Here is a 144,179-nt window from a genome sequence, read left to right on the forward strand (position 1 = left end):
AAACAAACCCTCTTCACTCAACAATGAATATGAAGTCGATTGGTTTATTAAATATATTTGTGAAAACTCAAACATTTGGCAGTCAAAATGAAATGTAACGAACAGTAATTACAAAAGAGAGTACACGTGAATGATGAAACAATCGCTTGTTTCATTCCACAGTGGAGAAGGAAATAGATCACGTGTCCAAACCAGAATATGCAGCAGAACCTCCACTCATCAAACGAACAGATCTTAACATCAAAAGCATCGCCATGAGCAATGTGTCCAAAATGGCATGTGCTGAACAAGTCAAACAACACCATCCCGCACCAAACCATCAGAAATACTCTCTTCACTCACCGCACCTTCACACCACACAGGCAGACCCTCCTCCCTCACTTACCACACCCTTAGCACACCCTATCACTCTCGGCACTGTCAATCTCCTGTGCAGTTTCTCTCCACAAACTTAATCCACTGTTATCTACAAATTCAAATCAAGTCAGTCTTTTGGGACTGCTGCAGGTAACATGTAACTCAGTGCTACCTGCCGCATGGTCAGGTTGTCGGCGACGAAACCGACACCCCTCACTGGCTTTGTTGGTGGGGAGGGTAACTGTGACACCCTGCCAGGACCAAAAACAACACCTGACAAAGGGTGGATGAGCACTTTTTGGGAGCCAACGGCCATCCAGTAAGGTGATGGTGTATCCTAAAAAACACCCATCCGGTTTGGACCAGTTCGAGTCAAACCAAAGTTTGTGTGTCTGTTTGTCCAGATATCTGTCCTCCTTCAGAAGGTTAGGTTTTAAAGGCCAATCTTTTAACACGAATGTGTGTTCACTGGTGTTGGCTGAGCGGTTACGGTGCAGGCTTGGGATCCTCGGATCCTGAGTTTGAATCCTGGTTGATCGCTGAATTAACGCCAGGGGGGTTGACTCAGCCTGTCATCCTTCCGAGGTCGGCAAATTGAGTGCCAGCTTGCTGGGATGAATGATCCCGGTGTGCACCCCAATTTCGAATAGGTACACCGTATCCCTTTGCATTGTAAGAGGCGATGTCTGGGTAAGATCGTATATGTCTCCAAACGAGGGGTGGAGCTATGCTAATTAGGTAGGGCTTAAGAATAATCCCCAGTGTCTAATTGTCCCTGTGATTTTTCCCTTTGTTCTTATAAAATTCACTCGGCCAGCCATGCATTCGGCACATTGCCACAGCCACAACGACAAGCCCGACAGAAACCCAGCACATTGGCCGATCAGCCAGGGTGTGCCGCCCCCCAAACATTCTCGATGGGCAGTCAAGAATGGCCATGAGGTCAGGTCCCAAATGAGGCTTGGTTGAGGAACGATGGGGTGATTGAATTGTGCTTGGTGATTGGAGTGAGCGTGACGTCAGAAGGAACGATGGAGAAAGGAGGAAGAAAAGTGAAGGGATCCGGTTCTCTCTCTGCCATTGTTCGCCATTGTTCCATTGTTCTCTCTCTCTTGTCTGGAGTTTTGTGGTGGGTGGATGCTGCTGTCTCTGGCTCTCGGGGCTGGCTCGTGTGCGCTTTTTGTGAAAAGAACATTTTCAGAGCTTTGGGGAGCCTTTGCCACATCAGAGGAGGGGAGGTTGTTCGACTTGGTGCTCTTCGGGGGAGCTGGGGACAATTGTGGAAGTGTAACTCAGTGTAACTTATTGATTGGGAATGGTAACTCATTGAATTAGGACTGGTAACGAAGCAGATAGACGATTTCGTAAATGAATGCCAAGAATGTGCATGAACATGGTAATCTCTTGTCCACCTGGTCACAGCCCCAGGCTGGAGCACCCCCCTATTGTTTGGTAAATGGAACTCGCAGCAGGAGGGGAGCGAGCTGGTGCCAGTGGGGCGAGCATGCATGACCTCGGGGCATTTGCGGAGAAGGGATTAGCGCGACAAGGCCCATATAAACCAGAGCAAACTATGAGTCAGGAGCACTTGCCACGATAACCCCTGCCCGACGGAACGAACGAGCACTCATCATCAGAACCTCTGCCTGACGGGAATGGCGGAGGAACATCGGCCGAACGAGAAGGACCATGCGAATAGAGTTAACCTGGTCCATTGAGTTAAACGGTATTATTTGGTAATGGAATGAAGTGAATAACCAGTTAATAAAGTTGTGACCTTTTGTAAAACCTGTTTCCGAACATTGGCGTCTTGAGTCTCACCCACCACTTCCCCGACAATATGGAGGCACCGCTGGGATCAATTGGACACATACAAGACCTTTAAAGGTGAGTGTGTCTTGTTTTTGTCCAGTATGATTTACGAACTTGGGAATAGTTATGTTGTATATACATGGAGGATTTGGTGTGTGGGCTTCTCCACGCACAATTGGTGCAGGAGAGCCCTCAGAAGGAAGATATAGATGAGACCTTTTGGCTCCAGTGATGTGCTCGCGACACAGAGATCCATTTGAGTTGGTCTAGGGTGCTGGGTAGTGGATCACAAAGAACCATTGCTGAGCTGGTACTCCCGGGTGCTGTGGCTACTACCCAAAGAACCATTTTTTGTATGATTAAGATGTAACGATTTTAACGATCGTCCGAGGTAACATCCTACAAAATGTCTGCTCGTTCTTTTTCCTTTGAGTCGTAATCCTGTTGAAATCTCATTTACAAAAGCGGTAGTTAGTACGCCGGGGAATGATCAAGGTCCTTGATGGCAAATCAGGAATAGTGAATAAGCGGACAAAGTCACGGATGGAACGTTTTAAACGATTGTAGCTATTATTCGTGTTTTTCTAAATGATTTCTGTAAATACTTATTTTTGCGCTGTCTAAATAAAATGCGCCAGGTCGACGCTGGTCATTAAGGGCCTTACTGTGACCTGGGAGCAAACGGGGCATGAGTGCACCATGCGACCATTTGCTCCCAAGTCTTGTAAGGCCGGTACATTTGTTTAGCACTTGAAAACGTACCCCTGAGCTGTCCGCTCAAGGTGTGCGATTAAGACGAGAGGTCCACAGAATGTTTTTTAGATAAATTAAACGAAATTGTGTAGGACCAAAGCCGTGGGTACAAGGTTTCCCGCCATTTTCTAAAACACCTAAAACTCGTTCGATCAACAAATAAATTCATGACAGACAACCCCATCTCATACCGGTCCAGAATTATTATGAAAGATGGCGATTGGATGAAAATTGCATCAAATTTTGTCCAGGTCCATCACTAAGCCTTTGAGACATGCTTCACGGTTGAATGAAAGACAATAATTAAGTGCTTTTGTGGAAAAGCAATGGCAAACCACCCAATGTCACCACTTTCATGAGCTCAGAGAAATAATAATTCCAAATTCCACTCTGATGGCTCAATGGAAATCGGCAGCAGAATGAAAATCAACAGACAATGGAACAGCTAGCGACGAGTGTTTGTGAGTAACAACCACCCTCTGGTCGAGGCTCATAGGAAAAGTGATACTTATTGATTCGGCACGCTTACAATAGATATTAATGGCGAAGGTTGTGGTTGGTTCGATTTTGCGAAATGAACGTTCTTTGAACAAGTTAAATGGAAAAATAATGAAAAAGTATATAATTGTTTACTCTCTGAAACTGGGTATTGTATAGAACTCTGGGTATAGTTCTCAAATCACTCTGGGTTGTGCCTTGAAGAATGAATTGGAGTTGTGACAAGGTATAGACAGATGGGAGGTTGCGATGCTGGTACTGTGGATTCTATGAGACAAAGTACAGACAAATTTTGTTTCACTTCTAAAAAGATTTGTGGACAAAAGTGGGTGTAAGGATGTAAGGATGTAAGGATGTAACGATGTGAGGTAATATTGAGTTATGGAATTAATTGCTTTCAACAATGCAAAGGGTGACAAGATATGGGATTTTAATGGGATTTTAATGGGATAAATATAGAAGATGTTTGTTTTTGTCAAGAGAAAGTGACAATTGGCTGAGAAGTCACAGAGGCCGGGTTTTGGGCCTTTGACAGCAGAGAAATTGTGTTTTGACAGCAAAAGACTTCCAAATAATGTTGTTGTAAGACGTTTCCACAACGTCGCTACAACGTTTCACTTTCGTTGTTGCAACGTTTTGCTCCAACGTTTTGGGAACATTCAAATGTTGTGGTTTGCTGACGTTTCCACAACGTCGCTACAACGTTTCACTTTCGTTGTTGCAACGTTTTGCTCCAACGTTTTGGGAACATTCAAATGTTGTGGTTTGCTGACGTTTCCACAACGTCGCTACAACGTTTCACTTTCGTTGTTGCAACGTTTTGCTCCAACGTTTTGGGAACATTCAAATGTTGTGGTTTGCTGACGTTTCCACAACGTCGCTACAACGTTTCACTTTCATTGTTGCAACGTTTTGCTCCAACGTTTTGGGAACATTCAAATGTTGTGGTTTGCTGACGTTTCCACAACGTCGCTACAACGTTTCACTTTCGTTGTTGCAACGTTTTGCTCCAACGTTTTGGGAACATTCAAATGTTGTGGTTTGCTGACGTTTCCACAACGTCGCTACAACGTTTCACTTTCGTTGTTGCAACGTTTTGCTCCAACGTTTTGGGAACATTCAAATGTTGTGGTTTGCTGACGTTTCCACAACGTCGCTACAACGTTTCACTTTCGTTGTTGCAACGTTTTGCTCCAACGTTTTGGGAACATTCAAATGTTGTGGTTTGCTGACGTTTCCACAACGTCGCTACAACGTTTCACTTTCGTTGTTGCAACGTTTTGCTCCAACGTTTTGGGAACATTCAAATGTTGTGGTTTGCTGACGTTTCCACAACGTCGCTACAACGTTTCACTTTCGTTGTTGCAACGTTTTGCTCCAACGTTTTGGGAACATTCAAATGTTGTGGTTTGCTGACGTTTCCACAACGTCGCTACAACGTTTCACTTTCGTTGTTGCAACGTTTTGCTCCAACGTTTTGGGAACATTCAAATGTTGTGTTTTGCTGACGTTTCCACAACGTCGCTACAACGTTTCACTTTCGTTGTTGCAACGTTTTGCTCCAACGTTTTGGGGACACTCAAATGTTAAGTAAATCGGATAAGAATTCACGAGTTATTTAATTATTAGCGATTAATGAAGTACTTATTTAATTAATTACATTTCTTATTAAATTACAGTAATTACATTACAGTAATTACCTGAGGTAATTACAGTAATTACAGTTCCGGTAATTACAGTAATTACAGTAATCATTACAGTAATTGCAGTAATCTTATTACAGTAATTACATTACATTAACTCAGGCACCTTTTGAGTAAGGAAGCTGATATTTGGACATGACACTGACCAAGTGATGTGGCTGTCAAGGAAAATTTTGATTTATTGATTAATCATTTAATAAATTAACTCGTTGATTTATAAATGACTTATTTAATTAAAAGTCCTCAGAGATACATCTTCGGATGAAATACTTGCAGATTGGTTATGCTATGAGCCAATTGATTAAGGAAAATATTTTGTGATGGCCATATTGGCAATTTCGTGGCCATATTCGTGGCAACTCAGTTAGTGCCACTGCACCTTTAAAATGCATCCCTGCGTTCATTTTTCGATCGATTGAGTTGAAATTTCGAACAATCGGATCTGGACTGTCGTTATTAACGACTCTAGCACGCACCCGTCCAATCAGGATGGAGCGGTATGGTCCCCGGATGATCACTGCCCGCAGTTTTAATTAGTTTTACTTTTTCTCTTGGTCATATAATTTTGAAGACATGCATGTCATGATATAGGAAATGTTTGTTCTGTTGAACGGAATAAATGTTGTTTATTTTTGTGGGTGTGTATTTTTGTGTATTTTGGATATATTTTCACGACTAATTCCAGTTAACATCCTGCAAAATTTGCTCGTTTGCTGGCCGAGTCGAAATTGCGTTGAGTTCCCATGGCATGCGCCATTAAAAGCGCGGTGTAATGGTTGAGCTCCCTTTATTTCGTTTTGGTCATGCGGATGAGCAGACAAAGTGACGAATGCTGCGGCTGGAGCAGTAGAAGCGATGTTTTTAATTGAAACGATGTAATGAGTAATTAAAAGTGGGAGGGGGCAACACCACGCATACCTCTTTTAAGGTGTGTATAAACCCTGGAATATTTCAGCAATCAATACAATGCTGAAACTATGTAAGTTAAGATAATGAGTAATTTAATGAGTAATTTAATAAGTAATTTAATGAGTAATTTAATGATTAATTTAATGAGTAATTTAATGAGTAATTTAATGAGTAATCTAATGAGGAATTTAATGAGGAATAAACGTGGGAGGGGGCAACACCACGCATACCTCTTTTAAGGTGTGTATAAACCCTGGAATATTTCAGCAATCAATACAATGCTGAAACTATGTAAGTTAAGATAATGAGTAATTTAATGAGTAATTTAATGAGTAATTTAATGAGTAATTTAATGAGTAATTTAATAAGTAATTTAATGAGTAATTTAATAAGTAATTTAATGAGTAATTTAATGAGTAATTTAATGAGTAATTTAATGAGTAATTTAATGAGTAATTTAATGAGTAATTTAATGAGTAATCTAATGAGGAATTTAATGAGGAATTAAAAGTGGGAGGGGGCAACACCACGCATACCTCTTTTAAGGTGTGTATAAACCCTGGAATAAACGTGGGAGGGGGCAACACCACGCATACCTCTTTTAAGGTGTGTATAAACCCTGGAATATTTCAGCAATCGATACGATGCTGAAATGATGTAATTTACTGTGTAAGATGGTCGACCTTGGGTTTGTTTGGGTTTTGTTGTTTATTTTTGTGGGTGTGTATTTTTGTATATTTTGGATATATTTTCACGACTAATTCCAGTTAACATCCTGCAAAATTTGCTCGTTTTCTGGCCGAGTCGAAATTGCGTTGAGTTCCTATGGCATGCGCCATTAAAAGCGCTGTGTAATGGTTGAGCTCCCTTTATTTCGTTTTGGTCACGCGGATGAGCAGACAAAATGACGAATGCTGCGGCTGGAGCAGTGGAAGTGATTTTTTAATTGTTCAATGATTATTCGATATTGTTATGACTTATTGTCAATAGGTATACTAAGTGGCCATGAGGTAGCCTGTTGCTATGTACAGTTTTATTCTATTGTTGATTATACCACATAGCTGTGGTGATAAAGGAAATGTTCGTTTTAAATAGATGATTATGATAGGACCATGACTATAAAATCATGATGATTATTATGAATGATATCATAGGGTTCAAATGCAGAATGATTGCATGAACTTGGGAAAGAACTTTCAAGCCCTATGGGATAAATTGGGTGTTACAAGCGATGGAGTTTCAAAATTTAGCATGATTGAAGGAATTTTACAGTCTTATTTCAGGAGTTTTACGAAATTTATATTGCCAAGAGATTTGGGTACTATTAAAAGAAAAATGATGAGATATTTTTCCCAAAGAACTTTAATATCTGCCATCCATTTTGGCGGTCTCACGAATGAAGGATGAGTTGCCTTTAGTGGTTGCAAAGAAAATTTGTGGAGACCAGGCAAAATGGGGAAATATGTCAGATATGACCCTAGGACAGGACGGTGATTCATCAATTGACATGAGGTATGAACCAGAGGTGACGACCGATGAGATTCGATCTCAGTCAATGGATGGACCTGTCCTGACATCATTGGGGAAAGGGCTTATGCAAGGAGTCATCCAAAATGATTAATTTGATTTATTGATGAATATTGATGAATTAATTGAAATTGAATAATTGATTGAATTGTTGATTGATTGAATCTAATTGATTGAATTTAATTGAATAAATTTAACTGGATAAATTGAATTGAATAAATTAAATTGAATATATTGATCGTTTGATTGATGAAAATGCGGTCTCAAGAAAGAAGCTTTAATATCTTTGTGAGATATTATCAATGTGAAGACAACCTTGGAAAATTGAGCAAGGTGGTGAGTTTATATATAGATATATATGTGCGGTTACCATTGTATGATTTCCCCTTCAACAGAGCGGACACCTGAGGATTCACCCATTTCATACTGACCCTCTGGCTCATCTGCAAATACTGATCTGTGAGATTGGATTGTGCAAAAGCCACAGGTGAGAGAGATTATCTGGAAATCACCGTTTGAACAGGTGGAGAGATCCTTCCTGGAGGTACGAGAGAAGCTTTAGAGGAACAAACTACAACACATCTAACGCTACTTTGATAAAAGGCAAAATGGGAAATGGAGCCTGCAAGAATACACAAGGACAACCAGAGATTCCACAAAAAGGTACTTGTACACATCATATGTACGACCGTTATGGTGCCGAAGCTATAAGGCAGGTCGAGAATTGGTATTTGTGGACAAAGGGACATGATGAGGAGTTTCCAAGAGAGGGTACATTTGAGCGAAGTCGATTGGAAAGATTGGAACAAAGATTGAAAGCCAGGAAGAGACAGAATCTAACGGTAGACTGGCTTGCATTCCATCTTTGGGATGGTGAATCCAGACAACGGGAACAGCAAGAACGGATAACGGATCTAGAACTTAAAATAAAAAGGATACAGGATACAGTGGAAGAGACAAATGCACAACTGCCCTCGAAATTAGGAATGAAAGGGACAGTTGTCCCATCTGATTTCCAGTTGTCTCCCCAAAAAGGACGGTACAGAGAATTTTTTCGTGTTTCGGGAGATAACGAGAGATTGCAGTGGCAACTCAGGGATGTAGAGATGCAGCCCAGCAATACAAGTGCACAGGTGCACAGACCAGGCAACGGCAGAAACCGGTGTTTCAAGTGTGGACGGATGGGACATTGGAAAAGAGGATGGCCGTATACCAAAAGGAAGACAAGTTCATAGGGTAAACTAAGATCAAGGGTACCAGTGCTGACCGATACCTCAGACAATGATTAGGCCTTCATTGCGGCAAATCCCAAATGACGATTGGCCTCAACAGATTAGATTACTGGATAAACATGAATAACTGTCGATGATTCTTGTGTCTGAAAAGGTTTTCGGAGCAAGAATTATTCATTTTTTCTTTTGCTTGTAAGCAAATTAGTAATTAATTGATCAAATGCCGAAATTGGATCTTTTATGTTGGGCACAAAATTTTAAATTTACAAAGTTGGAACAATTGCTTTGCAAATTTTTGAAACCAAGTGACAAGAGTCACATGATGATCAGGTGGGAATTTCGGACTAGTGTTCCGCATGATTGATAGGTCAGTGGTCGACTGACATGCAAATGGGTGTGTAGTCAAATTTGGATAAATTATGTTGGGAACTGAAAGGGTAATTTCAATGTGACATCATAGGGGTTTTCTAAAAATAAACTTTTTGGTCCATTTGCGTATTAGCATTTATAAAATTGAAGGACAAATTTTATGAAAATGAAATAAAACTGACATCCATCCTGATCTGTAAATAATGGTTCCAACGCAAACAAATATGCAGAATGCATGCGTGTGTGTGTGTTTTGTGTATCAATGTTTGTGTTTGTTGTTTTTGTTTTTGTGTATCAATCTTACAAGATTGTTGACACCGACAGTGTGCCTTGTCTGAAAAATAGATAGTTCCATGGGGATGGGATCGCATATCGAGAGAATTCATAAAATAAAAAATAAAATAAAAATAGAAATATAATTTGATTATGAAAATTATCACTTTTGTCAAGGGAGATGGAGAATAAAGATTTGATTTGCTGAGTTATGAGCAGCTATTCATTAATAGTAAAAAAAATTGGAAGTAATCTTGGGATTCCATTGTGATCGAATTTATATGAGAATCAAAGCTATTTATGGATATGAGCTTCATAAAAATGTGGGAGTACAAAATTAGCCAAATTTTGGAGAGGTCTTACACTGACTTCCCAGAGTACTCTGCTCATGGATTTTTATATATATAAACTTGAATTTTATCAGCATATAAATTGTGCTGTATGTATGGATGTGGTTTAGGCATAGATGATATGGGAAAATAGTAAAGAAAATTTTGCTGGTTTGAACTATTGTGGGTTTTCAGTTCTGGAGTTCAAACAAAGTCACTGGTTAACAGATGAGAAAGGATAGTAAATAAATTATTCGATGCTGGGCAAATTAAGTACGATATTACTAAGACTTATGAGAGCTATTGTTCTTCCTTACAGCAGTGGAAAATTATTGGAAAAAATTAGATCCAACATAATGAATCTATAAAAGAATGTGATCGGGATAATATCCTCAATTTGTACTAATTATTTGATTGTGGGTAAAGGAATTAATTTATCGTAGTGGATTGTTAACAGCAGCCTGAAAATGTCCTGAGAGTGTGCATCCATGTAATCAGAAATCCCAGATTTGTTTTTACAAACAACATTTTGGTAGAGGTCTTGTGTGGACGAGCACTTCCTTGGTAGATAAAGAACGGTACTGCATGCTGGCAGCCACTTTTGCGGCCAGCTAGGCCAAACAAATTGAGAGGAAATTGTAGTTAAATACGTAAGTTACACATGGCTATTTGTAAAAAGGAAATTTGTTGAGATGGGAAACATTTTTCGAAGGTTTATTAAAGTGTTATAATATGACATGTGGCAAGGCAAACTATTGGATGGGAAAATTAGATCTGGCTATAGAATAAATTTATTGACCCATTGAAGTTAATTCTTCGAATCATTGTTTCACTGGCATTTTTTGTTCAAATTGGAAATAGTTTGGTAGAGCTTTGGTTAAAACCTTTGGTTGCGGTATCTTGGAACGAAATGATAAACCATAGGAGATTGATAAGAATAGAAACAAATATGGACCCAAAATAGAAAGTTGGATTCATGCCTCTCATTGCAAGCAAGCACATGGGGCTAAGGTGGACGATCCCACAGAAAATGAGGCTGCACCTAGCAGCCCAGCAGAACATTCAGTGGCAGATAAATGATAGTCGTGATTTACAGTCATTTGAATTACATTTTAACACCCCTTGCATTGATAAACATTACATTTTCAACATGTGATATTCCTACTTGGGATAGTGACATTTAGTTGCCTACATGACATACAATTACCTGCTGATATTAATACAACATGAGTGAAAAATGTATCACAACTACACTCATGATCAGGGGATTGAGTTCAACCCCGGGAGATAGGGGGATCAGGGTAAGACAAATAATCTGATTTATGTTACATATTAAGGGATTTTCTTTATTTACCTTTTAGGAAGCTTGTTAGTTTGGTATATAATGTTGAATGTCATCGACATATAATTATGTCATAGGTATGAATATATACAAGGAGTAGCAGACTTGTTTGTTGGTTTAGTAGTTATATTGGCAATTGTTTTAGTGGTGGCTTGCTTGAAAGCCTTAGTGACGGTGTGTTTGAATAAGGTAACCAACAACACGATGATAACGCATGAAGTGACAAATGAGGAAAGAAATGTGGAACCAGAAAAGGAAGACTTTTATGGCGACATAAATACTGAGATTAAAAGATTAAATCAAGTGATGTTGCAAATTAATACAGTCGAATTAAGATAATGGCATAACGACAATGTTATGAGTTGTGTCAATTACAATATCAGTGAACTCATATCACCACGAGTGACACACTGTTAAAAAAAAAAAAAAAAAAAAAAAAGGGGGAAAAGAAAAAGTGGAGAGGAATTATGGTAATAATACATTATGCTTAATTTGTTGGTTTGGGAAATTTTTTGTTGGGAATTAGATATTCCTGTTTGTGATTGTAATCATATACAATTTATTTTCTTAGAGTAGTGCTAAAATACCTGCACAAGTTAATTTTTGAACTATATTAACCTGAAAGCAATTGTGGATGCTATTCTTAGTTTAGTAGCAAAATACATACCTGATTGAATATTATTTGTGTGACGCATATAAATGAATATAACTTTTTGAATGTTGTAAGGGAAAACAACAAATTGTTGAATGTGAAACTGTCGGAAGATATACATGATTATGCTGATTTCATGGTAAGATGTACCCTATCTGATTCAGTGTGTGTGGAAAGCAGATTCAGATGTGACTGAGCATAAGGATAAGACGAGATCACATTTTGAAGGGAGTGCTAACGGAATTGGGAAGAAGTTCCAGAAAGAAAATTTGTGGCTAAAAAATGAAGTTAATCGTGGCATACACCCTCTTCCTCAAAGAATGATGAAGACATTCTCCCGTGTAACTTGGAGATGAATGCTTACCTTCACCAAGGAAATTTATGTGACCATTTGCCTGGATCACACTGCAACATATGAAAGAAAGGCGATCACTTACTCTTGTTCGAAGGCTTCGAACATTCATCACATCAGAAGTTGCAGGACAACGACATTTTACCTGCAACCTCTGTGAAATGCGGGGACATATGTTATTACTTCACCAACTTCCGGGGAGCCAGCATGGAGCTGCAAACCAATGGCTGTGCCTTTTCACAACAGCTGTGCACGATTCTGCGGGCCACTCCTGGTATGGACCATGGATGACCTGAACACCATGGTCCCAACATCATTGTGGATGCATCCGGCATCCCTGTTCCACATCTTGCTGGCCAATCAACGTCACACCAATACTTGCTGCCCACTCATAATGAGGGAGGAGGCAAGTCGACTACAACTGGGCGAAGGCCTTGTCCAAGGAATCATTATGGTTCACAGCAAGAGTGGCAAGAATGCTACAAGGAGAGCAGGGTCAGTCTATGACTCCGCAATGTTACCACAACAGCGAAATCCTACACGAAGTAGTGCAGGTGCTATGAAGACATTAGGAGAAAATGTTTCATACCTGGATTCAAACACAAGTGATCAGCCCTTCCTTTCAAACAAAGTCAACATTTGTGTGGAGGCAAACGTTTTTGCCAGATGGTGCAGATGCTTTACAAAACTTGAAAATGAAGTGAAATTGTTGTATCTTGGTGATGGTGAAGTGTTGTTTTGAAAAGATATTTGTGATGCAAATGCAATAGATTGAACAATATGGAAGGAGTCAATGACCAACGAAATGTTTTGTGATTCTTGCAGGATGACGGTGTATGCCTAAGGGAATTTGATTACCAAAGTTATGATTATTTACTTATACTTGTATTGATGTTTACTTGTAGTGATTGATTGTTTACTTATATTCATGTTTAGATTAATGGTTAATATAAACAAAAACAAAAAGATGAGGGAATTGTGGAAGTGTAACTCAGTGTAACTTATTGATTGGGACTGGTAACTCATTGAATTAGGACTGGTAACGAAGCAGATAGACGATTTCGTAAATGAATGCCAAGAATGTGCACAAACATGGTAATCTCTTGTCCACCTGGTCACAGCCCCAGGCTGGAGCACCCCCCTATTGTTTGGTAAATGGAACTCGCAGCAGGAGGGGAGCGAGCAGGTGCCAGTGGGGCGAGCATGCATGACCTCGGGGCATTTGCGGAGAAGGGATTAGCGCGACAAGGCCCATATAAACCAGAGCAAACTATGAGTCAGGAGCACTTGCCACGATAACCCCTGCCCGACGGAACGAACGAGCACTCATCATCAGAACCTCTGCCCGACGGGAATGGCGGAGGAACATCGGCCGAACGAGAAGGACCATGCGAATAGAGTTAACCTGGTCCATTGAGTTAAACGGTATTATTTGGTAATGGAATGAAGTGAATAACCAGTTAATAAATTTGTGACCTTTTGTAAAACCTGTTTCCGACCATTGGCGTCTTGAGTCTCACCCACCCCTTCCCCGACACCATGTTGTGCTGGCTGGCCCAGGATTGAGCGATGAGACGTTTGGCTGCCTGCTGCACAGCTCAGTGTGCTCACGTGATTGACCAGCGCCATTGTTCGAGCGCTTCGACGCGCGGTCCACTCGTCGACTGACCCCACCAAAGTGCTCGTCGAGACCAGAGCTGAGTGTCAGTCAAAAGGGGGCATTTTATTTTATTTTATTTAATCATTCCCCTGTCTGTTTTCGTGTCTGAGTGGAGAAGTCTCACATAAGGAAATATTCAATTTACCTCACTGTTCATTTCTATTATTTGCTTTATTTCATTAAATTCATCTGTGTTGCATTTTCAATTGTTTGTCGTGTTCTGTGTTTATGGTTTTGGATAAACCCCTGTCACATCCGTCCATTCAGGTAGGGACCTCGTTATCTTTCTCCCCCCACGTGCCGAAGAGATAGCACCGCCATATTTTTGTGTTTACGGCTCGGAGTTAAGGCTCGTTTGGTCATCCGTCGTCTTGAGGTCTTCACTACAGGCTCGACACTACAATATTCACATTCTGTTACCTCCTGCCAAGTTATTTCAAGCTATCCACAGCACTTCCTCCATTCTTTCAACCGATAAGTTCCCCAACACTTTCAACAACAAAAAATGTTTTCAAAACAGCAATTAGAGCAGTTATGTTCAAAAGGCAACTTTGCATGTTATAATGATGGTCACATGTCGATGTGATAATGATCTTCACACGATTATGAACAATACTCACTTGAAAAAGATCACGTCCATCAAATTGGCATCCCACAAATAATTGTGTGGACAGAATGCCGAGTGCCCACACGTCGGCTGGGGGACCTTCATAGTTCTCCCTTTTGAGGATCTCTGGTGCCAAATAAGCACGTGTGCCACAGTCGGGATTGAGTTTTTCACGTGGCGTGCAAATTTTAGCCAAACCAAAGTCGATGACCTTCACGAACCAATGATGATCACAAAGCACGTTGTCAAGCTGGAGAAGAAACAGAATTCAATATATATTTTAAAAAGGTGAAACCTTTGATGATAAAACATGTTAAAATAAAAATTCAAAGTTTAATGAGAAGGGCATGCAGGAAAATAAAATTCCAGGAAGAGAGAGAAAAACATCCTCCATAAATATCAGGAAGGGCAATTTTGAGAGTGCAGGGAGAGAGGTGCAATAGATGAACAGGAGGGCAATCATTATCAGAGAAATGGGCAATCTTCATGGAGAAAATGTGCAATAACATCTTCACAATGTTGCCATGAATCGAGATGTAAAGATGAAATACACACTCCGACAGTGGGTGGTTCAGTGTGCACACACCTTCACAGAAAGGTCTAATGAATTGTGCAATGAGCAGAAATGGGTGGACATGTGCCCCCCCCCCCACCCCTTGTTGGTAATTATACAAAGATATACATTTTGTTATTTCCTCCCTTCTCCCCTTCCCACTCCATTCCTTCCTTGCTGTGCTGCCCAAAGAAAATATATATATTTCATCGCAGTGTTACACAGCACATGTCACAGTCTATGGTGGTGCCGTTGGTTACCTTTATATCCCGGTGCACAATGTTCTTCTTGTGCAAGTACTCAAACGCAGAAGCCATCTGGAAGGTGGAGGTAGAATATTAAAACATGGAGACAGGTTTTACAATTTCGAGTTCAATGTTTTCTGTCATATTTCAAAACACATCAACATCACAATGAGGCTGAAAGATGTGTCAGCTCACCTGCTTCATGACACACCACGCTTTAGGTGAAGAGAACGTCTTCTGTGAATTAAGTTGTCGAGAGAGCGAACCTGCACGCATCGAACACAAACATACAAGGGCAATGAGATCATTGATGGACATAAGAAGGAGTGAATGAAGAGGGAGAGGAGTGAGGGAGAACAAGACAGGAAGAGGAAGGGGAGGGACTGGAAGTGAGTGGAGTGAAAAGAGGGTTCATGGAGATAGGAAAAGGAAAGGTGGAGGATGACTCGAGATGGAGGTGCATCCCTGCTTGAGGTGTTGGAGGGTAGAATGTGTTTGAAGCGTTTTCCGGAAACACAACTCCATAAAGATTGTAAAATCGCTACTTGTTATACATTTGGTGGCCATCTTGGAAATGGTGGCCAATTTGATGCGGTTCTCATTGGTTGCTCTCCTGGGTACCAGTCATTTGTAGTTCTGCATAGAATAAAGAACATTTCCACCAAATTTCATGTTTCTATCATGATTTTACCAATTAAGGTGAATTTGGCCAGGTAACCACTGTACGACCATGGCTGATGGTGAGGCCTATAAAGTCAACAGACGAAACCACTTCTCATGTGGTTTCCCAAACCAAACTTCTCCAAGCCACTTCCCAAACCACTTCTCCAAACCACTTCTCCAAACCACTTCCCAAACCACTTCCAAAACCAATTCTCCAAACCACTTCTCCAAACCACTTCTCCAAACCACTTCTCCAAACCACTTCTCCAAACCACTTCTCCAAACCACTTCCCAAACCACTTCCCAAACCAATTCTCCAAACCACTTCTCCAAACCACTTCTCCAAACCACTTCTCCAAACCACTTCTCCAAACCACTTCTCCAAACCACTTCTCCAAACCACATCTCCAAACCACTTCCCAAACCACTTCTTCAAACTACTTCTTCAAACCACTTCTCCAAACCACTTCTCAAAACCACTTCTCCAAACCACTTCCCAAACCACTTCTACAAACCACATCTCCAAACCACTTCCCAAACCACTTCTCCAAACCACTTCCCAAACCACTTCTCCAAACCACATCTCCAAACCACTTCCCAAACCACTTCTCTAAACCACTTCCCAAACCACTTCCCAAACCACTTCTGCAAACCACTTCCCAAACCACTTCTCCAAACCACATCTCCAAACCACTTCTCCAAACCACTTCTCCAAATCACTTCCCAAACCACTTACCAAACCACTTCTCCAAACCACTTCTCCAAACCACTTCTCCAAACCACTTCTCCAAACCACTTCTCCAAACCACTTCTCCAAACCACTTCCCAAACCACTTCTCCAAACCACTTCTCCAAACCACTTCTCCAAACCACTTCCCAAACCACTTCCCGAACCACTTCTCTAAACCACTTCTTCAAACTACTTCTCCAAACCACTTCCCAAACCACTTCCCAAACCAAACTTGTCCAAACCACTACCAAAACGACCCCCTTCCTGCCACGGCTGCCCTCCCTCTGCTCATGAACTGATCTGCTCGCTGCCGTGCCCAACATCGCGCACCTTCCTGCGCCCCTCCGCCCGCTGCTTGGTCTGCACGTGCACCTTGGTGTTTGTTCTCTGCTCAATGTTCACGCGACTTCTCTGTATTTTTCTGCACAAACGCCATGGATATTCTCTTGGGATTTGTAAGAACTGAAAGAAGTGCCAGATATCAGAGTAACAGACCTCAACTTCAAATGCAATTTATTTACTTTCCTCCTCCGATCAACACTCATGGTTGAGCTCAATACACCTGCTTATCGGGACATCAGATTGAGAACACGAGAAGGTGAAACAAAACATGTTCTCATGATCTTTTCTGCTCTTTTTGTTCCCATAACAAATATTCATGGGCGAGCATGAACCGAAAAAGTCCCAACAATCAAGACATTACAATTCAAGTTTGCCAATTACCAAGTTATTTGTCTGCTCAAGTAAAAGTGATGGACACAAACAGCGGAGTTTCAGCAAAACGACTTTAGCAACCTCACCTGCAGCGACATAATCCATCGCGATGACCACTTCCTTTGAGATCTGATCTTGATGTACGCCAATCAGCTTCACTGTCAGGAAACAACATGGCGGAGCACAAGTTAAGATGGCATAAAGAAACTCGTCCAAAGTTAAACACCTTTAAACATTCATGATGAACACATGAATTTAGTGTGACCCTTCCGATGACAACTGATCAACAGTGTGACAAGTTCGTGTTTCACAGGTGATTCTGTGTGCTGTCCCTCGGATGGACGTCAAACCGGCATCCCATCTGCGGACACGAGTTCGTGTGCGTTGAGGATCCCACGGTGTCCTTCATGAAGAGGAGGCGAGTGATCACTGGCACTGGTGTTAGCCTCATGGTTCGGGCGGCGGCCTTGGGATCCTGAGGTCTATTTTTGATTGTTTTTAGTGAAGATCCGGATCCAGATATGAGAATTTTTTTATTTCTAAAGCGATTCTTCATCATCGATAGAAAGGGCCAAAAACGATGTACCGGATATTGCTGTGGATTTGGAAAATGTATCAATGAGGGAGCGCATCCATGTGCACCATAGGAATCCCAGGATAGTGATTTCTTAGTCCAGGTAAAGGTGCACCTTTGCCCATTGTCTAAGGGGTTCAGGTTATGGGAACATGCGTTGAAGTTAGTTTGTCGATGTATTCCCAGTGTGGTGTCTCCCCTATTCAAACTATCTGTTTCTTTCAATTCCCATTCGGTTCGTTCCAACAATTCCCACTCCGTCCGTTCCAGCAATCTTTATTCAATCCACATTTGGTCCATGCTTCAATCCACGGACAGATTTCCACGGACAGATTTGGACAAAACTTGACGGATGAGTTGGATTGGTGACAAGAACAAGCTCATTCGATTTTGTAGGTCTGGATCCGGATCGGGCCTATCAATGGAATAGAAAATGTAAAAGGTTTAACCTGGCGGAGGTATGCACTCAATCGAGTGACGTCATAGTGCATATTGCAATAAGTTTGAGTGAAATCCAAACTTACCAATGTGTGGATGGTCAAGTCGCCGCAACATCTCAGCTTCTTCCAAGAGCTACAAAAGAAGAAAAGAAAACCTGTATAAAAGGTAAACTTACCCCACAGCTGCACCCACAAAGTTGTAACTCACACAGGGGGACTCACATCATCATGGGCCAATCGACAAGGATCCAGCACAGACAAAAGTTATATCAAGACAGTTCCGAGGTATAGTGAACTATTGGTTCAGCAGTTAAAACACAGTTATCTCCACATTCACACAAACTTACGTCGTCGTTCACCTTCACATATCTTGCTTTCTTCAAAGCAACCTGAAAGAGAAAACAAAAGGTCCACATGATAACACCTTCGACCTCCAGTCACGTGAAAAAGTAAGGACACCCCATGTAAAGTTTTGACTTTTTCAACATATTTCAACAAACAGCCATTTGATCTTCATTTCAACAATATTGATAGATAAAGGTGATATAATACAACAAATATCATGAAACATTTACATTTTGTAGTCCATTGTATAATTTAAATAAACATAAATGCAAATTTCGCATGTGGAAAAGTAAGTACACCCTTGGCTCTAATACGTGGTATTGCCCCCTTTGGCAGAAAGAACCTCAAGTAGGCGTTTCTTATAACTGTCTACCAGTCTCTGACATCGACTGGGAGAAATTTTTGCCCACTCCTCCATGCAGAATTCTTTCAGCTGTGCGACGTTTGAGCGGTTTCTTGCATGCACAGCTCGTTTCAAATCCCCCCACAACATCTCGATGGGATTTAGATCCGCGCTTTGACTTGGCCATTCCAGAACCGTCCATTTCTTTTTTTTCACCCATTCCTTGGTGGATTTACTGGTATGTTTAGGGTCATTGTCATGTTGCAAGGTCCACCTTCGGTTGAGCTTCAACTTTCCGGCAGATGGCCTCACATTATCCTCAAGCACCCTCTGGTGCAATGAAGAATTCATCGTGGATTCTATGATGGTGAGCTGCCCAGGCCCTGATGCAGCAAAGCTGCCCCAAACCATAATATTTCCACCACCATGCTTTACAGTTGGTATCAGGTTCTTGTGGTCAAATGCTGTCTTTGGTTTTCGCCAAACATGTCTTCTGGTACTGTGGCCAAATAGCTCTACCTTTGACTCATCTGTGCAGAGCACATTGTTCCAGAAGTGCTGGTCTATGCCTCGGTGTTCATTGGCAAACTCTAGTCTTGCCCTGATGTTCTTTCTGGACAGCAAAGGTTTCCTCCTGGCACACCTCCCATGTAGATCAAATTTGTGCAGCCTCTTTCTAATGGTAGACTCGTGCACTTTGAGCTACCTGTAGGTCCCGTGATGACATTCTGGGGTTCTTAGAGACTTCTTTCAGCATCTTGTGGTCTGCTATCGGGCTGAACTTGCTGGGGCGGCCTGACGTGAGCAAGTTGGCAGTTGTTTGGAATCTTCTCCACTAGTACATGATGTTCCGGACAGTCGAATGATTGATTTCAAATTGTTTGGAGATCTTTTTAAATCCATTCCCAGACTCGTTGGCATCTATAACGTTCTTTCTGAAGGCCTCAGAGAGCTCTTTTGATCGAGGCATGGTGACGCCGCACACTTCAACAAGAGCAAACCAAACGAAATGTCTGAGGTTTAAATAAGACAGGTTCCTCCAAGATCCTCTCAAACGATGTTCTAATCATTTGCACCTGAGCTGGTGCACCTGATTGAAATTTTAGGTATTTGAAATAGTGATAAATGTAGGGGTGTACTCGACTTTTTCCACACGTATTTTCTATCTAGCTCTCCCACGAGCTGTTCCAGCTCCCAGAAAGTAAAAGAAAGACAGAAAGTATACCACAAGTTTGTACCTCTACTCCAGACTTGATGTCCCTTGCTTTATAGACAGTTCCAAGACCGCCTTGTCCAATTTTGGAGATGACCTTCCAGTCCCCAATCTGATGAAGGCACAAACAAAACTTCACAACAATGCTTCTATTATAATAATAATAAAAGGCAGCGTGTGTGTGTGTATGTGTGTGTGTGTGTGTGTATGTGTATGTGTGCACGTGCGTGTGTGTGTGTGTGTCTTTGTGTGTGTGTGTGTGTGTGTGTGTGTACATGTGTGTGTGTATGTGTGCACGTGCGTGTGTGTGTGCACGTGTGTATGTCCTTGATAACTCCAAAACCATGAAACCTAGCGGCCCCAAACTTTTATGCATACATCTCGACCTCCAACAGAGTGCAGCGGAAGGGAAGGGAAGGGAGAGAGGGGAGGGAGGAAGGGGAGGATGGGTGGAGTGTAAGAGAGTCAATCCCACCACAAAGAAAATGGTTACTCCCGCCGTTTACCCGCCCTTCTGTTAATTTCTCCACTAGCCCGAAGTATGATACCTCAAGGATTTAACATGGGAAATGATGATGATCATTGTCCTTTTTCCTTCAATGCTTTGAACGGCCTCACGGGTTTTTTTAAAATTTGATTTGATTTATGTTTTCGTTTTCGGTGGTCGCGGGAGCGGTTGCATACTCAACAACAACAAATTTGATGAAAATCTGATGAAATTTGACAAACATACAACCTTTAATGACTTAACGTAAGACATTCAGAAGCCGCATTATTCTCTCTTTTTATTATTGTGATCGTGATGGCTCCAAATGTTCTTCAGGACCTCACAGACTCATTTTAACTCCGATTTGATTTCTGTTTTCATCGTCGCTGAGGTCGATAAAGACCCCGGTAAAGCGAATTTGGTGAGAATTGGTTCAGTTTTGATTACAGTATCGTCACATCTTCGCTCTCCCCTCCTCCTTTCTCCCTCCCCTCTCTCTCCCCCACCCCCTCCCTCTCTCTCTCTCCTCCTACACCTTCCTCTCTCTCCCCCACCTCTCCCCACCCTCCCCCCTCCTTCTCTCCTACAAATGTTGGAACCACGAATGTGGGGGCATTGTTTCAATGGGAGAAGGGGGAATAGGTTCCCGGCAGTTCCTGGTTCGTGGAAAATCCACGAATGTCTCGGAAAATCCCACAGATGTCGAGGAAAATCCCACGAACGTCGAGGAAATTCCGTAAATGTCAAGGAAAATCCAGTGAATGTCGAGGAAAATCCCGTGACTGTCAAGGAAAATCTGCGCTTGTCTGGTAAATGTTTCAATGGAGAAAATGGGGACAGCTAATTGCACTAATACATGTGGTGGAATGTTTTAATTCTGTACAGTAACTCGTGGGGGATTACGTGTTAAGCAGCTGGTGGGATATTCCCATGAAGCAATGTTTACAGTGTGAATGGTCGAACATCCTGCAACGGCTATGTTTACAGTGTGAATGATGGGATATCCCGCAAAGCTTGCTTCTAAGTACTGTAATGAAGTACTCTAAGTATTCTAAAAAAAAAGTACTCCAATGAAAAAAACGTTTCCTCAAAACCTCAACATTTATTTAAATTTTTGTCTCATCAAAAAATCCAATTGAATGAATAGCAGACGTTGCAATATGAATGAATGAATGAATGAATATGTATGAATAGCAGACACTGCATGCAATTAAACAAGTTACATAATGATCAAAACAAATCAATGTCTGACATATTGAACATGATTTGACATGGTGGAAGTGACCTTCAATCAGAATTATGGTTTTGCGGTTACATGTTGAACTGTTACAATGTTGAAGGTATTAAACACATATGTTGAACGCTATGGTCAACATCAGCTGTGGTTTGAGGAATACCGGGTGATCCCACCTCAACACATGTGAAAAAAAATGATCGCTTTTTATTGGAGGTGAGGTATTTGTGGGGGGAGGCGCCCAGGTGTGCCCCACCCAACTGGATTCGCCCCTGCATATCTTATGTAATATGACAAATTAGTGTTTGCATTTGTGATTGGAGAATGTTTGGCATCCATTTAAGTGGACTCATGCTTTTGCACAACACTGCAGGAGATCCAATATCTTGCTTACCAGGTCAAGATCCTGATCTTCCTCAGGCTTTGTTTTCCGCTTGGAGGAATCACCCAAATCACCTTCAAAAATGAAGCAAAAGTCAACACAATACTGATATTGTGACGGAACATCAATGGAGAGAATATCAACATGTTCAGATATGTGCGTGTGCGTGTGTGTGTGTGTGTGTGTGTGTGTGTGTGTATGTGTGTGTATGTGTGTGTGTGTGTATGTGTGTGTGTATGTGTGTGTGTGTGTGTGCGCTTGTGTGTGCGCGTGTGTGTGTGTATGTGTGTGTGTGTGTGTGTGTGTGTGTGTGTGTGTGTGTGTGTATTGTGGAAATTAGACGTCATTTTTATTATTTAATCATCTTCTTCTTCTTCTTTGCCAGCCAGTTGTTCATGTACAATGTCCCTGAGTAAGAGGTCTAGTGCTCAGCACATGCAATAGTGGCTCGAATCTTTCAGGAACCAGTTGGCTAGGCCTGACATGATTGAAGTTGGCAAAGACAGGAATTTGTAATTTGTTTCGGGTGTCGGTGATAATTTGCCAACTCTTCATGAAAGACACCGAGGGATGTCTAATGTCTCCAAAATAATGCCATCAGACGGGAAATCCAGCAAAAGGTTCATTTTAAGGACTGCACACCTGTAACCAAAAGCCCTACCTGCGAAGCACCAATTTGATTTTATCAAACATGGATGGAACATGGATTCTTCATGCAACCATCAAACATCTGGACTGGTCTCCCATCTCTACTGTCTCTGACATCAACTCATTCTGGGAATTCTTCCAAAGAAATTTGCTCTCTCTCATGCACAGATTCATCCCGTCTCGTCTTCAGTTGTCGCCCCCTTCCTCCCGTCCATGGTACACTGAAACTTGTGGTGAGCCAGTTGCCCAGAAACAACTTGCCTTCTCCTCATGGAGGGCAAATCCAATGGAAGGCAATCTCTGTTCCTTCAACAAAGCTCAGACAAAGTGTGTGTCTCCCCTCAGGAGAGCCAGGAAACAATATCTCTCTACTCTCAAGACTGAACTCTCAAACCTGTCTCCCTCCTCCAAATCCTGGTGGTGTCTGGTCAAACCCATCGCTCTCTGTATCCATTTACCCAGTCCAAACCAGCTGCTCCTGGACTCTGTGTCCTTCTCTCCTGACAAGGTGAAGAAGTTTCTGTCAAACCTCGACTCTGGTTCTGCAACTGGACCAGGCGGCATCAGCCCACGGGACCTCAAATCCTGCTCTGCTTTCTCTATATAGAGCTCTGGAAGCTTTGTCTCACCCTGTCTCTGTTCTCTTCACCTTCTCTTTTGATCAAGGACTTCTGCCAAAACCACATCTGCCAAAACCACATCTGCCAAAACCACAGTTTCACGCTGTTGAAACCAAAGCTTTCAGCATCATTGGAATCTCCCATGATGAAGCTGATTCTGAGGGCCTTTCTCTGTCTCACCGCAGGCAGGTTGGTGGTCTTTCTGTCTTCTCCCGACTCCATCTACCTTCGGTAGCGGAGGTAACAGCAACCATTTCCATGTCTCTCCTCCTAAAGGTGCTTAAACATCCAAATGCACGCAAAATACTTGCAACCGAGATAACTAATTTATTAGAAGGAAATATTTATTTTCAACACTCACCAGATCGCTGCTGTTTCTCAACCGGTTGTATTGACATTTCAGACACATCATTCCTGTAAAAATGAGAAAGATTTTGTGAAGCTGAAGTTAAAAAATGTCACAAAAAGAAACAATGTAAGAATAAAAATGCAGTGGGTTGTACTGCATCAGTTTTTTATTTATTTTCTGCATTGAGAGAGCAAACAAGACTGGACTGCTCCCTTCTAAGTACCTTCACACACAGTTGGCAATGAAGACAAGAAATGTGACGTGGTGAAGAGGGTTTGAAGTTCACAAAAACCACAATTTTGTTTCCCCTTGGTTTCCCAATCTTCCACACTCGCCTCCCATCAGTCTTGCCAGGGTTTGAATCCCGACCCAGCTATAAATTGTCATCCTGGTGTTTCACAGGTAGGGCACTTCATCAATGTGTGTGCTCTCCTTCAGGTGGCAGTTTGCTCCTTTGAGAAAAGTAGGTGAGCTATCACAGACTCCCTGAACAAATTCCTACCCCGACCAGCAGAGGACATTGCACCAGCGGCACATCCACGCTTCCAGCAATGATGCAAATCAGCAGCTCCCATGAAATGATGATGGCTGAGACTCAAGAGGAAAAGCGGTAAAATAGGGAGTGGAAACAGCCGAACATGTCATCAAAATGGAAAATTCAAATCCTCACTTTCAGGAATCCGCCACGTCTGTGTACACTGAGTTTGAAAGTTAAAGAATGCGTGGATGAGGGAAGCGCAGTGGAAGTTGTGCATCCAAACTTTCAGAAGCCGAAGAACTAACCGGATGTGTGATCGAAACCAGCACCACAAGGTGGTATCCGGTATTGGAAATCATCGTTTTCTTATTAAAAAAAGTTTTAACAATTTCTGGGTTCGAGTAAATCTGAGGAAGAAAATGTTTAAGTTCATTTATTTTAAGCAGAGGTTCATCCCAAAGCACCAAACACAGCTTTGCAGGGAAGGAAAAGAGATTTTTGAAAGCTCCAAATATAAGCAGCAAGATTGTCTGACAAAGGTGATGGAAGCTGACTTTGAAGAAGATGGAAGATGACATAAGATATGACAAGATCAGCTTCCATTCCCTTTGAGGAATGCCATTTGTATCGTTACCACAAATCTTGTCATGACATCCTGAAAAGGGATTCTTCTTTTACTTACATATGGGGAAGGTCGCCACACGTAAACATGTAACGTCGCTTCTTCTTCTTCACAGTTCCACCGAACATGCGCCTAAGTTGAAAAAGATTGAAAACTCAATTTATTGTACATTGCCTGAGGTAGATATATCCAAAATCAAGTTTTCAAAAGTGCAGATGGGGGTGAATGAAATTATTTACTTCACACGCTTCCATGGCGTGGTTTTCTTCTTCCTCTGTGGGGAATCGTGTGGTGGACCCTCCATGAAACCCGCGTCTTCATAACTTCGTCCACGTGACGGGTTCCCGCACATGCCTTGAGAACCAGGAGACTTGTTCTTGTTTGTTTTCCTGGTAAAATAACATCCACAAGTTGGTGCAAGTGTGTTATACCAAATAACATAAATACATTCTCAATTTCAACAAATCTTTTCTTTTCACAACTGACGCTGCAATGTCCCCGACACAACACGCCACAGAATATAAAACATGATCAGGAAAAGGTGTAAAATGTACAAAAGTAATTTGGTCGAGACGAGTGGATGAGTGAATGCGCTTTCGATGTCGGGGATGTACCTGTACCTCCTCCTCCTTCATGGCCACAACTCAGTCCTCCCCTCCTCACGCTCATAAAAGCAAAAGGGCATTCCACACTTCGATTATAACACATTTCTTCATAACCTCCTCGAAACAGCAGAATATTTAACGCTTTTCCCTTCCTCTATCATGCTGTCATGGATTTCACATAAATCATGTTCAAAAAACAGCTCTTACATGGCATGGGCCACCACAGTCACCTGTCCAACTGATAATCCCGCGAGATACTCGGAAACCCCGTGGAGTTGGGTTTTATGGTCCTTGTTCGAGTTTTTTAAGACAAAATAGTCGGAAATAATAGCATTGACCCACATAAGGTCCACGGTAAAATCCCTGCTTGAGGGAATGCCAGTTATTTGGGCGGTGTATAGAGGACAGAGCCCTGCCTGGTTCGCTGAGGCTGATACGGACTATGATCTTCATATGGCTTGGGATACATATCAGCCCCAATCTTTGGATATTTGATGATCCTTTTAATGGTCACTTTGCTCATTTTGCACAAAAGGAAAAACTTACAGAGAGCATGGCGATTGTGAATATGACACCTCTGAAGATGCCTTTCACTTAGCATAGCACAAACATGGTGGCCATGTGATATTTTTCAGGTTGACATTGTGGGCGGAGTCAGGCTAGCCATTAATTATGATTAAAAATGTAATTAACAAGCAATGGGTGTAACACAATGTTACACACGGACGGACGGACAAGCAAGTGTATTATTAGCTCACCTGGAATTTAGTCTGGTCCGCAGGTAAGTCGGCTAGTCAGTGAGTGAGTGAATGAGTCCGTAAACACTTCAGTGATTATCACTTGAAACAAACACACGATTTCGATGGAACTTGGTCATGAGATTCATATCTGATGCCCAACGAAGGTGTATGACCACATCAAAATCTGCGCTCATGAAGGGAGTCTTAAGGGGGGGGGGGGGGGAGGGGTGTTTTGACCTACCTCCCCCCCCCCCCCCAAATAGATATTTGTCCCTTCTGCAAAACTACACACACAATGTGAATGAAACCTGGCCACAAGATTCATATCTGATACCTAACGAAGGTGAATTGACTACATCAAAATCTGCACTCATTGTGGGGTCCACGGGGGATTTTTGACCCACCCAAATCGGTATTTGCTCTTTTCTCTGAAACGACACACACGATTTCAATGAAACTTGATCACAACCTTCAACGATGTACGAAAGTTTGTTCACAACATTAAAAACATCATTGTCTGAGAGGGTCTGTGGGGGGTTTGAGTGATTGTAGCTCGTGATCCAGGTGAGCTTCAGGACCCACGGTCCTACTTTTATGATTATTATACAAGCTGGGACAGGTAGAAAAGATATGTAACAATAAATGACCAAAGAACAATTATCTTCTTCCTGATGTATTCCTGATGTATATATATATTATACATATGATAAACTCGCTCTTCATACAAAACACCCGCATGACCATTTATATCTGGATCAAGATTCTCACCCCAGGTAAACAACTCGATGGAGGCACGTCATAGAAATCCCACAGCCGTGAAACCTCCAATCGATAATATAGAAAATAATTATGGATCAAAATGTGATCGAAACACGACAAGATTCACATTAGTTTCCTCAAAGAAATACCATTTCTATTGCGAGCACAATGAATGTCATGACGTCCTGAAAGGTGATTCTCTTACTCACATGGAATGTGAAACGTCTGCACAACGCTCCTTGTTGTTGTCTCTTCCGAACATGTGTCTAAGTTGAAAAAGATTGAAAAGTCAATTTATTGTACATTCCCTGAGGTAGATATATCCAAAATCAAGTTTTCAAAAGTGCAGATGGGGGTGAATGAAATTATTTACTTCACACGCTTCCACAGGGTGTTTTTCTCCTTCTTTGGTGAATCGTGTGGAGGTGAGGAGTTCAGATCAACGTCTTTGATAAATGATGATGGAAGCATCTTTGATTCCCTGAAAAAGAACAGTTTTCTTTCAGCCACAGCTTTATACAGGTGTGCTAAACCGGAAAACATGAACACATTCTCCATTTCAATAAATCTTTTCTTTCCTTCAGACACCACAATGACACATAAAACCAGGTAAAATAAAACTAGAGCGGCACTCGGTAGAGCGCATACCTCCACAGGTGAACAGTTTATGGTTTCTATCCACTGATTGGTCGGATCTGGATTCGGACCTGAACCAAAATATAATCAATTCGTCCTTCACAGCACCAACCTGTCCACCATGTTTCGTCTGACTTGTTCTAACTCCCTCACTCTCTTCAATCCCACTCCTCCCTCCAGGTCTTTAAAACACCTGTTCACCCCCATCTCTTATCTTCCCCCATCCAAAACCGTGATCTTTTCTACCCCCGTTAATTCACCCCAGATCCACTTTTTTGAAATACCGACTTCTTTCCTGGAAGTTCTGGCAGTGTCCATGTGTTTTACACCTCTCCCACCTGAGTTATGGTTAAACTCGACATTAAAAGATTAAATTCACTTGATGTTGAGAAACAAAACCGTGTAAGGCACGTTACCTTCGTTGCATTCTCTTTCGTAATCGAAAAATAACAGGTGCTTCAGGAAAACCGTCCGATACCTGCGAAAGTTCAAAGAACTAATAACGTAACCAGCTGTTTGTTGCATTAAAGCCGATTATTGTGACGTCACACATCACGTGGGATTATTGCTAGGTTACCAGATTTTTGTTGAACCAAACCTGATTATTGTGACGTCACATCTCCGTTGTTACCACGTGGTGCATTGTCGTCAAGCAAGCCTCTATCGTACAGTACATCAACAATAACGTTGTTAAAGTAAAAACCACAACATAATTTACTGTATTCGCAACATAATTGTCTCTTCCCTTTCACATCATAATTCTATAAAAAGGGGCGCACCTGTGCTGAAAACTTCCTGTCAATCAGACCAACGGTTGCAGAGAAAAGCAAGGCACTCGGTGGAGGGCATACCTCCACCAGGTGAACAGTTTACGTTTTGTATCCACTGATGAGCCGGATCTGGATTCGGACATGAACCAAAATCGATTGTTCTTGTCACCGAATCAACAGGTCCACCAAGTTTATTCATAACTCGTCCATAACTTCTTTTGACATCATGTTATACAAGAGAAATACCTGTGCTACGCACAGGTGGGAGGCCAGAAGCAAACAGGCGATGCAGATACGGTGAATGCGAAAGCATGAAATCAATAAATTCCACATTCCTGTCGCACCTTCAGTCGCACGTCAGACATGGACAGCAAGTTCGTGAAGGACTTCCATGAAAAACGTTCCTGTTCGCAAACAAACGGGTTCGTTCACGTAGAGAAACATCGATCGTGGGTCCGTGGCGAATCTGGATATGGCGATGGGAAAATATCAGAAATTGAAGGCTTTTTTATTTTAAACGATTCATATAAACATTCGTTGAATCAAATCACATGCGAATCATCAAAATCTGAACAGTATCTTGAGAATTTCAATACAAGCCACATCACTGTTCATATCGGTAAATATTATTCCATCGTGTTTCAAATAGTAATCGATACACGATGATCGTGATGATCGTGATCGTGAATCATGATCGATAATAGTGTTCACATTCGCTATGTCGTATGTACTCCCGATACGTGTACCAGATTCCCGATACGTGTAACTGTACCAAATGAACAGTGAAAAGGATTTTGAGCCGAAAGGTGTTACGGCCTTGGCAAGATCGATGGAGAAAGCGATCTGTTAGATCTGATCCTCCTTCATGCCGAAGTGCAGATCCTCCTTCACGCCACATCCGATCGATGCAGCCGTGCAGCGATCGGTGCAGTCGTTTGTGCGGCACATGGTGCAGCGATCGGTGCAGTCGTTTGTGCGGCACACGGTGCAGCGATCGGTGCAATCGTTTGTGCAGCACATGGTGCAGCGATCGGTGCAGTCGTTTGTGCGGCACACGGAGCAGCAATCGGTGCAGTCGTTTGTGCGGCACACGGTGCAGCGATCGGTGCAGTCGTTTGTGTGGCACACGGTGCAGCGATCGGTGCAGTCGTTTGTGCGGCACACTGTGCAGCGATCGGTGCAGTCGTTTGAGTGGCACATGGTGCAGCGATCGGTGCAGTCGTTTGTGTGGCACACGGTGCAGCGATCGGTGCAGCCGTTGTGCGGCACACGGTGCAGCGATCGGTGCAAACGTGGACTCCCACACTGCCACATCCTGCTGATCCTTGCTCCCGCGTGACGTTTCCGCATGGCGAATGTTCATAAAAATCATTAAAAAAAAAAAGACTTCAATTCCGATATTTAGCCTTTTCATTTGGGCCTCCCAATTGAAGCCCCGCCCATAGGGCGGGTACCGTTGCTCGACGTCAGAAGACGTCGCAATGAACGTCATGCAAACGTCAATGTTATGCGGGAGCCCAAACCTGAGAATGCTGGAGACTAAAGCTCAAATTGGGAAAACTAAATAGCCTATTTTACTCCTGTGGATCCCAGGACTACACACCCAAAACATCTTTGCGATCGCTTCAGCAGTTTTTACGGTACCCTCGAACGGACAGACAGACAGACAGACATTTGGTGAATTATAGTAAGATATCTGTTTTCACCCGATCTCTCAATGGTGAAGAATCCACGTTCGGTGTCGGAAGTAAACAAACAAACAGACCGACAAATGAAAAATCACTCAAAGAGCGACACTTGGTAAAAGAGAATAAAGTAGAATCGAGCTCGGAAAAGCATCCTTTTGCATTCACAAATAGTTAGTGGTTGAATTATGTGATCTGATATGCAAATCTTCTTCAAATTAAGTTAATCGGTTGAAAATTGACTGAAATTGCTGAAATTGGGAAAACTAAATAGCCTATTTTACTCCTGGAGATTCCAGCATCATCCACCCAAAATATCGTTGCGATCGGTTCAGCAGTTTTTACGGTACCTTCGAACGGACCGACAGACGACGGACGGACATTTAGACAGACGACAGACAGACGTGGACCTGTCACACAGACGGACGGACATTTGGTGAATTACAGTAAGAATTTACCTTTTCATTTGGGCCTCACATTTGAAGCCCCCACCCATAGGGTGGGTACCGTTGCTAGTTTTACAAATTTGACCGATGTTGACATTTTGGCGGATGTTGACATTTTGGTCGATGTTAACTTTTTGGCCTATGTTGATCAAAAAAATAGTTGGTGGTTGGTTTCAGTTGGCGGATATGAAAATCCTATTCAGATGTCAAGTCAATCAGATGAAAATTGAGGATTTTAGAGATTTGAAAAAAGTTGTTGACCTTTGGCCTGTGTTGACAGTTTGACCTATGTTGATCAAAAAATAGTTGGTGGTTGAATTCCGTTTGCTGATATGTAAATCCCATTCAATTTTCAAGTCAATCGGATGAAAATTGAGGATTTTAGAAATTTGAAAAAGGTTTTTTTTTTTTTTGATGTACTGAATCGAGGCTCATGAAAGAGCTAACATTTATTTCACAAACAAATCAACCAGACAAACAAAATATATAAAAAGAGGGAGTGGAAGACAAGATGGGGAGAGAAGGGGAAGCACACAAACATAACATTTGAGAGCAGGGAGATGTGTGGGAGGGAGAGGGCTTGGGGGGAGGAGGCATGGGAAGGGGGGGGGGGGGGGGAGAAGTATAAAACACAAGGACACCAAGGACTTCCAGGACAGAAGTTGGTATTTCAAGAAAGTGGATTTGGGGTGAAATTAGCGGGGGTAGAAAAGATCAAGATTTTGGATGGGGGACCAACCACCAACATAAGAGATGGTGGTGAACAGCTGTTTTAAAGACCTGGAGGGTGGAGTGGGATTGAAGAGAGTGAGGCAGTTTGTTCCAGAGATGGGAGAAAAGAGGAATGAAGGAGTGAAAGTGAGCAGAGAGTCTTGATTTTGGCAGTTTAACCATAAGAGGGTTGCAGGCAGATCTTGTGCGACCTGTAGGAATATTTGGGGGACAGAGCCCAGAGAGAGCTGGGGGGGAAAGGCCAGAGAGGAGTCGGTAGAAGACGGAAAGACCACCCACCTGCCTGCGGTGAGTGAGTGAAAGGCCCTTGGAGTTAGCTTCATCGCGGGAGATTCCAATGATTCTGAACCCTTTTGTTTCAACAGCGTGAAGACGAGCTAGGTGTGAGGCAGGAGCACCAGCCCAGAGGGGAGAGCAGTATTCCATTGAGCTGCGGATGAAAGCCTTGTATGTGGTGAGGAGCTCAGGTGTGCCAAGGAAGGACTTCGCCCGACGGTGGATGCCCCGTCGGCGACTGGCTTTGGAGGCCAGATTTGAAATGTAGTTTTCCCAGGAAAGATCATGGCAGATCGTGAGACCCAAAAGCTTGAGTGACAGAACTTCTTGGAGAGGATTATTCAGAAAGTGGATGGGAGGGTTGTCCAGTCGGTCTTTTCGGCGAGACATAGTAAGAGTGTGAGATTTGTCAGGATTGAAAGACATGTTCCACCTGTTTGACCAGTCTGTGATTTTGTCCAAGTCTTCAGAGAGTGAGGAGGTTGCAGACTGCCGATCTGAGGGAAGAGGAATGGAGCGGCAGAGAGTGGCGTCATCAGCAAAGAGATAGAGAGGATTTTCCAGAGAGTCGGAGAGATCATTGATAAAGACCAGAAAAAGCACAGGGCCCAGAACACTGCCTTGGGGAACTCCAGCCTGAACAGGAAGGGGGAGATGAGAGAAATCCATTCAGGGCCACACGTTGACTACGACCAGAGAGGAAGTCCGCAAGCCATGCATGGAGATTTCCATGGATACCATAGGAGGAGAGTTTGGTGAGCAGAGCTGGGTGCCAGACCGTATCGAAGGCACGTGATATGTCAAGGGAGACAGCTCTGATTTCCTGTTTGACATTGAGGACCTCCATCCATTGTTAAGACAGCAGAAGCAGCATGTCCAGAGTAGAGTGACCTGGTCTGAAACCAAATTGATGATCAGAGACCAAGCCATTGGAGAAGAGGAAAGATTTTATATCCGAGGCAATGATGGATTCCATGACTTTGCTGATAATTGGGAGCAGGCTGATTGGTCTGTAGTTGCAAGGATCTGTTTTTGCACCTTTTTGTGTAAAGCGGTAATGTTTGCTGATTTCCAGGATGCTGGCAGATGACCTTGAGCAAAAGAGAGGGTGAAAAGAACAGAGAGAGGGTGAGATAGAGCGGCAGAGCAGGATTTTAGGGCCCCTTGGGCTGATGCCGTCTGGTCCAGTTGCAGAATCAGAGTCGAGGTTCGACAAAAACTCCTCCACCTTGTCAGGAGAGATGGACACAGAGTCCAGGAGCAGTTGGGTTCGACTGGGAAAGGTGGGAACAGAGAGAGATGGGTTTGGGACTAAAGATTTTGAGGCAAACACAGAGTTGAGGCATTCGGCTTTGTCACGTGCGATGTCAACTGTGTGGCCATTTGAGGTAAGGGAGGGGGTGGAGGGGGAACAAACACCAGAAACGGATTTGACCAGACGCCACCAGGATTTGGAGGAAGGAGACAGGTTTGAGAGTTCATTCTTCAGTGTGGAGAGATAGTGCTTCCTGGCACTCCTGAGGGTAGACACACACTTGTTCCGAGCTTGGTGAACGTTTTGCAGAAGTATCTCTTTATTTTGCACATTAGCCAAAATTTCTTTTAACAAAAACAAAAGTTAAATTACGACTGGGATTACAGACAGTAAAATTACAGTTCAGTACTTCGTGTAACCCCCACGAGCATTCGGGAGAGCACGTACACGTTGAGGCATGCTGTTCACGAGATTTGCCAAGGTTTGGACAGGAATCGCTTGCCATGCAGTGACAACGGCCTGCTGCAATTCACGCACAGAGGTCGGCTGTTGGTCCAAGTGGTCGATTTGACATGTTAATTCTGCCCACAAGTTCTCTATCGGATTCATATCCGGGGACATGGCAGGCCACTCCATATGCTCTTCACCACGGTCAGCAAGAAAGTGTTGGATCATGCGAGCATGATGAGGCCGCGCATTGTCATCTTGGAAGACTAAGTTTCCTCGAAAGGCTGCACGAGCAAATGGAAGCAATGTTTCTTCCAGAATGGCCGTGTACTTGAACTGCTTCAGGTTTCCATTCAGAACAACCAGGTCAGTTTTGCCGCCTGCATGAAAAGCAGCCCAAACGGTCACCCAACCACCTCCAGCTTGGACTCTTGGCACTATACAATCTTTGTTGTAGGCTTCATGCACTTGTCTGCGCACCCGGACGCGGCCATATTGACGATAGGCCAGAAATCTAGACTCGCCACTGAAGATCACGTGATTCCAGTGTCCTGGCTGCCATTTGACGGTGCTCTCTGGCCCACTGCAATCGGCGCTGGCGGTGTTGTCTGATCAGGCGTGGCTTTCCCAGGGGACGCCTGGCACGATAGCCTGCTTGAACCAGTCGTTGGTTGAATAGCCTTCTGGATGCAGGCACATTTGCCAGTTGCTGCCACTCAGCCCCAAGCCGATTAGCTGACTTGGTACGGCCATTGCGGACTAACCGGTGCAGCTGGCGATCATCCCTCCTTGTGGTTCTGCGGGAACGTCCTGCCCTCGGTATTGGAGTAGGGACACCCCTCTGAGCATTTCGTTTCAGGATCTTTGACACCTGACCTTGAGTGATGCCATACTGCCGAGCAATAGCATGCCGTTTCATGCCATAATTTCGTAAAGCCACCACTCCATGACAAACAGCATTGTCGAGTTGACGGACCATCTCCCGAGGAAGCGGCAATAACCTTTGGAGACGTGCAGCAGTTGTTTTCCACTAATACAGAACGCAACAACCCTTGTATACCCGACTGTGAAGCCAATCATCAAATGCACCTGTCCGTACATTTTGCCACGCCACCTGTGATATAATCCTGTTGTTGACTTCTTGCTGCGACACAATCAGTGACATGGTTCTTTTAACAAATAAATCACCAAAGTGTAAAAGAAACTCACTCGATTGATATACTGAGTTAAGAAAGTAAACCCAAGTGAAAAAAAAAAATTATTCCATGTTAAATGCCAAGTCTGTATATCAATACATCCCTCAAAGAACAAATGAGGAAAAAGAGGACAAAGCTGTCTTCTTACTGATGGTTCAAATGTATCCAATCCTACCAGTTGATACCAGCTTTCTCACAGGGAAGGGCAAGCTGAAGAGATATATCGCAGTGCAACCTATTTACCCAAAGTTCGGACCAAAACGTGCATCAGCAATATTAGGTTTCCACGCTTTTACAGGGTCTGATACATCTGGCAGATTTGCTGGCAGAACCAAGGACTGGAGCTTCAAGGTGTTTATGTCTTGTGATGATGAGATCCTGGAAGCATTGGCGTCACTAGTGAAAGACGATCCATCTCCATAAATATGCTCCCACTTGGAACAACTTCTCTGCAAGCTATACAGGAACAACGTGTACACCAAAGTAAATGAGCTTCGTTGGTTTTTATACTCAAACCGTGCGGCTGAGGGAGAAAGTCTTCCTCCAACTACTGGCTCGTTAACATCACATATTGCGCGAGCTCATTACACAGCAATGATTTGGAGAAAAGCTGACGAAAGTCACCCATGGCTCCCGTCTCCAACTGAGTGCGGTTGGAACTTCGATGAAGCTACATGCCGTTTTACTCCAGTTCGATGTTTGAATCAACCAGCACCCGATGCAATAATGAACTTGGTGAAGTGTGGGTGCAAATCTGGCTACAAGGGGAAATGCAGTTGTCGGAATAATAACATTCCATGCACAGAGTTATGTGGCTGCTTCGGTTATAGTTGCAGCAGCAAAGCCAGAGATGAACAATGAGTAAGAGATGATGATGAGTAGGCCAATTTGGATGATGATGATGGAGGTTAAAGATGGTGTTAGCATAAGAGACAGTAATGAACAGTGATATATATATATATATATATATACAATATACATGAACACAAAATATACGGTTAGTGTCTGTTTATAAGGTCTAGATGTGCCACCCTAATACTCTTTCCTCATTAATACAACTGTGGTAGGTCATGCCATTCGTGGTGGCTGGTGAGTGTGAGATGCAACCTTCAGTGCAGAAAATCTTGTGATTGGCCTGATCTTACAGTAAGCCTACTTCTTCTTTCGTGTATCATCAGATGGCCAGCTCAGTGTCGTGCAGCCATGCCCTCGTCTCTGGTCCTACGTCAAAGAGGCCGGCTTCTCAAGATGGTCTGTATAGGGGGCAGGTGGTAATTATGTGTTTGGCAGTCTGCTCAGGCTCGCCGCACTCGCACGTGGCGCTGTCTGCCAGGCCCCACATCTTCAGCGATGATTTGAAGCGGCCGACCCCCGTACGTAGACGGTTCAGCAAGGTCCATTGCAGGCGTGGTCGGACTTCTCCTACGACGCCACCTCCTGGGTCCCAGATGTAGCGGTGGATGCGGGTGGGCCCGGCCGTTTCCCACACCTGCTTCCAAGATGCCGCCAGCCATGCGCTTCTGGACAGGTCCTCAGGAATAGAACTGAGCATCTCTTGTGCCATGTTGTTGTAGGGATGGCGGGACTTGAGTCTGCTTGGAGGCGCCACTATCGTTGGGGTGTTGTGCAGGATGTGCCAGTCGTGTTTCTGGACATTCCTTGCCAGGTCGAGGGTAGCAGCCTCCTATCGGAGGCCGGCCGGGGCGATTCCCGCTAGGACTGGCAGGTGGAATGCCGGGGTGGGCTTCAAGCAACCAGCTATAATGCGGAGGGCGTTGTTAATGGCAACATCAACCTTTCTCACGTGTGGGCTTCTGCTCCAGGCTGGGGTGCAGTATTCGGCTGCAGAGAAGACCAGGGCTTGCGTGGATATTCGTAGGGTCTTGGCAGAGGCTCCCCAGGTCATAACAGCGAGACGTCGGATAAGCGAGACCCTTGATGTCACCTTGGCCTTAACTTCTTCTCGGTGTTGCTCGAAGGACAGTATCCGATCTAGGCGTACACCGAGGTACTTTTGGGCCTGCTGGAACTCCAGGCGTTTGTTGTCAACAAACACGTCCAGTTCCCTTTTTGCTTCTCTGTTGTTAAGATGGTATGCCACTGACACTGTCTTACCAATGCTGAGCTGCAAACGCCACCTCCGGAGTTAGGCTACCAAGGTGCCCATGTCTTGGTTGATACCGTTTTCCATCGCCTTCCATGTTGGTCGTCGCAGCATGATGGCCAGGTCGTCCGCGTAACCGTACTTTCTGGATGTTGTATCCGGCAGGTCGTAGATGAAGATGTTAAACAGCATCGGCGAGAGAACAGAACCCTGCGGGACACCATTCCCCAGTCTGCTGAGCCTGCTGTGCTGGCCGTCGCTGGTCTGTAGGACGAAGCTGTGGTTTGACAGCATCTCCATGATGAAGTTCACCATATGCCGGTCTGGGATTGTCCTCAGCAACTTCAGGTGGAGTCCACGGTGCCAAACGGTGTCGTATGCAGCTGTCAGGTCCAGGAACACTACGCCAGCTTTCTCATTGTCCTGGAAGCTGTCTTCAATATCTTGTGTGAGTAATGTTACCTGGTCCACTGTTGACCTGCCACGACGGAAACAGTCTTGTTCCCGCGGGAGCTGTGGGTTCACCACTGGGTCGATGCGGCTGTGGATCATCCTCTCCAGAATCTTAAATGGGACGCAGAGCAACGAGATCGGTCTGTAGGACTTGGGATCTTCCGCAGGTTTGTTTGGCTTCGGCAGGGCTATGACAGAAGCGTGGCGCCAGGTCTTCGGGAGCTTGGACCTCCGGAGGTACGACGAGAAGAACGAACACAGCCAACCAGATGTTGTTGTGCTCTGGTGGATGACGAACTCCGGATGGATGTTGTCACAGCCTGGTGACTTACCCGGCTTGAGTTTTCTCATGGCCGTGCTGAGTTCGGCTGCTGTGAAGTCTCCAGAGAGATTGGCATCCACGCTGGCCGCCCTGGAGAGAGAAGACACCTCACGCAACGTCAGGCGGGCAACGTTTTTGTCTGCATCCGGGAAGCGACCGTTCTTCAGGAGCTGGGACGCAATGGTGTCTGCTGTCACCGGGCACCTGAATGGCATTGTATTTCTGCCTGTCAGTTGGTTGATGGTCTGCCACGCCTTGCGACTAGAGTGGGTAAAATCGATCGACTCAACTATTTCAGTCCATCTGGTCCTACGGGTGGCGTCCAGCTTCTGGAGTAGTGCTGTTGCAGTCGCGTCCACTTCTTCCCTGGAGCTAGCCTGCTGATGGTCGTGCAGGCGATGGCTGCACTCCTCGTCCCAACCCGGGATGTAGTTCTTATGAAAGCCACGTGCGATGTTTTTCTTTGCTGCACCTAGGAGAACCTTACAATAGGCTGCGTATGCAGCGTCCACATCAGCATCTTCTGGGTTCGGGAGACCGGCTGTTCTTCTTTCTGTCTCTGCAGCAAACGACTGCCAGTTAGCCTTCTGGAAGTTCCATCTCTTGACAGGTCTGCCCACTACCGACTGCACCAGTGATGGCACTTTGATGATGGACGGTCGGTGGTGTGAGCGGGGGAACCTGTCAATGACGCATCTCTCAGGCTTCGGGTCGTTGGTGCGGCACACGGCGAAGGCCAGGTCCGGATTGGTGTCGGTGTTCCAGCGGGCAGAGAAGAAGCTTGGAGGCTCTTTTGGGTCAAACAGCAGCAGTGCATCAGTGTTGGAGGCCCAGTCGCTCAGCATCATTCCGTCTGGTGTTGTGTAGTTGTAACCCCAGTCTGTGTGTTGACAGTTGAAGTCACCTGCATAGATGGCGGCTGCAGTAACGGACTGGAGTGATGACGCCATCAGCGCTGATGGAGGAGGCTTATATACGTTGACGACCGATCTTTCCTGGATTTTGGTGACCAGCCACTCGATGTTGGAGCCTGGTGGAGATTGGCTAATGGCTGTCCAGCTTAGGTCAGTCCTGATGAAGGTTGCCATTCCGTGCTGTTTACTGTGGATGGGCCCAGCGAGAAGGAACCCAGGCAGCTTGAGGTTGTCGTCAGCTGCACAGTGTGTCTCTTGTAGCAGAACGACTGCTGCCTTGTTGAAGTCGGTGAGGTGTCGTATGACTTCGAGCTTGGCGGTGGTGAGGCCCTCGACATTGAATTGGAGCACTGACAGGCCTTGGTTTTCGACGGTCGGAATGGCCGCCCGTCCTGAAAAGGACGTTCTGTGCCTTGGTCTTGGTCTTGACCTTGGCTTGTACCTTGGGCTGCCAGCTCGATGATTGTGTGGCGACATTAGTTTCACAATTCTTGTTACTTGAAGGGAAGACCGCGGAGAGGCTGTCGTCTTCTTCCCCACAGTAAGCCTATGCTGGTAAGAATGGGATATATTCAACACAGACCTTCTAAACAGGGATGTGCACTATATTCTGTTTTGCTACAATGCTTGTTCATTTGAAATGTTTATTGTGAAGAAATCATGCGAATTGTTCGCATTTTCCTCTCCTAATGTACGATTATGCATGTGCATGTATTTGCTTTGACATACCATCGAAATGCTACCTGTGTAGCGACCCATGGGTCCCCCAAAGCTCGAGACCAGCAACAGAATCTCCTGGCCCAAGCCGGTGACGTAACCGGCGGCCAAACCGCAGCGCAGGAGTTATAATCCTTTGCACCTGTCGGTCACATGACCACCAAAGCGTGCCTCGCCTGAGAGGCGGGGCTTTGGTTCTGATGTATGCTTTTTGGTTTGGATATATATATGCGAACCCGATAAACGGGTTTTTAGAGTTCCCGAGATGATTATACAATAAACATCTTCTCGGACGAGTTTGTGTCTTGTCCGTCACTTCGTCTGTCTCAAGCAGGAGCGCTGCTCCTTCACTGGTGACCCCGAGTTTACGACACGCGATGGACACGGCAGTGTCCCTCAAACTGCCCACTTTCTGGGAAGCACATGCCGCCGTCTGGTTCACTCAGGCGGACTCCCAGTTCGCCCTGCGTGGCATTACGGAGGACACCATGAAATACCAATACGTGGTCGCCGCGCTCGGCTCCGTGACCGCCGCCCGCTGCCTGAGCCTCCTCCAGAGCCCGCCCGCTGACGGCAAGTACGACGCCATCAAGGCACTTCTTCTGGGCGCTTTCGCCCTCTCCCCGGCTGAACGCGCACGACGCCTGCTCGACCTTCCTGAGCTCGGCGATACGCGCCCGTCCGAAAGTATGGACTACATGCTCGCGTTGCTTGGCGAGCATCCCTCGGATTTCCTTTTCCAAGAGCTTTTTCTCCGCCAGCTCCCGGCCCAGGTCCGGGTCGCCCTGGCAAGCACGACCATCACGAACCCCCGCGACCTCACCATGGAGGCCGACAAGATCGATTCGGCAAGCCAGCTCATCGGCGCGGCGAGCCAGCTCGTCGGGGGTGGCTGCCGGGAGCCCGCCCGCCCGCCCAGTCGGCGCCCGCGGCGCGGTTTCCCGCCACCCGCCCGACGCCCGCGACGCAGCTTCCTTCCCGGAGGCCGCCGGGCCGGCGCGACTGGCAGCGGCGACGCCGTGTCACCCGGTCCCGACGCGTCGACCGGAGCCCCCGCCAGACCGGCCTGGTGTTATTTCCACGCCAGGTTCGGGCGGCAGGGCCCGATCATGTCGACCCCCATGCACGTTCGGCAAGTCGGGAAACGGTCGGGCCGGCGCTCACTACCAGCCATGAGCGCCGGCCGTTCCGGACACCTGCTATTCATCGCGGACCAAGCGTTGGGGCAGCGTTTTCTCTGCGACACCGGCGCTCAGCTGAGCATCATTCCCGCTTCGGCAGAGGACAGGCGGGCCGCCATTTGCGGCCCCTCCTTAATCGCGGCCAATGGCTCCACCATCCGCACCTTCGGCCCACGCACCGTCGCCCTCTGCTTCGGCAGCCAGCTCTTTCGCTGGGAGTTCGTGACGGCGGACGTCCACATGGCTTTGCTCGGGGCCGATTTCCTTTGCGCCCATGGGCTGCTGGTCGACGTTAAACGTCGGCGTCTCGTCAACGCCGAAACTTTCAGCTTGCTGGCGTGTGCCTTGAGCCGTTCCATGCCCACCGAGCTTTCCTGCGTCCTCCCGTTTGCAGACGACTTCGCGCGTCTCCTCGCGGAGTTCCCGGCCCTCACGTGACCGACGTTTTCGGCCGTCGCGGTGCGTCACGGCATCGAGCATCACATTCCCACTACGGGCCCGCCGGTGTACGCCCGAGCTCGCCGTCTCGACCCAGCCAAACTCGCCGTCGCCAAGGCCGAGTTCGCCGCGCTGGAGCGCCTCGGCATCGTGCGGCGCTCCGACAGCGCCTGGGCCTCGCCGCTGCACATCGTCCCGAAGCCGGGGGGCGGATGGCGGCCATGCGGCGACTACCGCCGCCTCAACGACACCACTACCCCCGACAGGTACCCCGTCCCGCACATCCAGGATTTTTCCGCCCGGTTGGCGGGGCGGACCATTTTTTCAAAAGTGGACCTGATTCGGGGGTACCACCAGGTGCCCGGCCGACATCCCGAAGATGGCCGTTATTACACCTTTCGGCCTCTTCGAATTCCTCCGGATGCCCTTCGGCCTCAAACGCGGCACTGGAGTTCCAGCGCCTGATGGACGGCGTGCTGCGCGACTTGCCGTGCCTCTTTACCTACCTGGACGACATCCTCGTCGCCAGCACGTCCAGAGCCGAGCACCTCCTCCACCTCCGGACGCTGTTCGGCCGCCTCACCGAGCACGGCTTGATCGTCAACCCAGCCAAATGTCACTTTGGTGCGGCGACGATCGACTTTTTGGGCCACCCACATCATCCGGAACGGCGCCGTACCGCTACCGGCCAAAGTCGAGGCCATCGCCGCTTTCCCGCGCCCCCGCTCCGCCAAGGTGCTCCAGGAGTTCCTCGGGATGGTGAACTTTTACCACCGCTTCGTGCCCCGAGCTGCGCAACTCATGCGGCCCTTGTACACCGCCCTCCGCGGCCAGCCAGCGAAGCGTGACGTCGTCTGGTCCACGGACATGGATGCTGCTTTCACCGGCGTGAAACGGGCCCTCGCCAACGCCACGCTGCTGGCCCACCCGGTACCCCATGCTCCCATCGCCCTCATCACGGACGCCTCCGACTACGCCGTGGGCGCGGTTCATGAGCAATGGGTAAACGGGGCCTGGCAGCCGCTCGTGTTCTTCAGCCGGCAACTCCTGCCCAACGAGTTGGAGTACAGCACTTTCGACCGCAAGCTCCTCGGGCTGTACCTGGCCGTCCGCCATTTTCGCCACCTCCTGGAGGGCCGCCCGTTCACGGCCTTTGTCGACCACAAGCCATTGATTTTCGCCATGGCCAAGGTCACGGAGCCATGGTCGGCCCGCCAGCAGCGCCACCTCTCCGCCGTGTCGGAATACACCACGGACATCCGGCACGTCGCCGGAAAGGACAATGCCGTGGCCGACTGCCTTTCTCAAGCCGGCGCCAACGCATCCACCTCGGCGTCGATTTCGCCCTGATGGCGACGGACCAGGCCACCGACGGCACGGTGCAGGCGCTCCAGGTGGCGGACACGGGCCTCCGCTTGGCTGACGTCCCCTTCGCGGACACGGTCCTGCTTTGTGACGTCTCCCAAGGCCGACCTCGCCCCGTTGTGCCGGTCACCTGGCGGCGTCGCATTTTTGCTTCGCTCCACGGCCTCTCACACCCGGGCCGGAAGGCGTCCCAGAGGCTGGTGTCGGCACGTTTCATCTGGCACGGGTTGCGACGGGACGTCCGCGACTGGGCCAACGCCTGCACACCCTGCCAGTGGGCCAAGGTCCACCATCACACCCAGGCTCCGCTGGCTCCTTTCACCGTGCCCGAGCGACGTTTTGACCACGTCCACGTGGACCTGGTGGGTCCCCTGCCCCCATCGCAGGGGTTCACCCACCTGCTTATCATGGTGGACAGGACCACCAGGTGGCCGAAGGCCGTGCCCCTCGCCTCCACCACCACCGCGGACGTGGCCCAGGCATTCATCGCCACCTGGGTCACGCGTTTCGGCGCACCGGCAGACATCTCGTCAGACTGCGGCCCACAGTTCACGTCCGAACTGTGGGGCGCGGTCGCCCGCACGTTGGGCGTTACCCTGCACCGCACCACGGCCTACCACCCCCAGGCCAACGGGTTGTGCGAGCGGTTCCACCGCTCCATGAAGGCCGCACTCATGGCCGGCCTCCAGGACGACGGCTGGGCCAACCGGCTCCCGTAGGTCCTTTTGGGCCTCCGCACGGCTCCAAAGGAGGACCTCCAGGCGTCCACCGCCGAACTGGTGTACGGCCAGGCCCTCCGCGTCCCGGGCGAGTTCGTGCCCGACGCCACCAGCCCCTGGTCCGCCACGCCCCAGCGCATGGACTTCCAGGAGGCCGCCCAACGTTTCGCCCCGGTCCCCACGTCCCACCACGGCGACCCCCAATCCTACGTCCCCCCAGCACTCCGCACGGCGGAGTACGTCTTTGTGCGCCACGACGCGCACCGGGGGCCACTCTGGCCACCATACGACGGACCCTTCCAGGTCCTACGACGGGACAACAAGTCCTTCGTCGTCAGCATCGGCGGCCGCGCGGACCGGATTTCGGTGCACCTCCTCAAGCCGGCCCACATGGACGTCGGCCAGCCGCCACGGCTGGCTCTCCCACCGCGGCGCGGCCGCCCCCCGTCCACTGCACCCCCCGTCCGGCCACCCGCCACCACACCGGACCCCCCCCCCCCCGCCCCGTTTCGGTCGGGTCATCCGGACCCCCCTCAGGTTGACCTTCCTGGACCAAGTCGATTCTGGGGGGGCGTGTGTGGCGACCCATGGGTCCCCCAAAGCTCGAGACCAGCAACAGAATTTCCTGGCCCAAGCCGGTGACGTAACCGGCGGCCAAACCGCGGCGCCGAGGTTATAATCCTTTGCACCTGTCGGTCACATGACCACCAAAGCGTGCCTCGTCTGAGAGGCGGGGCTTTGGTTCTGATGTATGCTTTTTGGTTTGAATATATATATGCGAACCCGATAAACGGGTTTTTAGAGTTCCCGAGATGATTATACAATAAACATCTTCTCGGACGAGTTTGTGTCTTGTCCGTCACTTCGTCCATCTCAAGCAGGAGCGCTGCTCCTTCACCTGTATACTTCACGGCTGCCATTTTGAAATCCAAAATGGCCGTCATATAGTAGTTGTTATCCATAATATAATTTGTTTAGGTATCTGTCATCATAAATATGGTATCAACATAATAACTGAATTCACACCAGCAACGACAACTAATGTTTAATGCCAATTATTCCATACTGAGTGTCTATTTTCATTGCAGGCGGCCATATTGGATTTGGGACCTTTATCATGTTCGAAAAAAATGACACCCTATTTTTTTTAAATCTTCACAATCTAAATATACAAAATCAAGAAAAAGTTTACTTTTAACAAACATTTGACACGAAATTACATAACAGCCGACATTATGAGGGTAAGAAGGACTCCTATTCAGACAGAAACCTTCAGCTATTTTCCCACAAGAAGCTCCGAAAATATCCCGAAAAGAAAAAGCCTCCGTGAAGAACTTTATTCCTCCAACGAACAGCGATTGTATGCAGACAGGGATGCAGAATGGGCCTTGTCACGCCGATGGTCTCGTGGTTCAGTACGAACGTCACAACACAGAATGGGCCTCGTCACGCAGAAAGCCTCGTGGTTCGCAATGAATGTCACAACACAGAATGGGCCATGTCACGCAGATGGTCTCGTCGTGCTCAATGAACGTCACGACGCAGAATGTGCGTTGTGACGCAGATGGTCTCATGGTTCGGTATGAACGTCACAACACAGAATGGGCCTTGTCACGCAGATGGTCTCATGGTTCAGTATGAACGTCACAACACATAATGGTCCTTGTTACGCAGATGGGGTCGTGGTTCGGTATGAGCGTCACAACACAGAATGGGCCTTGTCACGCAGATGGTCTCATGGTTCAGTATGAACGTCACAACACAGAATGGGCCTTGTCACGCAGATGGCCTCATGGTTCGCAATGAAAGTCACGACACAGAATGGGCCTTGTCACGCAGATGGCCTCATGGTTCGCAATGAAAGTCACGACACAGAATGGGCCTCGTCATGCAGATTGTCTCGTGGTTCGCAATGAACGTCACAACACAGAATGGGCCTTTTATACATACCTGCACCAAGTTTGACTAAGATCCCTTTCTTAAGTTATCTCGGAAACGAAAACCTATCACAGACGGACGGACAGCCTGAAAACATAATGCCTCCGGCGACTTCGTCAATGGAAGCATCAAAAAGGAGCGAATGTCTGCCCACATAGCTCCACTTAGGCGATCCGCCCTACTCGCTCCGTCAAGAGGCTGAAGGGATTTAATTATTTAACCCAACGTCACATGACGTCACAGTGCACCTGTGGAAGAAATCACCAAACTTGGCCCAGATTACCTTTCATTTGTGCCCTCTTCGAAGTCTGATCAAGGACAGATAATTTCGACTTCGTTAACATGATTTCCACGTCCTAATTAGCATAAATGCAAAATGGCCACCATAAACTGACCTGATATAAAAAAATGTCTCAGCAGTTCCTGCTCTGAATGAAACATGTTTTGACCATCGATTGATAGTTCTGATGATCAGGAATCGAATGAACTATGTTTCGTCACCATACGATGTCAAGGTCACATGGAAAGGTCAAGGTCACATGGAAAGGTCAAGGTCACTGGCATTTTGACCAAAAATGACGATAAACCATATATATCAGCCGGTGCACCAAGTTGGATATACTTGATATGTATATCGATTTTCCTGGGCGAGGAGATCAGATGTAAAATGATTCATGACCTTTGTGGTCGAGGTCACAAGAAAAGGCTTCATGACCTTGAAACGGTGCTAATTAGTGGTAGGGATTAAGGATAATCTTCCCCAGTGCATGCTTTGCCTCTGTAATATTTTCCTTTACGTTTTTGCTGACCAGGCCGGCCGTGAAAGCCACCGTTAAGCCATAACAACCGTCCACCTGCAAGTAAACAGGTTCCCGGACACTACGCGCGGCCCCTAATGGACCAAATCGGCAAAGACTCCGCCCATGGGAGGCAGAGAATAAGGGGGGCGGTTAAGAGCGGCAGCAGGCCACGTCCTGAGGGATGTCATTGAACCAAGAAGTGGGTGGGGTGAACTGGCGGGGAAATGACCCGATTGGCTCACCCGAGTAAAGAGTGCGCTTGGTTGGTGACTCTGAGACTCTGAAATCAGACAAGACGCTGGCCATGTTGGTTATGTTGGTGCGCTTTTGAGGAGAGCTGGTGCAACAATTGCAAAGGAGGTTTTGGTGACTGCTGAGCTCATGGTGGGAGCTGGGGCCGCGTTGTGCTTGCCAGGCTAAGGAATCGAAAGGAGGCCGTCTTGACTCTATGCATCACGCCTGGGCGTTTTTTACAGCATGGCCCCGCCGCCATTTTGTGGTTCTTCGACGCGTGGGCCTTTCGTCGGCCATCTGCCTTGTCAGTCACCTTGCACTGCCGACCTCACCAAAATAACTCAATGGACGAGCTAAATGCCGGCACTAAAAAAAAGGACATTTTATTTTAATTTATCTTTCCCCTTGTGTCCGTCTTTGAGTCAGTCTGTGTGAGGTACCTCTGTATGAATGAGTGTTTAACTCATTGCTCCTTGCAACACCCCTTGCTATATTTTCATTAAAATCATTGTTGATGTATTTTCATTTGTCATGTTTCTTTGTTCGTGGGTTCGGGAATAAACCTGTGTTTCTTTTCACCAGCTAAACATCTCGCATTCCTTCATTGAAGCGCGCGACAAAAATAACCGCCATATTCGGCTACTCGCCATGTCTGAACAGGATGAAATTTATTGAGTGTGATCTTGGGATAAATTTGTCGAGAAAAAGAAAATTGATGACATTATCGGTCACGTGGTTCGACAGCCATATTTTTACGGTGGACACCTTCGGGCATTGCCGACTAGAACAGTGTTTGTCTGTACATCCAGTGCATCCGGCCCTTCATCGAGTGGAATGTCCTTCGAGAAGGTTCCACGACCTCCCATTGGCCAAGGTTGGTCACGTGCGGTCATACCTACGCTCCTCCTTCGGGAAGGTTCCACGACCTACCATTGGTCACTGCTAGTCACATGCGGTCATTGTGCCCCGCCTCCTTTTGGAAGGTTTTATGCCACACCTACCGTTGGAAGGTTTCATTTCCCGCCTACCGCTGTTGCGGTTGATCACGTGGACTGTTTCTCCCCGCCCACGAACCAACGTCTTCGTTCAACCATACGAGGGGTTGAAAATCCTGCCGAACTCACCACATATCTGCTTTAATTACTACACAATGGAAAGGGAACTAATCTTTACATTTAATAAGAAATAACTGACTAATGCAGGCTACATGTTGTCGTGTAATTCACTTGAGGGGTGTCCTTCATTGCAAAACCGTAACACTTCCCCCTCCTCTCACCCAGACTCGTCCCAAGTCGTCCACACAGGAGCGGCTGGGGGAGCTGGCACTCATTTAACATTACCATTAGTGTGACACGTAGATGTAATTCCCCTAACATTTTAAACTCTAACCCCAATGTGTGCGACAATTTAAACTAATATGTCCCGCCGAATGCGTTGACAAACTACATTACAGATACACACCCACAACCTTATACTGTTCGCGTATTGCTGGAATTTTGAAACTAAACACATATCCAGTGAGCAACATTTTTACATTTACACACTACACATGATTTATTTACAAAAACGAAGACCCAGGACCTGGACTCAAGGAATAAAGAATGGAGGACTTGTTGCTGGAGTCATCTTGTGGCTTCTTGCCTTGGTCGGCTTCCTAACAAAACCGGCTGGCCCTGACCGGTATACAGGCCATTTCAAAATCATAAGGCCATCTAATTTTCGCCTTTCCACACATGGGTCATTTTATTTTGTGAACAGGGCCACTGACACGTGGTCCAAAGGTGTGGCATCAATGCCACCCAACAGGTGGTCCATCCAGCAAGATGATGGGGGCAGCTAAGAGCTGCACCAGCAGGAAGGTGTGGCCACAGGGCGAGTAGTCCATAATGTGATGATGGATGGCAGCAAGATGCTGCGACAGCAAGGTGAGACCTCATGATGGTCCTGGGGCGGGGATGAAGACAAAGCGCAACGAGCACAAGGAAAGGGCACGGTGGCACATGCAAAACAAGGCAAATGGAACGGGTGAGAGGAATGCCGGCAGAGTGAACTCGAGCCTGGCCCTAACCTTACGTACCCCCACCGTCTACTACACTACCCTAGCCCTCCTTGTATTTACAATTCGTCTCGACGTCTTGTCTCCCACTTCCCCTCTTTATTGCCAAATTCGTCCCCAACTCCCCCCAGGTTCTCCCAGGAAGGAAAGACGGAATGAACACAATGTTTTTCACCCACGTCATGATGAGTCTCATCCATCAAACGTCGAGCCCGATGGTGCAAAATTTATCCCCTTGTGGATGGTTGTGGGTGGTACGAAGGGGTCTTCACAAATCCTAACTACACTAACATCATTTACACATTTAACCTCCCTGGGATCGTACCCTGCCAATTGGCCTTATTTAAACGATGTGGTTCTAAGAACCCGAATTCCCATTGCCCACACAGTAGTGTCCCCTCCTCCTCCCCGCCCCCCCCCCCGAATTTGGGTCTCACCCCCCGACTTTTCTATCTGTGCCCTTGCACAATTTCAGGGCTGGGTCGTGTGGCTTCACCTGGCAGGTCTACCTGCCTACGTCCCCTCGTCCACCGGAGCTGCCGCCCAGGCTTGCTTACTCCTCACCCTTACCTATTTGGGGAAAGCCCTCATTGGCACTTACCACCCGATGCCCACCACCTTGGCATTTGGCACCCGAGTCATCTACCTGGATTCTCGGGCCCCACTCACACACTAACCTAACTGGCTTCCTGAGCCTACCTACAGCCTTACCTAGCCAACGAGCTCACAGTGCCCGGGGTGCCTCGGTCAACCATCTCTCACAACCAAACCACACGCCCAGCCATTCTACTGCCTCCTGCATCTCACAAAACACTACAAATCTACAATCAGCACCACAGGTGTCAATATCCATTTCAATTTGCCTGCACCCTCGATCTAACTTTAAACTACCCCCCCCACCCCCCAACCCCCCCTGTGCTTCCGTCTCCACTGGAGCGACCATCCCGTCCAGTAGGGTGACCATCTCCACAAGAGCGATCATCCCCCCCACCCCCCCCCCACTAGGGTGACCATCTCCACTGGAGCGACCATCCACTCACCCCCCCCCCCACGCCCAGTAATGTGACCCTCTCTATGTAAGCGACCATCCCACCCCCCACCCTCAGTACGCGGCTCCTATAAAAGAGACTGCCGTTCAGCGCAGAAGGTAGTTCTGTGCCATGTAACCCTGTAGCAACTCCGGGCTTCCGTAGAATGGTAAGGATCCTGCATTGTGCGCTGGCTGCATGCTCGCTTGAGAAGATATCAACTGTATGCACCTGTATGTACCTGTAGTAACACTAATACTATGATTGCTGGTTCTCTCTTTCGATGCTGTCTGAGATCGATCACGATTAAACTCTACTCTGAGACAATGTTGTATCTGATTATTACAACAATTAATCGTGATCCTCTCCTGACATCGTTCTGAATCGAGATGATGCCCACGCTCCTGCGACTACCCCTCCTCAGGGAAGAATGTCAAGCGGAGGACCCGCCGAGCCATCTCTAGCCATGGAGCGCCAACTACCCTCGCTACCAGTCTGCCACGAAGAGACCGGATGCATTGGAACCCCTCAAGCATTTCGTTCAGAAACTACGTTGACTGAGCAAGTAATGCTCACCGAGGTGCAAACGCCGGAGCAGGTGTGACGAACTCCGGCAAGACGCCTGGAGAACGATGCCACTGGGAAACGTCCTGCAGCTGAAACCCCGTTGGGTCGATGGACGTGCTTGGAGCCGAAGGTACGAGTCTGGCTGTGACTGCCTTGGTCCGGGAAATGCTGACGGCTACTTATGCGAGAATCCTCCTGGATTTGCTTGCCTGGCACGAGATGTGATTTTCTACGCGTGTGCTCACGACTCCCGTGTCTGTCGCGCCTCACTCCACCGGCGTACCTGACCACCGCTTGATGGAATCCCTTCTACGCGCGAACCACGCGCTGCACCCACCACGAGCACTACTCTGCGAGTCCGGCAATCGTCGCTTGAAAGGGTCTGGAATATCTGGAATATCTGGAATATCTGGATCTTCCACAAGGTCTTGGTTCCAAATATATTCTTGCATGTGAGCCATGAGAATATGCTGATACCAGGCACCAGCAGTTGGAGGGATTCTGTCTATCCCCCCAGATTGGTTCTTGAAACGTTTCCATCTGAGTTTTCCAGCTGTTTTGGACAAGTCCCTTTTGGTGCTCATCAGCCGACACAGGAACTGCTCACATCCCGAGATAACACCTGCAGATGGCATATTTTCAGTACCAAGTTAAGCCAATGCAGTGAGTTCATCTGGTGTTGCTTCTTGTGTGCCCAGTGCCCACATGTGTCGCACCCTGTCATACTATGAAACCCAGGAAGTGCTGCAGCTTTTGATGGACCAAGACTGTCATATATTGGTTTCAGCAACACTTTTCTTCTCTTGTCACCTGTTCCCATAAGCATGGTTGTCTGAGGACCAAGAATTTGGAGTCTCTGTAGAGCAAGTACTATAACATCTGTGTTCTGGCTCATAATATGCACATTCTATCCAGCTGCAGAGACCTCAGCTGCATGTAAAATAATTAAGGTGTCTGCTTCTTCTTGTGTACAGACGCCTGTTGATGGCTGAACATCTTCAATGTTATTTCTTACATGCAGACGTGTCACCGTGGCCACTGGAATCTTCAGCTGCATGACTTTGTCTGCCAGGTCGACTGTGAGGGAATCTTTAGTTTCATTGTCAGCCAGAAATAGCTTTGGGTCATTGATAGGGATTGTGTCAACAACAATGTATCCCATCGCCGATGATTGGTGCCCCAACTTGCGATGTCTGATGATATCCTTGATTGAGTTCAGTCTTACGTAATTATCAGAGATTCCACGGCAACCTTCATAGTTTTTGCATCTACTTTCTATTGTCTTAACAAAGGCATCTCCCATATCTTTGCAGGTTTTTGGTGACATTGCAGACCTCACTTCATTAACTACTGACATGCCATCAACAACCAAGAAAGTGTTCAAATGTGAATCAGTTGTCACCTCTCTGTTGGCTTTCTCTTCTGTTGCCAAGCTTTCTAACACATGTATCAGCTCACTTTTACTGTCTGAAGTTATCAGCGAGCCGCCAGTTTTCATCAGAGTTGAATTGACGGCTGTGAACTCGTAATTGGAGATAACGTCTTGAAGGTCGATTTCGCGACTTGACTTTGCTATCATTAGCAATCTGGCAAAGAGTGTGTTTGTTGCTTTCAATTCGACTTCCCCCTTGGTACCTTTCAGTTTGAGGGTTTTGCACATGTCGTCCCAGTTGAGATTCTTTACTTTTGTCATGCGGTCCCATATTTTTGTTGATCCACAGATGCGCTGTTCAACAAAAGATCTGAGTGCTTGCTGCCGACGAACTTCCATGTTCAGTATGTCCTTTTCAATATTCTCAGGCACCACCTCTTTTGTCATTAAATTGTACAATGTAGGTGATTTGTCAGCAAATGGATTACAGTCCTTCAATGCTGCCAATAGCTGATTTACACTCTGCTCCCGTTGAGTAAATTTGGCTGACGTCAAGTGGTGGTGATGAGTATTGTCTTCTGTTGACATACCAGTCATCGTCTCTGACTCCATGGCCAGTCTGGCTAACTCTGGGGCACAAAGACAGTTTTTTCAGGAGAGTTGGAGGCTTATTTGTGATTCCTTTGAAACCACCATCTCCTTTGAAAACTTTGTTCAGAAGCTCCTGTCCTTGATCAATCCCAACACCTGTGAATGGAATGTCTCTTACCATCTCTTACCATACCATCCATTTCCCGGCAAATTGGTCATTAAGATAATCTAACTTCAGGGCTCTCTTGTAAAGATCCATGTCAAATGTAACTAAGATCTTTCCAGTGCTTCCTGGACATACAACACTATTAAGATGGGAAAGCTTTTCAAGAACTGTCACCAGTGTCGTCCACTCATGAGCTGGTGCTTTAATGATAGGCATTGTGTGATCTTGATCAAGGTTCGGAACAAACTTATAGATCATTGATTTATCTCATGAAGTTTTTAGTTTTTAGTGGATTCCTCACAAACAAGTGGTGAAAATCATAGAAAAAAGCATAACTTGTTGTGCTTTAGGTGCAAATACTTCTTGAAAAATTCAAAATATGGCGGCCATTTTGAAATTCAAAATTTTGAAATTCAAAATGGCCACCGAAGACGCCATTGAAAAAAATGGAACCAACTCCAGTTTTGTTCGTTAGGGTGTAGGGAAGGTAAAAAACATTGGTTCCATTAGTATAGCAAATTTTTCACGCACATCAAATAATTCTACATAACACCATGTACGAGACCGCCCGTTCAGTGGATCCATCAATCCTGATCATTAGAGATTTAAATCGCTGTGACCTCGATCAGGAACTTCCTCAGCTTGATCAGTATGTGGATGTTGCTACTCGTGGTAACAGGACGTTGGACAAATGTTACGGTAACATTGAACATGCTTACGTGGCGAAATGTGCTCCTGTGATCGGACGATCAGACCATAAGGTGGTCCATCTCTCACCTATGTACAGACCATAAGGTGGTCCATCTCTTACCTATATACAGACCATAAGGTGGTCCATCTCTTACTTACATAGAGACCATAAGGTGGTCCATCTCTTACCTACGTACAGAACATAAGGTGGTCCATCTCTTGCCTACGTACAGACCATAAGTTGGTCCATCTCTTACCTACATACAGACCATAAGGTGGTCCATCTCTTGCCTACGTACAGGTACAGACCATAAGGTGGTCCATCTCTTTTTTTTTTTTTTTGTATACAAGATCGAGGCTCGTGAAAGAGCGAACATTTATCACACAGAAAGACAAACCGACAAACCGACACATAACCGACAAACCGACACATAGAACAAATAACATCGGGAGCGGTAGACAAGATGGGGAGAGAGGGGGAAGGACACAAACACAACACAACACAACACAACACAACATTTTAGAGCAGGAACCGAGAGACATGGAGACATGGAGAGATCTGTGGGAGGGAGAGGGCTTTGGGGGGGGAGGCATGGGAAAGGGGGTGGGAGAGGCATAAAACATATGGACACTGCCAGGACTACCAGGAAAGAAGTTGGAATTACAAACAAGGTGGATCTGGGGTGAATTAGTGGGGGTAGAAAAGATCAAGGTTTTGGATGGGGGAAGATAGGAGATGGTGGTGAACAGCTGTTTTAAAGACCTGGAGGGAGGAGTGGGATTGAAGGGAGTGTGGGAGTTTGTTCCAGAGGCGGGAGAAAAGAGGAATGAAGGAGTGAAGGTGAGCAGAGAGCCGAGATTTCGGCAGTTTAACCATCAGAGGCTTGCTGGCAGATCTTGTGCGACCTGTAGGAATATTTGGGGGACAGAGCACAGAGAGAGCTGGGGGAGCAAGGCCGGAGAGGAGTCGGTAGAAGACGGAAAGACCACCAACCTGCCTGCGGTGAGTGAGTGAGAGGCCCTTGGAGTTAGCTTCATCACGGGAGATTCCAATGATTCTGAATGCTTTGCTTTCAACAGCGTGAAGACGAGCTAGGTGTGAGTCAGGAGCACCAGCCCAGAGGGGAGAGCAGTATTCCATTGAGCTGCGGATGAAAGCCTTGTACGTGGTGAGGAGCTCAGGTGTGCCAAGGAAGGACTTCGCACGACGGAGGATGCCCAGTCGGCGACTGGCTTTGCAGGCCAGCTTGGAAATGTGGTTTTCCCAAGAAAGATCATGGCAGATAGTGAGACCCAAAAGCTGCAGCGACAGAACTTCTTGGAGAGGATTGTTGAGAAAGTAGATGGGAGGGTTGTCCAGTCGATCTTTTCGGAGAGACATAGTAAGAGTGTGAGATTTGTCAGGATTGAAAGACATGTTCCACTTGTTTGACCAGTCTGTGATTTTGTCCAGGTCTTCAGAGAGTGAGGAGGCTGCAGACTGCCGATCTGAGGGAAGAGGAATGGAGCGGCAGAGAGTGGAGTCATCAGCAAAGAAATACAGAGGATTTTCCAGAGAGTCGGAGAGATCATTGATAAAGACCAGAAAAAGCACAGGGCCCAGCACACTGCCTTGGGGAACTCCAGCCTGAACAGGAAGGGGAGATGAGAGAAATCCATTCAGGGCCACACGTTGACTACGACCAGAGAGGAAGTCCGCAAGCCATGCATGGAGATTTCCATGGATACCATAGGAGTAGAGTTTGGTGAGCAGAGCTGGGTGCCAGACCGTATCGAAGGCACGTGATATGTCGAGGGAGACAGCTCTGATTTCCTGTTTGGCATTGAGGACCTCCATCCATTGTTGAGACAGGAGAAGCAGCATGTCCAGAGTAGAGTGACCTGGTCTGAATCCAAATTGATGATCAGAGATCAAGCCATTGGAGAAGAGGAAAGATTTCATATCCGAAGCAATGATGGATTCCATGACTTTGCTGATAATTGGGAGCAGGCTGATTGGTCTGTAGTTAAAAGGATCTGTTTTTGCACCTTTTTTGTGTAAAGCGGTAATGTTTGCTGATTTCCAGGATGCTGGCAGATGACCTTGAGCAAAAGATAGGGTGAAAAGAACAGAGAGAGGGTGAGATAGAGCGGCAGAGCAGGATTTTAGGACCCGTGGGCTGATGCCGTCTGGTCCAGTTGCAGAATCAGAGTCGAGGTTAGACAAAAACTCCTCCACCTTGTCAGGAGAGAAGGACACAGAGTCCAGGAGCAGTTGGGTTCGACTGGGAAAGGTGGGAACAGAGAGAGATGGGTTTGGGACTAAAGATTTTGAGGCAAACACAGAGTTGAGGCATTCGGCTTTGTCACGTGCGATGTCAACTGTGTGGCCATTTGAGGTAAGGGAGGGGATGGAGGGGGAACAAACACCAGAAACGGATTTGACCAGACGCCACCAGGATTTGGAGGAAGGAGACAGGTTTGAGAGTTCGTTCTTGAGTGAGGAGAGATAGTGCTTCCTGGCACTCCTGAGGGTAGACACACACTTGTTCCGAGCTTGGTGGAAGGAACTGAGATTGCCTTCAGTTGGATTAGCCTTCCAAGAGGCAAAGGCAAGTTGTTTCAGGGCAACTGCCTCACCACAAGATTCGGTGTACCATGGACGGGAGGAAGGGTAAGACAACTGAAGACGAGATGGGATAAATCTGTGCATGAGAGAGATCAGTTTGCTTTGGAAGAATTCCCAGGAAGAATTGATGTCAGAGGCAGTGGAGATGGGAGACCAATCCAGACGATTGATGGCTGCTTGAAGCCCGTCCCAGTCGGCCTGAGTGAAATGCCAGACTCTTCGACGCTGAGGAGGCTCTCTGAGAATGGCCAGAGAGATGTCCACTTTGACAAGCACATGATCAGAAGAACCGATTGGAGCAGAAGAAGAGCAGCAGACATTAGCAGGGAAGTTTGTCATAACCAAATCTAGAAGAGAAGAAACTCCATTGGCTGAGATCCGGGTCGGGAAATTGACAGATTGTGTCAATCCCAGTGAGTCACAGAAGTCCTTTGCTGAGGTTCCATGACTGGTGAGAGAGGAACCCACACCCAACCAGGTGGCATGATGACAGTTGAAGTCACCACATATGAGGAAGAGAGAGTTGGGATGAGTGGATAGAAGTTGGTCCATGTTGTCAGAGAGTGAAATGTAAATTGAGTCATCACTGTTTGGGGGATGGTACAGAACACATATGAACAAAAGGTGGGAGCGGAGAGGAACCCGTAGCCAGAGGTACTCCTGGGGGTGAGGAGGAGGGAGGGCAGTGCAAGGAGAATGAGGAAGAGAGTTTTTGATAAAGATAGCCACCCCACCACCAGGACGAGGCTCAGGTCTATCATACCGGAAGAGGGAGTAACCAGGAAGAGATATTGAGGAATCAGAGACATCTTGAAGGAGGAAAGTCTCTGTTAAGCAGATCAAGTCTGGATTGTCAGAAGCAACCTGTATGGAGAGATCAGTCAGGTTTGAGCGAAGGCCCCGGATGTTTGAGGTCCATACCGTTAAAGAAGAGAGAGGGGGAGCATCGGGTACAGGACAGCGGAGGGGAGGAGTAGGGTAAGATGAAGGATGAGAGGGGGAGGTAGGGAGAGCAGTTGATAGTGTGTCAGAGATTTCAGAAGAGTTCCAAAAAAGGGAAGGATGAGGAGGAAGAAAGGTTTGGTGGTGAAGGGATGAGGCAGAGTGAGGGGTTGTTTGAGGGGGGGCATGGGACAGTAGAAGGTTGGGGGGGGGGGGTGGAGGCATGAGATAGAAGGGAGACGAGGTGGGGAGGAGGCAACTTTGAGAAGGGGGGAGGAGGGAGAATTTGAGAGGAATGGTATGGGGGGAGATTTGAATGGGAGGAGTTGGGGGGGAGTTTTGAAGGGGAGGAGTGAGGCGGGAGTTTAGGAGGGGAGGAGCAAGGGGGAAGTTTAAGAGGGGAGGGGCAAGGGGGGAGTCTAGTAGTGGAGGGGCAAGGGGGGAGTTTAGGAGTGTAGGGGCAAGGGGGGGGATTTGGAGGGGAGGGGCAAGGGAGGAGTTTATGAGGGGAAGGGCAAGGGGGGAGTTCAGGAGTGGAGGGGCAAGGGGGGGATTTGGAGGGGAGGGGCAAGGGGGGAGTTCAGGAGTGGAGGGGCAAGGGGGGAGTTTAAGAGTGGAGGGGAAAGGGGGTAGTTTAGGAGTGTAGGTGCAAGGGGGGGGGGGGGGATTTGGATGGGAGGGGCAAGAGGGGAGTTTAGAATGTGGATGATTAATGAAAGACGAACATTGATAACAAATTGGGTTTGTTGTGATTTTCAAGTTAGCAATCCGATTCAGAACGATGGAGGAGGGATGGAATGAATGTGAATTTAGACCATGTAGTGAGGGAGACGTATAAGATATTGAATTTCTTTTTTTTGACGTGGAATGAGTTGGAGAGGAAATTGAGAAAAGCCTTTTAAATAGGAAGAAAAACAGCGTGTTGTAATATACCACTGAATAAACCACTGAAGGCGAAAGGGTAAACATATTTAAAATAATATCTAAACAGAACCGTGAACAATCTTATATGCACAAAATACCAACGGGGGGAGGGCCGAGAGGGACTACCACGAGTCACGTGAACAGGGCAAAAGGTGGATGGCAAGGAGATAATGGGGGCGGGGCGAAAAGCACCGCGATACACCTGGACAGAAAGTACAGGATGAGACAACGGCACACGTGGAGAAAGGAAAAATAGATGTTTTTTGTTTTGTTTTTTTGGGGGGGGGGTGGTGGGGTGGGGTGGGGTGGAGATTTAAAACGTTAGACAGAGAGTATTACGTTCGGTGTAGAAGGGAAAAACTGAGAGCCAAGCAAAACACGATGTAGGGGACTTAAGTTAACAAACACCGACAAGGGTACAAGGCCGCACACGAGGCGCAGAACAGGATTAATTAATTACGAGTTACAGGAAATTCAAACCAAAACTAACTATAAACAAACAATAAAGCATGGACGATAAAGTAACGAGTTGAAATTTGGCAAACACACGAATTAAAAAATAACCACTTTGGATGCCCGGAGAGAAACCAAGCCTCCAGGTCGGAAGCTTCAACAACTAGGCCGCGTGGTCCGCGCGCGGACCACGTACAGACCATACCTTCGTACAGACCATAAGGTGGTCCATCTCTTGCCTACGTACAGGTACAGACCATAAGGTGGTCCATCTCTTGCCTACGTACAGGTACAGACCATAAGGTGGTCCATCTCTTACCTACGTACAGACCGTAAGGTGGTCCATCTCTTGCCTACGTACAGGTACAGACCATAATGTGGTCCATCTCTTGCCTCCATACAGGTACAGACCATAAGGTGGTCCAACTCTTACCTACGTACAGACCATAAGGTGGTCCACCTCTTACCTATGTACAGACCATAAGGTGGTCCATCCCTTGCCTACGTACAGACCATAAGGTGGTCCATCTCTTGCCTACGTACAGACCATAAGGTGGTCTATCTCTTACCTATGTACAGACCATAAGGCGGTCCATCTCTTACCTACATACAGACCATAAGGTGGTCCATCTCTTGCCTATGTACAGACCATAAGGTGGTCCATCTCTTGCCTACGTACAGTCGTACAGACCATAAGGTTGCCCATCTCTTGCCTATGTACAGTCGTACAGACCATAAGGTGGTCCATCTCTTACCTATATACAGACCATAAGGTGGTCCATCTCTTACTTACATAGAGACCATAAGGTGGTCCATCTCTTACCTACGTACAGAACATAAGGTGGTCCATCTCTTGCCTACGTACAGACCATAAGTTGGTCCATCTCTTACCTACATACAGACCATAAGGTGGTCCATCTCTTGCCTACGTACAGGTACAGACCATAAGGTGGTCCATCTCTTACCAACGTACAGACCATAAGGTGGTCCATCTCTTGCCTACGTACAGGTACAGACCATAAGGTGGTCCATCTCTTGCCTACGTACAGGTACAGACCATAAGGTGGTCCACCTCTTACCTACGTACAGACCATAAGGTGGTCCATCTCTTGCCTATGTACAGACCATAAGGTGGTCCATCTCTTGCCTACGTACAGACCATAAGGTGGTCTATCTCTTACCTACGTACAGACCGTAAGGCGGTCCATCTCTTACCTACATACAGACCATAAGGTGGTCCATTTCTTGCCTATGTACAGACCATAAGGTGGTCCATCTCTTGCCTACGTACAGTCGTACAGACCATAAGGTTGCCCATCTCTTGCCTATGTACAGTCGTACAGACCATAAGGTGGTCCATCTCTTGCCTATGTACAAACCATGAGGTAGTCCATCTCTTGCCTATGTACAGACCATAAGGTAGTCCATCTCTTACCTACGAATAGACCAAAGGTGAAACGAATGCCAGTTCCTTGCAAGACGTTAAAACCAGAACGGCGGAGGATAACGAACGTTTGAAGGGCTGTTTCCTATGCACAGACTGGGATGTATTTTTCGACTCTTGTGACGACCCTGATGAACCTACTGAGACGATCACAGATGATGTGAAGTTCTGTGAAGACCTCGTGACCTCAGAGAGAACCAATCGCATGTTTCCCAATAACATACCTTGGGTTACCGCTGAAGTGAAGACCTGTTTGATGAAGAAGAAGCATGCATTCCTGAAGAAGGATGACTCGGCCCTCAGGGTGGCGAAGAATGAATTGCGCTCTGTCATCGGCAGGTGTAAACGGTCGTACAAGGATAAGATTGAAGGACAACTACACGATGGTGATGCTCGTACCGCTTGGAGGGGACTCAGGCATATGATGGGAATGGATGAGAGGCTCAAGGATGGAAGATTGCCCACGTAGGTTCCAGATTCCAAATTTGTGGATGAATTGAGTGAATTTTACGCGAGATTTGATGTTCCAGGAAACCGAGTAAAATGTGAAGCGCTCTGTGAGGATCTAGATACTCGAGCGTGTCCCACACCTGTAATTTTTGAACCTGATGTCATGAGGTGTTTTAGGGCGTTGAGTAAAAGGAAGACTTGTGGTCCAGGTGGCATTAAGTCTTATATTGTGAAAGAGTTCTGTTAAGAACTTAGTAATGTTTTTACTCGATTGTTTCTGTTACTTTTGGCCACTCATACTGTTCCTATTTGTTGGAAAAAGTCCATTATGACTCCCGTGCCAAAAAAGGTTCACCCAAGGCAGCTCAATGATTATAGACCTGTTGCCCTTACCTCCATCTTGTGTGAATGTATGGAGAAATTGATAGTGAAGTTTATAACATCAGACGTAACTCCTAAACTGGATCCTTTACTATTTGCATTCAATGCAAGTTGAGGTGTTGAAGATACCTGGCTCACTTTACTTCATCTAATCACAAATCACCTTGACCAGAATGGAACCGATGTCCGTGTGTTATTTATTGATTTCTCGTCAGCCTTTAACACGATGCAGCCATTTACCCTTCTTAAAGTGTTGAGTGACCTGTACCTGAACCCCCATATCATACTCTGGGTGGAAAGTTTTTTTCCGAGACCGTCCTCAGCAGGTGAGGGTGGATGGTAGCTTATCAAAGTTATCAATGTTGAATACTGGTGCTCCACAAGGCTGTGTATTGTTACCTCTACTGTTCAGTTTGTACACCAATGGATGTGTGGCTCTCAAAGAAGTTTGTAACTTTATTAAGTATGCAGAGGATATCGCCATTGTTGGCTGTCTTTCCGATCAATCATCTTTTGTATCTTCACCTCGATGAGATTGACACATTGAACAAGTGGTGTGGGGACTTTTGTCTTACTCTGAATGTGGACAAAACAAAAGAGATGATTTTGGACTTTCGGGAAGGTCACAATCACGAGCCTGTAACCATAAATGGTGATAAGGTGGAAATTGTTAACAAATTTAAATACCTGGGCACCTTTATTGATAACAAGCTAACTTTTGATGTAAATACTGATGCTGTGTACAAGAAATCAATGCAAAGATTGTATCTTCTCAGGAAGTTGAATTCATTTGGTGTTGGCTCTCGTGTGATGCGGATGTTAACAAATTCCTTACTGATCATTGTTTTGTTATTTAATTTGATTTCCTGGTCCAGTTATCTTAATGTGCGGAATAGGTCACGATTGAGAAAGGTCATCACACTGGCATTTAAAGTGGGTGGGCCTTCAACCAGTCTGGAGTCTCTACTCTTGCGAGCATTGAAAAGGAAGGCAGTGCAGGTGTGTACTGATGAAAGTCATTTCTTGAACGGACTTTTTGAAAAACTGCCATCAGGGAGATGCTTTCGTGTAAGGAGGATGAAGAAGAACATTTTCCAAAGGTCATTTTTACCATGTCCAATTCAAATGCTAAATTCAAATTCCTCGACATTTTGCTGTTCGGTCAATCTTCCATATTTTATATTTATTTTATATTTGAAATCTTTTTATTTTGTTTTCTTATTCCCTTTGTGTTTTATGTTTTAATGATGGTCAACTTACGGTGTCACCAAAGAATAATTTCCCTGAATATGGGAAAATAAAGATTTATTATTATATTTGGACCACTTTTACATGTTGTACACCAAAGGAAAAAAACAAATGTTTTTTGTGTGTGAAAATTTTATTTTAAGGACCACATGTTTAAAAATACACACACTTGTAATATAATATACACTTGCCTCAATTTTGACGTCATAATACATCTTTGGTGTGTGTGTGGGGGAGGGAGGGGGGATGTGTGTGTGTGTGAGGTGGGGAATGGGTGTGTGTGGGGGTGTGTGTATGTGTGTGTGTGGGGGTGTGTGTATGTGTGTGTGTGGGGGGAGGGGGGGATGGGGGGAAGATGTGTATGTGTCTGTGTGTGTGGGGGGAGGGTGGGGGGAGATGTGTGTGTGTGTGGGGGGGGGGGGAAGATGTGTATGTGTGTGTGTGTGTGTGTGTGTGTGTGTGTGTGTGTGTGTCGGGGTTTTATCCAAGGGGGTTGTGCCAAAGCATGTCCAATGAAAGTTACGTTGCATCAAAAGCAGGGTTGTATGAAAGCGGGAAACCGGAGTAAACCGGTCATCACTGCCAGCAGTTGAAAAGCAGTTATTTTTCAATGTATATATTTTTTGTATTCAAAATCGAGGCTCGTGTGAGAACTAAAATCTCTGGATATTTTTGGCCTTTTGGGTCCTTAGGGTCCATAGAGTCTTTGCAGTCTTCTGGGTCCTTGGGGTCTTCTGTGTCCCTGGGGTCTTTTAGGTCCTCCTGCTCTTTTCGCACCTCTGGAGGGTGGCTGCTCACCAGCATCTCAGGTCATCCCCCATAAAAAACAACAATATTTTGCATGGTAAGTTACCTAGTCAAACACCAGGGACAAAACACCACAATAAGTTAAGGTTAACAGTAAAAATTACATAAAAACACAACCAAGATGAAAAGATACAGTGCCTTCAGAAAGTATTCACCCCTTGACTTTTTCACTTTTTGTTGCATTATAGCCTGAATTTAAAATGGATGAAAAAGGGGGATAGGTTCCCGACTGTTCGTGATTCATCGGGGAAAATCAAAAATCTCGAATATTCCCACAAAAGGCTTAAAAGTCGAAGCAAACCGCGAGTGGAATTTAAAACTTTGAAAACTTTTCACAAGTTTAGTGAAAAAACGCAAATGTCGATTGGCATGGTGGGGGAAGGTTTTTGCGCACATACAACTGTTTCATGCGTGACAAGTGGAAGATGCTTTTCGAACCGTTATGTGCAGGTGGAAGCGTTCACCGGAATCTCAAGACAACTGTGTCCCATTTAACTCGCGTCTAAACGTCGGAATTTGCGAGATTGTTGACCAAGCTTATTCGACCTTGCTCGGTCTCTCCGCCTCCAAAAGCAGTAAACAAAGGATATGTTTTTGATTCCATGTGTATTATAAAGGTCTCTCTGTTCTCTGAAATTGTATAAAAGTGATTGCAAAGTAAAATTCAGGGTCGTCATTGGTGTTCGGCTGCAGGAGCTGAAACCAATGCGAACCATGGTGCCAAGTATATAGTCTTGTATCTGAATAAATGTCTTGTATATCTTGGTCCGACTCAAGAAGGGGCTCATTCCGACCCGGGGGGAAATGGGGCAAAAGGGTAGAGCCTCGACATGCACAGCTGGTGGGAAATGGTTTAAGAGTGCCTGGACCTGGTTTTACGCGTGGCACGTGGAAGTTGCTTTCAGAAGTGATGTGCGCGCAGCTGGTGGGAAATGGTTTAAGAGTGGATGGACCTGGTTTTACGCGTGGCACGTGGAAGTTGCTTTCAGAAGTGATGTGCGCGCAGCTGGTGGGAAATGGTTTTTCATCAGGGAAAATGTCAACGTTTTTACGAACACGAATGCACATGATTATAGTTTTCATTAAATTCTTACAAATACAATTCTAAAAGTTTAGCTTCCTCTTTTGCTGCGAGCGCCATGTTACTTTATCGAAAACGAACAGTTTGTGCTTCGATCTTGCTGGATTCCCAAAGCCCGTCATGACCCCGGCAATCGTTGCCGTTTTAACTGCACAAGCTTCAAGGATGATACGGTGTTCTGTTTGATCTTACGAAGATAAATGTTGAGTTTAGATTTCATCATCACAAATGTACAGGTATCACAGCCTTGTGTTAGAATTACATTTTTTTTTAGATTCAAAACAAAAGTTCATTTTCACTTACGTTTTATGAACAAGTCTCGCTGATCGGCGCAAGACTTGCACCCCATATATTACACATTAATGTTGTGTGGACTAAAGGAATCAGGAGACTTCAAATTAAACAATAGATAAGTAATTAAATAATCACTCACGGTTCCCGATCAAAAACAAATAACAAAATAATTATGTAACAAACCAAGCAACCCTACTCCCCACGTCATATCGCATCTGTAAGCTTCTTCCCCCCTCCCACTCCTCCCAATGTGGAGAATTTGCAATCATCTCTGTGAACCAAGCTTTTCCTGAAACAGAAAATACTAATAATATTAACTTGGGATCCCTACCCGGAGGTGAAAAGGGATAATAACTTAGTACCAAGTCAGTCCGTGGGTGGGCGGGAAATTCTTTTTTGCATCCGCCAAAAACCGCGAATATGCGGGACACAGGGCCGCAAATGCGGAAGCAGGTCGCATTTTATCAACCGCGAATATCGGGGTCCAACGGTATCTAATTTATATTCATATTGAGTATCCCGAGTTAATACCCTCGTATAAGCACTTTTGGCAGCGATTACAGCTTTGAGTCTTCTTGGGTATGTCTGTAACAGCTTTTCACATCTGGATTTGGGGAGTTGCTCCCACTCTTCCTTGCAGATTTGCTTAAGGTCTTTCAAGTTGGATGAGAGCATCGGTGAACGGCAATCTTCAAGTCTTTCCACAGATTCTCAATGGGATTCAAGTCTGGGCTTTGGCTGGGCCACTCAAGGACTTTGCTCTTACATGCTCTTCCATTATACATCATTTGCTCTTCCATCTTGTGGAGAAACAATACGAGCAGAAGATATTAAAAGAGTGCAAAAGGGCGGCTGCTTACCTCCACGTTTGTGAAGAGGGATTTTTTGATTGAACCACGCGTGCTTTGAAATCTTCTGCAAAACAATGTGTTGGAATCAAATATAAACACGACCAGGAAACACCTTCACAAGTGAACAACAGTATTGTGCTCCACAGCAACAGGAGGTCAGCAACCCCAGCATGTGTGAACATACTTGTTCATGCAAATCAAATAGTCGAAAACGGTATCAAACCCTCACCTTCATAGTGAGTCTTTTTTGGGGATTCTGATGAAGCATCCCGGTCAGAAGGGAAGTCAAAATTTTGTCCGCACGTAGTGGCGGTTTGTACACTAAGTTATTGCTGACATCTACCTGTGAAGCAGCAAAACAAATGTATTCGTGACAGAATCCAAAAGCATAATCGCACTCAAATACTGTACTCGCATTTACATAATAAGCAGAAGCATCTTCCAAACAATCCATCTCTGATCCAAGACTTCACTCTGAACAAATAAAATACATTTTGATTCATGAAATAAAATATGCGATGATATACAGAAGTTTTCTTTGTTAACCGAAAAACAAACCCTCTTCACTCAACAATGAATATGAAGTCGATTGGTTTATTAAATATATTTGTGAAAACTCAAACATTTGGCAGTCAAAATGAAACGTAACGAACAGTTATTACAAAAGAGAGTACACGTGAATGATGAAACAATCGCTTGTTTCATTCCACAGTGGAGAAGGAAATAGATCACGTGTCCAAACCAGAATATGCAGCAGAACCTCCACTCATCAAACGAACAGAGCTTAACATCAAAAGCATCGCCATGAGCAATGTGTCCAAAATGGCATGTGCTGAACAAGTCAAACAACACCATCCCGCACCAAACCATCAGAAATACTCTCTTCACTCACCGCACCTTCACACCACACAGGCAGACCCTCCTCCCTCACTTACCACACCCTTAGCACACCCTATCACTCTCGGCACTGTCAATCTCCTGTGCAGTTTCTCTCCACAAACTTAATCCACTGTTATCTACAAATTCAAATCAAGTCAGTCTTTTGGGACTGCTGCAGGTAACATGTAACTCAGTGCTACCTGCCGCATGGTCAGGTTGTCGGCGACGAAACCGACACCCCTCACTGGCTTTGTTGGTGGGGAGGGTAACTGTGACACCCTGCCAGGACCAAAAACAACACCTGACAAAGGGTGGATGAGCACTTTTTGGGAGCCAACGGCCATCCAGTAAGGTGATGGTGTATCCTAAAAAACACCCATCCGGTTAGGACCAGTTCGAGTCAAACCAAAGTTTGTGTGTCTGTTTGTCCAGATATCTGTCCTCCTTCAGAAGGTTAGGTTTTAAAGGCCAATCTTTTAACACGAATGTGTGTTCACTGGTGTTGGCTGAGCGGTTACGGTGCAGGCTTGGGATCCACGGATCCTGAGTTTGAATCCTGGTTGATCGCTGAATTAACGCCAGGGGGGTTGACTCAGCCTGTCATCCTTTCGAGGTCGGCAAATTGAGTGCCAGCTTGCTGGGATGAATGATCCCGGTGTGCACCCCAATTTCGAATAGGTACACCGTATCCCTTTGCATTGTAAGAGGCGATGTCTGGGTAAGATCGTATATGTCTCCAAACGAGGGGTGGAGCTATGCTAATTAGGTAGGGCTTAATAATAATCCCCAGTGTCTAATTGTCCCTGTGATTTTTCCCTTTGTTCTTATAAAATTCACTCGGCCAGCCATGCATTCGGCACATTGCCACAGCCACAACGACAAGCCCGACAGAAACCCAGCACATTGGCCGATCAGCCAGGGTGTGCCGCCCCCCAAACATTCTCGATGGGCAGTCAAGAATGGCCATGAGGTCAGGTCCCAAATGAGGATTGGTTGAGGAACGATGGGGTGATTGAATTGTGCTTGGTGATTGGAGTGAGCGTGACGTCAGAAGGAACGATGGAGAAAGGAGGAAGAAAAGTGAAGGGATCCGGTTCTCTCTCTGCCATTGTTCGCCATTGTTCCATTGTTCTCTCTCTCTTGTCTGGAGTTTCGTGGTGGGTGGATGCTGCTGTCTCTGGCTCTCGGGGCTGGCTCGTGTGCGCTTTTTGTGAAAAGAACATTTTCAGAGCTTTGGGGAGCCTTTGCCACATCAGAAGAGGGGAGGTTGTTCGACTTGGTGCTCTTCGGGGGAGCTGGGGACCATGTTGTGCTGGCTGGCCCAGGATTGAGCGATGAGACGTTTGGCTGCCTGCTGCACAGCTCAGTGTGCTCATGTGATTGACCAGCGCCATTGTTCGAGCGCTTCGACGCGCGGTCCACTCGTCGACTGACCCCACCAAAGTGCTTGTCGAGACCAGAGCTGAGTGTCAGTCAAAAGGGGGCATTTTATTTTATTTTATTTAATCATTCCCCTGTCTGTTTTCGTGTCTGAGTGGAGAAGTCTCACATAAGGAAATATTCAATTTACCTCACTGTTCATTTATATTATTTGCTTTATTTCATTAAATTCATCTGTGTTGCATTTTCAATTGTTTGTCGTGTTCTGTGTTTATGGTTTCGGATAAACCCCTGTCACATCCGTCCGTTCAGGTAGGGACCTCGTTATCTTTCTCCCCCCACGTGCCGAAGAGATAGCACCGCCATATTTTTGTGTTTACGGCTCGGAGTTAAGGCTCGTTTGGTCATCCGTCGCCTTGAGGTCTTCACTACAGGATCGACACTACAATATTCACATTCTGTTACCTCCTGCCAAGTTATTTCAAGCTATCCACAGCACTTCCTCCATTCTTTCAACCGATAAGTTCCCCAACACTTTCAACAACAAAAAATGTTTTCAAAACAACAATTAGAGCAGTTATGTTCAAAAGGCAACTTTGCATGTTATAATGATGGTCACATGTCGATGTGATAATGATCTTCACACGATTATGAACAATACTCACTTGAAAAAGATCACGTCCATCAAATTGGCATCCCACAAATAATTGTGTGGACAGAATGCCGAGTGCCCACACGTCGGCTGGGGGACCTTCATAGTTCTCCCTTTTGAGGATCTCTGGTGCCAAATAAGCACGTGTGCCACAGTCGGGATTGAGTTTTTCACGTGGCGTGCAAATTTTAGCCAAACCAAAGTCGATGACCTTCACGAACCAATGATGATCACAAAGCACGTTGTCAAGCTGGAGAAGAAACAGAAATCAATATATATTTTAAAAAGGTGAAACCTTTGATGATAAAACATGTTAAAATAAAAATTCAAAGTTTAATGAGAAGGGCACGCAGGAAAATAAAATTCCAGGAAGAGAGAGAAAAACATCCTCCATAAATATCAGGAAGGGCAATTTTGAGAGTGCAGGGAGAGAGGTGCAATAGATGAACAGGAGGGCAATCATTATCAGAGAAATGGGCAATCTTCATGGAGAAAATGTGCAATAACATGTTCACAATGTCGCCATGAATCGAGATGTAAAGATGAAATACACACTCCGACAGTGGGTGGTTCAGTTTGGCACACCTTCACAGAAAGGTCTAATGAATTGTGCAATGAGCAGAAATGGGTGGACATGTGACCCCCCCCCCCACCCCTTGTTGGTAATTATACAAAGATATACATTTTGTTATTTCCTCCCTTCTCCCCTTCCCACTCCATTCCTTCCTTGCTGTGCTGCCCAAAGAAAATATATATATTTCATCGCAGTGTTACACAGCACATGTCACGGTCTATGGTGGTGCCGTTGGTTACCTTTATATCCCGGTGCACAATGTTCTTCTTGTGCAAGTACTCAAAAGCAGAAGCCATCTGGAAGGTGGAGGTAGAATATTAAAACATGGAGACAGGTTTTACAATTTCGAGTTCAATGTTTTCTGTCATATTTCAAAACACATCAACATCACACTGAGGCTGAAAGATGTGTCAGCTCACCTGCTTCATGACACACCACGCTTTAGGTGAAGAGAACGTCTTCTGTGAATTAAGTTGTCGAGAGAGCGAACCTGCACGCATCGAACACCAACATACAAGGGCAATGAGATCATTGATGGACATAAGAAGGAGTGAATGAAGAGGGAGAGGAGTGAGGGAGAACAAGACAGGAAGAGGAAGGGGAGGGACTGGAAGTGAGTGGAGTGAAAAGAGGGTTCACGGAGATAGGAAAAGGAGAGGTGGAGGATGACTCGAGATGGAGGTGCATCCCTGCTTGAGGTGTTGGAGGGTAGAATGTGTTTGAATCGTTTTCCGGAAACACAACTCCATAAAGATTGTAAAATCGCTACTTGTTATACATTTGGTGGCTATCTTGGAAATGGTGGCCAATTTGATGCGGTTCTCATTGGTTGCTCTCCTGGGTACCAGTCATTTGTAGTTCTGCATAGAATAAAGAACATTTCCACCAAATTTCATGTTTCTATCATGATTTTACCAATTAAGGTGAATTTGGCCAGGTAACCACTGTACGACCATGGCTGATGGTGAGGCCTATAAAGTCAACAGACGAAACCACTTCTCATGTGGTTTCCCGAACCAAACTTCTCCAAGCCACTTCCCAAACCACTTCTCCAAACCACTTCTCCAAACCACTTCCCAAACCACTTCCAAAACCAATTCTCCAAACCACTTCTCCAAACCACTTCTCCAAACCACTTCTCCAAACCACTTCTCCAAACCACTTCTCCAAACCACTTCCCAAACCACTTCCCAAACCAATTCTCCAAACCACTTCTCCAAACCACTTCTCCAAACCACTTCTCCAAACCACTTTTCCAAACCACTTCTCCAAACCACTTCTCCAAACCACTTCCCAAACCACTTCCCAAACCACTTCCAAAACCAATTCTCCAAACCACTTCTCCAAACCACTTCTCCAAACCACTTCTCCAAACCACTTCTCCAAACCACTTCTCCAAACCACTTCTCCAAACCACATCTCCAAACCACTTCTCCAAACCACTTCTCCAAACCACTTCTCCAAACCACTTCCCAAACCACTTCTCCAAACCACTTCCCAAACCACTTCTCCAAACCACTTCTCCAAACCATTTCCCAAACCACTTCCCAAACCACTTCCCAAACCACTTCTCCAAATCACTTTTCCAAATTACTTTTCCAAACCACTTCTCCAAACCACATCTCCAAACCACTTCTCCAAACCACTTCTCCAAACCACTTCTCCAAACCACTTCTCCAAACCACTTCCCAAACCACTTCTCCAAACCACTTCTCCAAACTACTTATCCAAACCACTTCTCCAAACCACATCTCCAAACCACTTCCCAAACCACTTCCCAAACCACTTCTCCAAACCACATCTCCAAACCACTTCTCCAAACCACTTCCCAAACCACTTCTCCAAACCACTTCTCCAAACCACTTCTCCAAACCACATCTCCAAACCACTTCCCAAACCACTTCCCAAACCACTTCTCCAAACCACTTCTCCAAACCACTTCTCCAAACCACATCTCCAAACCACTTCTCCAAACCACTTCTCCAAACCACTTCCCAAACCACTTCCCAAACCACTTCTCCAAACCACTTCTCCAAACCACATCTCCAAACCACTTCCCAAACCACTTCCCAAACCACTTCTCCAAACCACTTCTCCAAACCACTTCTCCAAACCACATCTCCAAACCACTTCCCAAACCACTTCCCAAACCACTTCTCCAAACCACTTCTCCAAACCACTTCTCCAAACCACTTCTCCAAACCACTTCTCCAAACCACTTCTCCAAACCACATCTCCAAACCACTTCTCCAAACCACTTCTCCAAACCACTTCTCCAAACCACATCTCCAAACCACTTCTCCAAACCACTTCCCATACCACTTCTTCAAACCACTTCCCAAACCACTTCCCAAACCACTTCTTCAAACCACTTCCCAAACCACTTCTACAAACCACTTCTTCAAACCACTTCCCAAACCACTTCTCCAAACCACTTCCCAAACCACTTCTCCAAACCACTTCTCCAAACCACTTCCCAAACCACTTCCCAAACCACTTCCCAAACCACTTCTCCAAATCACTTTTCCAAATTACTTTTCCAAACCACTTCTCCAAACCACTTCTCCAAACCACATCTCCAAACCACTTCTCCAAACCACTTCTCCAAACCACTTCTCCAAACCACTTCTCCACACCACTTCCCAAACCACTTCTCCAAACCACTTCCCAAACCACTTCTCCAAACCACTTCTCCAAACCACTTCTCCAAACCACTTCTCCAAACCACTTCCCAAACCACTTCCGAAACCACTTCCCAAACCACTTCTCCAAATCACTTTTACAAATTACTTATCCAAACCACTTCTCCAAACCACCTTTCCAAACCACTTCTCCAAACCACTTCTCCAAACCACTTCTCCAAACCACTTCTCCAAACCACTTCCCAAACCACTTCTCCAAACCACTTCTCCAAACCACATCTCCAAACCACTTTCCAAACCACTTCCCAAACCACTTCTCCAAACCACATCTCCAAACCACTTCTCCAAACCACTTCCCAAACCACTTCTCCAAACCACTTCTCCAAACCACTTCTCCAAACCACATCTCCAAACCACTTCCCAAACCACTTCCCAAACCACTTCTCCAAACCACTTCTCCAAATCACTTCCCAAACCACTTACCAAACCACTTCTCCAAACCACTTCTCCAAACCACTTCTCCAAACCACTTCTCCAAACCACTTCTCCAAACCACTTCCCAAACCACTTCTCCAAACCACTTCTCCAAACCACTTCTCCAAACCACTTCCCAAACCACTTCCCGAACCACTTCTCTAAACCACTTCTTCAAACTACTTCTCCAAACCACATCCCCAAACCACTTCACAAACCACTTCCCAAACCACTTCCCAAACGACCCCCTTCCTGCCACGGCTGCCCTCCCTCTGCTCATGACTTGATCTGCTCGCTGCCGTGCCCAACATCGCGCACCTTCCTGCGCCCCTCCGCCCGCTGCTTTTTCTGCACGTGCACCTTGGTGTTTGTTCTCTGCTCAATGTTCACGCGACTTCTCTGTATTTTTCTGCACAAACGCCATGGATATTCTCTTGGGATTTGTAAGAACTGAAAGAAGTGCCAGATATCAGAGTAACAGACCTCAACTTCAAATGCAATTTATTTACTTTCCTCCTTTGATCAACACTCATGGTTGAGCTCAACACACCTGGTTATCGGGACATCAGATTGAGAACACGAGAAGGTGAAACAAAACATGTTCTCATGATCTTTTCTGCTCTTTTTGTTCCCATAACAAATATTCATGGTCGAGCATGAACCGAAAAAGTCCCAACAATCAAGACATTACAATTCAAGTTTGCCAATTACCAAGTTATTTGTCTGCTCAAGTAAAAGTGATGGACACAAACAGCGGAGTTTCAGCAAAACGACTTTAGCAACCTCACCTGCAGCGACATAATCCATCGCGATGACCACTTCCTTTGAGATCTGATCTTGATGTACGCCAATCAGCTTCACTGTCAGGAAACAACATGGCGGAGCACAAGTTAAGATGGCATAAAGAAACTCGTCCAAAGTTAAACACCTTTAAACATTCATGATGAAGACATGAATTTAGTGTGACCCTTCCGATGACAACTGATCAACAGTGTGACAAGTTCGTGTTTCACAGGTGATTCTGTGTGCTGTCCCTCGGATGGACGTCAAACCGGCATCCCATCTGCGGACACGAGTCCGTGTGCGTTGAGGATCCCACGGTGTCCTTCATGAAGAGGAGGCGAGTGATCACTGGCACTGGTGTTAGCCTCATGGTTCGGGCGGCGGCCTTGGGATCCTGAGGTCTTTTTTTGATTGTTTTTAGTGAAGATCCGGATCCAGATATGAGAATTTTTTTATTTCTAAAGCGATTCTTCATCATCGATAGAAAGCGCCAAAAACGATGTACCGGATATTGCTGTGGATTTGGAAAATGTATCAATGAGGGAGCGCATCCATGTGCACCATAGGAATCCCAGGATAGTGATTTCTTAGTCCAGGTAAAGGTGCACCTTTGCCCATTGTCTAAGGGGTCCAGGAATGGGAACATGCGTTGAAGTTAGTTTGTCGATGTATTCCCAGTGTGGTGTCTCCCCAATTCAAACTATCTGTTTCTTTCAATTCCCATTCGGTTCGTTCCAACAATTCCCACTCCGTCCGTTCCAGCAATCTTTATTCAATCCACATTTGGTCCATGCTTCAATCCACGGACAGATTTCCACGGACAGATTTGGACAAAACTTGACGGATGAGTTGGGTTGGTGACAAGAACAAGCTCATTCGATTTTGTAGGTCTGGATCCGGATCGGGCCTATCAATGGAATAGAAAATGTAAAAGGTTTAACCTGGCGGAGGTATGCACTCAATCGAGTGACGTCATAGTGCATATTGCAATAAGTTTGAGTGAAATCCAAACTTACCAATGTGTGGATGGTCAAGTCGCCGCAACATCTCAGCTTCTTCCAAGAGCTACAAAAGAAGAAAAGAAAACCTGTATAAAAGGTAAACTTACCCCACAGCTGCACCCACAAAGTTGTAACTCACACAGGGGGACTCACATCATCATGGGCCAATCGACAAGGATTCAGCACAGACAAAAGTTATATCAAGACAGTTCCGAGGTACAGTGAACTATTGGTTCAGCAGTTAAAACACAGTTATCTCCACATTCACACAAACTTACGTCGTCGTTCACCTTCACATATCTTGCTTTCTTCAAAGCAACCTGAAAGAGAAAACAAAAGGTCCACATGATAACACCTTCGACCTCCAGTCACGTGAAAAAGTAAGGACACCCCATGTAAAGTTTTGACTTTTTCAACATATTTCAACAAACAGCTATTTGATCTTCATTTCAACAATATTGATAGATAAAGGTGATATAATACAACAAATATCATGAAACATTTACATTTTGTAGTCCATTGTATAATTTAAATAAACATAAATGCAAATTTCGCATGTGGAAAAAGTAAGTACACCCTTGGCTCTAATAGGTGGTATTGCCCCCTTTGGCAGAAAGAACCTCAAGTAGGCGTTTCTTATAACTGTCTACCAGTCTCTGACATCGACTGGGAGAAATTTTTGCCCACTCCTCCATGCAGAATTATTTCAGCTGTGCGACGTTTGAGCGGTTTCTTGCATGCACAGCTCGTTTCAAATCCCCCCACAACATCTCGATGGGATTTAGATCCGCGCTTTGACTTGGCCATTCCAGAACCGTCCATTTCTTTTTTTTCACCCATTCCTTGGTGGATTTACTGGTATGTTTAGGGTCATTGTCATGTTGCAAGGTCCACCTTCGGTTGAGCTTCAACTTTCCGACAGATGGTCTCACATTATCCTCAAGCACCCTCTGGTGCAATGAAGAATTAATCGTGGATTCTATGATGGTGAGCTGCCCAGGCCCTGATGCAGCAAAGCTGCCCCAAACCATAATATTTCCACCACCATGCTTTACAGTTGGTATCAGGTTCTTGTGGTCAAATGCTGTCTTTGGTTTTCGCCAAACATGTCTTCTGGTACTGTGGCCAAATAGCTCTACCTTTGACTCATCTGTGCAGAGCACATTGTTCCAGAAGTGCTGGTCTATGCCTCGGTGTTCATTGGCAAACTCTAGTCTTGCCCTGATGTTCTTTCTGGACAGCAAAGGTTTCCTCCTGGCACACCTCCCATGTCGATCAAATTTGTGCAGCCTCTTTCTAATGGTAGACTCGTGCACTTTGAGCTACCTGTAGGTCCCGTGATGACATTCTGGGGTTCTTAGAGACTTCTTTCAGCATCTTGTGGTCTGCTATCGGGCTGAACTTGCTGGGGCGGCCTGGCGTGAGCAAGTTGGCAGTTGTTTGGAATCTTCTCCACGAGTACATGATGTTCCGGACAGTCGAATGATTGATTTCAAATTGTTTGGAGATCTTTTTAAATCCATTCCCAGACTCGTTGGCATCTATAACGTTCTTTCTGAAGGCCTCAGAGAGCTCTTTTGATCGAGGCATGGTGACGCCGCACACTTCAACAAGAGCAAACCAAACGAAATGTCTGAGGTTTAAATAAGACAGGTTCCTCCAAGATCCTCTCAAACGATGTTCTAATCATTTGCACCTGAGCTGGTGCACCTGATTGAAATTTTAGGTATTTGAAATAGTGATAAATGTAGGGGTGTACTCGACTTTTTCCACACGTATTTTCTATCTAGCTCTCCCACGAGCTGTTCCAGCTCCCAGAAAGTAAAAGAAAGACAGAAAGTATACCACAAGTTTGTACCTCAACTCCAGACTTTATGTCCCTTGCTTGATAGACAGTTCCAAGACCGCCTTGTCCAATTTTGGAGATGACCTTCCAGTCCCCAATCTGATGAAGGCACAAACAAAACTTCACAACAATGCTTCTATTATAATAATAAAAGGCAGCGTGTGTGTGTGTGTGTGTGTGTGTGTGTGTGTGTGTGTGTGTGCATGTGTATGTGTGCACGTGCGTGTGTGTGTGTGTCTTTGTGTGTGTGTGTGTGTGTGTGTGTGTGTGTGTGTGTGTGTGCATGTGTGTGTGTATGTGTGCACGTGTGTGTGTGTGTGTGTGCACGTGTGTATGTCCTTGATAACTCCAAAACCATGAAACCGAGTGGCCCCAAACTTTTATGCATACATCTCGACCTCCAACAGAGTGCAGCGGAAGGGAAGGGAAGGGAGAGAGGGGAGGGAGGAAGGGGAGGATGGGTGGAGTGTAAGAGAGTCAATCCCACCACAAAGAAAATGGTTACTCCCGCCGTTTACCCGCCCTTCTGTTAATTTCTCCACTAGCCCGAAGTATGATACCTCAAGGATTTAACATGGGAAATGATGATGATCATTGTCCTTTTTCCTTCAATGCTTTGAACGGCCTCACGGGTTTTTTTAAAATTTGATTTGATTTATGTTTTCGTTTTCGGTGGTCGCGGGAGCGGTTGCATACTCAACAACAACAAATTTGATGAAAATCTGATGAAATTTGACAAACATACAACCTTTAATGACTTAACGTAAGACATTCAGAAGCCGCATTATTCTCTCTTTTTATTATTGTGATCGTGATGGCTCCAAATGTTCTTCAGGACCTCACAGACTCATTTTAACTCCGATTTGATTTCTGTTTTCATCGTCGCTGAGGTCGATAAAGACCCCGGTAAAGCGAATTTGGTGAGAATTGGTTCAGTTTTGATTACAGTATCGTCACATCTTCGCTCTCCCCTCCTCCTTTCTCCCTCCCCTCTCTCTCCCCTACCCCCTCCCTCTCTCTCTCCTCCACCCCCTCCCTCTCTCTCTCTCCTCCTACACCTTCCTCTCTCTCCCCCACCTCTCCCCACCCTCCCCCCTCCTTCTCTCCTACAAATGTTGGAACCACGAATGTGGGGGCATTGTTTCAATGGGAGAAGCGGGAATAGGTTCCCGGCAGTTCCTGGTTCGTGGAAAATCCACGAATGTCTCGGAAAATCCCACAGATGTCGAGGAAAATCCCACGAACGTCGAGGAAATTCCGTAAATGTCAAGGAAAATCCAGTGAATGTCGAGGAAAATCCCGTGACTGTCAAGGAAAATCTGCGCTTGTCTGGTAAATGTTTCAATGGAGAAAATGGGGACAGCTAATTGCACTCATACATGTGGTGGAATATTTTAATTCTGTATAGTAACTCGTGGAGGATTACGTGTTAAGCAGCTGGTGGGATATTCCCATGAAGCAATGTTTACAGTGTGAATGGTCGAACATCCTGCAACGGCTATGTTTACAGTGTGAATGATGGGATATCCCGCAAAGCTTGCTTCTAAGTACTGTAATGAAGTACTCTAAGTATTCTAAAAAAAAAGTACTCCAATGAAAAAAACGTTTCCTCAAAACCTCAGCATTTATTTAAATTTTTGTCTCATCAAAAAATCCAATTGAATGAATAGCAGACGTTGCAATATGAATGAATGAATGAATGAATATGTATGAATAGCAGACACTGCATGCAATTAAACAAGTTACATAATGATCAAAACAAATCAATGTCTGACATATTGAACATGATTTGACATGGTGGAAGTGACCTTCAATCAGAATTATGGTTTTGCGGTTACATGTTGAACTGTTACAATGTTGAACGTATTAAACACATATGTTAAACGCTATGGTCAACATCAGCTGTGGTTTGAGGAATACCGGGTGATCCCACCTCAACACATGTGAAAAAAAAAGATCGCTTTTTATTGGAGGTGAGGTATTTGTGGGGGGAGGCGCCCAGGTGTGCCCCACCCAACTGGATTCGCCCCTGCATATCTTATGTAATATGACAAATTAGTGTTTGCATTTGTGATTGGAGAATGTTTGGCATCCATTTAAGTGGACTCATGCTTTTGCACAACACTGCAGGAGATCCAATATCTTGCTTACCAGGTCAAGATCCTGATCTTCCTCAGGCTTTGTTTTCCGCTTGGAGGAATCACCCAAATCACCTTCAAAAATGAAGCAAAAGTCAACACAATACTGATATTGTGACGGAACATCAATGGAGAGAATATCAACATGTTCAGATGTGTGCGTGTGCGTGTGTGTGTGTGTGTGTGTGTGTGTATGTGTGTGTATGTGTGTGTGTGTGTGTATGTGTGTGTGTATGTGTGTGTGTGTGCGCGTGTGTGTGCGCGTGTGTGTGTGTATGTGTGTGTGTGTGTGTGTGTGTGTGTGTGTGTATTGTGGAAATTAGACGTCATTTTTATTATTTAATCATCTTCTTCTTCTTCTTTGCCAGCCAGTTGTTCATGTACAATGTCCCTGAGTAAGAGGTCTAGTGCCCAGCACATGCAATAGTGGCTCGAGTCTTTCAGGAACCAGTTGGCTAGGCCTGACATGATTGAAGTTGGCAAAGACAGGAATTTGTAATTTGTTTCGGGTGTCGGTGATAATTTGCCAACTCTTCATGCAAGACACCGAGGGATGTCTAATGTCTCCAAAATAATGCCATCAGACGGGAAATCCAGCAAAAGGTTCATTTGAAGGACTGCACACCTGTGACCAAAAGCCCTACCTGCGAAGCACCAATTTGATTTTATCAAACATGGATGGAACATGGATTCTTCAAGCAACCATCAAACATCTGGACTGGTCTCCCATCTCTACTGTCTCTGACATCAACTCATTCTGGGAATTCTTCCAAAGAAATTTGCTCTCTCTCATGCACAGATTCATCCCGTCTCGTCTTCAGTTGTCGCCCCCTTCCTCCCGTCCATGGTACACTGAAACTTGTGGTGAGCCAGTTGCCCAGAAACAACTTGCCTTCTCCTCATGGAAGGCAAATCCAATGGAAGGCAATCTCTGTTCCTTCAACAAAGCTCAGAAAAAGTGCGTGTCTCCCCTCAGGAGAGCCAGGAAACAATATCTCTCTACTCTCAAGACTGAACTCTCAAACCTGTCTCCCTCCTCCAAATCCTGGTGGTGTCTGGTCAAACCCATCGCTCTCTGTATCCATTTACCCAGTCCAAACCAGCTGCTCCTGGACTCTGTGTCCTTCTCTCCTGACAAGGTGAAGAAGTTTCTGTCAAACCTCGACTCTGGTTCTGCAACTGGACCAGGCGGCATCGGTCCACGGGACCTCAAATCCTGCTCTGCTTTCTCTATATAGAGCTCTGGAAGCTTTGTCTCACCCTGTCTCTGTTCTCTTCACCTTCTCTTTTGATCAAGGACTTCTGCCAAAACCACATCTGCCAAAACCACATCTGCCAAAACCACAGTTTCACGCTGTTGAAACCAAAGCTTTCAGCATCATTGGAATCTCCCATGATGAAGCTGATTCTGAGGGCCTTTCTCTGTCTCACCGCAGGCAGGTTGGTGGTCTTTCTGTCTTCTCCCGACTCCATCTACCTTCGGTAGCAGAGGTAACAGCAACCATTTCCATGTCTCTCCTCCTAAAGGTGCTTAAACATCCAAATGCACGCAAAATACTTGCAACCGAGATAACTAATTTATTAGAAGGAAATATTTATTTTCAACACTCACCAGATCGCTGCTGTTTCTCAAGCGGTTGTATTGACATTTCAGACACATCATTCCTGTAAAAATGAGAAAGATTTTGTGAAGCTGAAGTTAAAAAATGTCACAAAAAGAAACAATGTAAGAATAAAAATGCAGTGGGTTGGACTGCATCAGTTTTTTATTTATTTTCTGCATTGAGAGAGCAAACAAGACTGGACTGCTCCTTTCTAAGTACCTTCACACACAGTTGGCAATGAAGACAAGAAATGTGACGTGGTGAATCGGGTGTGAAGTTCACAAAAACCACAATTTTGTTTCCCCTTGGTTTCCCAATCTTCCACACTCCCCTCCCATCAGTCTCGCCAGGGTTTGAATCCCGACCCAGCTATAAATTGTCATCCTGGTGTTTCACAGGTAGGGCAATTCATCAATGTGTGTGCTCTCCTTCAGGTGGCAGTTTGCTCCTTTGAGAAAAGTAGGTGAGGTATGGCAGACTCCCTGAACAAATTCCTACCCCGACCAACAGAGGACATTGCACCAGCGGCACATCCACGCTTCCAGCAATGATGCAAAGCAGCAGCTCCCATGAAATGATGATGGCTGAGACTCAAGAGGAAAAGCGGTAAAATAGGGAGTGGAAACAGCCGAACATGTCATCAAAATGGAAAATTCAAATCCTCACTTTCAGGAATCCGCCACGTCTGTGTACACTGAGTTTGAAAGTTGAAGAATGCGTGGATGAGGGAAGCGCAGTGGAAGTTGTGTATCCAAACTTTCAGAAGCCGAAGAACGACCCGGTTGTGTGATCGAAACCAGCACCACAAGGTGGTATCCGGTATTGGAAATCATCGTTTTCTTATTTAAAAAAGTTTTAACAATTTCTGGGTTGGAGTAAATCTGAGGAAGAAAATGTTTAAGTTCATTTATTTTAAGCAGAGGTTCATCCCAAAGCACCAAACACAGCTTTGCAGGGAAGGAAAAGAGATTTTTGAAAGTTCCAAATATAAGCAGCAAGATTGTCTGACAAAGGTGATGGAAGCTGACTTTGAAGAAGATGGAAAATGCCGTAAGATATGACAAGATCAGCTTCCATTCCCTTTGAGGATTGCCATTTGTATCGTTACCACAAATCTTGTCATGACATCCTGAAAAGGGATTCTTCTTTTACTTACATATGGGGAAGGTCGCCACACGTAAACATGTAACGTCGCTTCTTCTTCTTCCCAGTTCCTCCGAACATGCGCCTAAGTTGAAAAAGATTGAAAACTCAATTTATTGTACATTCCCTGAGGTAGATATATCCAAAATCAAGTTTTCAAAAGTGCAGATGGGGGTGAATGAAATTATTTACTTCACACGCTTCCACAGGGTGTTTTTCTTCTTCTTTGGTGAATCGTGTGGAGGTGAGGAGTTCAGATCAACGTCTTTGATTGATGATGATGGAAGCATCTTTGATTCCCTGAAAAAGAACAGTTTTCATTCATCCACAGCTTAATACAGGTGTGCTAAACCGGAAAACATGAACACATTCTCCATTTCAACAAATCTTTTCTTTCCTTCAGACACCACAATGACACATAAAACCAGGTAAAATAAAACTAGGACGTCACTCGGTAGAGCGCATACCTCCATATCCGGATTCGGACCTGAACCAAAATATAATCAATTCGTCCTTCACAGCACCAACCTGTCCACCATGTTTCGTCTGACTTGTTCTAACTCCCTCACTCTCTTCAATCCCACTCCTCCCTCCAGGTCTTTAAAACACCTGTTCACCCCCATCTCTTATCTTCCCCCATCCAAAACCGTGATCTTTTCTACCCCCGTTAATTCACCCCAGATCCACTTTTTTGAAATACCGACTTCTTTCCTGGAAGTTCTGGCAGTGTCCATGTGTTTTACACCTCTCCCACCTGAGTTATGGTTAAACTCGACATTAAAAGATTAAATTCACTTGATGTTGAGAAACAAAACGGTGTAAGGCACGTTACCTTCGTTGCATTCTCTTTCGTAATCGAAAAATAACAGGTGCTTCAGGAAAACGGTCCGATACCTGCTCACGTTCAAAGAACTAGTAACGTAACCAGCTGTTTGTTGCATTAAAGCCGATTATTGTGACGTCACACATCACGTGGGATTATTGCTAGGTTACCAGATTTTTGTTGAACCAAACCTGATTATTGTGACGTCACATCTCCGTTGTTACCACGTGGTGCATTGTCGTCAAGCAAGCCTCTATCGTACAGTACATCAACAATAACGTTGTTAAAGTAAAAACCACAACATAATTTACTGTATTCGCAACATAATTGTCTCTTCCCTTTCACATCATAATTCTATAAAAAGGGGCGCACCTGTGCTGAAAACTTCCTGTCAATCAGACCAACGGTTGCAGAGTAAGCAAGGCACTCGGTGGAGGGCATACCTCCACCAGGTGAACAGTTTACGTTTTGTATCCACTGATAGGCCGGATCTGGATTCGGACATGAACCAAAATCTATTGTTCTTGTCACCGAACCAACACGTCCACCAAGTTTATTCATAACTCGTCCATAACTTCTTTTGACATCATGTTATACTAGAGAAATACCTGTGCTACGCACAGGTGGGAGGCCAGAAGCAAACAGGCGATGCAGATACGGTGAATGCGAAAGCATGAAATCAATAAATTCCACATTCCTGTCGCACCTTTAGTCGCACGTCAGACATGGACAGCAAGTTCGTGAAGGACTTCCATGAAAAACATTCCTGTTCGCAAACAAACGGGTTCGTTCACGTAGAGAAACATCGATCGTGGGTCCGTGGCGAATCTGGACATGGCGATGGGAAAATATCAGAAATTGAAGGCTTTTTTATTTTAAACGATTCATATAAACATTCGTTGAATCAAATCACACGCGAATCATCAAAATCTGAACAGTATCTTGAGAATTTCAATACAAGCCACATCACTGTTCATATCGGTAAATATTATTCCATCGTGTTTCAAATAGTAATCGATACACGATGATCGTGATGATAGTGATCGTGAATCGTGATCGATAATAGTGTTCACATTCGCTATGTCGTATGTACTCCCGATACGTGTACCAGATTCCCGATACGTGTAACTGTACCAAATGAACAGTGAAAAGGATTTTGAGCCGAAAGGTGTTACGGCCTTGGCAAGATCGATGGAGAAAGCGATCTGTTAGATCTGATCCTCCTTCATGCCGAAGTGCAGATCCTCCTTCACGCCACATCCGATCGATGCAGCTGTGCAGCGATCGGTGCAGTCGTTTGTGCGGCACATGGTGCAGCGATCGGTGCAGTCGTTTGTGCGGCACACGGTGCAGCGATCGGTGCAGTCGTTTGTGCGGCACATGGTGCAACGATCGGTGCAGTCGTTTGTGCGGCACACGGTGCAGTGATCGGTGCAGTCATTTGTGTGGCACACGGTGCAGTGATCGGTGCAGTCGTTTGTGCGGCACACGGTGCAGCGATCGGTGCAGTCGTTTGAGTGGCACATGGTGCAGCGATCGGTGCAGTCGTTTGTGTGGCACACGGTGCAGCGATCGGTGCAGCCGTTGTGCGGCACATGGTGCAGCGATCAGTGCAAACGTGGACTCCCACACTGCCACATCCTGCTGATCCTTGCTCCCGCGTGACGTTTCCGCATGGCGGATGTTTATAAAAATCATAAATAAAAAAAAAAAGTCTTCAATTCCGATATTTAGCCTTTTAATTTGGGCCTCCCAATTGAAGCCCCGCCGATAGGGCGGGTACCGTTGCTCGACGTCAGAAGACGTCGCAATGAACGTCATGCAAACGTCAATGTTATGCGGGAGTCCAAACCTGAGAATGCTGGAGACTAAAGCTCAAATTGGGAAAACTAAATAGCCTATTTTACTCCTGTGGATCCCAGGACTACACACCCAAAATATCTTTGCGATCGTTTCAGCAGTTTTTACGGTACCCTCGAACGGACAGACAGACAGACAGACATTTGGTGAATTATAGTAAGATATCTGTTTTCACCCGATCTCTCAATGGTGAAGAATCCACGTTCGGTGTCGGAAGTAAACAAACAAACAGACCGACAAATGAAAAATCACTCAAAGAGCGACACTTGGTAAAAGAGAATAAAGTAGAATCGAGCTCGGAAAAGCATCCTTTTGCATTCACAAATAGTTAGTGGTTGAATTATGTGATCTGATATGCAAATCTTCTTCAAATTAAGTTAATCGGTTGAAAATTGACTGAAATTGCTGAAATTGGGAAAACTAAATAGCCTATTTTACTCCTGGAGATTCCAGCATCATCCACCCAAAATATCGTTGCGATCGGTTCAGCAGTTTTTACGGTACCTTCGAACGGACCGACAGACGACGGACGGACATTTAGACAGACGACAGACAGACGTGGGACTGTCACACAGACGGACGGACATTTGGTGAATTACAGTAAGAATTTACCTTTTCATTTGGGCCTCACATTTGAAGCCCCCACCCATAGGGTGGGTACCGTTGCTAGTTTTACAAATTTGACCGATGTTGACATTTTGGCAGATGTTGACATTTTGGTCGATGTTAACCTTTTGGCCTATGTTGATGAAAAAAATAGTTGGTGGTTGGTTTCAGTTGGCGGATATGAAAATCCTATTCAGATTTCAAGTCAATCAGATGAAAATTGAGGATTTTAGAGATTTGAAAAAAGTTGTTGACCTTTGGCCTGTGTTGACAGTTTGACCTATGTTGATCAAAAAATAGTTGGTGGTTGAATTCCGTTTGCTGATATGTAAATCCCATTCAATTTTCAAGTCAATCGGATGAAAATTGAGGATTTTAGAAATTTGAAAAAAGGTTTTTTTTTTTTTTTGGTGTACTGAATCGAGGCTCATGAAAGAGCTAACATTTATTTCACAAACAAATCAACCAGACAAACAAAATATATAAAAAGAGGGAGTGGAAGACAAGATGGGGAGAGAAGGGGAAGCACACAAACATAACATTTGAGAGCAGGGAGATGTGTGGGAGGGAGAGGGCTTGGGGGGAGGAGGCGTGGGAAGGGGGGGGGGGGGGGTGTGGGAGAAGCATAAAACACAAGGACACCAAGGACTTCCAGGACAGAAGTTGGTATTTCAAAAAAGTGGATTTGGGGTGAAATTAGCGGGGGTAGAAAAGATCAAGATTTTGGATGGGGGACCAACCACCAACATAAGAGATGGTGGTGAACAGCTGTTTTAAAGACCTGGAGGGTGGAGTGGGATTGAAGAGAGTGAGGCAGTTTGTTCCAGAGATGGGAGAAAAGAGGAATGAAGGAGTGAAAGTGAGCAGAGAGTCTTGATTTTGGCAGTTTAACCATAAGAGGGTTGCAGGCAGATCTTGTGCGACCTGTAGGAATATTTGGGGGACAGAGCCCAGAGAGAGCTGGGGGGGAAAGGCCAGAGAGGAGTCGGTAGAAGACGGAAAGACCACCCACCTGCCTGCAGTGAGTGAGTGAAAGGCCCTTGGAGTTAGCTTCATCGCGGGAGATTCCAATGATTCTGAACCCTTTGGTTTCAACAGCGTGAAGACGAGCTAGGTGTGAGGCAGGAGCACCAGCCCAGAGGGGAGAGCAGTATTCCATTGAGCTGCGGATGAAAGCCTTGTATGTGGTGAGGAGCTCAGGTGTGCCAAGGAAGGACTTCGCCCGACGGTGGATGCCCAGTCGGCGACTGGCTTTGGAGGCCAGATTTGAAATGTAGTTTTCCCAGGAAAGATCATGGCAGATCGTGAGACCCAAAAGCTTGAGTGACAGAACTTCTTGGAGAGGATTATTCAGAAAGTGGATGGGAGGGTTGTCCAGTCGGTCTTTTCGGCGAGACATAGTAAGAGTGTGAGATTTGTCAGGATTGAAAGACATGTTCCACCTGTTTGACCAGTCTGTGATTTTGTCCAAGTCTTCAGAGAGTGAGGAGGCTGCAGACTGCCGATCTGAGGGAAGAGGAATGGAGCGGCAGAGAGTGGCGTCATCAGCAAAGAGATAGAGAGGATTTTCCAGAGAGTCGGAGAGATCATTGATAAAGACCAGAAAAAGCACAGGGCCCAGAACACTGCCTTGGGGAACTCCAGCCTGAACAGGAAGGGGAGATGAGAGAAATCCATTCAGGGCCACACGTTGACTACGACCAGAGAGGAAGTCCGCAAGCCATGCATGGAGATTTCCATGGATACCATAGGAGGAGAGTTTGGTGAGCAGAGCTGGGTGCCAGACTGTATCGAAGGCACGTGATATGTCAAGGGAGACAGCTCTGATTTCCTGTTTGGCATTGAGGACCTCCATCCATTGTTGAGACAGCAGAAGCAGCATGTCCAGAGTAGAGTGACCTGGTCTGAAACCAAATTGATGCTCAGAGACCAAGCCATTGGAGAAGAGGAAAGATTTTATATCCGAGGCAATGATGGATTCCATGACTTTGCTGATAATTGGGAGCAGGCTGATTGGTCTGTAGTTGCAAGGATCTGTTTTTGCACCTTTTTGTGTAAAGCGGTAATGTTAGCTGATTTCCAGGATGCTGGCAGATGACCTTGAGCAAAAGAGAGGGTGAAAAGAACAGAGAGAAGGTGAGATAGAGCGGCAGAGCAGGATTTTAGGACCCGTGGGCTGATGCCGTCTGGTCCAGTTGCAGAATCAGAGTCGAGGTTCGACAAAAACTCCTCCGCCTTGTCAGGAGAGATGGACACAGAGTCCAGGAGCAGTTGTGTTCGACTGGGAAAGGTGGGAACAGAGAGAGATGGGTTTGGAACTAAAGATTTTGAGGCAAACACAGACTTGAGGCATTCGGCTTTGTCACGTGCGATGTCAACTGTGTGGCCATTTTAGGTAAGGGAGGGGGTGGAGGGGGAACAAACACCAGAAACGGATTTGACCAGACGCCACCAGGATTTGGAGGAAGGAGACAGGTTTGAGAGTTCATTCTTCAGTGTGGAGAGATAGTGCTTCCTGGCACTCCTGAGGGTAGACACACACTTGTTCCGAGCTTGGTGAACGTTTTGCAGAAGTATCTCTTTATTTTGCACATTAGCCAAAATTTCTTTTAACAAAAACAAAAGTTAAATTACGACTGGGATTACAGACAGTAAAATTACAGTTCAGTACTTCGTGTAACCCCCACGAGCATTCGGGAGAGCACGTACACGTTGAGGCATGCTGTTCACGAGATTTGCCAAGGTTTGGACAGGAATCGCTTGCCATGCAGTGACAACGGCCTGCTGCAATTCACGCACAGAGGTCGGCTGTTGGTCCAAGTGGTCGATTTGACATGTTAATTCTGCCCACAAGTTCTCTATCGGATTCATATCCGGGGACATGGCAGGCCACTCCATATGCTCTACACCACGGTCAGCAAGAAAGTGTTGGATCATGCGAGCATGATGAGGCCGTGCATTGTCATCTTGGAAGACTAAGTTTCCTCGAAAGGCTGCACGAGCAAATGGAAGCAATGTTTCTTCCAGAATGGCCGTGTACTTGAACTGCTTCAGGTTTCCATTCAGAACAACCAGGTCAGTTTTGCCGCCTGCATGAAAAGCAGCCCAAACGGTCACCCAACCACCTCCAGCTTGGACTCTTGGCACTATACAATCTTTGTTGTAGGCTTCATGCACTTGTCTGCGCACCCGGACGCGGCCATATTGACGATAGGCCAGAAATCTAGACTCGTCACTGAAGATCACGTGATTCCAGTGTCCTGGCTGCCATTTGACGGTGCTCTCTGGCCCACTGCATCGGCGCTGGCGGTGTTGTCTGATCAGGCGTGGCTTTCCCAGGGGACGCCTGGCACGATAGCCTGCTTGAACCAGTCGTTGGTTGAATAGCCTTCTGGATACAGGCACATTTGCCAGTTGCTGCCACTCAGCCCCAAGCCGATTAGCTGACTTGGTACGGCCATTGCGGACTAACCGGTGCAGCTGGCGATCATCCCTCCTTGTGGTTCTGCGGGAACGTCCTGCCCTCGGTATTGGAGTAGGGACACCCCTCTGAGCATTTCGTTTCAGGATCTTTGACACCTGACCTTGAGTGATGCCATACTGCCGAGCAATAGCATGCCGTTTCATGCCGTAATTTCGTAAAGCCACCTCTCCATGACAAACAGCATTGTCGAGTTGACGGACCATCTCCAGAGGAGGCGGCAATAACCTTTGGAGACGTGCAGCAGTTGTTTTCCACTAATACAGAACGCAACAACCCTTGTATACCCGACTGTGAAGCCAATCATCAAATGCACCTGTCCGTACATTTTGCCACGCCACCTGTGATATAATCCTGTTGTTGACTTCTTGCTGCGACACAATCAGTGACATGGTTCTTTTAACAAATAAATCACCAAAGTGTAAAAGAAACTCACTCGATTGATATACTGAGTTAAGAAAGTAAACCCAAGTGAAAAAAAAAAATTATTCCATGTTAAATGCCAAGTCTGTATATCAATACATCCCTCAAAGAACAAATGAGGAAAAAGAGGACAAAGCTGTCTTCTTACTGATGGTTCAAATGTATCCAATCCTACCAGTTGCTACCAGCTTTCTCACAGGGAAGGGCAAGCTGAAGAGATATCGCAGTGCAACCTATTTACCCAAAGTTCGGACCAAAACGTGCATCAGCAATATTAGGTTTCCACGCTTTTACAGGGTCTGATCCATCTGGCAGATTTGCTGGCAGAACCAAGGACTGGAGCTTTAAGGTGTTTATGTCTTGTGATGATGAGATCCTGGAAGCATTGGCGTCACTAGTGAAAGACGATCCATCTCCATAAATATGCTCCCACTTGGAACAACTTCTCCGCAAGCTATACAGGAACAACGTGTACACCAAAGTAAATGAGCTTCGTTGGTTTTTATACTCAAACCGTGCGGCTGAGGGAGAAAGTCTTCCTTCAACTACTGGCTCGTTAACATCACATATTGCGCGAGCTCATTACACAGCAATGATTTGGAGAAAAGCTGACGAAAGTCACCCATGGCTCCCGTCTCCAACTGAGTGCGGTTGGAACTTCGATGAAGCTACATGCCGTTTTACTCCAGTTCGATGTTTGAATCAACCAGCACCCGATGCAATAATGAACTTGGTGAAGTGTGGGTGCAAATCTGGCTACAAGGGGAAATGCAGTTGTCGGAATAATAACATTCCATGCACAGAGTTATGTGGCTGCTTCGGTTATAGTTGCAGCAGCAAAGCCAGAGATGAACAATGAGTAAGAGATGATGATGAGTAGGCCAATTTGGATGATGATGATGGAGGTTAAAGATGGTGTTAGCATATGAGACAGTAATGAACAGTGATATATATATATATATATATATATATATATATATATATATATATATATATATATATATATATATATATATATATATATATATACAATATACATGAACACAAAATATACGGTTAGTGTCTGTTTATAAGGTCTAGATGTGCCACCCTAATATTCTTTCCTCATTAATACAACTGTGGTAGGTCATCCCATTCGTGGTGGCTGGTGAGTGTGAGATGCAACCTTCAGTGCAGAAAATCTTGTGATTGGCCTGATCTTACAGTAAGCCTACTTCTTCTTTCGTGTATCATCAGATGGCCAGCTCAGTGTCGTGCAGCCATGCCCTCGTCTCTGGTCCTACGTCAAAGAGGCCGGCTTCTGAAGATGGTCTGTATAGGGGGCAGGTGGTAATTATGTGTTTGGCAGTCTGCTCAGGCTCGCCGCACTCGCACGTGGCGCTGTCTGCCAGGCCCCACATCTTCAGCGATGATTTGAAGCGGCCGACCCCAACGTAGACGGTTCAGCAAGGTCCATTGCAGGCGTGGTCGGACTTCTCCTACGACGCCACCTCCTGGGTCCCAGATGTAGCGGTGGATGCGGGTGGGCCCGGCCGTTTCCCACACCTGCTTCCAAGATGCCGCCAGCCATGCGCTTCTCGACAGGTCCTCAGGGATAGAACTGAGCATCTCTTGTGCCGTGTTGTTGAAGGGATGGCGGGACTTGAGTTTGCTTGGAGGCGCCACTATCGTTGGGGTGTTGTGCAGGATGTGCCAGTCATGTTTCTGGACATTCCTTGCCAGGTCGAGGGTAGCAGCCTCCTATCGGAGGCCGGCCGGGGCGATTCCCGCTAGGACTGGCAGGTGGAATGCCGGGGTGGGCTTCAAGCAACCAGCTACAATGCGGAGGGCGTTGTTAATGGCAACATCAACCTTTCTCACGTGTGGGCTTCTGCTCCAGGCTGGGGTGCAGTATTCGGCTGCAGAGAAGACCAGGGCTTGCGTGGATATTCGTAGGGTCTTGGCAGAGGCTCCCCAGGTCATAACAGCGAGACGTCGGATAAGCGAGACCCTTGATGTCACCTTGGCCTTAACTTCTTCTCGGTGTTGCTCGAAGGACAGTATCCGATCTAGGCGTACACCGAGGTACTTTGGGGCCTGCTGGAACTCCAGGCGTTTGTTGTCAACAAACACGTCCAGTTCCCTTTTTGCTTCTCTGTTGTTAAGATGGTATGCCACTGACACTGTCTTACCAATGCTGAGCTGCAAACGCCACCTCCGGAGGTAGGCTACCAAGGTGCCCATGTCTTGGTTGATACCGTTTTCCATCGCCTTCCATGTTGGTTGTCGCAGCATGATGGCCAGGTCGTCCGCGTAACCGTACTTTCTGGATGTTGTATCCGGCAGGTCGTAGATGAAGATGTTAAACAGCATCGGCCAGAGAACAGAACCCTGCGGGACACCATTCCCCAGTCTGCTGAGCCTGCTGTGCTGGCTGTCGCTGGTATGTAGGACGAAGCTGCGGTTTGACAGCATCTCCATGATGAAGTTCACCATATGCCGGTCTGGGATTGGCCTCAGCAACTTCAGGTGGAGTCCACGGTGCCAAACGGTGTCGTATGCAGCTGTCAGGTCCAGGAACACTACGCCAGCTTTCTCATTGTCCTGGAAGCTGTCTTCAATATCTTGTGTGAGTAATGTTACCTGGTCCACTGTTGACCTGCCACGACGGAAACAGTCTTGTTCCCGCGGGAGCTGTGGGTTCACCACTGGGTCGATGCGGCTGTGGATCATCCTCTCCAGAATCTTAAATGGGACGCAGAGCAACGAGATCGGTCTGTAGGACTTGGGATCTTCCGCAGGTTTGTTTGGCTTCGGCAGGGCTATGACAGAAGCGTGGCGCCAGGTCTTCGGGAGCTTGGACCTCCGGAGGTACGATGAGAAGAACGAACACAGCCAACCAGATGTTGTTGTGCTCTGGTGGATGACGAACTCCGGATGGATGTTGTCACGGCCTGGTGACTTACCCGGCTTGAGTTTTCTCATGGCCGTGCTGAGTTCGGCTGCTGTGAAGTCTCCAGAGAGATTGGCATCCACGCTGGCCGCCCTGGAGAGAGAAGACACCTCACGCAATGTCAGGCGGGCAACGTTTTTGTCTGCATCCGGGAAGCGACCGTTCTTCAGGAGCTGGGACGCAATGGTGTCTGCTGTCACCGGGCACCTGAATGGCATTGTATTTCTGCCTGTCAGTTGGTTGATGGCCTGCTACGCCTTGCGACTAGAGTGGGTAAAATCGATCGACTCAACTATTTCAGTCCATCTGGTCCTATGGGTGGCGTCCAGCTTCTGGAGTAGTGCTGTTGCAGTCGCGTCCACTTCTTCCCTGGAGCTAGCCTGCTGATGGTCGTGCAGGCGATGGCTGCACTCCTCGTCCCAACCTGGGATGTAGTTCTTATGAAAGCCACGTGCGATGTTTTTCTTTGCTGCACCTAGGAGAACCTTACAATAGGCTGCGTATGCAGCGTCCACATCAGCATCTTCTGTGTTCGGGAGACCGGCTGTTCTTCTTTCTGTCTCTGCAGCAAACGACTGCCAGTTAGCCTTCTGGAAGTTCCATCTCTTGACAGGTCTGCCCACTACCGACTGCACCAGTGATGGCACTTTGATGATGGACGGTCGGTGGTGTGAGCGGGGGAACCTGTCAATGACGCATCTCTCAGGCTTCGGGTCGTTGGTGCGGCACACGGCGAAGGCCAGGTCCGGATTGGTGTAGGTGTTCCAGCGGGCAGAGACGAAGCTTGGAGGCTCTTTTGGGTCAAACAGCAGCAGTGCATCAGTGTTGGAGGCCCAGTCGCTCAGCATCATTCCGTCTGGTGTTGTGTAGTTGTAACCCCAGTCTGTGTGTTGACAGTTGAAGTCACCTGCATAGATGGCGGCTGCAGTAACGGACTGGAGTGATGACGCCATCAGCGCTGATGGAGGAGGCTTATATACGTTGACGACCGATGTTTACTGGATTTTGGTGACCAGCCACTCGATGTTGGAGCCTGGTGGAGATTGGCTAATGGCTGTGCAGCTTAGGTCAGTCCTGATGAAGGTTGCCATTCCGTGCTGTTTACTGTGGATGGGCCCAGCAAGAAGGAACCCAGGCAGCTTGAGGTTGTCGTCAGCTGCACAGTGTGTCTCTTGTAGCAGAACGACTGCTGCCTTGTTGAAGTCGGCGAGGTGTCGTATGACTTCGAGCTTGGCGGTGGTGAGGCCCTCGACATTGAATTGGAGCACTGACAGGCCTTGGTTTTCGACGGTCGGAATGGCCGCCCGTCCTGAAAAGGACGTTCTGTGCCTTGGTCTTGGTCTTGACCTTGGCTTGTACCTTGGGCTGCCAGCTCGATGATTGTGTGGCGACATTAGTTTCACAATTCTTGTTACTTGTAGGGAAGACCGCGGAGAGGCTGTCGTCTTCTTCCCCACAGTAAGCCTATGCTGGTAAGAATGGGATATATTCAACACAGACCTTCTAAACAGGGATGTGCACTATATTCTGTTTTGCTACAATGCTTGTTCATTTGAAATGTTTATTGTGAAGAAATCATGCGAATTGTTCGCATTTTCCTCTCCAAATGTACGATTATGCATGTGCATGTATTTGCTTTGACATACCATCGAAATGCTGCCTGTGTAGCGACCCATGGGTCCCCCAAAGCTCGAGACCAGCAACAGAATCTCCTGGCCCAAGCCGGTGACGTAACCGGCGGCCAAACCGCGGCGCAGAGGTTATAATCCTTTGCACCTGTCGGTCACATGACCACCAAAGCGTGCCTCGCCTGAGAGGCGGGGCTTTGGTTCTGATGTATGCTTTTTGGTTTGGATATATATATGCGAACCCGATAAACGGGTTTTTAGAGTTCCCGAGATGATTATACAATAAACATCTTCTCGGACGAGTTTGTGTCTTGTCCGTCACTTCATCTGTCTCAAGCAGGAGCGCTGCTCCTTCACTGGTGACCCCGAGTTTACGACACGCGATGGACACGGCAGTGTCCCTCAAACTGCCCACTTTCTGGGAAGCACATGCCGCCGTCTGGTTCACTCAGGCGGACTCCCAGTTCGCCCTGCGTGGCATTACGGAGGACACCATGAAATACCATTACGTGGTCGCCGCGCTCGGCTCCGTGACCGCCGCCCGCTGCCTGAGCCTCCTCCAGAGCCCGCCCGCTGACGGCAAGTACGACGCCATCAAGGCACTTCTTCTGGGCGCTTTCGCCCTCTCCCCGGCTGAACGCGCACGACGCCTGCTCGACCTTCCTGAGCTCGGCGATACGCGCCCGTCCGAACGTATGGACTACATGCTCGCGTTGCTCGGCGAGCATCCCTCGGATTTCCTTTTCCAAGAGCTTTTTCTCCGCCAGCTCCCGGCCCAGGTCCGGGTCGCCCTAGCAAGCACGACCATCACGAACCCCCGCGACCTCGCCATGGAGGCCGACAAGATCGATTCAGCAAGCCAGCTCATCGGCGCGGCGAGCCAGCTCATCGGGGTGGCTGCCGGGAGCCCGCCCGCCGCCCAGTCGGCGCCCGCGGCGCGGTTTCCCGCCCACCCGCCCGACGCCCGCGATGCAGCTTCCTTCCCGGAGGCCGCCAGGCCGGCGCGACTGGCAGCGGCGACGCCGCGTCACCCGGTCCCGACGCGTCGACCGGAGCCCCCGCCAGACCGGCCTGGTGTTATTTCCACGCCAGGTTCGGGCGGCAGGCCCGATCATGTCGACCCCCATGCACGTTCGGCAAGTCGGGAAACGGTCGGGCCGGCGCTCACTACCAGCCATGAGCGCCGGCCGTTCCGGACACCTGCTATTCATCACGGACCAAGCGTTGGGGCGGCGTTTTCTCTGCGACACCGGCGCTCAGCTGAGCATCATTCCCGCTTCGGCAGAGGACAGGCGGGCCGCCATTTGCGGCCCCTCCTTAATCGCGGCCAACGGCTCCACCATCCGCACCTTCGGCCCACGCACCGTCACCCTCCGCTTCGGCAGCCAGCTCTTTCGCTGGGAGTTCGTGACGGCGGACGTCCACATGGCTTTGCTCGGGGCCGATTTCCTTTGCGCCCATGGGCTGCTGGTCGACGTTAAACGTCGGCGTCTCGTCAACACCGAAACTTTCAGCTTGCTGGCGTGTGCCTTGAGCCGTTCCGCGCCCACCGAGCTTTCCTGCGTCCTCCCGTTGGCAGACGACTTCGCGCGTCTCCTCGCAGAGTTCCCGGCCCTCACGCGACTGACGTTTTCGGCCGTCGCGGTGCGTCATGGCATCGAGCATCACATTCCCACTACGGGCCCGCCGGTGTACGCCCGAGCTCGCCGTCTCGACCCAGCCAAACTCGCCGTCGCCAAGGCCGAGTTCGCCGCGCTGGAGCGCCTCGGCATCGTGCGGTGCTCCGACAGCGCCTGGGCCTCGCCGCTGCACATCGTCCCGAAGCCGGGGGGCGGATGGCGGCCATGCGGCGACTACCGCCACCTCAACGACGCCACTACCCCCGACAGGTACCCCGTCCCGCACATCCAGGATTTTTCCGCCCGGCTGGTGGGGCGGACCATTTTTTCAAAAGTGGACCTGATTCGGGGGTACCACCAGGTGCCCGTCCGCCCGGCCGACATCCCGACGATGGCCGTTATTACACCTTTCGGCCTCTTCGAATTCCTCCGGATGCCCTTCGGCCTCATAAATGCGGCACAGGAGTTCCAGCGCCTGATGGACGGCGTGCTGCGCGACTTGCCGTGCCTCTTTACCTACCTGGACGACATCCTCGTCGCCAGCACGTCCAGAGCCGAGCACCTCCTCCACCTCCGGACGCTGTTCGGCTGCCTCACCGAGCACGGCTTGATCGTCAACCCGGCCAAATGTCACTTTGGTGCGGCGACGATCGACTTTTTGGGCCACCACATCACCCGGAACGGCGCCGTACCGCTACCGGCCAAAGTCGAGGCCATCGCCGCTTTCCCGCGCCCCCGCTCCGCCAAGGCACTCCAGGAGTTCCTTGGGATGTTGAGCTTTTACCACCGCTTCGTGCCCGGAGCTGCGCAACTCATGCGGCCCTTGTACACCGCCCTCCGCGGCCAGCCGGCGAAGCGCGACGTCGTCTGGTCCACGGACATGGACGCTGCTTTCACCGGCGCGAAACGGGCCCTCGCCAACGCCACGCTGCTGGCCCACCCGGTACCCCATGCTCCCATCGCCCTCATCACGGACGCCTCCGACAACGCCGTGGGCGCAGTTCATGAGCAATGGGTAAACGGGGCCTGGCAGCCGCTCGTGTTCTTCAGCCGGCAACTCCTGCCCAACGAGTTGAAGTACAGCACTTTCGACCGCAAGCTCCTCGGGCTGTACCTGGCCGTCCGCCATTTTCGCCACCTCCTGGAGGGCCGCCCGTTCACGGCCTTTGTCGACCACAAGCCATTGATTTTCGCCATGGCCAAGGTCACGGAGCCATGGTCGGCCCGCCAGCAGCGCCACCTCTCCGCCGTGTCGGAATACACCACGGACATCCGGCACGTCGCCGGAAAGGACAATGCCGTGGCCGACTGCCTTTCTCAAGCCGGCGCCAACGCATCCACCTCGGCGTCGATTTCGCCCTGATGGCGACGGACCAGGCCACCGACGGCACGGTGCAGGCGCTCCGGGTGGCGGACACGGGCCTCCGCTTGGCTGACGTCCCCTTCGCGGACACGGTCCTGCTTTGTGACGTCTCCCAAGGCCGACCTCGCCCCGTTGTGCCGGTCACCTGGCGGCGTCGCATTTTTGCTTCGCTCCACGGCCTCTCACACCCGGGCCGGAAGGCGTCCCAGAGGCTGGTGTCGGCACGTTTCATCTGGCACGGGTTGCGACGGGACGTCCGCGACTGGGCCAACGCCTGCACACCCTGCCAGTGGGCCAAGGTCCACCGTCACACCCAGGCTCCGCTGGCTCCTTCACCATGCCCGAGTGATGTTTTGACCACGTCCACGTGGACCTGGTGGGTCCCCTGCCCCCATCGCAGGGGTTCACCCACCTGCTTATCATGGTGGACAGGACCACCAGGTGGCCGGAGGCCGTGCCCCTCGCCTCCACCACCACCGCGGACGTGGCCCAGGCATTCATCGCCACCTGGGTCACGCGTTTCGGCGCACCAGCAGACATCTCGTCAGACTGCGGCCCACAGTTCACGTCCGAACTGTGGGGCGCGGTCGCCCGCACGTTGGGCGTTACCCTGCACCGCACCACGGCCTACCACCCCCAGGCCAACGGGTTGTGCGAGCGGTTCCACCACTCCATGAAGGCCGCACTCATGGCCGGCCTCCAGGACGACGGCTGGGCCAACCGGCTCCCGTGGGTCCTTTTGGGCCTCCGCACGGCTCCAAAGGAGGACCTCCAGGCGTCCACCGCCGAGCTGGTGTACGGCCAGGCCCTCCGCGTCCCGGGCGAGTTCGTGCCCGACGCCACCAGCCCCTGGTCCGCCGCGCCCCAGCGCATGGACTTCCAGGAGGCCGCCCAACGTTTCGCCCCGGTGCCCACGTCCCACCACGGCGACCCCCAATCCTACGTCCCCCCAGCACTCCGCACGGCGGAGTACATTTTTGTGCGCCACGACGCGCACCGGGGGCCACTCTGGCCACCATACGACGGACCCTTCCAGGTCCTACGACGGGACAACAAGTCCTTCGTCGTCAGCATCGGCGGCCGGGCGGACCGGATTTCGGTGCACCTCCTCAAGCCGGCCCACATGAACGTCGGCCAGCCGCCACGGCTGGCTCTCCCACCGCGGCGCGGCCGCCCCCTGTCCACTGCACCCCCCGTCCGGCCACCCGCCACCACACCGGACCCCCCCCCCCCCGCGACCAGCCAGGGGTCGTTTCGGTCGGGTCATCCGGACCCCCCTCAGGTTGACCTTCCTGGACCAAGTCGATTCTGGGGGGGGCGTGTGTGGCGACCCATGGGTCCCCCAAAGCTCGAGACCAGCAACAGAATCTCCTGGCCCAAGCCGGTGACGTAACCGGCGGCCAAACCGCGGCGCCGAGGTTATAATCCTTTGCACCTGTCGGTCACATGACCACCAAAGCGTGCCTCGTCTGAGAGGCGGGGCTTTGGTTCTGATGTATGCTTTTTGGTTTGAATATATATATGCGAACCCGATAAACGGGTTTTTAGAGTTCCCGAGATGATTATACAATAAACATCTTCTCGGACGAGTTTGTGTCTTGTCCGTCACTTCGTCCATCTCAAGCAGGAGCGCTGCTCCTTCACCTGTATACTTCACGGCTGCCATTTTGAAATCCAAAATGGCCGTCATATAGTAGTTGTTATCCATAATATAATTTGTTTAGGTATCTGTCATCATAAATATGGTATCAACATAATAACTGAATTCACACCAGCAACGACAACTAATGTTTAATGCCAATTATTCCATACTGAGTGTCTATTTTCATTGCAGGCGGCCATATTGGATTTGGGACCTTTATCATGTTCGAAAGAAATGACACCCTATTTTTAAAAAATCTTCACAATCTAAATATACAAAATCAAGAAAAAGTTTACTTTTAACAAACATTTGACACGAAATTACATAACAGCCGACATTATGAGGGTAAGAAGGACACCTATTCAGACAGAAACCTTCAGCTATTTTCCCACAAGAAGCTCCGAAAATATCCCGAAAAGCAAAAGCCTCCGTGAAGAACTTTATTCCTCCAACGAACAGCGATTGTATGCAGTCAGGGATGCAGAATGGGCCTTGTCACGCCGATGGTCTCGTGTTCAGTACGAACGTCACAACACAGAATGGGCCTCGTCACGCAGAAAGCCTCGTGGTTCGCAATGAATGTCACAACACAGAATAGGCCTCGTCACGCAGAAAGCCTCGTGGTTCGCAATGAATGTCACAACACAGAATAGGCCTCGTCACGCAGAAAGCCTCGTGGTTCGCAATGAATGTCACAACACAGAATGGGCCATGTCACGCAGATGGTCTCGTCGTGCTCAATGAAGGTCACGACGCAGAATGTGCGTTGTCACGCAGATGGTCTCATGGTTCGGTATGAACGTCACAACACAGAATGGGCCTTGTCACGCAGATGGTCTCATGGTTCAGTATGAACGTCACAACACAGAATGGGCCTTGTCACGCAGATGGCCTCATGGTTCGCAATGAAAGTCACGACACAGAATGGGCCTTTTCACGCAGATGGCCTCATGGTTCGCAATGAAAGTCACGACACAGAATGGGCCTCGTCATGCAGATTGTCTCGTGGTTCGCAATGAACGTCACAACACAGAATGGGCCTTTTTTTACATACCTGCACCAAGTTTGACTAAGATCCCTTTCTTAAGTTATCTCGGAAACGAAAACCTATCACAGACGGACGGACAGCCTGAAAACATAATGCCTCCGGCGACTTCGTCAATGGAGGCATAAAAAAGGAGCGAATGTCTGCCCACATGGCTCCACTTAGGCGATCCGCCCTACTCGCTCCGTCAAGAGTCTGAAGGGATTTAATTATTTAACCCAACGTCACATGACGTCACAGTGCACCTGTGGAAGAAACACCAAACTTGGCCCAGATTACCTTTCATTTGTGCCCTCTTCGAAGTCTGATCAAGGACAGATAATTTCGACTTCGTTAACATGATTTCCACGTCCTAATTAGCATAAATGCAAAATGGCCACCATAAACTGACCTGATATAAAAAAATGTCTCAGCAGTTCCTGCTCTGAATGAAACATGTTTTGACCATCGATTGATAGTTCTGATGATCAGGAATCGAATGAACTATGTTTCGTCACCATACGATGTCAAGGTCACATGGAAAGGTCAAGGTCACATGGAAAGGTCAAGGTCACTGGCATTTTGACCAAAAATGACGATAAACCATATATATCAGCCGGTGCACCAAGTTGGATATACTTGATATGTATATCGATTTTCCTGGGCTAGGAGATCAGATGTAAAATAATTCATGACCTTTGTGGTCGAGGTCACAAGAAAAGGCTTCATGACCTTGAAACGGTGCTAATTAGTGGTAGGGATTAAGGATAATCTTCCCCAGTGCATGCTTTGCCTCTGTAATATTTTCCTTTACGTTTTTGCTGACCAGGCCGGCTGTGAAAGCCACCGTTAAGCCATAACAACCGTCCACCTGCAAGTAAACAGGTTCCCGGACACTACGCGCGGCCCCTAATGGACCAAATCGGCATAAACTCCGCCTATGGGAGGCAGAGAATAAGGGGGGCGGTTAAGAGCGGCAGCAGGCCACGTCCTGAGGGATGTCATTGAACCAAGAAGTGGGTGGGGTGAACTGGGGGGGAAATGACCCGATTGGCTCACCCGAGTAAAGAGTGCGCTTGGTTGGTGACTCTGAGACTCTGAAATCAGACAAGACGCTGGCCATGTTGGTTATGTTGGTGCGCTTTTGAGGAGAGCTGGTGCAACAATTGCAAAGGAGGTTTTGGTGACTGCTGAGCTCATGGTGGGAGCTGGGGCCGCGTTGTGCTTGCCAGGCTAAGGAATCGAAAGGAGGCCGTCTTGACTCTATGCATCACGCCTGGGCGTTTTTTACAGCATGGCCCCGCCGCCATTTTGTGGTGCTTCGAAGCGCGGGCCTTTCGTCGGCCATCTGCCTTATCAGTCACCTTGCACTGCCGACCTCACCAAAATAACTCAATGGACGAGCTAAATGCCGGCACTAAAAAAAAGGACATTTTATTTTAATTTATCTTTCCCCTTGTGTCCGTCTTTGAGTCAGTCTGTGTCATTCATACCTCTGTATGAATGAGTGTTTAACTCATTGCTCCTTGCAACACCCCTTGCTATATTTTCATTAAAATCATTATTGATGTATTTTCATTTGTCATGTTTCTTTGTTCGTGGGTTCGGGAATAAACCTGTGTTTCTTTTCACCAGCTAAACATCTCGCATTCCTTCATTGAAGCGCGCGACAAAAATAACCGCCATATTCGGCTACTCGCCATGTCTGATCAGGATGAAATTTATTGAGTGTGATCTTGGGATAAATTTGTCGAGAAAAAGAAAATTGATGACATTATCGGTCACGTGGTTCGACAGCCATATTTTTACGGTGGACACCTTCCGGCATTGCCGACTAGAACAGTGTTTGTCTGTACATCCAGTGCATCCGGCCCTTCATCAAGTGGAATGTCCTTCGAGAAGGTTCCACGACCTCCCATTGGCCAAGGTTGGTCACGTGCGGTCATACCTACGCTCCTCCTTCGGGAAGGTTCCACGACCTACCATTGGTCACTGCTAGTCACATGCGGTCATTGTGCCCCGCCTCCTTTTGGAAGGTTTTATGCCACACCTACCGTTGGAAGGTTTCATTTCCCGCCTACCGCTGTTGCAGTTGATCACGTGGACTGTTTCTCCCCGCCCACGAACCAACGTCTTCGTTCAACCATACGAGGGGTTGAAATCCTGCCTAACTCACCACATATCTGCTTTAATTACTACACAATGGAAAGGGAACTAATCTTTACATTTAATAAGAAATAACTGACTAATGCAGGCTACATGTTGTCGTGTAATTCACTTGAGGGGTGTCCTTCATTGCAAAACCGTAACACTTCCCCCTCCTCTCACCCAGACTCGTCCCAAGTCGTCCACACAGGAGCGGCTGGGGGAGCTGGCACTCATTTAACATTACCATTCGTGTGACACGTAGATGTAATTCCCCTAACATTTTAAACTCTAACCCCAATGTGTGCGACAATTTAAACTAATATGTCCCGCCGAATGCGTTGACAAACTACATTACAGATACACACCCACAACCTTATACTGTTCGCGTATTGCTGGAATTTTGAAACTAAACACATATCCAGTGAGCAACATTTTTACATTTACACACTACACATGATTTATTTACAAAAACGAAGACCCAGGACCTGGACTCAAGGAATAAAGAATGGAGGACTTGTTGCTGGAGTCATCTTGTGGCTTCTTGCCTTGGTCGGCTTCCTAACAAAACCGGCTGGCCCTGACCGGTATACAGGCCATTTCAAAATCATAAGGCCATCTAATTTTCGCCTTTCCACACATGGGTCATTTTATTTTGTGAACAGGGCCACTGACACGTGGTCCAAAGGTGTGGCATCAATGCCACCCAACAGGTGGTCCATCCAGCAAGATGATGGGGGCAGCTAAGAGCTGCAACAGCAGGAAGGTGCGGCCCCAGGGCGAGTGGTCCATAATGTGATGATGGATGGCAGCAAGATGCTGCGACAGCAAGGTGAGACCTCATGATGGTCCTGGGGCGGGGATGAAGACAAAGCGCAACGAGCACAAGGAAAGGGCACGGTGGCACATGCAAAACAAGGCAAATGGAACGGATGAGAGGAATGCCGGCAGAGTGAACTCGAGCCTGGCCCTAACCTTACGTACCCCCACCGTCTACTACACTACCATAGCCCTCCTTGTATTTACAATTCGTCTCGACGTCTTGTCTCCCACGTCCCCTCTTTATTGCCAAATTCGTCCCCAACTCCCCCCAGGTTCTCCCAGGAAGGAAAGACGGAATGAACACAATGTTTTTCACCCACGTCATGATGAATCTCACCCATCAAACGTCGAGCCCGATGGTGCAAAATTTATCCCCTTGTGGATGGTTGTGGGTGGTACGAAGGGGTCTTCACAAATCCTAACTACACTAACATCATTTACACATTTAACCTCCCTGGGATCGTACCCTGCCAATTGGCCTTATTTAAACGATGTGGTTCTAAGAACCCGAATTCCCATTGCCCACACAGTAGTGCCCCCTCCTCCTCCCCGCCCCCCCCCGAATTTGGGTCTCACCCCCCGACTTTTCTATCTGTGCCCTTGCACAATTTCAGGGCTGGGTCATGTGGCTTCACCTGGCAGGTCTACCTGCCTACGTCCCCTCGTCCACCGGAGCAGCCTCCCAGGCTTGCTTACTCCTCACCCTTACCTATTTGGGGAAAGCCCTCATTGGCACTTACCACCCGATGCCCACCACCTTGGCATTTGGCACCCGAGTCATCTACCTGGATTCTCGGGCCCCACTCACACACTAACCTAACTGGCTTCCTGAGCCTACCTACAGCCTTACATAGCCAACGAGCTCACAGTGCCCGGGGTGCCTCGGTCAACCATCTCTCACAACCAAACCACACGCCCAGCCATTCTACTGCCTCCTGCATCTCACAAAACACTACAAATCTACAATCAGCACCACAGGTGTCAATATCCATTTCAATTTACCTGCACCCTCGATCTAACTTTAAACTACCCCCCCCCCACCCCCCAACCCCCCCTGTGCTTCCGTCTCCACTGGAGCGACCATCCCGTCCAGTAGGGTGACCATCTCCACAAGAGCGATCATCCCCCCCACCCCCCCCCCACTAGGGTGACCATCTCCACTGGAGCTACCATCCACTCACCCCCCCCCCCCCCAGTAGTGTGACCCTCTCCATGTAAGCGACCATCCCGCCCCCCACCCTCAGTACGCGGCTCCTATAAAAGAGACTGCCGTTCAGCGCAGAAGGTAGTTCTGTGCCATGTAACCCTGTAGCAACTCCGGGCTTCCGTAGAATGGTAAGGATCCTGCATTGTGCGCTGCATGCTCGCTTGAGAAGATATCAACTGTATGCACCTGTATGTACATGTAGTAACACTAATACTATGATTGCTGGTTCTCTCTTTCGATGCTGTCTGAGATCGATCACGATTAAACTATACTCTCAGACAATGTTGTATCTGATTATTACAACAATTAATCGTGATCCTCTCCTGACATCGTTCTGAATCGAGATGATGCCCACGCTCCTGCGACTACCCCTCCTCAGGGAAGAACGTCAAGCGGAGGACCCGCCGAGCCATCTCTAGCCATGGAGCGCCAACTACCCTCGCTACCAGTCTGCCACGAAGAGACCGGATGCATTGGAACCCCTCAAGCATTTCGTTCAGAAACGACGTCGTCTGAGCAAGTAATGCTCACCGAGGTGCAAACGCCGGAGCAGGTGTGACGAACTCCGGCAAGACGCCTGGAGAACGATGCCACTGGGAAACGTCCTGCAGCTGAAACCCCGTTGGGTCGATGGACGTGCTCGGAGCCGAAGGTACGAGTCTGGCTGTGACTGCCTTGGTCCGGGAAATGCTGACGGCTACTTATGCGAGAATCCTCCTGGATTTGCTTGCCTGGCACGAGATGTGATTTTCTACGCGTGTGCTCACGACTCCCGTGTCTGTCGCGCCTCACTCCGCCGGCGTACCTGACCACCGCTTGATGGAATCCCTTCTACGCACGAACCACGCGCTGCACCCACCACGAGCACTACTCTGCGAGTCCGGCAATCGTCGCTTGAAAGGGTCTGGAATATCTGGAATATCTGGAATATCTGGATCTTCCACAAGGTCTTGGTTCCAAATATATTCTTGCATGTGAGCCATGAGAATATGCTGATACCAGGCACCAGCAGTTGGAGGGATTCTGTCTATCCCCCCAGATTGGTTCTTGAAACGTTTCCATCTGAGTTTTCCAGCTGTTTTGGACAAGTCCCTTTTGGTGCTCATCCGACACAGGAATTGCTCACATCCCGAGATAACACCTGCAGATGGCATCTTTTCAGTACCAAGTTAAGCCAATGCAGTGAGTTCATCTGGTGTTGCTTCTTGTGTGCCCAGTGCCCACATGTGTCGCACCCTGTCATACTATGAAACCCAGGAAGTGCTGCAGCTTTTGATGGACCAAGACTGTCATATATTGGTTTCAGCAACACTTTTCTTCTCTTGTCACCTGTTCCCATAAGCATGGTTGTCTGAGGACCAAGAATTTGGAGTCTCTGTAGAGCAAGTACTATAACATCTGTGTTCTGGCTCATAATATGCACATTCTATCCAGCTGCAGAGACCTCAGCTGCATGTAAAATAATTAAGGTGTCTGCTTCTTCTTGTGTACAGACGCCTGTTGATGGCTGAACATCTTCAATGTTATTTCTTACATGCAGACGTGTCACCGTGGCCACTGGAATCTTCAGCTGCATGACTTTGTCTGCCAGGTCGACTGTGAGGGAATCTTTAGTTTCATTGTCAGCCAGAAATAGCTTTGGGTCATTGATAGGGATTGTGTCAACAACAATGTATCCCATCGCCGATGATTGGTGCCCCAACTTGCGATGTCTGATGATATCCTTGATTGAGTTCAGTCTTACGTAATTATCAGAGATTCCACGGCAACCTTCATAGTTTTTGCATCTACTTTCTATTGTCTTAACAAAGGCATCTCCCATATCTTTGCAGGTTTTTGGTGACATTGCAGACCTCACTTCATGAACTACTGACATGCCATCAACAACCAAGAAAGTGTTCAAATGTGAATCAGTTGTCACCTCTCTGTTGGCTTTCTCTTCTGTTGCCAAGCTTTCTAACACATGTATCAGATCACTTTTACTGTCTGAAGTTATCAGCGAGCCGCCAGTTTTCATCAGAGTTGAATTGACGGCTGTGAACTCGTAATTGGAGATAACGTCTTGAAGGTCGATTTCACGACTTGACTTTGCTATCATTAGCAATCTGGCAAAGAGTGTGTTTGTTGCTTTCAATTCGACTTCCCCCTTGGTACCTTTCAGTTTGAGGGATTTGCACATGTCGTCCCAGTTGAGATTCTTTACTTTTGTCATGCGGTCCCATATTTTTGTTGATCCACAGATGCGCTGTTCAACAAAAGATCTGAGTGCTTGCTGCCGACGAACTTCCATGTTCAGTATGTCCTTTTCAATATTCTCAGGCACCACCTCTTTTGTCATTAAATTGTACAATGTAGGTGATTTGTCAGCAAATGGATTACAGTCCTTCAATGCTGCCAATAGCTGATTTACACTCTGCTCCCGTTGAGTAAATTTGGCTGACGTCAAGTGGTGGTGATGAGTATTGTCTTCTGTTGACATACCAGTCATCGTCTCTGACTCCATGGCCAGTCTGGCTAACTCTGGGGCACAAAGACAGTTTTTTCAGGAGAGTTGGAGGCTTATTTGTGATTCCTTTGAAACCACCATCTCCTTTGAAAACTTTGTTCAGAAGCTCCTGTCCTTGATCAATCCCAACACCTGTGAATGGAATGTCTCTTACCATCTCTTACCATACCATCCATTTCCCGGCAAATTGGTCATTAAGATAATCTAACTTCAGGGCTCTCTTGTAAAGATCCATGTCAAATGTAACTAAGATCTTTCCAGTGCTTTCTGGACATACAACACTATTAAGATGGGAAAGCTTTTCAAGAACTGTCACCAGTGTCGTCCACTCATGAGCTGGTGCTTTAATGATAGGCATTGTGTGATCTTGATCAAGGTTCGGAACAAACTTATAGATCATTGATTTATCTCATGAAGTTTTTAGTTTTTAGTGGATTCCTCACAAACAAGTGGTGAAAATCATAGAAAAAAGCATAACTTGTTGTGCTTTAGGTGCAAATACTTCTTGAAAAATTCAAAATATGGCGGCCATTTTGAAATTCAAAATTTTGAAATTCAAAATGGCCACCGAAGACGCCATTGAAGAAAATGGAACCAACTCCAGTTTTGTTCGTTAGCGTGTAGGGAAGGTAAAAAACATTGGGTCCATTAGTATAGCAAATTTTTCACGCACATCAAATAATTCTACATAACACCATGTACGAGACCGCCCGTTCAGTGGATCAATCAATCCTGATCATTAGAGATTTAAATCGCTGTGACCTCGATCAGGAACTTCCTCAGCTTGATCAGTATGTGGATGTTGCTACTCGTGGTAACAGGACGTTGGACAAATGTTTCGGTAACATTGAACATGCTTACGTGGCGAAATGTGCTCCTGTGATCGGACGATCAGACCATAAGGTGGTCCATCTCTCACCTATGTACAGACCATAAGGTGGTCTATCTCTTACCTATATACAGACCATAAGGTGGTCCATCTCTTACTTACATAGAGACCATAGGTGGTCCATCTCTTACCTACGTACAGAACATAAGGTGGTCCATCTCTTGCCTACGTACAGACCATAAGTTGGTCCATCTCTTACCTACATACAGACCATAAGGTGGTCCATCTCTTGCCTACGTACAGGTACCGACCATAAGGTGGTCCATCTCTTACCTTCGTACAGACCATAAGGTTGTCCATCTCTTGCCTACGTACAGGTACAGACCATAAGGTGGTCCATCTCTTGCCTACGTACAGGTACAGACCATAAGGTGGTCCATCTCTTACCTACGTACAGACCATAAGGTGGTCCATCTCTTGCCTACGTACAGGTACAGACCATAATGTGGTCCATCTCTTGCCTCCATACAGGTACAGACCATAAGGTGGTCCAACTCTTACCTACGTACAGACCATAAGGTGGTCCACCTCTTACCTATGTACAGACCATAAGGTGGTCCATCTCTTGCCTACGTACAGACCATAAGGTGGTCCATCTCTTGCCTACGTACAGACCATATGGTGGTCTATCTCTTACCTATGTACAGACCGTAAGGCAGTCCATCTCTTACCTACATACAGACCTTAAGGTGGTCCATCTCTTGCCTATGTACAGACCATAAGGTGGTCCATCTCTTGCCTACGTACAGTCGTACAGACCATAAGGTTGCCCATCTCTTGCTTATGTACAGTCGTACAGACCATAAGGTGGTCCATCTCTTACCTATATACAGACCATAAGGTGGTCCATCTCTTACTTACATAGAGACCATAAGGTGGTCCATCTCTTACCTACGTACAGAACATAAGGTGGTCCATCTCTTGCCTACGTACAGACCATAAGTTGGTCCATCTCTTACCTACATACAGACCATAAGGTGGTCCATCTCTTGCCTACGTACAGGTACAGACCATAAGGTGGTCCATCTCTTACCTACGTACAGACCATAAGGTGGTCCATCTCTTGCCTACGTACAGGTACAGACCATAAGGTGGTCCATCTTTTGCCTACGTACAGGTACAGACCATAAGGTGGTCCACCTCTTACCTACGTACAGACCATAAGGTGGTCCATCTCTTGCCTACGTACAGACCATAAGGTGGTCCATCTCTTGCCTACGTACAGACCATAAGGTGGTCTATCTCTTACCTACGTACAGAACGTAAGGTGGTCCATCTCTTACCTACATACAGACCATAATGTGGTCCATCTCTTGCCTATGTACAGACCATAAGGTGGTCCATCTCTTGCCTATGTACAGTCGTACAGACCATAAGGTTGCCCATCTCTTGCCTATGTACAGTCGTACAGACCATAAGGTGGTCCATCTCTTGCCTATGTACAAACCATGAGGTAGTCCATCTCTTGCCTATGTACAGACCATAAGGTGGTCCATCTCTTACCTACGAATAGACCAAAGGTGAAACGAATGCCAGTTCCTTGCAAGACGTTAAAACCAGAACGGCGGAGGATAACGAACGTTTGAAGGGCTGTTTCCTATGCACAGACTGGGATGTATTTTGTATTTTTCGACTCTTGTGACGACCCTGATGAACCTACTGAGACGATCACAGATGATGTGAAGTTCTGTGAAGACCTCGTGACCTCAGAGAGAACCAATCGCATGTTTCCCAATAACATACCTTGGGTTACCGCTGAAGTGAAGACCTGTTTGATGAAGAAGAAGCATGCATTCCTGAAGAAGGATGACTCGGCCCTCAGGGTGGCAAGAATGAATTGCGCTCTGTCATCGGCAGGTGTAAACGGTCGTACAAGGATAAGATTGAAGGACAACTACACGATGGTGATGCTCGTACCGCTTGGAGGGGACTCAGGCATATGATGGGAATGGATGAGAGGCTCAAGGATGGAAGATTGCCCAAGAAGGTTCCAGATTCCAAATTTGTGGATGAATTGAGTGAATTTTACGCGAGATTTGATGTTCCAGGAAACCGAGTAAAATGTGAAGCGCTCTGTGAGGATCTAGATACTCGAGCGTGTCCCACACCTGTAATTTTTGAACCTGATGTCATGAGGTGTTTTAGGGCGTTGAGTAAAAGGAAGACTTGTGGTCCAGGTGGCATTAAGTCTTATATTGTGAAAGAGTTCTGTGAAGAACTTAGTAATGTTTTTACTCGATTGTTTCTGTTAACCACTCATACTGTTCCTATTTGTTGGAAAAAGTCCATTATGACTCCCGTGCCAAAAAAGGTTCACCCAAGGCAGGTCAATGATTATAGACCTGTTGCCCTTACCTCCATCTTGTGTGAATGTATGGAGAAATTGATCGTGAAGTTTCTAACATCAGACGTAACTCATAAACTGGATCCTTTACAATTTGCATTCAAAGCAAGACGAGGTGTTGAAGATGCCTGGCTCACTTTACTTCATCTAATCACAAGTCACCTTGACCAGAATGGAACCGACGTCCGTGTGTTATTTGTTGATTTCTCGTCAGCCTTGAACACGATGCAACCATTTACCCTTCTTAAAGTGTTGAGTGACCTGTACCTGAACCCCCATATCATACTCTGGGTGGAAAGTTTTTTCCGAGACCGTCCTCAGCAGGTGAGGGTGGATGGTAGTGTAGAATAATAAATTTAACTTCTTTTCTACTTCAGAAACTTCCAGAAACTTCCAGAAACTTCGTTATAGCAAAATCAATGTTTTATTCACTTTTGAGAATTTGTTGTATACTAAGCCGAGATCTTTAATGAGTCTTTGTTCCAGTCTTTGTTGAAGCTTGTTTGGTAGGTCTTGGTTGAAGCTCGGTCTGTAGGTCTTTTGAAGCTCGTTCAGTTGTTGACCAGTCTCCAGTTGTTCACTCCTCTTCATTCACTCTCCCCGTCCACTCTCCTTCTCTGCTCGCTACTTTCTCCTGGTTTTAAAGCCCCAAACTCCTTTGATGTTGCGGAGTATGCAGGGTCACCCCCGAGGTTAAATCCCCTTGGGACATGAGAGCCTGCAAGCGTCTCTGGTTCTCTTGTTCAAAACCCTTATTTGGCTCTTGCTTGGCCAGCTAGTACTTATTTCTGTTCAAGAGGTCAAATACTCTGACCTGCTGAGGAAGAATTTGCAGCCTGTGCGCAGTGAACTGAACATAGGCTATTTTTCTACACAGATGGCGGTCCACGAGCGTTACACATTTTTGTCTGAAATTAACTCTCCCACCCACCTGCTAGTTCTATGCACTTTACTCATTCGTAAAGTAAAACATATACTACTTTACACACGATCACATTGAGATATATATATTTTAGCAATACTGTCAATATGAATATTTATTCCCTGACAATCCCCAGTTTTTCTTTTATGTTTATATTAACCATTAATCTAAACATTACCACATTTAAATATTCAAAACACTAATCTGGTAATTCAATTTCCTAAGGCATACACCGTCATTCTGGAAGAATTTTGATCACGATACATTTCCTTGTTCATTGACTCTTTCTATGTTGATAATTCAATTCAACTCATTTGCATAAAGATCACAAAACATTTCACCTTCACCAAAACGCAATAATTTCAGTTCATCATTAAAATAATAAAGCATCTGCAACATTTGGCAAAATATTTGCCTTTAATCAAATATTGACTTTCTTTGTTTGAAAAAAAGGGGCGGATCACTTGTGTTTGAAATTTCAGCATAAAACATTTTTCTCCTGTTGTCTTCATCACACCTTCACTATTTGCATAGGATTTTCCGCTGTTGTGATAGCTGGGCAGAGTCAAAGACTGACCCTGCTCTCCATGCAGCATCCTTGCCACTCTTGCTGTGAGCCATAGTAGATTTGAACAAGGCCTCCATCCAGTTGTAGTCGACTTGCCTCCTCACTCATCGTGAGCATGGAGCAAGTATTGATGTGATGTTGATTTGTCAACAAGATGTGGAGCAGGGATGCCGGATGCATCCGCAATGATGATGTTGGGACCATGGTACTCAGTCGTCCATGGTCCATACCAGGAGCACACAGCAGAATCGTGCACAGCTGTTGTGAAGGAAAAGGCAGTCGTTCGCTTGCAGCTCCATGCTGGCTCCCCGGAAGTTGGTGAAGTAATGACACACGTCACTGTATCCCGTAAACGTTGCAGGTAAAATGTCGTCGTCCTGCAATTGCTGATGTGATGAATGTTCGAGGTATTTGAACACAAGTAAGTGATCGCCCTTTTCCATATGTTGCAGTGTGACCCAGACAAATGGTCACATAATTTTCCCTTGGTGAAGGTAAACATCCATCTTCCAAAGGAGCATTTCTTCATCATTCTTTGAGAAAGAGGGTGTATGCCAAGATTAACTTCATTTTCACAAATTTTCCTTTTTCAAACTTCTTCCCAGATGTCGTTATCACTCCATTTGGGATGTGGTCTTGTCTTTCCTTTACTCAGCCACATTTATATCTGCTCTCCACACGGATTGAATCAGATGGGGTACATTGTAACATGAAATCACTATATTTTATAACAACTTCACACGAATAATATTCAAATCAGACATGTGTTTTACACTACTAAAACTAAGAATAGCATCCACAATTGCTTTCAGGTTCATATAATTCAAAAATTAAACACATGCAGGTGTTGTAACTCAACTCAAAGAAAATAAATGCATTAATAATGATTATATATGATTTAAATCACAAACAGGAATATCTAATTCCCAACAATTCTTGCAAACAAGCAAACTATGCCTAATGTGTTATTAGCATAGTCCTCCCCGCTTTTTGTTTTTCTTTAACAGTGTTACTTGTGGTGATATGAGTTCATCGATCGTGTAAAACGGACATAGTGCACAACAAGTTGTTATGCCCTCATTTATGTCAATGACATTCAACATTATATACCAAACTAACAAACTTCTTAAAATGTGACTAAAGAAAAATCCCTTAATATATAACATAAATCTGATTATTTGCCTTATCCTGATGCCCCTATCTCCCGGGGTCCATATTTATTTCTATTGTTATCAACTTCCTATGATCTGTGAATTCGTTCCAAAATACCACAACCATAGGTTTTAACAAAGCTCTACCAAACTATTTCCAATGTGAACTCAAAATACTAGTAAAACAATCAATTTCAAAGAATTAACTTCAAAGGGTCAGCAAATTCATTCTATAACCAGATCTAATTTTCCCATCCAATAGTTTGCCTTGACACATGTCATATTATAACACTTTAATAAACCTTCAGAAATGTTTCCCATCGCAACAACTTCCCTTTTACAAAGAGGCATGTGTAAATTACATATTGAACGACAATTTTCTCTCAATGTGTTTGGCCGAAATGGCCGCAAAAGTGGCTGCCAACATGCAGTACCTTTTTTATCTACCAAATAAGTGCTCGTCGACATAAGACCTCTACCAAATGTTGTTTGTAAAAAACAAATCTGGGATTTCTAATTACATGGATACACACTCTCAGGACATTGCAGGCTGCTGTTATCAATCCATTACGATAAAATAATTTCTTTACCCACAATCAAATAAGTAACACAAATTGAGGATATTATCCCTATCACATTCATTTATAGATTCATTTGGTTCTAATTCACTCTTTTCCCACTGCTATAAGGAAGAACAGTAGCTCTTATAAGTCTTTGTAATATCTCATTAAATTTACCCAGCATTGAAGAATTTATTTACTATCCATTTCCCTTCTGTTTACCAGTAACTTTGTTTAAACTGCATAACTGAATTTGATAAATCCCATGTGTACAGCTACCACTTATTGAAACCCCTACTTTTGTAGAAAATATCCAAATACGTGGTTGTATACCCCCTTAACTGTTGCTCATCCATTCCTATGCAACTTAGTGAATACTACTGACACCAGTATGCCAATATAGGTGTGGCAGATTAACAAAATATGTTGCAGGTACACGTAACATCGTGTTCTGAGTGTAAAAACATAACAAACAAAAAAAACATCTGAGTGTAAAAAACATAACAGCGCATTCACGTCTGCCCCTTGGTTTTAAGATTCACAATGCATTTCGTTGTAAAACTCACAATAGTTCAATGCAACAAAATTTTCTTTACTATCTGCCCATATCATCTATGCCTAAGACACATCCATACATACAGCACAATTTATATGCTGATAAAGGTCAAGTTTATATATGTAAAAATCCATGAGCAGAGTACTCTGGAAAGTCAGTGTAAGACCACTTCCAAATTTGGCTAATTTTGTACTCATTTTGTTTATGAAGCTCCTATCCATAAATAGCTGTTATTCTCATATAAATTCTATCAAAAATGGAATCCCAAAATTACTCACAATTCTACTATTAATTAATGGCTGCTCATAACCTAGCACATCAAATCCGTATATTCCATCGCCCTTGACAAAAGAGATAATGTTCATAATCAAATTATATTCCTATTTTATTTTACGAATTTTCTGGATATTCTTGTAAGATTGACACACAAAACAAAAAAACACAAACATTGACACACAAACATACACAAACCCAAGCATTATGTATATTTGTTTGCATTTGAACCATCATTAACAGATCAAGATGGGTGTCAATTTTATTTCAATTTCGTAAAATTTATCCTTTAATTTTAGAAACGCTAATACACAAATAGACAAAAAGTTTATTTTTAGAAAACCCCTATAATGTCACATTGAAATTACCCTTTTTTGGTCCCACAATAATTTATCCAAATTTTACAACACCTCTATTTACATGTCAGTCGACCACTGACCTATCAGCATGCAAAAAAATTGTCCAAAATGCCCACCTGCTGATCATGTGACGCTCGTCACTTGGTTTCCAAAAAATTTTGCAAAGCAATGTTCCACACTTTAGTAATTGTTTTGTTGTAAAAATTGTTTCACCCAAAATACTCCCTAAAACGACATTTATAATTGGCAAATATGAGGCTTCCAGAATGAACTCTAATTCTGGATCTTTTAATTCATGTTCCAAAAAAAAATCCAATTTTGGCATTGAATCAATTAATTATTAATTCGCTAATAAGCAAAAGTAAAATTCATTCTTGCTCCTAAAAAAAATTTTTTTTTTTGAGACAAGAAGCATGAACAATTATTCATGTTGGTCTTATGATTTAATCTGTTGAGGCCTGTCGTCATTTGGGATCTGCAGCAATGAAGGCCTAATCGTTATCTGAGGTACCGGTAAGCACTGGTACCCTTGATCTTGGTTCTCCCTTGCGAAATCGTGTTTTGTTGACGTACGGACATCTTCTTTTCCAATGTCCAATATTTCCACAATTAAAACATCGATGTCTGTCATTGGCTGGTCTGTCCACCTGTTCACTTATATCTCTAGGCTGCATCTCCAGATCCCTGAGTTGCCACCGCAATCTCTGGTTCTCTCCTGTAACACGAAAAAATTCTCTGTACCGTCCTTTTTGGGGAGACAAATGGGAATCAGATGGGACAACTGTCACTTTTATTCCTATGTTCGAGGGCAGTTGTGCATTTATGTCCTCCAATGTATCCTGCATCGTTTTTATTTTAAGTTCTAGGTCCAATATACGTCCTTGCTGTGCCCTATTCCTGGATTCCACATCCCAATAATGGAAGGCCAGCCAGTTGACTTTGAACTTCTGTCTCCTCCTGGCTTTCAATTCTTCACCGAGTGTTTCCAATATGTTCCTGTCAAAAGTACCAACCCATGGGAATTCCCTCTTTCGTCCTTTAGTCCATTCATGCCAGGATTCCACATCTTTAAGTGATTCTGCACCATATTTCTGATACATGGAGTTGATACAAGTACCTCTTTGACTCAAGTCTAATTGACTTTGTTTATCCTTGCAGAGTCCAGTTCCCATCTTTTCTGTGTGTGAGTAACACTCTATACTCACTCAATGTACCAAATAACTACTAGGACTACACAACGGACTACACCTATACCCACTATCAACTGTGTGTACTGCAAAAATCGCAGAAGTTTGTTCCACCTTATACAAAGTAGCGTTGAATGGGTTGTTGTCTAGCTTATTCCGATAAGCTCCACTCTGTGGTCTTCCAGGAAGTATCTCTCCACCTGTCCACTTGATGACTTCAGGTGATTTCCAGAGAGTCCCCCTGCCCTGTGGCTTTTCCCACACCCCAATCTCACTGATCAGTGTTGCAGATGAGTCTGGATCAGTAAGTCCTGTTAAGGGGGGGGGGGGGGGGGGGGTCAAACAAAAATAACCACATAATATAACAAATAACTACTAGACTCACCACCTCGCTCATCGTCCCAGGTTGTCTGCACATTGATGTTTTGCAAATGTCTCAAAGCTTCTTTCTTGAGACCGCACTTTTTATTCATCCATCAATTGACTTGATTAAATTAAATTTAAATAAAATCAGATCAGATTAAATTAATCAGATCAAAATCAATCAGATCAATCGGATCAGAATCAGAATCAATTCAAATATGCAATTTCAATCAATTCACCAACATTAATCAATAAAATCCTAATAATAATACATCATATATGACAATATCAAAAGTCACATTTATCAGTCTGATAACTCTATATCTACGCCTGTTCCCAATGTTGGCAAAACAGTTCCGTCCGCTGGCGGAGGTATTCAATCATGTCGGTCGTCACCTCGGACCCATACCTACCGCCAATTGACAAATAACCGTTCTGCCTCTGGATCATATCTGACATATTTGTTCAATCCTGTGTGGTCATTATATCACAAATTAAAGTTGAACAACCACTGAAGGCAACTCAACCCTTCATTTGTGAGACAATCAGCGAAAATTGATCCGACAGATATGAGCCAGTCCATTGGGCAATGTCTCACATGTCACGTGCCACATGTCACACGTCATGTGATGTCACATGTCATGTGATGTCACATGTCATGTCATGTGTCACCCACCATGTCTCACTTTGAAAGACACTCAAAGTTCTTGACAATTAAAATGGTGTAAGATTCCTGAAATGTGTACCAATGAATGGCAATTCATAATCATAGTCATACCATAATCATCCATTGCAGAAGACAAACATTTCCTGTATCAACACATCCACGTGGTATAATCAACAATGAAACAGTTATCATTAACAAAATTTGAGAATGAACATCAATAATAATCAACAATATGACAATCATGATGACAATGATGAATCTCATCAACAATGAGAGAAAACAATGAGAACTATGAAAGGTGAAAACAGGTAAAAGACAGGTAAAAGAGGAGTAAAAAGAGGAGGAAAGAGGGGAGGAAAAAGGGTGGGGAAAGGGAGTAGGAGGAGTGGCAGGATGCACTGAAAGAGGAGAAAGCAAACAAGGGAGGCATGAGGCTGGGGGGGGGGGGGGGTGGGGGGGGTGGGGCGGGGCTCCCGTAAGTGTATTAATACTATGCGAAATACGACACTCATTGTATTATTCTAAAGATAACTGTGTATTATTGGCCGCACTCATGAGTCCCTTACAAGGCTGTGAGAGATTATATGGTAAATACTATCTCCCTCTCAAACTCTGTGCAAGGCCTAACACTCATAAAGTAACAGTTAATCATTTGAACTGTGTCGTATCATGGCACTAATTATTGTAGCAGTATTGGGGCCATGGTTGGAGGAAGGGGGGGAAGAGGGGTGCAAAACACATGCATACCCACACATACATACCCACATACCCATACACACAAAAACACAGCAAGACCACATAATGAGGTGATATGCTAAATCAATATGGGATCCATATGGGATATGCAATCCCATTCAATCCCATACAATCAACGATCCTATACATGCCTCATACAATGTGTCTGTAACTTACATATGTAATTACAATCGTCGCCCAAATGTATTTGGCCTTTATAGCAGTACCTGTGATCTACCAAGGAAGTATTCCTTCACATAAGATCTTTACCAAAAATTGGTGAAAATCTGGGAGCTCCAATTATGTGAATACATATTTCTGAAGATAGGCCAAGGTGCTACCTCCAGGTACACGCAACAGGTACATGTCATTCATTTATGCAATAAACCCTAAAAACATGTATATTGTCCTACTCCGGAGTCAGATCAGATCGGGAAGTGTCAATATTTTCCCTAATCAGGATGTAAAAGGTAAGTTTGGAAAGAAAAAGAAAGGGGAAGGGGATGCAGAAGGGAAGAAAAAATGGGGGGGTTTGGATAATAGTTAGATGGGGTAAGGGTAAGGAGTTAGGATGGAGGGGGGGAACGGAAGGAGGGAGGGGGAAAGGGCGGGGGAAGGTTGGGGGGTGTAGGGCAAGAAAAGGTGAAAGAGGTTACATTTAAAAAAAATCGTTTCTGATCCCATATGTAAGAAGTGGACGGACCAAACCGCAACACCAAGCGTTGCCATGGGCAACCTGCCTGCACGCATTTTACAACATGCCCGGCTGGACGTGGAAAAGAATGCCTATTTTTGGACTGTCTGTCGACTCGTGCAGACAAATTGGCCTGGCGCGCACGCTAACACGTGTCAGATGAATTTTTATGACAATGCTTTTGTGACAATGCTCACAATGCTCACTTTTGTTACCACACTGGGAATGCATGTTTGAAAATCGAATCCAGCCGATTTTCCCTTAACACTGTATACTGTATAAAATGCAGTTTTTTTGTACAAAAATCGCTAATTATTAAAAAATCCTCAGATAATCGTTTTTAAAAATCGCTTTTTCGCTTTAAAATCGCTTTAAAAATCGCTTTAAAATTTTTTTTTTTAAATCGCTGTTCAGCTTGTGCGAGAGCATATCCACACGTCCCTCGTGACCACATCAAAGAAGAGGCTCACCACAGGAAAAATATTATATAAGTCTCAACCGTAGGAACCCAACAAATTTGAATCATCATACAAAAGGAATGGGCAGATATGTGACACAGACCATTGAACTGGAATCACGTATGAAATCAAATGAATACACAAAAAGCATATTCATACACAAAATATTTTCATGACTGGACGAATGCAGCACCGTTTTCGCTAACGTCCCGGGATTCGTTAGTGGCTCTTTGCACTCGTAGAATGTACCGAAAAAAAATTCAAATTACAGGAAAAAACAAAAAAACAATTTATTATTATTTTTTAAAAAAAATTTTTTTTTTATCGTCATGACTTCTGAAAATTTTTTTTTTTTTTTAAATCGTACAATAATTATACAGTATATACGATATCAGTGGTTCTTCATGAAAGCACAGCACCTTTTCTAAAGACAAAAGGCTTTAGTGGATATTTGTGACGGTCCATGGCACCATTCCTGAAAAATGCGTATACATAAATTTTGGAAGAAAAAGAGAAAAAAAAAAATTGTCATGATTTCTGAAACCTGTTAAAGGCCTCGTGATTTTTTCCTTCCACATATCAACAAACATACACAAAACTCAAACACTGAACTATTTTGCGCAGATTAACATCAGACTACACAGATAACAAACAAAAGCTTACCTTGTTCTGTGGAGTTGACTCCCTTACGGACCACCAATTGTAGAATAATAAATTTAACTTCTTTTCTACTTCAGAAACTTCCAGAAACTTCCAGAAACTTCGTTATAGCAAAATCAATGTTTTATTCACTTTTGAGAATTTGTTGTATACTAAGCCGAGATCTTTAATGAGGCTTTGTTCCAGTCTTTGTTGAAGCTTGTTTGGTAGGTCTTGGTTGAAGCTCGGTCTGTAGGTCTTTTGAAGCTCGTTCAGTTGTTGACCAGTCTCCAGTTGTTCACTCCTCTTCATTCACTCTCCCCGTCCACTCTCCTTCTCTGCTCGCTACTTTCTCCTGGTTTTAAAGCCCCAAACTCCTTTGATGTTGCGGAGTATGCAGGGTCACCCCTGAGGTTAAATCCCCTTGGGACATGAGAGCCTGCAAGCGTCTCTGGTTCTCTTGTTCAAAACCCTTATTTGGCTCTTGCTTGGCCAGCTAGTACTTATTTCTGTTCAAGAGGTCAAATACTCTGACCTGCTGAGGAAGAATTTGCAGCCTGTGCGCAGTGAACTGAACATAGGCTATTTTTCTACACAGATGGCGGTCCACGAGCGTTACACATTTTTGTCTGAAATTAACTCTCCCACCCACCTGCTAGTTCTATGCACTTTACTCATTCGTAAAGTAAAACATATACTACTTTACACACGATCACATTGAGATATATATATTTTAGCAATACTGTCAATATGAATATTTATTCCCTGACAGTAGCTTATCAAAGTTATCAATGTTGAATACTGGTGCTCCACAAGGCTGTGTATTGTCACCTCTACTGTTCAGTTTGTACACCAATGGATGTGTGGCTCTCAAAGAAGTTTGTAACTTTATTAAGTATGCAGAGGATATCGCCATTGTTGGCTGTCTTTCCGATCAATCATCTTTTGTATCTTCACCTCGATGAGATTGACACATTGAACAAGTGGTGTGGGGACTTTTGTCTTACTCTGAATGTGGACAAAACAAAAGAGATGATTTTGGACTTTCGGGAAGGTCACAATCACGAGCCTGTAACCATAAATGGTGATAAGGTGGAAATTGTTAACAAATTTAAATACCTGGGCACCTTTATTGATAACAAGCTAACTTTTGATGTAAATACGGATGCTGTGTACAAGAAATCAATGCAAAGATTGTATCTTCTCAGGAAGTTGAATTCATTTGGTGTTTGCTCTCGTGTGATGCGGATGTTAACAAATTCCTTACTGATCATTGTTTTGTTATTTAATTTGATTTCCTGGTCCAGTTATCTTAATGTGCGGAACAGGTCACGATTGAGAAAGGTCATCACACTGGCATTTAAAGTGGGTGGGCTTTCAACCAGTCTGGAGTCTCTACACTTGTGAGCATTGAAAAGGAAGGCAGTGCAGGTGTGTACTGATGAAAGTCATTTCTTGAACGGACTTTTTGAAAAACTGCCATCAGGGAGATGCTTTCGTGTAAGGAGGATGAAGAAGAACATTTTCCAAAGGTCATTTTTACCATGTCCAATTCAAATGCTAAATTCAAATTCCTCGACATTTTGCTGTTCGGTCAATCTTCCATATTTTATATTTATTTTATATTTGAAATCTTTTTATTTTGTTTTCTTATTCCCTTTGTGTTTTATGTTTTAATGATGGTCAACTTACGGTGTCACCAAAGAATAATTTCCCTGAATATGGGAAAATAAAGATTTATTATTATATTTGGACCACTTTTACATGTTGTACACCAAAGGAAAAAAACAAATGTTTTTTGTGTGTGAAAATTTTATTTTAAGGACCACATGTTTAAAAATACACACACTTGTAATATAATATACACTTGCCTCAATTTTGACGTCATAATACATCTTTGGTGTGTGTGTGGGGGAGGGAGGGGGGATGTGTGTGTGTGTGAGGTGGGGAATGGGTGTGTGTGGGGGTGTGTGTATGTGTGTGTGTGGGGGTGTGTGTATGTGTGTGGGTGGGGGGCGGGGGGGATGGGGGGAAGATGTGTATGTGTCTGTGTGTGTGGGGGTGTGTGTATGTGTGTGTGTGGGGGTGTGTGTATGTGTGTGTGTGTGGGGGGCGGGGGGGGATGGGGGGAAGATGTGTATGTGTCTGTGTGTGTGGGGGGAGGGTGGGGGGGAGATGTGTGTGTGGGGGGGTGGGGGGGGGGGGAAGATGTGTATGTGTGTGTGTTTGTGTGGATATGTGGGGGGGGGGGGATATGTATGTGTGTGTGTGTGGGGGGGGGGGGTGGGGATGTGTGTGTGAGGTGGGGAATGGGTGCGTGTGTGTTTGTGTGGATATGTGTGTTGTGTGTGTGTGTGTGTGTGTGTGTGTGTGGGGGGGGGGGGGGGGATATGGATGTCTGTGTGTGTGTGTATATGTGTGTGGGTGTGTGTGTGTGTGTATGTGGGGATGTGTGTGTGTGTGTGTCTCAGGGGGGGGAAGATGTGTATGTGTGTGTGTGTGTGTGTGTGTGTGTGTGTGTGTGTGTGTGTATCGGGGTTTTATCCAAGGGGGTTGTGCCAAAGCATGTCCAATGAAAGTGAGGTTGCCTCAAAAGTGGGGTTGTATGAAAGCGGGAAGCCGGAGTAAACCGGTCATCACTGCCAGCAGTTGAAAAGCAGTTATTTTTCAATGTATATATTTTTTGTATTCAAAATCGAGGATCGTGTAAGAGCTAAAATCTCCGGATATTTTTGGCCTTTTGGGTCCATGGGATCCATAGAGTCTTTGCGGTCTTCTGGGTCCTTGGGGTCTTCTGTGTCCCTGGGGTCTTTTAGGTCCTCCTGCTCTTTTCGCACCTCTGGAGGGTGGCTGCTCACCAGCATCTCAGGTCATCCCCCATCAAAAACAACAATATTTTGCCTGGTGAGTTAGCTAGACAAACACGAGGGACAAAACACCACAATAAGTTAAGGTTAACGGTAAAAATTACATAAAAACACAACCAAGATGAAAAGATACAGTGCCTTCAGAAAGTATTCACCCCTTGACTTTTTCACTTTTTGTTGCATTGCAGCCTGAATTTAAAATGGATGAAAAAGGGGGATAGGTTCCCGACTGTTCGTGATTCATCGGGGAAAATCAAAAATCTCGAATATTCCCACAAAAGCCTTAAAAGTCGAAGCAAACCGCGAGTGGAATTTAAAACTTTGAAAACTTTTCACAAGTTTAGTGAAAAAACGCAAATGTCGATTGGCATGGTGGGGGAAGGTTTTTGCGCACATACAACTGTTTCATGCGTGACAAGTGGAAGATGCTTTTCGAACCGTTATGTGCAGGTGGAAGAGTTCACCGGAATCTCAAGACAACTGTGTCCCATTTAACTCGCGTCTAAACGTCGGAATTTGCGAGATTGTTGACCAAGCTTATTCGACCTTGCTCGGTCTCTCCGCCTACAAAGCGTAAACAAAGGATATGTTTTTGATTCCATGTGTATTATAACGGTCTCTCTGTTCTCTGAAATTGTATAAAAGTGAATGCAAATTAAAATTCAGGGTCGTCATTGGTGTTCGGCTGCAGGAGCTGAACCCAATGCGAACCATGGTGCCAAGTATATAGTCTTGTATCTGAATAAATGTCTTGTATATCTTGGTCCGACTCAAGAAGGGGCTCATTCCGACCCGGGGGGAAATGGGGCAAAAGGGTAGAGCCTCGACATGCACAGCTGGTCGGAAATGGTTTAAGAGTGGATGGACCTGGTTTTACGCGTGGCACGTGGAAGTTGCTTTCAGAAGTGATGTGCGCGCAGCTGGTGGGAAATGGTTTTTCATCAGGGAAAATGTCAACGTTTTTACGAACACGAATGCACATGATTATAGTTTTCATTAAATTCTTACAAATACAATTCCAAAAGTTTAGCTTCCTCTTTTGCTGCGAGCGCCATGTTACTTTATCGAAAACGAACAGTTTGTGCTTCGATCTTGCTGGATTCCCAAAGCCCGTCATGACCCCGGCAATCGTTGCCGTTTTAACTGCACAAGCTTCAAGGATGATACGGTGTTCTGTTTGATCTTACGAAGATAAATGTTGAGTTTAGATTTCATCATCACAAATGTACAGGTATCACAGCCTTGTGTTAGAATTACATTTTATTTTAGATACAAAACAAAAGTTCATTTTCACTTACGTTTTATGAAGCAGTCTCGCTGATCGGCGCAAGACTTGCACCCCATATATTACACATTAATGTTGTGCGGACTAAAGGAATCAGGAGACTTCAAATTAAACAATAGATAAGTAATTAAATAATCACTCACGGTTCCCGATCAAAAACAAATAACAAAATAATTATGTAACAAATCAAGCAACCCTACTCCCCACGTCATATCGCATCTGTAAGCTTCTTTCCCCCTCCCACTCCTCCCAATGTGGAGAATTTGCAATCATCTCTGTGAACCAAGCTTTTCCTGAAACAGAAAATACTAATAATATTAACTTGGGATCCCTACCCGGAGGTGAAAAGGGATAATAACTTAGTACCAAGTCAGTCCGTGGGTGGGCGGGAATTTTTTTTTGCATCCGCCAAAAACCGCGAATATGCGGGACACAGGGCCGCAAATGCGGAAGCAGGTCGCATTTTATCAACCGCGAATATCGGGGTCCAACGGTATCTAATTTATATTCATATTGAGTATCCCGAGTTAATACCCTCGTATAAGCACTTTTGGCAGCGATTACAGCTTTGAGTCTTCTTGGGTATGTCTGTAACAGCTTTTCACATCTGGATTTGGGGAGTTGCTCCCACTCTTCCTTGCAGATTTGCTTAAGGTCTTTCAAGTTGGATGAGAGCATCGGTGAACGGCAATCTTCAAGTCTTTCCACAGATTCTCAATGGGATTCAAGTCTGGGCTTTGGCTGGGCCACTCAAGGACTTTCACGTTCTTGTTCTATGCCTCCTCACAATTCTATCTCAGAGTTCTACGTACAGTTCCTCGAACTTCATGGTGTAGTACCTGCTCTGACGTGCACTGCCAACTCTGGGACCTTGTACAGAAGGTGTGTTTCTTTCTAAATCATGTCTGAACAATTAAATTGGCCACAGCTGGACTCCAATCAAGTTATGGATACATCTCAAGGAAGATCAACGGCAATTGGATGCACATGAGCTCAATTTGGAGCGTCATAGCAGAGGAGTTGAATACTATTTACTCAAGGCATTTCAGCTTTTCATTTTTAATTAATATGTAAAAATTTCGAAAAATAAATTCCACTTTGACATTATGGGGTATTATGTGTAGATCAGAGAAAAAAATCTCAACTTCAGGCTATAATGCAACGAAATGTGAAAAAAGTGAAGGGGTGTGAATACAATGTGAAGGTGCTGTTGAGGGCACAACGGATCTGGTTTGAAAACTTCGCTTTGATAAACTGGAAAGAGGATCAAAGTCTAGCGCACTCAGACCCAGACCTGGAAGTTTATGTTTATTTTGTCCATTACTTTCCCTGCTGCCCTATTGTCAGTTCATGCTCTCTATCATTTGCTCTTACATGCTCTTCCATTATACATCATTTGCTCTTCCATCTTGTGGAGAAACAATACGAGCAGAAGATATTAAAAGAGTGCAAAAGGGCGGCTGCTTACCTCCACGTTTGTGAAGAGGGATTTTTTGATTGAACCACGCGTGCTTTGAAATCTTCTGCAAAACAATGTGTTGGAATCAAATATAAACACGACCAGGAAACACCTTCACAAGTGAACAACAGTATTGTGCTCCACAGCAACAGGAGGTCAGCAACCCCAGCATGTGTGAACATACTTGTTCATGCAAATCAAATAGTCGAAAACGGTATCAAACCCTCACCTTCATAGTGAGTCTTTTTTGGGGATTCGGATGAAGCATCCCGGTCAGAAGGGAAGTCAAAATTTTGTCCGCACGTACTGGCGGTTTGTACACTAAGTTATTGCTGACATCTACCTGTGAAGCAGCAAAACAAATGTATTCGTGACAGAATCCAAAAGCATCATCGCACTCAAATACTGCACTCGCATTTACATAATAAGCAGAAGCATCTTCCAAACAATCCATCTCTGATCCAAGACTTCACTCTGAACAAATAAAATACATTTTGATTCATGAAATAAAATATGCGATGATATACAGAAGTTTTCTTTGTTAACCGAAAAACAAACCCTCTTCACTCAACAATGAATATGAAGTCGATTGGTTTATTAAATATATTTGTGAAAACTCAAACATTTGGCAGTCAAAATGAAACGTAACGAACAGTAATTACAAAAGAGAGTACACGTGAATGATGAAACAATCGCTTGTTTCATTCCACAGTGGAGAAGGAAATAGATCACGTGTCCAAACCAGAATATACAGCAGAACCTCCACTCATCAAACGAACAGATCTTAACATCAAAAGCATCGCCAAGAGCAATGTGTCCAAAATGGCATGTGCTGAACAAGTCAAACAACACCATCCTGCACCAAACCATCAGAAATACTCTCTTCACTCACCGCACCTTCACACCACACAGGCAGACCCTCCTCCCTCACTTACCACACCCTTAGCACACCCTATCACTCTCGGCACTGTCAATCTCCTGTGCAGTTTCTCTCCACAAACTTAATCCACTGTTATCTACAAATTCAAATCAAGTCAGTCTTTTGGGACTGCTGCAGGTAACATGTAACTCAGTGCTACCTGCCGCATGGTCAGGTTGTCGGCGACGAAACCGACACCCCTCACTGGCTTTGTTGGTGGGGAGGGTAACTGTGACACCCTGCCAGGACCAAAAACAACACCTGACAAAGGGCAGATGAGCACTTTTAGGGAGCCAACGGCCATCCAGTAAGGTGATGGTGTATCCTAAAAAACACCCATCCGGTTTGGACCAGTTCGAGTCAAACCAAAGTTTGTCTGTCTGTTTGTCCAGATATCTGTCCTCCTTCAGAAGGTTAGGTTTTAAAGGCCAATCTTTTAACACGATTGTGTGTTCACTGGTGTTGGCTGAGCGGTTAAGGTGCAGGCTTGGCATCCTAGGATCCTGAGTTTGAATCCTGGTCGATTGCTGAATTAACGCCAGGGGGGTGACTCAGCCTGTCATCCTTCCGAGGTCGGCAAATTGAGTGCCAGCTTGCTGGGATGAATGATCCCGGTGTGCACCCCAATTTCGAATAGGTACACCGTATCCCTTTGCATTGTAAGAGGCGATGTCTGGGTAAGATCGTATGTGTCTCCAAACGAGGGGTGGAGCTATGCTAATTAGGTAGGGCTTAAGAATAATCCCCATGTGTAATTGTCCCTGTGATTTTTCCCTTTGTTATTATAAAATTCACTCGGCCAGCCATGCATTCGGCACATTGCCACAGCCACAACGACAAGCCCGACAGAAACCCAGCACATTGGCCGATCAGCCAGGGAGTCCCGCCCCCAAACATTCTCGATGGGCAGTCAAGAATAGCCATGAGGTCAGGTCCCAAATCAGGATTGGTTGAGGAACGATGGGGTGATTGAATTGTGCTTGGTGATTGGAGCGAGCGTGACGTCAGAAGGAACGATGGAGAAAGGAGGAAGAAAAGTGAAGGGATCCGGTTCTCTCTCTGCCATTGTTCGCCATTGTTCCATTGTTCTCTCTCTCTCTTGTCCGGAGTTTCGTGGTGTGTGGATGCTGCTGTCTCTGGCTCTCGGGGCTGGCTCGTGTGCGCTTTTTGTGAAAAGAACATTTTCGGAGCTTTGGGGAGCCTTTGCGACATTAGAGGAGGGGAGGTTGTTCGACTTGGTGCTCTTCGGGGGAGCTGGGGACCGTGTTGTGCTGGCTGGCCCAGGATTGAGCGATGAGACGTTTGGCTGCCTGCTGCACAGCTCAGTGTGCTCACGTGATTGACCGGCGCCATTGTTTGAGCGCTTCGACGTGCGGTCCACTCATCGACTGACCCCACCAAAGTGCTCGTCGAGACCAGAGCTGAGTGTCAGTCAAAAGGGGGGATTTTATTTTATTTTATTTAATCATTCCCCTGTCTGTTTTCGTGTCTGAGTGGAGAAGTCTCACATTAGGAAATATTCAATTTACCTCACTGTTCATTTCTATTATTTGCTTTATTTCATTAAATTAATCTGTGTTGCATTTTCAATAATTGTTTGTCGTGTTCTGTGTTTATGGTTTCGGATAAACCCCTGTCACATCCGTCCGTTCAGGTAGGGACCTCGTTCTCTTTCTCCCCCACGTGCCGAAGAGATAGCACCGCCATATTTTTGTGTTTACGGCTCGGAGTTAAGGCTCGTTTGGTCATCCGTCGCCTTGAGGTCTTCACTACAGGATCGACACTACAATATTCACATTCTGTTACCTCCTGCCAAGTTATTTCAAGCTATCCACAGCACTTCCTCCATTCTTTCAACCGATAAGTTCCCCAACACTTTCAACAACAAAAAATGTTTTCAAAACAACAATTAGAGCAGTTATGTTCAAAAGGCAACTTTGCATGTTATAATGATGGTCACATGTCGATGTGATAATGATCTTCACACCATTATGAACAATACTCACTTGAAAAAGATCACGTCCATCAAATTGGCATCCCACAAATAATTGTGTGGACAGAATGCCGAGTGCCCACACGTCGGCTGGGGGACCTTCATAGTTCTCCCTTTTGAGGATCTCTGGTGCCAAATAAGCACGTGTGCCACAGTCGGGATTGAGTTTTTCACGTGGCGTGCAAATTTTAGCCAAACCAAAGTCGATGACCTTCACGAACCAATGATGATCACAAAGCACGTTGTCAAGCTGGAGAAGAAACAGAAATCAATATATATTTTAAAAAGGTGAAACCTTTGATGATAAAACATGTTAAAATAAAAATTCAAAGTTTAATGAGAAGGCCACGCAGGAAAATAAAATTCCAGGAAGAGAGAAAAAAACATCCTCTATAAATATCAGGAAGGCCAATTTTGAGAGTGCAGGGAGAGAAGTGCAATAGATGAACAGGAGGGCAATCATTATCAGAGAAATGGGCAATCTTCATGGAGAAAATGTGCAATAACATCTTCACAATGTCGCCATGAATCGAGATGTAAAGATGAAAGACACACTCCGACAGTGGGTGGTTCAGTGTGCACACACCTTCACAGAAAGGTCTAATGAATTGTGCAATGAGCAGAAATGGGTGGACATGTGACCCCCCCTTGTTGGTAATTATACAAAGATATACATTTTGTTATTTCCTCCCTTCTCCCCTTCCCACTCCATTCCTTCCTTGCTGTGCTGCCCAAAGAAAATATATATATTTCATCGCAGTGTTACACAGCACATGTCACGGTCTATGGTGGTGCCGTTGGTTACCTTTATATCCCGGTGCACAATGTTCTTCTTGTGCAAGTACTCAAAAGCAGAAGCCATCTGGAAGGTGGAGGTAGAATATTAAAACATGGAGACAGATTTTACAATTTCGAGTTCAATGTTTTCTGTCATATTTCAAACACGTCAACATCACACTGAGGCTGAAAGATGTGTCAGCTCACCTGCTTCATGACACACCACGCTTTAGGTGAAGAGAACGTCTTCTGTGAATTAAGTTGGCGAGAGAGCGAACCTGCACGCATCGAACACAAACATACGAGGGCAATGAGATCATTGATGGACATAAGAAGGAGTGAATGAAGAGGAAGAGGAGTGAGGGAGAACACGAGAGGAAGAGAAAGGGGAGGGACTGGAAGTGAGTGGAGTGAAAAGAGGGTTCACAGAGATAGGAAAAGGAAATGGTCGAGGATGACTCGAGATGGAGGTGCATCCCTGCTTGAGCTGTTGGAGGGTAGAATGTGTATGAATCGTTTTCCGGAAACACAACTCCATAAAGATTGTAAAATCGCTACTTGTTATACATTTGGTGGCCATCTTGGAAATGGTGGCCAATTTGATGCGGTTCTCATTGGTTGCTCTCCTGGGTACCAGTCATTTGTAGTTCTGCATATAATAAAGAACATTTCCACCAAATTTCATGTTTCTATCATGATTTTACCAATTAAGGTGAATTTGGCCAGGTCACCACTGTACGACCATGGCTGATAGTGAGGCCTATAAAGTCAACAGACGAAACCACTTCTCATGTGGTTTCCCAAACCAAACTTCTCCAAACCACTTCCAAAACCACTTCTCCAAACCACTTCTTCAAACCACTTCTACAAACCACTTCTACAAACCACTTCTTCAAACCACTTCCCAAACCACATCTCCAAACCACATCTCCAAACCACTTCTCCAAACCACTTCCCAAACCACTTCTCCAAACCACTTCTCCAAACCACTTCTCCAAACCACTTCCCAAACCACATCTCCAAACCACTTCTACAAACCACTTCTCCAAACCACTTCTCTAAACCACTTCCCAAACCACATCTTCAAACCACTTCTACAAACCACTTCCCAAACCACTTCTCCAAACCACTTCCCAAACCACTTCTACAAACCACTTCTACAAACCACTTCCCAAACCACTTCTCCAAACCACTTCTCCAAACCACTTCTACAAACCACTTCCAAAATCACTTCTACAAACCACTTCTACAAACCACTTCCCAAACCACTTCTCCAAACCACTTCTCCAAACCACTTCCCAAACCACTTCTCCAAACCACTTCTCCAAACCACTTCCCAAACCACTTCTCCAAACCACTTCTCCAAACCACTTCTACAAACCACTTCCCAAACCACTTCTACAAACCAATTCTACAAACCACTTCCCAAACCACATCTTCAAACCACTTCTACAAACCACTTCCCAAACCACTTCTACAAACCACTTCTACAAACCACTTCCCAAACCACTTCTCCAAACCACTTCTCCAAACCACTTCCCAAACCACATCTTCAAACCACTTCTACAAACCACTTCTCCAAACCACTTCCCAAACCACATCTCCAAACCACTTCTTCAAACCACTTCTCCAAACCACTTCTCCAAACCACTTCTCCAAACCACTTCCCAAACCACTTCTCCAAACCACTTCCCAAACCACTTCTTCAAACCACTTCTCCAAACCACTTCCCAAACCACATCTCCAAACCACTTCTCCAAACCACTTCCCAAACCACATCTCCAAACCACTTCTTCAAACCACTTCCCAAACCACTTCCCAAACCACTTCCCAAACCACTTCTTCAAACCACTTCTACAAACCACATCTACAAACCACTTCCCAAACCACTTCCCAAACCACTTCCCAAACCACATCTACAAACCACTTCTTCAAACCACTTCTCCAAACCACTTATTCAAACCACTTCTACAAACCACTTCTACAAACCACTTTTCCAAACCACTTCTCCAAACCACTTCCCAAACCATTTCTCCAAACCACTTCTCCAAACCACTTCTCCAAACCACTTCCCAAACCACTTCTCCAAACCACTTCTCCAAACCACTTCTCCAAACCACTTCCCAAACCACTTCTCCAAACCACTTCCCAAACCACTTCTCCAAACCACTTCTCCAAACCACTTCTCCAAACCACTTCCAAAACCACTTCTCCAAACCACTTCTTCAAACCACTTCTACAAACCACTTCTACAAACCACTTCTTCAAACCACTTCCCAAACCACATCTCCAAACCACATCTCCAAACCACTTCTCCAAACCACTTCCCAAACCACTTCTCCAAACCACTTCTCCAAACCACTTCTCCAAACCACTTCCCAAACCACATCTCCAAACCACTTCTACAAACCACTTCTCCAAACCACTTCTCCAAACCACTTCCCAAACCACATCTTCAAACCACTTCTACAAACCACTTCCCAAACCACTTCTCCAAACCACTTCCCAAACCACTTCTACAAACCACTTCTACAAACCACTTCCCAAACCACTTCTCCAAACCACTTCTCCAAACCACTTCTACAAACCACTTCCCAAACCACTTCTACAAACAACTTCTACAAACCACTTCCCAAACCACTTCTCCAAACCACTTCTCCAAACCACTTCCCAAACCACTTCTCCAAACCACTTCTCCAAACCACTTCCCAAACCACTTCTCCAAACCACTTCTCCAAACCACTTCTACAAACCACTTCCCAAACCACTTCTACAAACCAATTCTACAAACCACTTCCCAAACCACATCTTCAAACCACTTCTACAAACCACTTCCCAAACCACTTCTACAAACCACTTCTACAAACCACTTCCCAAACCACTTCTCCAAACCACTTCTCCAAACCACTTCCCAAACCACATCTTCAAACCACTTCTACAAACCACTTCTCCAAACCACTTCCCAAACCACATCTCCAAACCACTTCTTCAAACCACTTCTCCAAACCACTTCTCCAAACCACTTCTCCAAACCACTTCCCAAACCACTTCTCCAAACCACTTCCCAAACCACTTCTTCAAACCACTTCTCCAAACCACTTCCCAAACCACATCTCCAAACCACTTCTCCAAACCACTTCCCAAACCACATCTCCAAACCACTTCTTCAAACCACTTCCCAAACCACTTCCCAAACCACTTCCCAAACCACTTCTTCAAACCACTTCTACAAACCACATCTACAAACCACTTCCCAAACCACTTCCCAAACCACTTCCCAAACCACATCTACAAACCACTTCTTCAAACCACTTCTCCAAACCACTTCTTCAAACCACTTCTACAAACCACTTCTTCAAACCACTTCCCAAACCACTTCTCCAAACCACTTCTCCAAACCACTTCTCCAAACCACTTCTCCAAACCACATCTCCAAACCACTTCTCCAAACCACTTCTCCAAACCACTTCTCCAAACCACTTCTCCAAACCACTTCTCCAAACCACTTCTCCAAACCACTTCTCCAAACCACTTCTCCAAACCACTTCTCGAAACCACTTCTCCAAACCACATCTCCAAACCACTTCCCAAACCACTTCTCCAAACCACTTCTCCAAACCACTTCTCCAAACCACTTCTACAAACCACTTTTCCAAACCACTTCTACAAACCACTTCTCCAAACCACATCTCCAAACCACTTCCCAAACCACTTCTCCAAACCACTTCTCCAAACCACTTTTCCAAACCACTTCTCCAAACCACTTCTCCAAACCATTTCTCCAAACCACTTCCCAAACCACTTCTCCAAACCATTTCTCCAAACCACTTCTCCAAACCACTTCCCAAACCACTTCTCCAAACCACTTCTCCAAACCACTTCTCCAAACCACTTCTCCAAACCACTTCCCAAACCACTTCTCCAAACCACTTTTCCAAACTACTTCTCCAAACCACTTCTCCAAACCACTTCTCCAAACCACTTCTCCAAACCATTTCTCCAAACCACTTCTCCAAACCACTTTTCCATACCACTTCTCCAAACCATTTGTCCAAACCACTTCCCAAACCATTTCTCCAAACCACTTCTCCAAACCACTTCTCCAAACCACTGCTCCAAACCATTTCTCCAAACCACTTCCCAAACCACTTCCCAAACCACTTCTCCAAACCACTTCTCCAAACCACTTCTCCAAACCACTTCTCCAAACCACTTCCCAAACCACTTCTCCAAACCACTTCTCCAAACGACTTCTCCAAACCACTTCCCAAACCACTTCTCCAAACCACTTCTCCAAACCACTTCTCCAAACCACTTCTCCAAACCATTTCTCCAAACCACTTCTCCAAACCACTTCTCCAAACCACTTCCCAAACCACTTCTCCAAACCACTTCTCCAAACCACTTCTCCAAACCACTTCCCAAACCACTTCTCCAAACCATTTCTCCAAACCACTTCTCCAAACCACTTCCCAAACCACTTCTCCAAACCACTTCCCAAACCACTTTTCCAAACCACTTCTCCAAACCACTTCCCAAACCACTTCTCCAAACCACTTCTCCAAACCACTTCTCCAAACCACTTCCCAAACCACTTCTCCAAACCACTTCTCCAAACCACTTCTCCAAACCACTTCCCAAACCACTTCTCCAAACCACTTCCCAAACCACTTCTCCAAACCACTTCTCCAAACCACTTCTCCAAATCACTTCCCAAACCACTTCTCCAAACCACTTCTCCAAACCACTTCTGCAAACCACTTCTCCAAAACACTTCTCCAAACCACTTCTCCAAATCACTTCTCCAAACCACTTCTCCAAACCACTTCTCCAAACCACTTCTCCAAACCACTTCCCAAACCACTTCTCCAAACCACTTCTCCAAACCACTTCCCAAACCACTTCTCCAAACCACTTCTCCAAACCATTTCTCCAAACCACTTCTCCAAACCACTTCCCAAACCACTTCTCCAAACCACTTCTCCAAACCACTTCTCCAAACCACTTCCCAAACCACTTCTCCAAACCACTTCTCCAAACCACTTCCCAAACCACTTCCCAAACCATTTCTCCAAATGACTTCTCCAAACCACTTCTCCAAACCACTTCCCAAACCACTTCCCAAACCACTTCCCAAAACACTTCTCCAAACCACTTCTCCAAACCACTTCTCCAAACCATTTCTCCAAACCACTTCCCAAACCACTTTTCCAAACCACTTCTCTAAACCACTTCTCCAAACCACATCTCCAAACCACTTCCCAAACTACTTCTCCAAACCACTTCTCCAAACCACTTCTCCAAACCACTTCTCCAAACCACTTCTCCAAACCATTTCTCCAAACCATTTCTCCAAACCACATCTCCAAACCACTTCCCAAACTACTTCTCCAAACCACTTCTCCAAACCACTTCTCCAAACCACTTCCCCAAACCACATCTCCAAACCACTTCCCAAACCACTTCTCCAAACCACTTCTCCAAACCAGTTTTCCAAACCACTTCTCCAAACCACTTCTCCAAACCATTTCTCCAAACCACTTCCCAAACCACTTCTCCAAACCATTTCTCCAAACCACTTCTCCAAACCATTTCTCCAAACCACTTCTCCAAACCATTTCTCCAAACCACTTCCCAAACCACTTCTCCAAACCACTTCTACAAACCACTTCTCCAAACCACATCTCCAAACCACTTCCCAAACCACTTCTCCAAACCACTTCTCCAAACCACTTTTGCAAACCACTTCTCCAAACCACTTCTCCAAACCACTTCTACAAACCACTTCTCCAAACCACATCTCCAAACCACTTCCCAAACCACTTCTCCAAACCACTTCTCCAAACCACTTCCCAAACCACTTCTCCAAACCACTTCTCCAAACCACTTCCCAAACCACTTCTCCAAACCACTTCTCCAAACCACTTCTCCAAACCACTTCTCCAAACCATTTCTCCAAACCACTTCTCCAAACCACTTCCCAAACCACTTCTCCAAACCACTTCCCAAACCACTTCTCCAAACCACTTCCCAAACCACTTCTCCAAACCACTTCTCCAAACGACTTCTCCAAACCACTTCCCAAACCACTTCTCCAAACCACTTCTCCAAACCACTTCTCCAAACCACTTCTCCAAACCATTTCTCCAAACCACTTCTCCAAACCACTTCTCCAAACCACTTCCCAAACCACTTCTCCAAACCACTTCTCCAAACCACTTCTCCAAACCACTTCCCAAACCACTTCTCCAAACCATTTCTCCAAACCACTTCTCCAAACCACTTCCCAAACCACTTCTCCAAACCACTTCCCAAACCACTTTTCCAAACCACTTCTCCAAACCACTTCCCAAACCATTTCTCCAAACCACTTCTCCAAACCACTTCTCCAAACCACTTCCCAAACCACTTCTCCAAACCACTTCTCCAAACCACTTCCCAAACCACTTCTCCAAACCACTTCCCAAACCACTTCTCCAAACCACTTCTCCAAACCACTTCTCCAAATCACTTCCCAAACCACTTCTCCAAACCACTTCTCCAAACCACTTCTCCAAACCACTTCTCCAAAACACTTCTCCAAACCACTTCTCCAAATCACTTCTCCAAACCACTTCTCCAAACCACTTCTCCAAACCACTTCTCCAAACCACTTCCCAAACCACTTCTCCAAACCACTTCTCCAAACCACTTCCCAAACCACTTCTCCAAACCACTTCTCCAAACCATTTCTCCAAACCACTTCTCCAAACCACTTCCCAAACCACTTTTCCAAACCACTTCTCTAAACCACTTCTCCAAACCACATCTCCAAACCACTTCCCAAACTACTTCTCCAAACCACTTCTCCAAACCACTTCTCCAAACCACTTCTCCAAACCACTTCTCCAAACCGTTTCTCCAAACCACTTCCCAAACCACTTCCCAAAACACTTCTCCAAACCACTTCTCCAAACCACTTCTCCAAACCATTTCTCCAAACCACTTCCCAAACCACTTTTCCAAACCACTTCTCTAAACCACTTCTCCAAACCACATCTCCAAACCACTTCCCAAACTACTTCTCCAAACCACTTCTCCAAACCACTTCTCCAAACCACTTCTCCAAACCACATCTCCAAACCACATCTCCAAACCATTTCTCCAAACCACTTCCCAAACCACTTTTCCAAACCACTTCTCTAAACCACTTCTCCAAACCACATCTCCAAACCACTTCCCAAACTACTTCTCCAAACCACTTCTCCAAACCACTTTTCCAAACCACTTCTCTAAACCACTTCTCCAAACCACATCTCCAAACCACTTCCCAAACTACTTCTCCAAACCACTTCTCCAAACCACATCTCCAAACCACTTCTCCAAACCACTTCTCCAAACCGTTTCTCCAAACCACTTCTCCAAACCACATCTCCAAACCACTTCCCAAACTACTTCTCCAAACCACTTCTCCAAACCACTTCTCCAAACCACTTCTCCAAACCACATCTCCAAACCACTTCCCAAACCACTTCTCCAAACCACTTCTCCAAACCACTTTTCCAAACCACTTCTCCAAACCACTTCTCCAAACCATTTCTCCAAACCACTTCCCAAACCACTTCTCCAAACCATTTCTCCAAACCACTTCTCCAAACCATTTCTCCAAACCACTTCTACAAACCACATCTCCAAACCACTTCTCCAAACCATTTCTCCAAACCACTTCTCCAAACCATTTCTCCAAACCACTTCTACAAACCACATCTCCAAACCACTTCCCAAACCACTTCTCCAAACCATTTCTCCAAACCACTTCTCCAAACCACTTCTCCAAACCATTTCTCCAAACCACTTCCCAAACCACTTCTCCAAACCACTTCTACAAACCACTTCTCCAAACCACATCTCCAAACCACTTCCCAAACCACTTCTCCAAACCACTTCTCCAAACCACTTTTCCAAACCACTTCTCCAAACCACTTCTCCAACCCATTTGTCCAAACCACTTCTCCAAACCACTTCTCCAAACCATTTCTCCAAACCACTTCTCCAAACCACTTCCCAAACCACTGCTCCAAACCACTTCTCCAAACCACTTCTCCAAACCACTTCCCAAACCACTTCTCCAAACCACTTCCCAAACCACTTCTCCAAACCACTTCTCCAAACCACTTCTCCAAATCACTTCCAAAACCACTTCTCCAAACCACTTATCCAAACCACTTCTCCAAACCACTTCTCCAAACCACTTCTCCAAACCACTTCTCCAAATCACTTCTCCAAAGCACTTCTCCAAACCACATCTCCAAACCACTTCCCAAACCACTTCTCCAAAGCACTTCTCCAAACCACTTCTCCAAACCATTTCTCCAAACCACTTCTCCAAACCACATCTCCAAACCACTTCCCAAACCACTTCTACAAACCACTTCTCCAAACCACTTCTACAAACCACTTCTCCAAACCACATCTCCAAACCACTTCCCAAACCACTTCCCAAACCACTTCCCAAAACACTTCTCCAAACCACTTCTCCAAACCACTTCTCCAAACCATTTCTCCAAACCACTTCCCAAACCACTTTTCCAAACCACTTCTCTAAACCACTTCTCCAAACCACATCTCCAAACCACTTCCCAAACTACTTCTCCAAACCACTTCTCCAAACCACTTCTCCAAACCACTTCTCCAAACCACATCTCCAAACCACATCTCCAAACCATTTCTCCAAACCACTTCCCAAACCACTTTTCCAAACCACTTCTCCAAACCACTTCTCCAAACCACTTCTCCAAACCACTTCTCCAAACCATTTCTCCAAACCACTTCTCCAAACCACTTCTCCAAACCACTTCCCAAACCACTTCTCCAAACCACTTCTCCAAACCACTTCTCCAAACCACTTCCCAAACCACTTCTCCAAACCATTTCTCCAAACCACTTCTCCAAACCACTTCCCAAACCACTTCTCCAAACCACTTCCCAAACCACTTTTCCAAACCACTTCTCCAAACCACTTCCCAAACCATTTCTCCAAACCACTTCTCCAAACCACTTCTCCAAACCACTTCCCAAACCACTTCTCCAAACCACTTCTCCAAACCACTTCCCAAACCACTTCTCCAAACCACTTCCCAAACCACTTCTCCAAACCACTTCTCCAAACCACTTCTCCAAATCACTTCCCAAACCACTTCTCCAAACCACTTCTCCAAACCACTTCTCCAAACCACTTCTCCAAAACACTTCTCCAAACCACTTCTCCAAATCACTTCTCCAAACCACTTCTCCAAACCACTTCTCCAAACCACTTCTCCAAACCACTTCCCAAACCACTTCTCCAAACCACTTCTCCAAACCACTTCCCAAACCACTTCTCCAAACCACTTCTCCAAACCATTTCTCCAAACCACTTCTCCAAACCACTTCCCAAACCACTTTTCCAAACCACTTCTCTAAACCACTTCTCCAAACCACATCTCCAAACCACTTCCCAAACTACTTCTCCAAACCACTTCTCCAAACCACTTCTCCAAACCACTTCTCCAAACCACTTCTCCAAACCGTTTCTCCAAACCACTTCCCAAACCACTTCCCAAAACACTTCTCCAAACCACTTCTCCAAACCACTTCTCCAAACCATTTCTCCAAACCACTTCCCAAACCACTTTTCCAAACCACTTCTCTAAACCACTTCTCCAAACCACATCTCCAAACCACTTCCCAAACTACTTCTCCAAACCACTTCTCCAAACCACTTCTCCAAACCACTTCTCCAAACCACATCTCCAAACCACATCTCCAAACCATTTCTCCAAACCACTTCCCAAACCACTTTTCCAAACCACTTCTCTAAACCACTTCTCCAAACCACATCTCCAAACCACTTCCCAAACTACTTCTCCAAACCACTTCTCCAAACCACTTTTCCAAACCACTTCTCTAAACCACTTCTCCAAACCACATCTCCAAACCACTTCCCAAACTACTTCTCCAAACCACTTCTCCAAACCACATCTCCAAACCACTTCTCCAAACCACTTCTCCAAACCGTTTCTCCAAACCACTTCTCCAAACCACATCTCCAAACCACTTCCCAAACTACTTCTCCAAACCACTTCTCCAAACCACTTCTCCAAACCACTTCTCCAAACCACATCTCCAAACCACTTCCCAAACCACTTCTCCAAACCACTTCTCCAAACCACTTTTCCAAACCACTTCTCCAAACCACTTCTCCAAACCATTTCTCCAAACCACTTCCCAAACCACTTCTCCAAACCATTTCTCCAAACCACTTCTCCAAACCATTTCTCCAAACCACTTCTACAAACCACATCTCCAAACCACTTCTCCAAACCATTTCTCCAAACCACTTCTCCAAACCATTTCTCCAAACCACTTCTACAAACCACATCTCCAAACCACTTCCCAAACCACTTCTCCAAACCATTTCTCCAAACCACTTCTCCAAACCACTTCTCCAAACCATTTCTCCAAACCACTTCCCAAACCACTTCTCCAAACCACTTCTACAAACCACTTCTCCAAACCACATCTCCAAACCACTTCCCAAACCACTTCTCCAAACCACTTCTCCAAACCACTTTTCCAAACCACTTCTCCAAACCACTTCTCCAACCCATTTGTCCAAACCACTTCTCCAAACCACTTCTCCAAACCATTTCTCCAAACCACTTCTCCAAACCACTTCCCAAACCACTGCTCCAAACCACTTCTCCAAACCACTTCTCCAAACCACTTCCCAAACCACTTCTCCAAACCACTTCCCAAACCACTTCTCCAAACCACTTCTCCAAACCACTTCTCCAAATCACTTCCAAAACCACTTCTCCAAACCACTTATCCAAACCACTTCTCCAAACCACTTCTCCAAACCACTTCTCCAAACCACTTCTCCAAATCACTTCTCCAAAGCACTTCTCCAAACCACATCTCCAAACCACTTCCCAAACCACTTCTCCAAAGCACTTCTCCAAACCACATCTCCAAACCACTTCCCAAACCACTTCTCCAAAGCACTTCTCCAAACCACATCTCCAAACCACTTCCCAAACCACATCTCCAAACCACTTCCCAAACCACATCTCCAAACCACTTCCCAAACCACTTCTCCAAAGCACTTCTCCAAACCACATCTCCAAACCACTTCCCAAACCACTTCTCCAAACCACTTCTCCAAACCATTTCTCCAAACCACTTCTCCAAACCACATCTCCAAACCACTTCCCAAACCACTTCTACAAACCACTTCTCCAAACCACTTCTACAAACCACTTCTCCAAACCACATCTCCAAACCACTTCCCAAACCACTTCCCAAACCACTTCCCAAAACACTTCTCCAAACCACTTCTCCAAACCACTTCTCCAAACCATTTCTCCAAACCACTTCCCAAACCACTTTTCCAAACCACTTCTCTAAACCACTTCTCCAAACCACATCTCCAAACCACTTCCCAAACTACTTCTCCAAACCACTTCTCCAAACCACTTCTCCAAACCACTTCTCCAAACCACATCTCCAAACCACATCTCCAAACCATTTCTCCAAACCACTTCCCAAACCACTTTTCCAAACCACTTCTCTAAACCACTTCTCCAAACCACATATCCAAACCACTTCCCAAACTACTTCTCCAAACCACTTCTCCAAACCACTTTTCCAAACCACTTCTCTAAACCACTTCTCCAAACCACATCTCCAAACCACTTCCCAAACTACTTCTCCAAACCACTTCTCCAAACCACATCTCCAAACCACTTCTCCAAACCACTTCTCCAAACCGTTTCTCCAAACCACTTCTCCAAACCACATCTCCAAACCACTTCCCAAACTACTTCTCCAAACCACTTCTCCAAACCACTTCTCCAAACCACTTCTCCAAACCACATCTCCAAACCACTTCCCAAACCACTTCTCCAAACCACTTCTCCAAACCACTTTTCCAAACCACTTCTCCAAACCACTTCTCCAAACCATTTCTCCAAACCACTTCCCAAACCACTTCTCCAAACCATTTCTCCAAACCACTTCTCCAAACCATTTCTCCAAACCACTTCTACAAACCACATCTCCAAACCACTTCTCCAAACCATTTCTCCAAACCACTTCTCCAAACCATTTCTCCAAACCACTTCTACAAACCACATCTCCAAACCACTTCCCAAACCACTTCTCCAAACCATTTCTCCAAACCACTTCTCCAAACCACTTCTCCAAACCATTTCTCCAAACCACTTCCCAAACCACTTCTCCAAACCACTTCTACAAACCACTTCTCCAAACCACATCTCCAAACTACTTCCCAAACCACTTCTCCAAACCACTTCTCCAAACCACTTTTCCAAACCACTTCTCCAAACCACTTCTCCAACCCATTTGTCCAAACCACTTCTCCAAACCACTTCTCCAAACCATTTCTCCAAACCACTTCTCCAAACCACTTCCCAAACCACTGCTCCAAACCACTTCTCCAAACCACTTCTCCAAACCACTTCCCAAACCACTTCTCCAAACCACTTCCCAAACCACTTCTCCAAACCACTTCTCCAAACCACTTCTCCAAATCACTTCCAAAACCACTTCTCCAAACCACTTATCCAAACCACTTCTCCAAACCACTTCTCCAAACCACTTCTCCAAACCACTTCTCCAAATCACTTCTCCAAAGCACTTCTCCAAACCACATCTCCAAACCACTTCCCAAACCACTTCTCCAAAGCACTTCTCCAAACCACTTCTCCAAACCATTTCTCCAAACCACATCTCCAAACCACATCTCCAAACCACGTCCCAAACCACTTCTACAAACCACTTCTCCAAACCACTTCTACAAACCACTTCTCCAAACCACATCTCCAAACCACTTCCCAAACCACTTCTCCAAATCACTTCTCCAAAGCACTTCTCCAAATCACCTCTCCAAAGCACTTCTCCAAACCACTTCTCCAAACCATTTCTCCAAACCACTTCTCCAAACCACTTCCCAAACCACTTCCCAAACCACTTCTCCAACCCATTTCTCCAAACCACTTCTCCAACCCATTTCTCCAAACCACTTCTCCAAACCACTTCTCCAAACCATTTCTCCAAACCATTTCTCCAAACCACTTCTCCAACCCATTTCTCCAAACCACTTCTCCAACCCATTTCTCCAAACCACTTCTCCAACCCATTTCTCCAAACCACTTCTACAAACCACTTCTCCAAACCACATCTCCAAACCACTTCCCAAACCACTTCTCCAAATCACTTCTCCAAAGCACTTCTCCAAACCACTTCTCCAAACCATTTCTCCAAACCACTTCTCCAAACCACTTCCCAAACCACTTCCCAAACCACTTTCCAAACCACTTCTCCAAACCACTTCTCCAACCCATTTCTCCAAACCACTTCTCCAAACCACTTCTCCAAACCATTTCTCCAAACCACTTCTCCAAACCACTTCCCAAACCACTTCTCCAAACCACTTCTCCAAACCACTTCTCCAAACCACTTCTCCAACCCATTTCTCCAAACCACTTCTCCAACCCATTTCTCCAAACCACTTCTCCAACCCATTTCTCCAAACCACTTCTCCAACCCATTTCTCCAAACCACTTCTACAAACCACTTCTCCAAACCACTTCTCCAAACCATTTCTCCAAACCACTTCTCCAAACCACTTCTCCAAACCACTTCCCAAACCACTTCTCCAAACCACTTCTCCAAACCACTTCTCCAAACCACTTCCCAAACCACTTCTCCAAACCATTTCTCCAAACCACTTCTCCAAACCACTTCCCAAACCACTTCTCCAAACCACTTCCCAAACCACTTTTCCAAACCACTTCTCCAAACCACTTCCCAAACCATTTCTCCAAACCACTTCTCCAAACCACTTCTCCAAACCACTTCCCAAACCACTTCTCCAAACCACTTCTCCAAACCACTTCCCAAACCACTTCTCCAAACCACTTCCCAAACCACTTCTCCAAACCACTTCTCCAAACCACTTCTCCAAATCACTTCTCCAAACCACATCTCCAAACCACATCTCCAAACCATTTCTCCAAACCACTTCCCAAACCACTTTTCCAAACCACTTCTCTAAACCACTTCTCCAAACCACATCTCCAAACCACTTCCCAAACTACTTCTCCAAACCACTTCTCCAAACCACTTTTCCAAACCACTTCTCTAAACCACTTCTCCAAACCACATCTCCAAACCACTTCCCAAACTACTTCTCCAAACCACTTCTCCAAACCACTTCTCCAAACCACTTCTCCAAACCACTTCTCCAAACCGTTTCTCCAAACCACTTCTCCAAACCACATCTCCAAACCACTTCCCAAACTACTTCTCCAAACCACTTCTCCAAACCACTTCTCCAAACCACTTCTCCAAACCACATCTCCAAACCACTTCCCAAACCACTTCTCCAAACCACTTCTCCAAACCACTTTTCCAAACCACTTCTCCAAACCACTTCTCCAAACCATTTCTCCAAACCACTTCCCAAACCACTTCTCCAAACCATTTCTCCAAACCACTTCTCCAAACCATTTCTCCAAACCACTTCTACAAACCACATCTCCAAACCACTTCTCCAAACCATTTCTCCAAACCACTTCTCCAAACCATTTCTCCAAACCACTTCTACAAACCACATCTCCAAACCACTTCCCAAACCACTTCTCCAAACCATTTCTCCAAACCACTTCTCCAAATCACTTCTCCAAACCATTTCTCCAAACCACTTCCCAAACCACTTCTCCAAACCACTTCTACAAACCACTTCTCCAAACCACATCTCCAAACCACTTCCCAAACCACTTCTCCAAACCACTTCTCCAAACCACTTTTCCAAACCACTTCTCCAAACCACTTCTCCAACCCATTTGTCCAAACCACTTCTCCAAACCACTTCTCCAAACCATTTCTCCAAACCACTTCTCCAAACCACTTCCCAAACCACTGCTCCAAACCACTTCTCCAAACCACTTCTCCAAACCACTTCCCAAACCACTTCTCCAAACCACTTCCCAAACCACTTCTCCAAACCACTTCTCCAAACCACTTCTCCAAATCACTTCCAAAACCACTTCTCCAAACCACTTATCCAAACCACTTCTCCAAACCACTTCTCCAAACCACTTCTCCAAACCACTTCTCCAAATCACTTCTCCAAAGCACTTCTCCAAACCACATCTCCAAACCACTTCCCAAACCACTTCTCCAAAGCACTTCTCCAAACCACTTCTCCAAACCATTTCTCCAAACCACTTCTCCAAACCACATCTCCAAACCACTTCCCAAACCACTTCTACAAACCACTTCTCCAAACCACTTCTACAAACCACTTCTCCAAACCACATCTCCAAACCACTTCCCAAACCACTTCTCCAAATCACTTCTCCAAAGCACTTCTCCAAATCACTTCTCCAAAGCACTTCTCCAAACCACTTCTCCAAACCATTTCTCCAAACCACTTCTCCAAACCACTTCCCAAACCACTTCCCAAACCACTTCTCCAACCCATTTCTCCAAACCACTTCTCCAACCCATTTCTCCAAACCACTTCTCCAACCCATTTCTCCAAACCACTTCTCCAAACCACTTCTCCAAACCACTTCTCCAACCCATTTCTCCAAACCACTTCTCCAACCCATTTCTCCAAACCACTTCTCCAACCCATTTCTCCAAACCACTTCTACAAACCACTTCTCCAAACCACATCTCCAAACCACTTCCCAAACCACTTCTCCAAATCACTTCTCCAAAGCACTTCTCCAAGCCACTTCTCCAAACCATTTCTCCAAACCACTTCTCCAAACCACTTCCCAAACCACTTCCCAAACCACTTTCCAAACCACTTCTCCAAACCACTTCTCCAACCCATTTCTCCAAACCACTTCTCCAAACCACTTCTCCAAACCATTTCTCCAAACCACTTCTCCAAACCACTTCCCAAACCACTTCTCCAAACCACTTCTCCAAACCACTTCTCCAAACCACTTCTCCAACCCATTTCTCCAAACCACTTCTCCAACCCATTTCTCCAAACCACTTCTCCAACCCATTTCTCCAAACCACTTCTACAAACCACTTCTCCAAACCACATCTCCAAACCACTTCCCAAACCACTTCTCCAAATCACTTCTCCAAAGCACTTCTCCAAACCACTTCTCCAAACCATTTCTCCAAACCACTTCTCCAAACCACTTCCCAAACCACTTCCCAAACCACTTTCCAAACCACTTCTCCAAACCACTTCTCCAACCCATTTCTCCAAACCACTTCTCCAAACCACTTCTCCAAACCATTTCTCCAAACCACTTCTCCAAACCACTTCCCAAACCACTTCTCCAAACCACTTCTCCAAACCACTTCTCCAAACCACTTCCCAAACCACTTCTCCAAACCACTTCCGAAACCACTTCTCCAAACCACTTCTCCAAACCACTTCTCCAAATCACTTCCAAAACCACTTCTCCAAACCACTTATCCAAACCACTTCTCCAAACCACTTCTCCATACCACTTCTCCAAACCACTTCTCCAAATCACTTCTCCAAAGCACTTCTCCAAACCACATCTCCAAACCACTTCCCAAACCACTTATCCAAAGCACTTCTCCAAACCACTTCTCCAAACCATTTCTCCAAACCACTTCTCCAAACCACATCTCCAAACCACTTCCCAAACCAGTTCTACAAACCACTTCTCCAAACCACTTCTACAAACCACTTCTCCAAACCACATCTCCAAACCACTTCCCAAACCACTTCTCCAAATCACTTCTCCAAAGCACTTCTCCAAATCATTTCTCCAAATCACTTCTCCAAAGCACTTCTCCAAACCACTTCTCCAAAGCACTTCTCCAAACCACTTCTCCAAACCATTTCTCCAAACCACTTCTCCAAATCACTTCACAAAACCACTTCTCCAAACCACTTCTCCAAACCACTTCCCAAACCACTTCTCCAAATCACTTCTCCAAATCACTTCTCCAAACCACTTCTCCAAACCACATCTCCAACCCACTTCCCAAACCACTTCTACAAACCACTTCTCCAAACCACTTCTACAAACCACTTCTCCAAACCACATCTCCAAACCACTTCCCAAACCACTTCTCCAAACCACTTCTCCAAACCACTTTTCCAAACCACTTCTCCAAACCACTTCTCCAAACCATTTCTCCAAACCACTTCTCCAAACCACTTCTCCAAACCATTTCTCCAAACCACTTCTCCAAACCACTTCCCAAACCACTTCTCCAAACCACTTCTCCAAACCACTTCTCCAAACCACTTCCCAAACCACTTCTCCAAACCACTTCCCAAACCACTTCTCCAAACCACTTCTCCAAACCACTTCTCCAAATCACTTCCCAAACCACTTCTCCAAACCACTTCTCCAAACCACTTCTCCAAACCACTTTTCCAAACCACTTCTCCAAACCACTTCTCCAAATCACTTCTCCAAAGCACTTCTCCAAAGCACTTCTCCAAACCACTCCCCAAACCACTTCCCAAACACTTCTCCACACCACTTCTCCAAAGCACTTCTCCAAACCACTTCTCCAAACCACTTCCCAAACCACTTCTCCAAACCACTTCTCCAAACCACTTCTCCAAACCACTTCCCAAACCACTTCTCCAAACCACTTCTCCAAACCACTTCTCCAAACCACTTCCCAAACCACTTCTCCAAACCACTTCTCCAAACCACTTCTCCAAACCACTTCCCAAACCATTTCTCCAAACCACTTTTCCAAACCACTTCTCCAAATCACTTCCCAAACCACTTCTCCAAACCACTTCCCAAACCACTTCTCCAAACCACTTCCCAAACACTTCTCCAAACCACTTCTCCAAACCACTTCCCAAACCACTTCCCAAATCACTTCTCCAAACCACTTCCCAAACCACTTCTCCAAACCACTTCTCCAAACCACTTCCCAAACCATTTCTCCAAACCACTTCTCCAAACCACTTCTCCAAACCACTTCTCCAAACCACTTCTCCAAACCATTTCTCCAAACCACTTCCCAAACCACTTTTCCAAACCACTTCTCGAAACCACTTCCCAAACCACTTCTCCAAACCATTTTTTCAAACCACTTCCCAAACCACTTCTCCAAACCACTTCTCCAAACCACTTCTCCAAACCACTTCCCAAACCACTTCTCCAAACCACTTCTCCAAGCCACTTCTCCAAACCACTTCTTCAAACCACTTCTCCAAACCACTTCCAAAACCACTTCTCCAAGCCACTTCTTCAAACCACTTCCCAAACTACTTCTCCAAACCACATCTCCAAACCACTTCCCAAACCACTTCCCAAACCAAACTTGTCCAAACCACTTCCCAAACGACCCCCTTCCTGCCACGGCTGCCCTCCCTCTGCTCATGACTTGATCTGCTCGCTGCCGTGCCCAACATCGCGCACTTTCCTGCGCCCCTCCGCCCGCTGCTTGGTCTGCACGTGCACCTTGGTGTTTGTTCTCTGCTCAATGTTCACGCGACTTCTCTGTATTTTTCTGCACAAACGCCATGGATATTCTCTTGGGATTTGTAAGAACTGAAAGAAGTGCCAGATATCAGAGTAACAGACCTCAACTTCAAATGCAATTTATTTACTTTCCTCCTCCGATCAACACTCATGGTTGAGCTCAACACACCTGGTTATCGGGACATCAGATTGAGAACACGAGAAGATGAAACAAAACATGTTCACATGATCTTTTCTGCTCTTTTTGTTCCCATAACAAATATTCATGGGTGCGCATGAACCTAAAAAGTCCCAACAATCAAGACATTACAATTCAAGTTTGCCAATTACCAAGTTATTTGTCTGCTCAAGTAAAAGTGATGGACACAAACAGCGGAGTTTCAGCAAAACGACTTCAGCAACCTCACCTGCAGCGACATAATCCATCGCGATGACCACTTCTTTTGAGATCTGATCTTGATGCACGCCAATCAGCTTCACTGTCAGGAAACAACATGGTGGAGCACAAGTTAAGATGGCATAAAGAAACTCGTCCAAAGTTAAACACCTTTAAACATTCATGATGAACACATGAATTTAGTGTGACCCTTCCGATGACAACTGATCAACAGTGTGACAAGTTCGTGTTTCACAGGTGATTCTGTGTGCTGTCCCTCGGATGGACGTCAAACCGGCATCCCATCTGCGGACACGAGTCCGTGTGCGTTGAGGATCCCACGGTGTCCTTCATGAAGAGTGGGCGAGTGATCACTGGCACTGGTGTTAGCCTCATGGTTCAGGCGGCGGCCTTGGGATCCTGAGGTCTATTTTTGATTCTTTTTAGTGAAGATCCGGATCCAGATACGAGAAAGTTTAATTTCTAAAGCGATTCTTCATCATCGATAGAAAGGGCCAAAAACGATGTACCGGATATTGCTGTGGATTTGGAAAATGTATCAATGAGGGAGCGCATCCATGTGCACCATAGGAATCCCAGGATAGTTATTTCTTAGTGCAGGTAAAGGTACACCTTTGCCCATTGTCTAAGGGGTCCAGGAATGGGAACATGCGTTGAAGTTAGTTTGTCGATGTATTCCCAGTGTGGTGTCTCCCCAATTCAAACTATCTGTTT

Source organism: Myxine glutinosa, chromosome 5 (assembly GCF_964187855.1).
Source record: "Myxine glutinosa chromosome 5, kmMyxGlut1.1, whole genome shotgun sequence".
Taxonomy (NCBI): domain Eukaryota; kingdom Metazoa; phylum Chordata; class Myxini; order Myxiniformes; family Myxinidae; genus Myxine; species Myxine glutinosa.